This window comes from Phalangium opilio, unplaced genomic scaffold (assembly GCF_054372755.1).
Source record: "Phalangium opilio isolate 3A_F unplaced genomic scaffold, DU_Popi_V2 ptg000039l_1, whole genome shotgun sequence".
Lineage (NCBI taxonomy): Eukaryota > Metazoa > Arthropoda > Arachnida > Opiliones > Phalangiidae > Phalangium > Phalangium opilio.
In genome coordinates this window covers 1,920,967-2,048,245 of record NW_028324162.1, presented here as the reverse complement: position 1 = coordinate 2,048,245, position 127,279 = coordinate 1,920,967, and the positions used below count along the sequence as shown (strand labels likewise).

Sequence of the window (127,279 nt, the reverse complement as noted above, 5' to 3'; positions counted from 1 at the left end):
AATCTGTGTGTTTTGGGCCTCGTATGATGGCGTGGGTTCGAATCCCACTTCTTACTCGATATGTTTTATGAAAATAACTGGAAGAGATGTAATTTTAAAACGTCCAAATTACACGAAACCATGTCAGGATTGCCGAGCGGTCTAAGGCGACGGACTCAAGGGTTCTTAGTTTCATTGGTTCACGATGTCAATCTGTGTGTTTTGGGCCTCGTATGATGGCGTGGGTTCGAAACCCACTTCTAACACGATATGTTTTATGAAAATAACTGGAAGAGATGTAATTCTAAAACGTCCAAATTACACAAAACCATGTCAGGATTGCCGAGCGGTCTAAGGCTACAGATTCAAGGGTTCTTAGTTTCATTGGTTCACGATGTCAATCTGTGTATTCTGGGCCTCGTATGAGTGCGTAGGTTCGAATCCCACTTCTGACACGATATGTTTTATGAAAATAACTGGATGAGATGTAATTTTAAAACGTCCAAATTACACTAAACCACGTCAGGATGACCGAGCGGTCTAAGGCGACAGACTCAAGGGTTCTTAGTTTCATTGGTTCACGATGTCAATCTGTGTGTTTTGGGCCTCGTATGATGGCGTGGGTTCGAAACCCACTTCTAACACGATATGTTTTATGAAAATAACTGGAAGAGATGTAATTCTAAAACGTCCAAATTACACAAACCATGTCAGGATTGCCGAGCGGTCTAAGGCTACAGATTCAAGGGTTCTTAGTTTCATTGGTTCACGATGTCAATCTGTGTATTCTGGGCCTCGTATGAGGGCGTAGGTTCGAATCCCACTTCTGACACGATATGTTTTATGAAAATAACTGGATGAGATGTAATTTTAAAACGTCCAAGTTACACTAAACCACGTCAGGATGACCGAGCGGTCTAAGGCGACAGACTCAAGGGTTCTTAGTTTCATTGGTTCACGATATCAATCTGTGTGTTTTGGGCCTCGTATGATGGCGTGGGTTCGAATCCCACTTCTGACACGATATGTTTTATGAAAATAACTGGAAGAGATGTAATTTTAAAACGTCCAAATTACACAAAACCATGTCAGGATTGCCGAGCGGTCTAAGGCGACGGACTCAAGGGTTCTTAGTTTCATTGGTTCACGATGTCAATCTGTGTATTCTGGTCCTCGTTTGAGGGCGTGGGTTCGAATCTCACTTCGAACACGATATGTTTTATGAAAATAACTGGAAGAGATGTAATTTTAAACATCTAAATGACTTAAAACCACGTCAGGAAGGCCGAGCGGTGTAAGGCGCCAGACTCAAGGGGCTTAGCTTCCTTTGTTCACGATGTGAATCTGTGTATTCTGGGCCTCATATGAGGGCGTGCGTTCGAATCCCACTTCTGACACGATATGTTTTATGAAAATAACTGGAAGAGATGTAATTTTAAAACGTCCAAATTACACAAAACCATATCAGGATTGCCGAGCTGTCTAAGGCTACAGATTCAAGGGTTCTTAGTTTCATTGGATCACGATGTGAATCCGTGTATTCTGGTCCTCGTTTGAGACAGTGTGTTCGAATTCCACTTCTGACACGATATGTTTTATGAAAATAACTGGATGAGATGTAATTATAAAACGTCCAAATTACACTAAACCACGTCAGGATGACCGAGCAGTCTAAGGCGACAATCTCAAGGGTTCTTAGTTTCATTGGTTCACGATGTCAATCTGTGTGTTTTGGGCCTCGTATGATGGCGTGGGTTCGAATCCCACTTCTAACTCGATATGTTTTATGAAAATAACTGGAAGAGATGTAATTTTAAAACGTCCAAATTACACAAAACCATGTCAGGATTGCCGAGCGGTCTAAGGCGACGGACTCAAGGGTTCTTAGTTTCATTGGTTCACGATGTCAATCTGTGTGTTTTGTGCCTCGTATGATGGCGTGGGTTCGAAACCCACTTCTAACACGATATGTTTTATGAAAATAACTAGAAGAGATGTAATTTTAAAACGTCCAAATTACACAAAACCATGGCAGGATTGCCGAGCGGTCTAAGGCTACAGATTCAAGGGTTCTTAGTTTCATTGGTTCACGATGTCAATCTGTGTATTCTGGGCCTCGTATGAGTGCGTAGGTTCGAATCCCACTTCTGACACGATATGTTTTATGAAAATAACTGGAAGAGATGTAATTTTAAACATCTAAATGACTTAAAACCACGTCAGGAAGGCCGAGCGGTGTAAGGCGCCAGACTCAAGGGGCTTAGCTTCCTTTGTTCACGATGTGAATCTGTGTATTCTGGGCCTCATATGAGGGCGTGCGTTCGAATCCCACTTCTGACACGATATGTTTTATGAAAATAACTGGAAGAGATGTAATTTTAAAACGTCCAAATTACACAAAACCATATCAGGATTGCCGAGCTGTCTAAGGCTACAGATTCAAGGGTTCTTAGATTCATTGGATCACGATGTGAATCCGTGTATTCTGGTCCTCGTTTGAGACAGTGTGTTCGAATTCCACTTCTGACACGATATGTTTTATGAAAATAACTGGATGAGATGTAATTATAAAACGTCCAAATTACACAAAACCATGTCAGGATTGCCGAGCGGTCTAAGGCGACGGACTCAAGGGTTCTTAGTTTCATTGGTTCACGATGTCAATCTGTGTGTTTTGTGCCTCGTATGATAGCGTGGGTTCGAAACCCACTTCTAACACGATATGTTTTATGAAAATAACTAGAAGAGATGTAATTTTAAAACGTCCAAATTACACAAAACCATGGCAGGATTGCCGAGCGGTCTAAGGCTACAGATTCAAGGGTTCTTAGTTTCATTGGTTCACGATGTCAATCTGTGTATTCTGGGCCTCGTATGAGTGCGTAGGTTCGAATCCCACTTCTGACACGATATGTTTTATGAAAATAACTGGATGAGATGTAATTTTAAAACGTCCAAATTACACTAAACCACGTCAGGATGACCGAGCGGTCTAAGGCGACAGACTCAAGGGTTCTTAGTTTCATTGGTTCACGATGTCAATCTGTGTGTTTTGGGCCTCGTATGATGGCGTGGGTTCGAATCCCACTTCTAACTCGATATGTTTTATGAAAATAACTGGAAGAGATGTAATTTTAAAACGTCCAAATTACACAAAACCATGTCAGGATTGCCGAGCGGTCTAAGGCTACAGATTCAAGGGTTCTTAGTTTCATTGGTTCACGATGTCAATCTGTGTATTCTGGGCCTCGTATGAGGGCGTAGGTTCGAATCCCACTTCTGACACGATATGTTTTATGAAAATAACTGGAAGAGATGTAATTTTAAAACGTCCAAATTACACAAAACCATATCAGGATTGCCGAGCTGTCTAAGGCTACAGATTCAAGGGTTCTTAGTTTCATTGGATCACGATGTGAATCCGTGTATTCTGGTCCTCGTTTGAGACAGTGTGTTCGAATCCCACTTCTGACACGATATGTTTTATGAAAATAACTGGATGAGATGTAATTTTAAAACGTCCAAGTTACACTAAACCACGTCAGGATGACCGAGCGGTCTAAGGCGACGGACTCAAGGGTTCTTAGTTTCATTGGTTCACGATGTCAATCTGTGTATTCTGGTCCTCGTTTGAGGGCGTGGGTTCGAATCTCACTTCGAACACGATATGTTTTATGAAAATAACTGGAAGAGATGTAATTTTAAACATCTAAATGACTTAAAACCACGTCAGGAAGGCCGAGCGGTGTAAGGCGCCAGACTCAAGGGGCTTAGCTTCCTTTGTTCACGATGTGAATCTGTGTATTCTGGGCCTCATATGAGGGCGTGCGTTCGAATCCCACTTCTGACACGATATGTTTTATGAAAATAACTGGAAGAGATGTAATTTTAAAACGTCCAAATTACACAAAACCATATCAGGATTGCCGAGCTGTCTAAGGCTACAGATTCAAGGGTTCTTAGATTCATTGGATCACGATGTGAATCCGTGTATTCTGGTCCTCGTTTGAGACAGTGTGTTCGAATTCCACTTCTGACACGATATGTTTTATGAAAATAACTGGATGAGATGTAATTATAAAACGTCCAAATTACACAAAACCATGTCAGGATTGCCGAGCGGTCTAAGGCGACGGACTCAAGGGTTCTTAGTTTCATTGGTTCACGATGTCAATCTGTGTGTTTTGTGCCTCGTATGATAGCGTGGGTTCGAAACCCACTTCTAACACGATATGTTTTATGAAAATAACTAGAAGAGATGTAATTTTAAAACGTCCAAATTACACAAAACCATGGCAGGATTGCCGAGCGGTCTAAGGCTACAGATTCAAGGGTTCTTAGTTTCATTGGTTCACGATGTCAATCTGTGTATTCTGGGCCTCGTATGAGTGCGTAGGTTCGAATCCCACTTCTGACACGATATGTTTTATGAAAATAACTGGATGAGATGTAATTTTAAAACGTCCAAATTACACTAAACCACGTCAGGATGACCGAGCGGTCTAAGGCGACAGACTCAAGGGTTCTTAGTTTCATTGGTTCACGATGTCAATCTGTGTGTTTTGGGCCTCGTATGATGGCGTGGGTTCGAATCCCACTTCTAACTCGATATGTTTTATGAAAATAACTGGAAGAGATGTAATTTTAAAACGTCCAAATTACACAAAACCATGGCAGGATTGCCGAGCGGTCTAAGGCTACAGATTCAAGGGTTCTTAGTTTCATTGGTTCACGATGTCAATCTGTGTATTCTGGGCCTCGTATGAGGGCGTAGGTTCGAATCCCACTTCTGACACGATATGTTTTATGAAAATAACTGGAAGAGATGTAATTTTAAAACGTCCAAATTACACAAAACCATATCAGGATTGCCGAGCTGTCTAAGGCTACAGATTCAAGGGTTCTTAGTTTCATTGGATCACGATGTGAATCCGTGTATTCTGGTCCTCGTTTGAGACAGTGTGTTCGAATTCCACTTCTGACACGATATGTTTTATGAAAATAACTGGATGAGATGTAATTATAAAACGTCCAAATTACACTAAACCACGTCAGGATGACCGAGCGGTCTAAGGCGACAAACTCAAGGGTTCTTAGTTTCATTGGTTCACGATGTCAATCTGTGTGTTTTGGGCCTCGTATGATGGCGTGGGTTCCAATCCCACTTCTAACTCGATATGTTTTATGAAAATAACTGGAAGAGATGTAATTTTAAAACGTCCAAATTACACAAAACCATGTCAGGATTGCCGAGCGGTCTAAGGCTACAGATTCAAGGGTTCTTAGTTTCATTGGTTCACGATGTCAATCTGTGTATTCTGGGCCTCGTATGAGTGCGTAGGTTCGAATCCCACTTCTGACACGATATGTTTTATGAAAATAACTGGATGAGATGTAATTTTAAAACGTCCAAATTACACTAAACCACGTCAGGATGACCGAGCGGTCTAAGGCGACAGACTCAAGGGTTCTTAGTTTCATTGGTTCACGATGTCAATCTGTGTGTTTTGGGCCTCGTATGATGGCGTGGGTTCGAATCCCACTTCTAACTCGATATGTTTTATGAAAATAACTGGAAGAGATGTAATTTTAAAACGTCCAAATTACACAAAACCATGTCAGGATTGCCGAGCGGTCTAAGGCGACAGACTCAAGGGTTCTTAGTTTCATTGGATCACGATGTGAATCCGTGTATTCTGGTCCTCGTTTGAGACAGTGTGTTCGAATTCCACTTCTGACACGATATGTTTTATGAAAATAACTGGATGAGATGTAATTATAAAACGTCCAAATTACACTAAACCACGTCAGGATGACCGAGCGGTCTAAGGCGACAAACTCAAGGGTTCTTAGTTTCATTGGTTCACGATGTCAATCTGTGTGTTTTGGGCCTCGTATGATGGCGTGGGTTCGAATCCCACTTCTAACTCGATATGTTTTATGAAAATAACTGGAAGAGATGTAATTTTAAAACGTCCAAATTACACAAAACCATGTCAGGATTGCCGAGCGGTCTAAGGCTACAGATTCAAGGGTTCTTAGTTTCATTGGTTCACGATGTCAATCTGTGTATTCTGGGCCTCGTATGAGGGCGTAGGTTCGAATCCCACTTCTGACACGATATGTTTTATGAAAATAACTGGAAGAGATGTAATTTTAAAACGTCCAAATTACACAAAACCATATCAGGATTGCCGAGCTGTCTAAGGCTACAGATTCAAGGGTTCTTAGTTTCATTGGATCACGATGTGAATCCGTGTATTCTGGTCCTCGTTTGAGACAGTGTGTTCGAATCCCACTTCTGACACGATATGTTTTATGAAAATAACTGGATGAGATGTAATTTTAAAACGTCCAAGTTACACTAAACCACGTCAGGATGACCGAGCGGTCTAAGGCGACGGACTCAAGGGTTCTTAGTTTCATTGGTTCACGATGTCAATCTGTGTATTCTGGTCCTCGTTTGAGGGCGTGGGTTCGAATCTCACTTCGAACACGATATGTTTTATGAAAATAACTGGAAGAGATGTAATTTTAAACATCTAAATGACTTAAAACCACGTCAGGAAGGCCGAGCGGTGTAAGGCGCCAGACTCAAGGGGCTTAGCTTCCTTTGTTCACGATGTGAATCTGTGTATTCTGGGCCTCATATGAGGGCGTGCGTTCGAATCCCACTTCTGACACGATATGTTTTATGAAAATAACTGGAAGAGATGTAATTTTAAAACGTCCAAATTACACAAAACCATATCAGGATTGCCGAGCTGTCTAAGGCTACAGATTCAAGGGTTCTTAGATTCATTGGATCACGATGTGAATCCGTGTATTCTGGTCCTCGTTTGAGACAGTGTGTTCGAATTCCACTTCTGACACGATATGTTTTATGAAAATAACTGGATGAGATGTAATTATAAAACGTCCAAATTACACAAAACCATGTCAGGATTGCCGAGCGGTCTAAGGCGACGGACTCAAGGGTTCTTAGTTTCATTGGTTCACGATGTCAATCTGTGTGTTTTGTGCCTCGTATGATGGCGTGGGTTCGAAACCCACTTCTAACACGATATGTTTTATGAAAATAACTAGAAGAGATGTAATTTTAAAACGTCCAAATTACACAAAACCATGGCAGGATTGCCGAGCGGTCTAAGGCTACAGATTCAAGGGTTCTTAGTTTCATTGGTTCACGATGTCAATCTGTGTATTCTGGGCCTCGTATGAGTGCGTAGGTTCGAATCCCACTTCTGACACGATATGTTTTATGAAAATAACTGGATGAGATGTAATTTTAAAACGTCCAAATTACACTAAACCACGTCAGGATGACCGAGCGGTCTAAGGCGACAGACTCAAGGGTTCTTAGTTTCATTGGTTCACGATGTCAATCTGTGTGTTTTGGGCCTCGTATGATGGCGTGGGTTCGAATCCCACTTCTAACTCGATATGTTTTATGAAAATAACTGGAAGAGATGTAATTTTAAAACGTCCAAATTACACAAAACCATGGCAGGATTGCCGAGCGGTCTAAGGCTACAGATTCAAGGGTTCTTAGTTTCATTGGTTCACGATGTCAATCTGTGTATTCTGGGCCTCGTATGAGGGCGTAGGTTCGAATCCCACTTCTGACACGATATGTTTTATGAAAATAACTGGAAGAGATGTAATTTTAAAACGTCCAAATTACACAAAACCATATCAGGATTGCCGAGCTGTCTAAGGCTACAGATTCAAGGGTTCTTAGTTTCATTGGATCACGATGTGAATCCGTGTATTCTGGTCCTCGTTTGAGACAGTGTGTTCGAATTCCACTTCTGACACGATATGTTTTATGAAAATAACTGGATGAGATGTAATTATAAAACGTCCAAATTACACTAAACCACGTCAGGATGACCGAGCGGTCTAAGGCGACAAACTCAAGGGTTCTTAGTTTCATTGGTTCACGATGTCAATCTGTGTGTTTTGTGCCTCGTATGATGGCGTGGGTTCGAATCCCACTTCTAACTCGATATGTTTTATGAAAATAACTGGAAGAGATGTAATTTTAAAACGTCCAAATTACACAAAACCATGTCAGGATTGCCGAGCGGTCTAAGGCTACAGATTCAAGGGTTCTTAGTTTCATTGGTTCACGATGTCAATCTGTGTATTCTGGGCCTCGTATGAGTGCGTAGGTTCGAATCCCACTTCTGACACGATATGTTTTATGAAAATAACTGGATGAGATGTAATTTTAAAACGTCCAAATTACACTAAACCACGTCAGGATGACCGAGCGGTCTAAGGCGACAGACTCAAGGGTTCTTAGTTTCATTGGTTCACGATGTCAATCTGTGTGTTTTGGGCCTCGTATGATGGCGTGGGTTCGAATCCCACTTCTAACTCGATATGTTTTATGAAAATAACTGGAAGAGATGTAATTTTAAAACGTCCAAATTACACAAAACCATGTCAGGATTGCCGAGCGGTCTAAGGCGACAGACTCAAGGGTTCTTAGTTTCATTGGTTCACGATGTCAATCTGTGTGTTTTGGGCCTCGTATGATGGCGTGGGTTCGAAACCCACTTCTAACACGATATGTTTTATGAAAATAACTGGAAGAGCTGTAATTCTAAAACGTCCAAATTACACAAAACCATGTCAGGATTGCCGAGCGGTCTAAGGCTACAGATTCAAGGGTTCTTAGTTTGATTGGTTCACGATGTCAATCTGTGTATTCTGGGCCTCGTATGAGGGCGTAGGTTCGAATCCCACTTCTGACACGATATGTTTTATGAAAATAACTGGATGAGATGTAATTTTAAAACGTCCAAGTTACACTAAACCACGTCAGGATGACCGAGCGGTCTAAGGCAACAGACTCAAGGGTTCTTAGTTTCATTGGTTCACGATGTCAATCTGTGTGTTTTGGGCCTCGTATGATGGCGTGGGTTCGAATCCCACTTCTAACTCGATAGTTTTATGAAAATAACTGGAAGAGATGTAATTTTAAAACGTTCAAATTACACAAAACCATGTCAGGATTGCCGAGCGTCTAAGGCTACAGATTCAAGGGTTCTTAGTTTCATTGGTTCACGATGTCAATCTGTGTATTCTGGGCCTCGTATGAGGGCGTTGTTTCGAATCCCACTTCTGACACGATATGTTTTATGAAAATAACCGAAAGAGATGTAATTTTAAAACGTCCAAATTACACAAAACCATGTCAGGATTGCCGAGCGGTCTAAGGCTACAGATTCAAGGGTTCTTAGTTTCATTGGTTTACGATGTCAATCTGTGTATTCTGGGCCTCGTATGAGGGCGTGGTTTCGAATCCCACTTCTGACACGATATGTTTTATGAAAATAACCGGAAGAGATGTAATTTTAAAACGTCCAAATTACACAAAACCATGTCAGCATTGCCGAGCGGTCTAAGGCTACAGATTCAAGGGTTCTTAGTTTCATTGGTTCACGATGTCAATCTGTGTATTCTGGGCCTCGTATGAGGGCGTAGGTTCGAATCCCACTTCTGACACGATATGTTTTATGAAAATAACTGGAAGAGATGTAATTTTAAAACGTCCAAATTACACAAAACCATATCAGGATTGCCGAGCTGTCTAAGGCTACAGATTCAAGGGTTCTTAGTTTCATTGGATCACGATGTGAATCCGTGTATTCTGGTCCTCGTTTGAGACAGTGTGTTCGAATTCCACTTCTGACACGATATGTTTTATGAAAATAACTGGATGAGATGTAATTATAAAACGTCCAAATTACACTAAACCACGTCAGGATGACCTAGCGGTCTAAGGCGACAAACTCAAGGGTTCTTAGTTTCATTGGTTCACGATGTCAATCTGTGTGTTTTGGGCCTCGTATGATGGCGTGGGTTCGAATCCCACTTCTAACTCGATATGTTTTATGAAAATAACTGGAAGAGATGTAATTTTAAAACGTCCAAATTACACAAAACCATGTCAGGATTGCCGAGCGGTCTAAGGCTACAGATTCAAGGGTTCTTAGTTTCATTGGTTCACGATGTCAATCTGTGTATTCTGGGCCTCGTATGAGGGCGTAGGTTCGAATCCCACTTCTGACACGATATGTTTTATGAAAATAACTGGAAGAGATGTAATTTTAAAACGTCCAAATTACACAAAACCATATCAGGATTGCCGAGCTGTCTAAGGCTACAGATTCAAGGGTTCTTAGTTTCATTGGATCACGATGTGAATCCGTGTATTCTGGTCCTCGTTTGAGACAGTGTGTTCGAATTCCACTTCTGACACGATATGTTTTATGAAAATAACTGGATGAGATGTAATTATAAAACGTCCAAATTACACTAAACCACGTCAGGATGACCGAGCGGTCTAAGGCGACAAACTCAAGGGTTCTTAGTTTCATTGGTTCACGATGTCAATCTGTGTGTTTTGGGCCTCGTATGATGGCGTGGGTTCGAAACCCACTTCTAACACGATATGTTTTATGAAAATAACTGGAAGAGATGTAATTCTAAAACGTCCAAATTACACAAAACCATGTCAGGATTGCCGAGCGGTCTAAGGCTACAGATTCAAGGGTTCTTAGTTTCATTGGTTCACGATGTCAATCTGTGTATTCTGGGCCTCGTATGAGGGCGTAGGTTCGAATCCCACTTCTGACACGATATGTTTTATGAAAATAACTGGAAGAGATGTAATTTTAAAACGTCCAAATTACACAAAACCATATCAGGATTGCCGAGCTGTCTAAGGCTACAGATTCAAGGGTTCTTAGTTTCATTGGATCACGATGTGAATCCGTGTATTCTGGTCCTCGTTTGAGACAGTGTGTTCGAATTCCACTTCTGACACGATATGTTTTATGAAAATAACTGGATGAGATGTAATTATAAAACGTCCAAATTACACTAAACCACGTCAGGATGACCGAGCGGTCTAAGGCGACAAACTCAAGGGTTCTTAGTTTCATTGGTTCACGATGTCAATCTGTGTGTTTTGGGCCTCGTATGATGGCGTGGGTTCGAATCCCACTTCTAACTCGATATGTTTTTTTGAAAATAACTGGAAGAGATGTAATTTTAAAACGTCCAAATTACACAAAACCATGTCAGGATTGCCGAGCGGTCTAAGGCTACAGATTCAAGGGTTCTTAGTTTCATTGGTTCACGATGTCAATCTGTGTATTCTGGGCCTCGTATGAGTGCGTAGGTTCGAATCCCACTTCTGACACGATATGTTTTATGAAAATAACTGGATGAGATGTAATTTTAAAACGTCCAAATTACACTAAACCACGTCAGGATGACCGAGCGGTCTAAGGCGACAGACTCAAGGGTTCTTAGTTTCATTGGTTCACGATGTCAATCTGTGTGTTTTGGGCCTCGTATGATGGCGTGGGTTCGAATCCCACTTCTAACTCGATATGTTTTATGAAAATAACTGGAAGAGATGTAATTTTAAAACGTCCAAATTACACAAAACCATGTCAGGATTGCCGAGCGGTCTAAGGCGACAGACTCAAGGGTTCTTAGTTTCATTGGTTCACGATGTCAATCTGTGTGTTTTGGGCCTCGTATGATGGCGTGGGTTCGAAACCCACTTCTAACACGATATGTTTTATGAAAATAACTGGAAGAGCTGTAATTCTAAAACGTCCAAATTACACAAAACCATGTCAGGATTGCCGAGCGGTCTAAGGCTACAGATTCAAGGGTTCTTAGTTTCATTGGTTCACGATGTCAATCTGTGTATTCTGGGCCTCGTATGAGGGCGTAGGTTCGAATCCCACTTCTGACACGATATGTTTTATGAAAATAACTGGATGAGATGTAATTTTAAAACGTCCAAGTTACACTAAACCACGTCAGGATGACCGAGCGGTCTAAGGCAACAGACTCAAGGGTTCTTAGTTTCATTGGTTCACGATGTCAATCTGTGTGTTTTGGGCCTCGTATGATGGCGTGGGTTCGAATCCCACTTCTAACTCGATAGTTTTATGAAAATAACTGGAAGAGATGTAATTTTAAAACGTTCAAATTACACAAAACCATGTCAGGATTGCCGAGCGTCTAAGGCTACTGATTCAAGGGTTCTTAGTTTCATTGGTTCACGATGTCAATCTGTGTATTCTGGGCCTCGTATGAGGGCGTGGTTTCGAATCCCACTTCTGACACGATATGTTTTATGAAAATAACCGAAAGAGATGTAATTTTAAAACGTCCAAATTACACAAAACCATGTCAGGATTGCCGAGCGGTCTAAGGCTACAGATTCAAGGGTTCTTAGTTTCATTGGTTTACGATGTCAATCTGTGTATTCTGGGCCTCGTATGAGGGCGTGGTTTCGAATCCCACTTCTGACACGATATGTTTTATGAAAATAACCGAAAGAGATGTAATTTTAAAACGTCCAAATTACACAAAACCATGTCAGCATTGCCGAGCGGTCTAAGGCTACAGATTCAAGGGTTCTTAGTTTCATTGGTTCAAGATGTCAATCTGTGTATTCTGGGCCTCGTATGAGGGCGTGGGTTCGAATCCCACTTCTGACACGATATGTTTTATGAAAATAACTGGAAGAGATGTAATTTTAAAACTCTAAATTACACAAAATCACGTCAGGATGGCCGAGCGGTCTAAGGCGCCAGGCTCAAGGGGCTTAGCTTCCTTCGTTCACGACGTGAATCTGTGTTATTCTGGGCCTCGTATGAGGGCGTGGGTTCGAATCCCACTTCTGACACGATATGTTTTATGAAAATAACTGGAAGAGATGTAATTTTAAAACGTCCAAATTACACAAAACCATGTCAGGATTGCCGAGCTGTCTAAGGCTACAGATTCAAGGGTTCTTAGTTTCATTGGATCACGATGTGAATCTGTGTATTCCGGTCCTCGTTTGAGGGTGTGGGTTCGAATTCCACTTCTGAAACGATATGTTTTATGAAAATAACTGGAAGAGATGAAATTATAAACGTCTAAATGACTTAAAACCACGTCAGGATGGCCGAGCGGTGTAAGGCGCCAGACTCAAGGGGCTTATATTCCTTCGTTCACGATGTGAAACTGTGTTATTCTGGGCCTCGTATGAGGGAGTGGGTTCGAATCCCACTTCTGACACGATATGTTTTATGAAAATAACTGGAAGAGATGTAATTTTAAAACGTCCAAATTACACTAAACCACGTCAGAATGACCGAGCGGTCTAAGGCGACAGACTCAAGGGTTCTTAGTTTCATTGGTTCACGATGTCAATCTGTGTATTCTGGTCCTCGTTTGAGGGCGTGGGTTCGAATCTCACTTCGAACACGATATGTTTTATGAAAATAACTGGAAGAGATGTAATTTTAAACGTCTAAATGACTTAAAACCACGTCAGGAAGGCCGAGCGGTGTAAGGCGCCAGACTCAAGGGGCTTAGCTTCCTTCGTTCACGATGTGAATCTGTGAATTCTGGTCCTCGTATGAGGGCGTGGGTTCGAATCCCACTACTGACACGATATGCTTTATGAAAATAACTGGAAGAGATGTTATTTTAAAACGTCCAAATTACACTAAACCACGTCAGGATGATCGAGCGGTCTAAGGCGACAGACTCAAGGGTTCTTAGTTTCATTGGTTCACGATGTCAATCTGAGTGTTCGGGGCCTCGTATGAGGGCGTGGGTTCGAATCCCACTTCTGACACGATATGTTTTATGAAAATAACTGGAAGAGATGTAATTTTAAAACGTCCAAATTACACAACATCACGTCAGGATGGCCGAGCGGTCTAAGGCGCCAGACGCAAGGGGCTTAGCTTGCTTCGTTAACGTTGTGAATCTGTGTATTCTGGTCCTCGTTTGAGGGCGTGGGTTCGAATCTCACTTCGAATACGATATGTTTTATGAAAATAACTGGAAGAGATGTAATTTTAAACGTCTAAATGACTAAAAACCACGTCAGGATGGCCGAGCGGTGTAAGGCGCCAGACTCAAGGGGCTTAGCTTCCTTCGTTCACGATGTCAATCTGTGTGTTTTGGGCCTCGTATGATGGCGTGGGTTCGAATCCCACTTCTAACTCGATATGTTTTATGAAAATAACAGGAAGAGATGTAATTTTAAAACGTCCAAATTACACTAAACCACGTCAGGATGACCGAGCGGTGTAAGGCGACAGACTCAAGGGTTCTTAGTTTCATTGGTTCACGATGTCAATCTGTGTGTTCGGGGCCTCGTATGAGGGCGTGGGTTCGAATCCCACTTTCAACACGATATGTTTTATGAAAATAACTGGAAGAGATGTAATTTTAAAACGTCCAAATTACACAACATCACGTCAGGATGGCCGAGCGGTCTAAGGCGCCAGACGCAAGGGGCTTAGCTTGCTTCGTTAACGTTGTGAATCTGTGTATTCTGGTCCTCGTTTGAGGGCGTGGGTTCGAATCTCACTTCGAACACGATATGTTTTATGAAAATAACTGGAAGAGATGTAATTTTAAACGTCTAAATGACTTAAAACCACGTCAGGATGGCCGAGCGGTGTAAGGCGCCAGACTCAAGGGGCTAAGCTTCCTTCGTTCACGATGTGAATCTGTGTATTCTGGGCCTCATATGAGGGCGTGCGTTCGAATCCCACTTCTGACACGATATGTTTTATGAAAATAACTGGAAGAGATGTAGTTTTAAAACGTCCAAATTACACAAAACCATATCAGGATTGCCGAGCTGTCTAAGGCTACAGATTCAAGGGTTCTTAGTTTCATTGGATCACGATGTGAATCTGTGAATTGAGGTCCTCGTATGAGGGCGTGGGTTCGAATTCCACTTCTGACACGATATGTTTTATGAAAATAACTGGAAGAGATGTAATTTTAAAACGTCCAAATTACACTAAACCACGTCAGGATGGCCGAGCGGTCTAAGGCGCCAGACTCAAGGGGCTGAGCTTCCTTCGTTCACGATGTGAATCTGTGAATTCTGGTCCTCGTATGAGGGCGTGGGTTCGAATCCCACTTTTGACACGATATGTTTTATAAAAATAACTGGAAGAGATGTAATTTTAAAACGTCCAAATTACACTAAACCACGTCAGGATGACCGAGCGGTCTAAGGCGACAGACTCACGGGTTCTTAGTTTCATTGGTTCACGATGTCAATCTGTGTGTTCGGGGCCTCGTATGAGGGCGTGGGTTCGAATCCCACGACTGACACGAAATGTTTTATGAAAATAACTGGAAGAGATGTAATTTTAAAACGTCCAAATTGCACAACATCACGTAAGGATGGCCGAGCGGTCTAAGGCGCCAGACTCAAGGGGCTTAGCTTCCTTCGTTCACGATGTGAATCTGTGAATTCTGGTCCTCGTATGAGGGCGTGGGTTCGAATCCCACTTTTGACACGATATGTTTTATGAAAATAACTGGAAGAGATGTAATTTTAAAGCGTCCAAGTTACACAAAATCACGTCAGGATGGCCGAGCGGTCTTAGGCGCCAGACTCAAGGGGCTTAGCTTCCTTCGTTCACGATGTGAATCTGTGAATTCTGATCCTCGTATGAGGGCGTGGGTTCGAATCCCACTTCTGACACGATATGTTTTATGAAAATAACTGGAAGAGATGTAATTTTAAAACGTCCAAATTACACTAAACCACGTCAGAATGACCGAGCGGTCTAAGGCGACAGACTCAAGTGTTCTTAGTTTCATTGGTTCACGATGTCAATCTGTGTATTCTGGTCCTCGTTTGAGGGCGTGGGTTCGAATCTCACTTCGAACACGATATGTTTTATGAAAATAACTGGAAGAGAAGTAATTTTAAACGTCTAAATGACTTAAAACCACGTCAGGAAGGCCGAGCGGTGTAAGGCGCCAGACTCAAGGGGCTTAGCTTCCTTCGTTCACGATGTGAATCTGTGAATTCTGGTCCTCGTATGAGGGCGTGGGTTCGAATCCCACTACTGACACGATATGCTTTATGAAAATAACTGGAAGAGATGTAATTTTAAAACGTTCAAATTACACTAAACCACGTCAGGATGATCGAGCGGTCTAAGGCGACAGACTCAAGGGTTCTTAGTTTCATTGGTTCACGATGTCAATCTGAGTGTTCGGGGCCTCGTATGAGGGCGTGGGTTCGAATCCCACTTCTGAAACGATATGTTTTATGAAAATAACTGGAAGAGATGTAATTTTAAAACGTCCAAATTACACAACATCACGTCAGGATGGCCGAGCGGTCTAAGGCGCCAGACGCAAGGGGCTTAGCTTGCTTCGTTAACGTTGTGAATCTGTGTATTCTGGTCCTCGTTTGAGGGCGTGGGTTCGTATCTCACTTCGAACACGATATGTTTTATGAAAATAGCTGGAAGAGATGTAATTTTAAACGTCTAAATGACTAAAAACCACGTCAGGATGGCCGAGCGGTGTAAGGCGCCAGACTCAAGGGGCTTAGCTTCCTTCGTTCACGATGTGAATCTGTGTATTCTGGCGTGTATGAGGGCGTGCGTTCGAATCCCACTTCTGACACGATATGTTTTATGAAAATAACTGGAAGAGATGTAGTTTTAAAACGTCCAAATTACACAAAACCATATCAGGATTGCCGAGCTGTCTAAGGCTACAGATTCAAGGGTTCTTAGTTTCATTGGATCACGATGTGAATCTGTGTATTCTGGTCCTCGTTTGAGACAGTGGGTTCGAATTCCACTTCTGACACGATATGTTTTATGAAAATAACTGGATGAGATGTAATTTTAAAACGTCCAAATTACACTAAACCACGTCAGGATGACCGAGCGGTCTAAGGCGACAGACTCAAGGGTTCTTAGTTTCATTGGTTCACGATGTGTATCTGTGTGTTCGGGGCCTCGTATGAGGGCGTGGGTTCGAATCCCACTTCTGACACGATATGTTTTATGAAAATAACTGGAAGAGATGTAATTTTAAAACGTCCAAATTACACAACATCACGTCAGGATGGCCGAGCGGTCTAAGGCGCCAGACGCAAGGGGCTTAGCTTGCTTCGTTAACGTTGTGAATCTGTGTATTCTGGTCCTCGTTTGAGGGCGTGGGTTCGTATCTCACTTCGAACACGATATGTTTTATGAAAATAGCTGGAAGAGATGTAATTTTAAACGTCTAAATGACTTAAAACCACGTCAGGATGGCCGAGCGGTGTAAGGCGCCAGACTCAAGGGGCTAAGCTTCCTTCGTTCACGATGTGAATCTGTGTATTCTGGGCCTCATATGAGGGCGTGCGTTCGAATCCCACTTCTGACACGATATGTTTTATGAAAATAACTGGAAGAGATGTAGTTTTAAAACGTCCAAATTACACAAAACCATATCAGGATTGCCGAGCTGTCTAAGGCTACAGATTCAAGGGTTCTTAGTTTCATTCGATCACGATGTGAATCTGTGAATTGAGGTCCTCGTATGAGGGCGTGGGTTCGAATTCCACTTCTGACACGATATGTTTTATGAAAATAACTGGAAGAGATGTAATTTTAAAACGTCCAAATTACACTAAACCACGTCAGGATGGCCGAGCGGTCTAAGGCGCCAGACTCAAGGGGCTGAGCTTCCTTCGTTCACGATGTGAATCTGTGAATTCTGGTCCTCGTATGAGGGCGTGGGTTCGAATCCCACTTTTGACACGATATGTTTTATAAAAATAACTGGAAGAGATGTAATTTTAAAACGTCCAAATTACACTAAACCACGTCAGGATGACCGAGCGGTCTAAGGCGACAGACTCACGGGTTCTTAGTTTCATTGGTTCACGATGTCAATCTGTGTGTTCGGGGCCTCGTATGAGGGCGTGGGTTCGAATCCCACGACTGACACGAAATGTTTTATGAAAATAACTGGAAGAGATGTAATTTTAAAACGTCCAAATTGCACAACATCACGTAAGGATGGCCGAGCGGTCTAAGGCGCCAGACTCAAGGGGCTTAGCTTCCTTCGTTCACGATGTGAATCTGTGAATTCTGGTCCTCGTATGAGGGCGTGGGTTCGAATCCCACTTTTGACACGATATGTTTTATGAAAATAACTGGAAGAGATGTAATTTTAAAACGTCCAAATTACACTAAACCACGTCAGGATGACCGAGCGGTCTAAGGCGACAGACTCAAGGGTTCTTAGTTTCATTGGTTCACGATGTGAATCTGTGTATTCTGGTCCTCGTTTGAGAGAGTGGGTTCGAATTCCACTTCTGACACGATATGTTATATGAAAATAACTGGAAGAGATGTAATTTTAAAACGTAGAAATTACACAACATCACGTCAGGATGGCCGAGCGGTCTAAGGCGCCAGACTCAAGGGGCTTAGCTTCGTTCGTTCACGATGTGAATCTGTGTTATTCTGGGCCTCGTATGAGGGCGTGGGTTGGAATCCCACTTCTGACACGATATGTTTTATGAAAATAACTGGAAGAGATGTAATTTTAAAATTTCCAAATTACACTAAACCACGTCAGGATGACCGAGCGGTCTAAGGCGACAGACTCAAGGGTTCTTAGTTTCATTGGTTCACGATGTGAATCTGTGTATTCTGGGCCTCGTTTGAGAGAGTGGGTTCGAATTCCACTTCTGACACGATATGTTTTATGAAAATAACTGGATGAGATGTAATTTTAAAACGTCCAAATTACACTAAACCACGTCAGGATGACCGAGCGGTCTAAGGCGACAGACTCAAGGGTTCTTAGTTTCATTGGTTCACGATGTCAATCTGTGTGTTTTGGGCCTCGTATGATGGCGTGGGTTCGAAACCCACTTCTAACACGATATGTTTTATGAAAATAACTGGAAGAGATGTAATTCTAAAACGTCCAAATTACACAAAACCATGTCAGGATTGCCGAGCGGTCTAAGGCTACAGATTCAAGGGTTCTTAGTTTCATTGGTTCACGATGTCAATCTGTGTATTCTGGGCCTCGTATGAGGGCGTAGGTTCGAATCCCACTTCTGACACGATATGTTTTATGAAAATAACTGGATGAGATGTAATTTTAAAACGTCCAAATTACACTAAACCACGTCAGGATGACCGAGCGGTCTAAGGCGACAGACTCAAGGGTTCTTAGTTTCATTGGTGCACGATGTCAATCTGTGTGTTTTGGGCCTCGTTTGAGGGTGTGGGTTCGAATTCCACTTCTGAAACGATATGTTTTATGAAAATAACTGGAAGAGATGTAATTTTAAACGTCTAAATGACTTAAAACCACGTCAGGATGGCCGAGCGGTGTAAGGCGCCAGACTCAAGGGGCTCAGCTTCCTTCGTTCACGATGTGAAACTGTGTTATTCTGGGCCTCGTATGAGGGCGTGGGTTCGAATCCCACTTCTGACACGATATGTTTTATGAAAATAACTGGAAGAGATGTAATTTTAAAGCGTCCAAATTACACTAAACCACGTCAGGATGACCGAGCGGTCTAAGGCGACAGACTCAAGGGTTCTTAGTTTCATTGGTTCACGATGTCAATCTGTGTGTTCGGGGCCTCGTATGAGGGCGTGGGTTCGAATCCTACTTCTGACACGATATGTTTTATGAAAATAACTGGAAGAGATGTAATTTTAAAACGTCCAAATTACACAACATCACGTCAGGATGGCCGAGCGGTCTAAGGCGCCAGACGCAAGGGGCTTAGCTTGCTTCGTTAACGTTGTGAATCTGTGTATTCTGGTCCTCGTTTGAGGGCGTGGGTTCGAATCTCACTTCGAACACGATATGTTTTATGAAAATAACTGGAAGAGATGTAATTTTAAACGTCTAAATGACTTAAAACCACGTCAGGATGGCCGAGCGGTGTAAGGCGCCAGACTCAAGGGGCTTAGCTTCCTTCGTTCACGATGTGAATCTGTGTATTCTGGGCCTCATATGAGGGCGTGCGTTCGAATCCCACTTCTGACACGATATGTTTTATGAAAATAACTGGAAGAGATGTAGTTTTAAAACGTCCAAATTACACAAAACCATATCAGGATTGCCGAGCTGTCTAAGGCTACAGATTCAAGGGTTCTTAGTTTCATTGGTTCACGATGTCAATCTGTGTATTCTGGGCCTCGTATGAGGGCGTGGGTTCGAATCCCACTTCTGACACGATATGTTTTATGAAAATAACTGGAAGAGATGTAATTTTAAAACTCTAAATTACACAAAATCACGTCAGGATGGCCGAGCGGTCTAAGGCGCCAGGCTCAAGGGGCTTAGCTTCCTTCGTTCACGATGTGAATCTGTGTTATTCTGGGCCTCGTATGAGGGCGTGGGTTCGAATCCCACTTCTGACACGATATGTTTTATGAAAATAACTGGAAGAGATGTAGTTTTAAAACGTCCAAATTACACAAAACCATATCAGGATTGCCGAGCTGTCTAAGGCTACAGATTCAAGGGTTCTTAGTTTCATTGGATCACGATGTGAATCTGTGTATTCTGGGCCTCATATGAGGGCGTGCGTTCGAATCCCACTTCTGACACGATATGTTTTATGAAAATAACTGGAAGAGATGTAGTTTTAAAACGTCCAAATTACACAAAACCATATCAGGATTGCCGAGCTGTCTAAGGCTACAGATTCAAGGGTTCTTAGTTTCATTGGATCACGATGTGAATCTGTGTATTCTGGTCCTCGTTTGAGAGAGTGGGTTCGAGTTCCACTTCTGACACGATATGTTTTATGAAAATAACTGGAAGAGATGTAATTTTAAAACGTCCAAATTACACAAAACCATGTCAGGATTGCCGAGCGGTCTAAGGCTACAGATTCAAGGGTTCTTAGTTTCATTGGTTCACGATGTCAATCGGTGTATTCTGGGCCTCGTATGAGGGCGTGGGTTCGAATCCCACTTCTGACACGATATGTTTTATGAAAATAACTGGAAGAGATGTAATTTTAAAACTCTAAATTACACAAAATCACGTCAGGATGGCCGAGCGGTCTAAGGCGCCAGGCTCAAGGGGCTTAGCTTCCTTCGTTCACGATGTGAATCTGTGTTATTCTGGGCCTCGTATGAGGGCGTGGGTTCGAATCCCACTTCTGACACGATATGTTTTATGAAAATAACTGGAAGAGATGTAATTTTAAAACGTCCAAATTACACAATACCATGTCAGGATTGCCGAGCTGTCTAAGGCTACAGATTCAAGGGTTCTTAGTTTCATTGGAACACGATGTGAATCTGTGAATTCTGGTCCTCGTATGAGGGCGTGGGTTCGAATTCCACTTCTGACACGATATGTTTTATGAAAATAACTGGAAGAGATGTAATTTTAAAACGTCCAAATTACACTAAACCACGTCAGGATGACCGAGCGGTCTAAGGCGACAGACTCAAGGGTTCTTAGTTTCATTGGTTCACGATGTGAATCTGTGTATTCTGGGCCTCGTTTGAGAGAGTGGGTTCGAATTCCACTTCTGACACGATATGTTATATGAAAATAACTGGAAGAGATGTAATTTTAAAACGTCCAAATCACACTAAACCACGTCAGGATGACCGAGCGGTCTAAGGCGACAGACTCAAGGGTTCTTAGTTTCATTGGTTCACGATGTCAATCTGTGTGTTCTGGGCCTCGTATGAGGGCGTGGGTTCAAATCTCACTTCTGACACGATATGTTTTATGAAAATAACTGGAAGAGATGTAATTTTAAAACGTCCAAATTACACAAAATCACGTCAGGATGGCCGAGCGGTCTAAGGCTACAGATTCAAGGGTTCTTAGTTTCATTGGTTCACGATGTCAATCTGTGTATTCTGGGCCTCGTATGAGGGCGTGGGTTCGAATCCCACTTCTGACACGATATGTTTTATGAAAATAACTGGAAGAGATGTAATTTTAAAACTCTAAATTACACAAAATCACGTCAGGATGGCCGAGCGGTCTAAGGCGCCAGGCTCAAGGGGCTTAGCTTCCTTCGTTCACGATGTGAATCTGTGTTATTCTGGGCCTCGTATGAGGGCGTGGGTTCGAATCCCACTTCTGACACGATATGTTTTATGAAAATAACTGGAAGAGATGTAGTTTTAAAACGTCCAAATTACACAAAACCATATCAGGATTGCCGAGCTGTCTAAGGCTACAGATTCAAGGGTTCTTAGTTTCATTGGATCACGATGTGAATCTGTGTATTCTGGGCCTCATATGAGGGCGTGCGTTCGAATCCCACTTCTGACACGATATGTTTTATGAAAATAACTGGAAGAGATGTAGTTTTAAAACGTCCAAATTACACAAAACCATATCAGGATTGCCGAGCTGTCTAAGGCTACAGATTCAAGGGTTCTTAGTTTCATTGGATCACGATGTGAATCTGTGTATTCTGGTCCTCGTTTGAGACAGTGGGTTCGAGTTCCACTTCTGACACGATATGTTTTATGAAAATAACTGGAAGAGATGTAATTTTAAAACGTCCAAATTACACAAAACCATGTCAGGATTGCCGAGCGGTCTAAGGCTACAGATTCAAGGGTTCTTAGTTTCATTGGTTCACGATGTCAATCGGTGTATTCTGGGCCTCGTATGAGGGCGTGGGTTCGAATCCCACTTCTGACACGATATGTTTTATGAAAATAACTGGAAGAGATGTAATTTTAAAACTCTAAATTACACAAAATCACGTCAGGATGGCCGAGCGGTCTAAGGCGCCAGGCTCAAGGGGCTTAGCTTCCTTCGTTCACGATGTGAATCTGTGTTATTCTGGGCCTCGTATGAGGGCGTGGGTTCGAATCCCACTTCTGACACGATATGTTTTATGAAAATAACTGGAAGAGATGTAATTTTAAAACGTCCAAATTACACAATACCATGTCAGGATTGCCGAGCTGTCTAAGGCTACAGATTCAAGGGTTCTTAGTTTCATTGGAACACGATGTGAATCTGTGAATTCTGGTCCTCGTATGAGGGCGTGGGTTCGAATTCCACTTCTGACACGATATGTTTTATGAAAATAACTGGAAGAGATGTAATTTTAAAACGTCCAAATTACACTAAACCACGTCAGGATGACCGAGCGGTCTAAGGCGACAGACTCAAGGGTTCTTAGTTTCATTGGTTCACGATGTGAATCTGTGTATTCTGGGCCTCGTTTGAGAGAGTGGGTTCGAATTCCACTTCTGACACGATATGTTATATGAAAATAACTGGAAGAGATGTAATTTTAAAACGTCCAAATCACACTAAACCACGTCAGGATGACCGAGCGGTCTAAGGCGACAGACTCAAGGGTTCTTAGTTTCATTGGTTCACGATGTCAATCTGTGTGTTCTGGGCCTCGTATGAGGGCGTGGGTTCAAATCTCACTTCTGACACGATATGTTTTATGAAAATAACTGGAAGAGATGTAATTTTAAAACGTCCAAATTACACAAAATCACGTCAGGATGGCCGAGCGGTCTAAGGCGCAAGACTCAAGGGTTCTTAGTTTCATTGGTTCACGATGTGAATCTGTGTATTCTGGTCCTCGTTTGAGAGAGTGGGTTCGAATTCCACTTCTGACACGATATGTTATATGAAATTAACTGGAAGAGATGTAATTTTAAAACGTAGAAATTACACAACATCACGTCAGGATGGCCGAGCGGTCTAAGGCGCCAGACTCAAGGGGCTTAGCTTCCTTCGTTCACGATGTGTATCTGTGTATTCCGGTCCTCGTTTGAGGGCGTGGGTTCGAATTCCACTTCTGAAACGATATGTTTTATGAAAATAACTGGAAGAGATGTAATTTTAAAACGTCCAAATTACACAACATCACGTCAGGATGGCCGAGCGCTCTAAGGCGCCAGACTCAATGGGCTTAGCTTCCTTCGTTCACGATGTGAATCTGTGAATTCTGGTCCTCGTATGAGGGTGTGGGTTCGAATCCCACTTCTGACACGATATGTTTTATGAAAATAACTGGAAGAGATGTAATTTTAAAATTTCCAAATTACACTAAACCACGTCAGGATGACCGAGCGGTCTAAGGCGACAGACTCAAGGGTTCTTAGTTTCATTGGTTCACGATGTGAATCTGTGTATTCTGGGCCTCGTTTGAGAGAGTGGGTTCGAATTCCACTTCTGACACGATATGTTATATGAAAATAACTGGAAGAGATGTAATTTTAAAACGTCCAAATTACACAACATCACGTCAGGATGGCCGAGCGGTCTAAGGCGCCAGACTCAAGGGGCTTAGCTTCCTTCGTTCACGATGTGAATCTGTGAATTCTGGTCCTCGTATGAGGGCGTGGGTTCGAATCCCACTTCTGACACGATATGTTTTATGAAAATAACTGGAAGAGATGTAATTTTAAAACGTCCAAATTACACTAAACCACGTCAGGATGAACGAGCGGTCTAAGGCGACAGACTCAAGGGTTCTTAGTTTCATTGGTTCACGATGTCAATCTGTGTGTTCTGGGCCTCGTATGAGGGCGTGGGTTCGAATCTTACTTCTGACACGATATGTTTTATGAAAATAACTGGAAGAGATGTAATTTTAAAACGTCCAAATTACACAAAATCACGTCAGGATGGCCGAGCGGTCTAAGGCGCAAGACTCAAGGGGCTTAGCTTCCTTCGTTCACGATGTGAATCTGTGTTATTCTGGGCCTCGTATGAGGGCGTGGGTTCGAATCCCACTTCTGACACGATATGTTTTATGAAAATAACTGGAAGAGATGTAATTTTAAAACGTCCAAATTACACAAAACCATGTCAGGATTGCCGAGCTGTCTAAGGCTACAGATTCAAGGGTTCTTAGTTTCATTGGATCACGATGTGAATCTGTGTATTCTGGGCCTCATATGAGGGCGTGCGTTCGAATCCCACTTCTGACACGATATGTTTTATGAAAATAACTGGAAGAGATGTAGTTTTAAAACGTCCAAATTACACAAAACCATATCAGGATTGCCGAGCTGTCTAAGGCTACAGATTCAAGGGTTCTTAGTTTCATTGGATCACGATGTGAATCTGTGTATTCTGGTCCTCGTTTGAGACAGTGGGTTCGAGTTCCACTTCTGACACGATATGTTTTATGAAAATAACTGGAAGAGATGTAATTTTAAAACGTCCAAATTACACAAAACCATGTCAGGATTGCCGAGCGGTCTAAGGCTACAGATTCAAGGGTTCTTAGTTTCATTGGTTCACGATGTCAATCTGTGTATTCTGGGCCTCGTATGAGGGCGTGGGTTCGAATCCCACTTCTGACACGATATGTTTTATGAAAATAACTGGAAGAGATGTAATTTTAAAACTCTAAATTTCACAACATCACGTCAGGATGGCCGAGCGCTCTAAGGCGCCAGACTCAAGGGGCTTAGCTTCCTTCGTTCACGATGTGAATCTGTGAATTCTGGTCCTCGTATGAGGGTGTGGGTTCGAATCCCACTTCTGACACGATATGTTTTATGAATATAACTGGAAGAGATGTAATTTTAAAATTTTCAAATTACACTAAACCACGTCAGGATGACCGAGCGGTCTAAGGCGACAGACTCAAGGGTTCTTAGTTTCATTGGTTCACGATGTGAATCTGTGTGTTCTGGGCCTCGTATGAGGGCGTGGGTTCAAATCCCACTTCTGACACGATATGTTTTATGAAAATAACTGGAAGAGATGTAATTTTAAAACGTCCAAATTACTCAAAATCACGTCAGGATGGCCGAGCGGTCTAAGGCGCAAGACTCAAGGGGCTTAGCTTCCTTCGTTCACGATGTGAATCTGTGAATTCTGGTCCTCGTATGAGGGCGTGGGTTCGAATCCCACTTCTGACACTATATGTTTTATGAAAATAACTGGAAGAGATGTAATTTTAAAACGTCCAAATTACACTAAACCACGTCAGGATGACCGAGCGGTCTAAGGCGACAGACTCAAGGGTTCTTAGTTTCATTGGTTCACGATGTGAATCTGTGTATTCTGGTCCTCGTTTGAGAGAGTGGGTTCGAATTCCACTTCTGACACGATATGTTATATGAAATTAACTGGAAGAGATGTAATTTTAAAACGTAGAAATTACACAACATCACGTCAGGATGGCCGAGCGGTCTAAGGCGCCAGACTCAAGGGGCTTAGCTTCCTTCGTTCACGATGTGTATCTGTGTATTCCGGTCCTCGTTTGAGGGCGTGGGTTCGAATTCCACTTCTGAAACGATATGTTTTATGAAAATAACTGGAAGAGATGTAATTTTAAAACGTCCAAATTACACAACATCACGTCAGGATGGCCGAGCGCTCTAAGGCGCCAGACTCAAGGGGCTTAGCTTCCTTCGTTCACGACGTGAATCTGTGAATTCTGGTCCTCGTATGAGGGTGTGGGTTCGAATCCCACTTCTGACACGATATGTTTTATGAAAATAACTGGAAGAGATGTAATTTTAAAATTTCCAAATTACACTAAACCACGTCAGGATGACCGAGCGGTCTAAGGCGACAGACTCAAGGGTTCTTAGTTTCATTGGTTCACGATGTGAATCTGTGTATTCTGGGCCTCGTTTGAGAGAGTGGGTTCGAATTCCACTTCTGACACGATATGTTATATGAAAATAACTGGAAGACATGTAATTTTAAAACGTCCAAATTACACAACATCACGTCAGGATGGCCGAGCGGTCTAAGGCGCCAGACTCAAGGGGCTTAGCTTCCTTCGTTCACGATGTGAATCTGTGAATTCTGGTCCTCGTATGAGGGCGTGGGTTCGAATCCCACTTCTGACACGATATGTTTTATGAAAATAACTGGAAGAGATGTAATTTTAAAACGTCCAAATTAGACTAAACCACGTCAGGATGAACGAGCGGTCTAAGGCGACAGACTCAAGGGTTCTTAGTTTCATTGGTTCACGATGTCAATCTGTGTGTTCTGGGCCTCGTATGAGGGCGTGGGTTCGAATCCCACTTCTGACACGATATGTTTTATGAAAATAACTGGAAGAGATGTAATTTTAAAACGTCCAAATTACACAAAACCATGTCATGATTGCCGAGCTGTCTAAGGCTACAGATTCAAGGGTTCTTAGTTTCATTGGGTCAAGATGTGAGTCTGTGTATTCTGGTCCTCGTTTGAGAGAGTGGGTTCGAATTCCACTTCTGACACGATATGTTGTATGAAAATAACGGGAAGAGATGTAATTTTAAAACGTCCAAATTACACTAAACCACGTCAGGATGACCGAGCGGTCTAAGGCGACAGACTCAAGGGTTCTTAGTTTCATTGGTTCACGATGTGAATCTGTGTATTCTGGGCCTCGTTTGAGAGAGTGGGTTCGAATTCCACTTCTGACACGATATGTTATATGAAAATAACTGGAAGAGATGTAATTTTAAAACGTCCAAATCACACTAAACCACGTCAGGATGACCGAGCGGTCTAAGGCGACAGACTCAAGGGTTCTTAGTTTCATTGGTTCACGATGTCAATCTGTGTGTTCTGGGCCTCGTATGAGGGCGTGGGTTAAATCCCACTTCTGACACGATATGTTTTATGAAAATAACTGGAAGAGATGTAATTTTAAAACGTCCAAATTACACAAAATCACGTCAGGATGGCCGAGCGCTCTAAGGCGCCAGACTCAATGGGCTTAGCTTCCTTCGTTCACGATGTGAATCTGTGAATTCTGGTCCTCGTTTGAGGGCGTGGGTTCGAATTCCACTTCTGAAACGATATGTTTTATGAAAATAACTGGAAGAGATGTAATTTTAAAACGTCCAAATTACACAACATCACGTCAGGATGGCCGAGCGCTCTAAGGCGCCAGACTCAATGGGCTTAGCTTCCTTCGTTCACGATGTGAAGCTGTGAATTCTGGTCCTCGTATGAGGGTGTGGGTTCGAATCCCACTTCTGACACGATATGTTTTATGAAAATAACTGGAAGAGATGTAATTTTAAAATTTCCAAATTACACTAAACCACGTCAGGATGACCGAGCGGTCTAAGGCGACAGACTCAAGGGTTCTTAGTTTCATTGGTTCACGATGTGAATCTGTGTATTCTGGGCCTCGTTTGAGAGAGTGGGTTCGAATTCCACTTCTGACACGATATGTTATATGAAAATAACTGGAAGAGATGTAATTTTAAAACGTCCAAATTACACAACATCACGTCAGGATGGCCGAGCGGTCTAAGGCGCCAGACTCAAGGGGCTTAGCTTCCTTCGTTCACGATGTGAATCTGTGAATTCTGGTCCTCGTATGAGGGCGTGGGTTCGAATCCCACTTCTGACACGATATGTTTTATGAAAATAACTGGAAGAGATGTAATTTTAAAACGTCCAAATTACACTAAACCACGTCAGGATGAACGAGCGGTCTAAGGCGACAGACTCAAGGGTTCTTAGTTTCATTGGTTCACGATGTCAATCTGTGTGTTCTGGGCCTCGTATGAGGGCGTGGGTTCGAATCTTACTTCTGACACGATATGTTTTATGAAAATAACTGGAAGAGATGTAATTTTAAAACGTCCAAATTACACAAAATCACGTCAGGATGGCCGAGCGGTCTAAGGCGCAAGACTCAAGGGGCTTAGCTTCCTTCGTTCACGATGTGAATCTGTGTTATTCTGGGCCTCGTATGAGGGCGTGGGTTCGAATCCCACTTCTGACACGATATGTTTTATGAAAATAACTGGAAGAGATGTAATTTTAAAACGTCCAAATTACACAAAACCATGTCAGGATTGCCGAGCTGTCTAAGGCTACAGATTCAAGGGTTCTTAGTTTCATTGGATCACGATGTGAATCTGTGTATTCTGGGCCTCATATGAGGGCGTGCGTTCGAATCCCACTTCTGACACGATATGTTTTATGAAAATAACTGGAAGAGATGTAGTTTTAAAACGTCCAAATTACACAAAACCATATCAGGATTGCCGAGCTGTCTAAGGCTACAGATTCAAGGGTTCTTAGTTTCATTGGATCACGATGTGAATCTGTGTATTCTGGTCCTCGTTTGAGACAGTGGGTTCGAGTTCCACTTCTGACACGATATGTTTTATGAAAATAACTGGAAGAGATGTAATTTTAAAACGTCCAAATTACACAAAACCATGTCAGGATTGCCGAGCGGTCTAAGGCTACAGATTCAAGGGTTCTTAGTTTCATTGGTTCACGATGTCAATCTGTGTATTCTGGGCCTCGTATGAGGGCGTGGGTTCGAATCCCACTTCTGACACGATATGTTTTATGAAAATAACTGGAAGAGATGTAATTTTAAAACTCTAAATTACACAACATCACGTCAGGATGGCCGAGCGCTCTAAGGCGCCAGACTCAAGGGGCTTAGCTTCCTTCGTTCACGATGTGAATCTGTGAATTCTGGTCCTCGTATGAGGGTGTGGGTTCGAATCCCACTTCTGACACGATATGTTTTATGAAAATAACTGGAAGAGATGTAATTTTAAAATTTTCAAATTACACTAAACCACGTCAGGATGACCGAGCGGTCTAAGGCGACAGACTCAAGGGTTCTTAGTTTCATTGGTTCACGATGTGAATCTGTGTGTTCTGGGCCTCGTATGAGGGCGTGGGTTCAAATCCCACTTCTGACACGATATGTTTTATGAAAATAACTGGAAGAGATGTAATTTTAAAACGTCCAAATTACACAAAACCATGTCATGATTGCCGAGCTGTCTAAGGCTACAGATTCAAGGGTTCTTAGTTTCATTGGGTCAAGATGTGAGTCTGTGTATTCTGGTCCTCGTTTGAGAGAGTGGGTTCGAATTCCACTTCTGACACGATATGTTGTATGAAAATAACTGGAAGAGATGTAATTTTAAAACTCTAAATTACACAACATCACGTCAGGATGGCCGAGCGCTCTAAGGCGCCAGACTCAAGGGGCTTAGCTTCCTTCGTTCACGACGTGAATCTGTGAATTCTGGTCCTCGTATGAGGGTGTGGGTTCGAATCCCACTTCTGACACGATATGTTTTATGAAAATAACTGGAAGAGATGTAATTTTAAAATTTCCAAATTACACTAAACCACGTCAGGATGACCGAGCGGTCTAAGGCGACAGACTCAAGGGTTCTTAGTTTCATTGGTTCACGATGTGAATCTGTGTATTCTGGGCCTCGTTTGAGAGAGTGGGTTCGAATTCCACTTCTGACACGATATGTTATATGAAAATAACTGGAAGACATGTAATTTTAAAACGTCCAAATTACACAACATCACGTCAGGATGGCCGAGCGGTCTAAGGCGCCAGACTCAAGGGGCTTAGCTTCCTTCGTTCACGATGTGAATCTGTGAATTCTGGTCCTTGTATGAGGGCGTGGGTTCGAATCCCACTTCTGACACGATATGTTTTATGAAAATAACTGGAAGAGATGTAATTTTAAAACGTCCAAATTAGACTAAACCACGTCAGGATGAACGAGCGGTCTAAGGCGACAGACTCAAGGGTTCTTAGTTTCATTGGTTCACGATGTCAATCTGTGTGTTCTGGGCCTCGTATGAGGGCGTGGGTTCGAATCCCACTTCTGACACGATATGTTTTATGAAAATAACTGGAAGAGATGTAATTTTAAAACGTCCAAATTACACAAAACCATGTCATGATTGCCGAGCTGTCTAAGGCTACAGATTCAAGGGTTCTTAGTTTCATTGGGTCAAGATGTGAGTCTGTGTATTCTGGTCCTCGTTTGAGAGAGTGGGTTCGAATTCCACTTCTGACACGATATGTTGTATGAAAATAACGGGAAGAGATGTAATTTTAAAACGTCCAAATTACACTAAACCACGTCAGGATGACCGAGCGGTCTAAGGCGACAGACTCAAGGGTTCTTAGTTTCATTGGTTCACGATGTGAATCTGTGTATTCTGGGCCTCGTTTGAGAGAGTGGGTTCGAATTCCACTTCTGACACGATATGTTATATGAAAATAACTGGAAGAGATGTAATTTTAAAACGTCCAAATCACACTAAACCACGTCAGGATGACCGAGCGGTCTAAGGCGACAGACTCAAGGGTTCTTAGTTTCATTGGTTCACGATGTCAATCTGTGTGTTCTGGGCCTCGTATGAGGGCGTGGGTTAAATCCCACTTCTGACACGATATGTTTTATGAAAATAACTGGAAGAGATGTAATTTTAAAACGTCTAAATTACACAAAATCACGTCAGGATGGCCGAGCGGTCTAAGGCGCAAGACTCAAGGGGCTTAGCTTCCTTCGTTCACGATGTGAATCTGTGAATTCTGGTCCTCGTATGAGGGCGTGGGTTCGAATCCCACTTCTGACACGATATGTTTTATGAAAATAACTGGAAGAGATGTAATTTTAAAACGTCCAAATTAGACTAAACCACGTCAGGATGAACGAGCGGTCTAAGGCGACAGACTCAAGGGTTCTTAGTTTCATTGGTTCACGATGTGAATCTGTGTATTCTGGTCCTCGTTTGAGAGAGTGGGTTCGAATTCCACTTCTGACACGATATGTTATATGAAAATAACTGGAAGACATGTAATTTTAAAACGTCCAAATTACACAACATCACGTCAGGATGGCCGAGCGGTCTAAGGCGCCAGACTCAAGGGGCTTAGCTTCCTTCGTTCACGATGTGAATCTGTGAATTCTGGTCCTCGTATGAGGGCGTGGGTTCGAATCCCACTTCTGACACGATATGTTTTATGAAAATAACTGGAAGAGATGTAATTTTAAAACGTCCAAATTAGACTAAACCACGTCAGGATGAACGAGCGGTCTAAGGCGACAGACTCAAGGGTTCTTAGTTTCATTGGTTCACGATGTCAATCTGTGTGTTCTGGGCCTCGTATGAGGGCGTGGGTTCGAATCCCACTTCTGACACGATATGTTTTATGAAAATAACTGGAAGAGATGTAATTTTAAAACGTCCAAATTACACAAAACCATGTCATGATTGCCGAGCTGTCTAAGGCTACAGATTCAAGGGTTCTTAGTTTCATTGGGTCAAGATGTGAGTCTGTGTATTCTGGTCCTCGTTTGAGAGAGTGGGTTCGAATTCCACTTCTGACACGATATGTTGTATGAAAATAACGGGAAGAGATGTAATTTTAAAACGTCCAAATTACACTAAACCACGTCAGGATGACCGAGCGGTCTAAGGCGACAGACTCAAGGGTTCTTAGTTTCATTGGTTCACGATGTGAATCTGTGTATTCTGGGCCTCGTTTGAGAGAGTGGGTTCGAATTCCACTTCTGACACGATATGTTATATGAAAATAACTGGAAGAGATGTAATTTTAAAACGTCCAAATCACACTAAACCACGTCAGGATGACCGAGCGGTCTAAGGCGACAGACTCAAGGGTTCTTAGTTTCATTGGTTCACGATGTCAATCTGTGTGTTCTGGGCCTCGTATGAGGGCGTGGGTTAAATCCCACTTCTGACACGATATGTTTTATGAAAATAACTGGAAGAGATGTAATTTTAAAACGTCCAAATTACACAAAATCACGTCAGGATGGCCGAGCGGTCTAAGGCGCAAGACTCAAGGGGCTTAGCTTCCTTCGTTCACGATGTGAATCTGTGAATTCTGGTCCTCGTATGAGGGCGTGGGTTCGAATCCCACTTCTGACACTATATGTTTTATGAAAATAACTGGAAGAGATGTAATTTTAAAACGTCCAAATTACACTAAACCACGTCAGGATGACCGAGCGGTCTAAGGCGACAGACTCAAGGGTTCTTAGTTTCATTGGTTCACGATGTGAATCTGTGTATTCTGGTCCTCGTTTGAGAGAGTGGGTTCGAATTCCACTTCTGACACGATATGTTATATGAAATTAACTGGAAGAGATGTAATTTTAAAACGTAGAAATTACACAACATCACGTCAGGATGGCCGAGCGGTCTAAGGCGCCAGACTCAAGGGGCTTAGCTTCCTTCGTTCACGATGTGTATCTGTGTATTCCGGTCCTCGTTTGAGGGCGTGGGTTCGAATTCCACTTCTGAAACGATATGTTTTATGAAAATAACTGGAAGAGATGTAATTTTAAAACGTCCAAATTACACAAAACCATGTCAGGATTGCCGAGCGGTCTAAGGCTACAGATTCAAAGGTTCTTAGTTTCATTGGTTCACGATGTCAATCTGTGTTATTCTGGGCCTCGTATGAGGGCGTGGGTTCGAATCCCACTTCTGACACGATATGTTTTATGAAAATAACTGGAAGAGATGTAATTTTAAAACGTCCAAATTACACAATACCATGTCAGGATTGCCGAGCTGTCTAAGGCTACAGATTCAAGGGTTCTTAGTTTCATTGGAACACGATGTGAATCTGTGAATTCTGGTCCTCGTATGAGGGCGTGGGTTCGAATTCCACTTCTGACACGATATGTTTTATGAAAATAACTGGAAGAGATGTAATTTTAAAACGTCCAAATTACACTAAACCACGTCAGGATGACCGAGCGGTCTAAGGCGACAGACTCAAGGGTTCTTAGTTTCATTGGTTCACGATGTGAATCTGTGTATTCTGGGCCTCGTTTGAGAGAGTGGGTTCGAATTCCACTTCTGACACGATATGTTATATGAAAATAACTGGAAGAGATGTAATTTTAAAACGTCCAAATCACACTAAACCACGTCAGGATGACCGAGCGGTCTAAGGCGACAGACTCAAGGGTTCTTAGTTTCATTGGTTCACGATGTCAATCTGTGTGTTCTGGGCCTCGTATGAGGGCGTGGGTTAAATCCCACTTCTGACACGATATGTTTTATGAAAATAACTGGAAGAGATGTAATTTTAAAACGTCCAAATTACACAAAATCACGTCAGGATGGCCGAGCGGTCTAAGGCGCAAGACTCAAGGGGCTTAGCTTCCTTCGTTCACGATGTGAATCTGTGAATTCTGGTCCTCGTATGAGGGCGTGGGTTCGAATCCCACTTCTGACACTATATGTTTTATGAAAATAACTGGAAGAGATGTAATTTTAAAACGTCCAAATTACACTAAACCACGTCAGGATGACCGAGCGGTCTAAGGCGACAGACTCAAGGGTTCTTAGTTTCATTGGTTCACGATGTGAATCTGTGTATTCTGGTCCTCGTTTGAGAGAGTGGGTTCGAATTCCACTTCTGACACGATATGTTATATGAAATTAACTGGAAGAGATGTAATTTTAAAACGTAGAAATTACACAACATCACGTCAGGATGGCCGAGCGGTCTAAGGCGCCAAACTCAAGGGGCTTAGCTTCCTTCGTTCACGATGTGTATCTGTGTATTCCGGTCCTCGTTTGAGGGCGTGGGTTCGAATTCCACTTCTGAAACGATATGTTTTATGAAAATAACTGGAAGAGATGTAATTTTAAAACGTCCAAATTACACAACATCACGTCAGGATGGCCGAGCGCTCTAAGGCGCCAGACTCACGGGGATTAGCTTCCTTCGTTCACGATGTGAATCTGTGAATTCTGGTCCTCGTATGAGGGTGTGGGTTCGAATCCCACTTCTGACACGATATGTTTTATGAAAATAACTGGAAGAGATGTAATTTTAAAATTTCCAAATTACACTAAACCACGTCAGGATGACCGAGCGGTCTAAGGCGACAGACTCAAGGGTTCTTAGTTTCATTGGTTCACGATGTGAATCTGTGTATTCTGGTCCTCGTTTGAGAGAGTGGGTTCGAATTCCACTTCTGACACGATATGTTATATGAAATTAACTGGAAGAGATGTAATTTTAAAACGTAGAAATTACACAACATCACGTCAGGATGGCCGAGCGGTCTAAGGCGCCAGACTCAAGGGGCATAGCTTCCTTCGTTCAAGATGTGTATCTGTGTATTCCGGTCCTCGTTTGAGGGCGTGGGTTCGAATTCCACTTCTGAAACGATATGTTTTATGAAAATAACTGGAAGAGATGTAATTTTAAAATTTCCAAATTACACTAAACCACGTCAGGATGACCGAGCGGTCTAAGGCGACAGACTCAAGGGTTCTTAGTTTCATTGGTTCACGATGTGAATCTGTGTATTCTGGTCCTCGTTTGAGAGAGTGGGTTCGAATCCCACTTCTGACACGATATGTTTTATGAAAATAACTGGAAGAGATGTAATTTTAAAACGTCCAAATTACACAACATCACGTCAGGATGGCCGAGCGCTCTAAGGCGCCAGACTCAAGGGGCTTAGCTTCCTTCGTTCACGATGTGAATCTGTGAATTCTGGTCCTCGTATGAGGGTGTGGGTTCGAATCCCACTTCTGACACCATATGTTTTATGAAAATAACTGGAAGAGATGTAATTTTAAAATTTCCAAATTACACTAAACCACGTCAGGATGACCGAGCGGTCTAAGGCGACAGACTCAAGGGTTCTTAGTTTCATTGGTTCACGATGTGAATCTGTGTATTCTGGGCCTCGTTTGAGAGAGTGGGTTCGAATTCCACTTCTGACACGATATGTTATATGAAAATAACTGGAAGAGATGTAATTTTAAAACGTCCAAATTACACAACATCACGTCAGGATGGCCGAGCGGTCTAAGGCGCCAGACTCAAGGGGCTTAGCTTCCTTCGTTCACGATGTGAATCTGTGAATTCTGGTCCTCGTATGAGGGTGTGGGTTCGAATCCCACTTCTGACACGATATGTTTTATGAAAATAACTGGAAGAGATGTAATTTTAAAATTTCCAAATTACACTAAACCACGTCAGGATGACCGAGCGGTCTAAGGCGACAGACTCAAGGGTTCTTAGTTTCATTGGTTCACGATGTCAATCTGTGTGTTCTGGGCCTCGTATGAGGGCGTGGGTTAAATCCCACTTCTGACACGATATGTTTTATGAAAATAACTGGAAGAGATGTAATTTTAAAACGTCCAAATTACACTAAACCACGTCAGGATGACCGAGCGGTCTAAGGCGACAGACTCAAGGGTTCTTAGTTTCATTGGTTCACGATGTGTATCTGTGTATTCCGGTCCTCGTTTGAGGGCGTGGGTTCGAATTCCACTTCTGAAACGATATGTTTTATGAAAATAACTGGAAGAGATGTAATTTTAAAACGTCCAAATTACACAACATCACGTCAGGATGGCCGAGCGCTCTAAGGCGCCAGACTCAAGGGGCTTAGCTTCCTTCGTTCACGATGTGAATCTGTGAATTCTGGTCCTCGTATGAGGGTGTGGGTTCGAATCCCACTTCTGACACGATATGTTTTATGAAAATAACTGGAAGAGATGTAATTTTAAAATTTCCAAATTACACTAAACCACGTCAGGATGACCGAGCGGTCTAAGGCGACAGACTCAAGGGTTCTTAGTTTCATTGGTTCACGATGTGAATCTGTGTGTTCTGGGCCTCGTATGAGGGCGTGGGTTCAAATCCCACTTCTGACACGATATGTTTTATGAAAATAACTGGAAGAGATGTAATTTTAAAACTCTAAATTACACAACATCACGTCAGGATGGCCGAGCGCTCTAAGGCGCCAGACTCAAGGGGCTTAGCTTCCTTCGTTCACGATGTGAATCTGTGAATTCTGGTCCTCGTATGAGGGTGTGGGTTCGAATCCCACTTCTGACACGATATGTTTTATGAAAATAACTGGAAGAGATGTAATTTTAAAATTTCCAAATTACACTAAACCACGTCAGGATGACCGAGCGGTCTAAGGCGACAGACTCAAGGGTTCTTAGTTTCATTGGTTCACGATGTGAATCTGTGTGTTCTGGGCCTCGTATGAGGGCGTGGGTTCAAATCCCACTTCTGACACGATATGTTTTATGAAAATAACTGGAAGAGATGTAATTTTAAAACGTCCAAATTACACAAAATCACGTCAGGATGGCCGAGCGGTCTAAGGCGCAAGACTCAAGGGGCTTAGCTTCCTTCGTTCACGATGTGAATCTGTGAATTCTGGTCCTCGTATGAGGGCGTGGGTTCGAATCCCACTTCTGACACTATATGTTTTATGAAAATAACTGGAAGAGATGTAGTTTTAAAACGTCCAAATTACACTAAACCACGTCAGGATGACCGAGCGGTCTAAGGCGACAGACTCAAGGGTTCTTAGTTTCATTGGTTCACGATGTGAATCTGTGTATTCCGGTCCTCGTTTGAGGGCGTGGGTTCGAATTCCACTTCTGAAACGATATGTTTTATGAAAATAACTGGAAGAGATGTAATTTTAAAACGTCCAAATTACACAACATCACGTCAGGATGGCCGAGCGCTCTAAGGCGCCAGACTCAAGGGGCTTAGCTTCCTTCGTTCACGATGTGAATCTGTGAATTCTGGTCCTCGTATGAGGGTGTGGGTTCGAATCCCACTTCTGACACGATATGTTTTATGAAAATAACTGGAAGAGATGTAATTTTAAAATTTCCAAATTACACTAAACCACGTCAGGATGACCGAGCGGTCTAAGGCGACAGACTCAAGGGTTCTTAGTTTCATTGGTTCACGATGTGAATCTGTGTGTTCTGGGCCTCGTATGAGGGCGTGGGTTCAAATCCCACTTCTGACACGATATGTTTTATGAAAATAACTGGAAGAGATGTAATTTTAAAACGTCCAAATTACACAAAATCACGTCAGGATGGCCGAGCGGTCTAAGGCGCAAGACTCAAGGGGCTTAGCTTCCTTCGTTCACGATGTGAATCTGTGAATTCTGGTACTCGTATGAGGGCGTGGGCTCGAATCCCACTTCTGACACTATATGTTTTATGAAAATAACTGGAAGAGATGTAATTTTAAAACGTCCAAATTACACTAAACCACGTCAGGATGACCGAGCGGTCTAAGGCGACAGACTCAAGGGTTCTTAGTTTCATTGGTTCACGATGTGTATCTGTGTATTCCGGTCCTCGTTTGAGGGCGTGGGTTCGAATTCCACTTCTGAAACGATATGTTTTATGAAAATAACTGGAAGAGATGTAATTTTAAAACGTCCAAATTACACAACATCACGTCAGGATGGCCGAGCGCTCTAAGGCGCCAGACTCAAGGGGCTTATCTTCCTTCGTTCACGATGTGAATCTGTGAATTCTGGTCCTCGTATGAGGGTGTGGGTTCGAATCCCACTTCTGACACGATATGTTTTATGAAAATAACTGGAAGAGATGTAATTTTAAAATTTCCAAATTACACTAAACCACGTCAGGATGACCGAGCGGTCTAAGGCGACAGACTCAAGGGTTCTTAGTTTCATTGGTTCACGATGTGAATCTGTGTGTTCTGGGCCTCGTATGAGGGCGTGGGTTCAAATCCCACTTCTGACACGATATGTTTTATGAAAATAACTGGAAGAGATGTAATTTTAAAACGTCCAAATTACACAAAATCACGTCAGGATGGCCGAGCGGTCTAAGGCGCAAGACTCAAGGGGCTTAGCTTCCTTCGTTCACGATGTGAATCTGTGAATTCTGGTCCTCGTATGAGGGCGTGGGTTCGAATCCCATTTCTGACACTATATGTTTTATGAAAATAACTGGAAGAGATGTAGTTTTAAAACGTCCAAATTACACTAAACCACGTCAGGATGACCGAGCGGTCTAAGGCGACAGACTCAAGGGTTCTTAGTTTCATTGGTTCACGATGTGAATCTGTGTATTCTGGTCCTCGTTTGAGAGAGTGGGTTCGAATTCCACTTCTGACACGATATGTTATATGAAATTAACTGGAAGAGATGTAATTTTAAAACGTAGAAATTACACAACATCACGTCAGGATGGCCGAGCGGTCTAAGGCGCCAGACTCAAGGGGCTTAGCTTCCTTCGTTCACGATGTGTATCTGTGTATTCCGGTCCTCGTTTGAGGGCGTGGGTTCGAATTCCACTTCTGAAACGATATGTTTTATGAAAATAACTGGAAGAGATGTAATTTTAAAATTTCCAAATTACACTAAACCACGTCAGGATGACCGAGCGGTCTAAGGCGACAGACTCAAGGGTTCTTAGTTTCATTGGTTCACGATGTGAATCTGTGTATTCTGGTCCTCGTTTGAGAGAGTGGGTTCGAATCCCACTTCTGACACGATATGTTTTATGAAAATAACTGGAAGAGATGTAATTTTAAAACGTCCAAATTACACAACATCACGTCAGGATGGCCGAGCGCTCTAAGGCGCCAGACTCAAGGGGCTTAGCTTCCTTCGTTCACGATGTGAATCTGTGAATTCCGGTCCTCGTTTGAGGGTGTGGGTTCGAATCCCACTTCTGACACGATATGTTTTATGAAAATAACTGGAAGAGATGTAATTTTAAAATTTCCAAATTACACTAAACCACGTCAGGATGACCGAGCGGTCTAAGGCGACAGACTCAAGGGTTCTTAGTTTCATTGGTTCACGATGTCAATCTGTGTGTTCTGGGCCTCGTATGAGGGCGTGGGTTCGAATCCCACTTCTGACACGATATGTTTTATGAAAATAACTGGAAGAGATGTAATTTTAAAACGTCCAAATTACACAAAACCATGTCATGATTGCCGAGCTGTCTAAGGCTACAGATTCAAGGGTTCTTAGTTTCATTGGGTCAAGATGTGAGTCTGTGTATTCTGGTCCTCGTTTGAGAGAGTGGGTTCGAATTCCACTTCTGACACGATATGTTGTATGAAAATAACGGGAAGAGATGTAATTTTAAAACGTCCAAATTACACTAAACCACGTCAGGATGACCGAGCGGTCTAAGGCGACAGACTCAAGGGTTCTTAGTTTCATTGGTTCACGATGTCAATCTGTGTATGCTGGGCCTCGTTTGAGGGCGTGGGTTCGAATCCCACTTCTGACACGATATGTTTTATGAAAATAACGGGAAGAGATGTAATTTTAAAACGTCCAAATTACAGTAAACCACGTCAGGATGACCGAGCGGTCTAAGGCGCAAGACTCAAGGGGCTTAGCTTCCTTCGTTCACGATGTGAATCTGTGTTATTCTGGGCCTCGTATGAGGGCGTGGGTTCGAATCCCACTTCTGAAACGATATGTTTTATGAAAATAACTGGAAGAGATGTAATTTTAAAACTCCAAATTACACAATACACGTCAGGATGACCGAGCGGTCTAAGGCGACAGACTCAAGGGTTCTTAGTTTCATTGGTTCACGATGTGAATCTGTGTATTCTGGTCCTCGTTTGAGAGAGTGGGTTCGAATTCCACTTCTGACACGATATGTTATATGAAAATAACTGGAAGAGATGTAATTTTAAAACGTAGAAATTACACAACATCACGTCAGGATGGCCGAGCGGTTTAAGGCGCAAGACTCAAGGGGCTTAGCTTCCTTCGTTCACGATGTGAATCTGTGTTATTCTGGGCCTCGTATGAGGGCGTGGGTTCGAATCCCACTTCTGACACGATATGTTTTATGAAAATAACTGGAAGAGATGTAATTTTAAAACGTCCAAATTACAGTAAACCACGTCAGGATGACCGAGCGGTCTAAGGCGACAGACTCAAGGGTTCTTAGTTTCATTGGTTCACGATGTCAATCTGTGTATGCTGGGCCTCGTATGAGAGAGTGGGTTCGAATCCCACTTCTGACACGATATGTTTTATGAAAATAACGGGAAGAGATGTAATTTTAAAACGTCCAAATTACACAAAATCACGTCAGGATGGCCGAGCTGTCTAAGGCTACAGATTCAAGGGTTCTTAGTTTCATTGGGTCACGATGTGAATCTGTGTATTCTGGTCCTCGTTTGAGAGAGTGGGTTCGAATTCCACTTCTGACACGATATGTTATATGAAAATAACTGGAAGAGATGTAATTTTAAAACGTCCAAATTACACTAAACCACGTCAGGATGACCGAGCGGTCTAAGGCGACAGACTCAAGGGTTCTTAGTTTCATTGGTTCACGAAGTCAATCTGTGTATGCTGGGCCTCGTATGAGAGAGTGGGTTCGAATCCCACTTCTGACACGATATGTTTTATGAAAATAACGGGAAGAGATGCAATTTTAAAACGTCCAAATTACACAAAATCACGTCAGGATGGCCGAGCGGTCTAAGGCGCCAGACTCAAGGGGCTTAGCTTCCTTCGTTCACGATGTGAATCTGTGTTATTCTGGGCCTCGTATGAGGGCGTGGGTTCGAATCCCACTTCTGAAACGATATGTTTTATGAAAATAACTGGAAGAGATGTAATTTTAAAACGTCCAAATTACACAACATCACGTCAGGATGGCCGAGCGGTCTAAGGCGCCAGACTCAAGGGGCTTAGCTTCCTTCGTTCACGATGTGAATCTGTGAATTCTGGTCCTCGTATGAGGGCGTGGGTTCGAATCCCACTTCTGACACGATATGTTTTATGAAAATAACTGGAAGAGATGTAATTTTAAAACGTCCAAATTACACAATACCATGTCAGGATTGCCGAGCTGTCTAAGGCTACAGATTCAAGGGTTCTTAGTTTCATTGGAACACGATGTGTATCAGTGTATTCCGGTCCTCGTTTGAGGGCGTGGGTTCGAATTCCACTTCTGAAACGATATGTTTTATGAAAATAACTGGAAGAGATGTAATTTTAAAACGTCCAAATTACACAACATCACGTCAGGATGGCCGAGCGGTCTAAGGCGCCAGACTCAAGGGGCTTAGCTTCCTTCGTTCACGATGTGAATCTGTGAATTCTGGTCCTCGTATGAGGGCGTGGGTTCGAATCCCACTTCTGACACGATATGTTTTATGAAAATAACTGGAAGAGATGTAATTTTAAAACGTCCAAATTACACTAAACCACGTCAGGATGAACGAGCGGTCTAAGGCGACAGACTCAAAGGTTCTTAGTTTCATTGGTTCACGATGTCAATCTGTGTGTTCTGGGCCTCGTATGAGGGCGTGGGTTCGAATCCCACTTCTGACACGATATGTTTTATGAAAATAACTGGAAGAGATGTAATTTTAAAACGTCCAAATTACACAAAACCATGTCATGATTGCCGAGCTGTCTAAGGCTACAGATTCAAGGGTTCTTAGTTTCATTGGGTCAAGATGTGAAACTGTGTTATTCTGGGCCTCGTATGAGGGCGTGGGTTCGAATCCCACTTCTGACACGATATGTTTTATGAAAATAACTGGAAGAGATGTAATTTTAAAACGTCCAAATTACAGTAAACCACGTCAGGATGACCGAGCGGTCTAAGGCGACAGACTCAAGGGTTCTTAGTTTCATTGGTTCACGATGTCAATCTGTGTATGCTGGGCCTCGTATGAGAGAGTGGGTTCGAATCCCACTTCTGACACGATATGTTTTATGAAAATAACGGGAAGAGATGTAATTTTAAAACGTCCAAATTACACAAAATCACGTCAGGATGGCCGAGCTGTCTAAGGCTACAGATTCAAGGGTTCTTAGTTTCATTGGTTCACGATGTGAATCTGTGTTATTCTGGGCCTCGTATGAGGGCGTGGGTTCGAATCCCACTTCTGACACGATATGTTTTATGAAAATAACTGGAAGAGATGTAATTTTAAAACGTCCAAATTACAGTAAACCACGTCAGGATGACCGAGCGGTCTAAGGCGACAGACTCAAGGGTTCTTAGTTTCATTGGTTCACGATGTCAATCTGTGTATGCTGGGCCTCGTATGAGAGAGTGGGTTCGAATCCCACTTCTGACACGATATGTTTTATGAAAATAACGGGAAGAGATGTAATTTTAAAACGTCCAAATTACACAAAATCACGTCAGGATGGCCGAGCTGTCTAAGGCTACAGATTCAAGGGTTCTTAGTTTCATTGGGTCACGATGTGAATCTGTGTATTCTGGTCCTCGTTTGAGAGAGTGGGTTCGAATTCCACTTCTGACACGATATGTTATATGAAAATAACTGGAAGAGATGTAATTTTAAAACGTCCAAATTACACTAAACCACGTCAGGATGACCGAGCGGTCTAAGGCGACAGACTCAAGGGTTCTTAGTTTCATTGGTTCACGATGTCAATCTGTGTATGCTGGGCCTCGTATGAGAGAGTGGGTTCGAATCCCACTTCTGACACGATATGTTTTATGAAAATAACGGGAAGAGATGTAATTTTAAAACGTCCAAATTACACAAAATCACGTCAGGATGGCCGAGCGGTCTAAGGCGCCAGACTCAAGGGGCTTAGCTTCCTTCGTTCACGATGTGAATCTGTGTTATTCTGGGCCTCGTATGAGGGCGTGGGTTCGAATCCCACTTCTGAAACGATATGTTTTATGAAAATAACTGGAAGAGATGTAATTTTAAAACGTCCAAATTACACAACATCACGTCAGGATGGCCGAGCGGTCTAAGGCGCCAGACTCAAGGGGCTTAGCTTCCTTCGTTCACGATGTGAATCTGTGAATTCTGGTCCTCGTATGAGGGCGTGGGTTCGAATCCCACTTCTGACACGATATGTTTTATGAAAATAACTGGAAGAGATGTAATTTTAAAACGTCCAAATTACACAATACCATGTCAGGATTGCCGAGCTGTCTAAGGCTACAGATTCAAGGGTTCTTAGTTTCATTGGAACACGATGTGTATCAGTGTATTCCGGTCCTCGTTTGAGGGCGTGGGTTCGAATTCCACTTCTGAAACGATATGTTTTATGAAAATAACTGGAAGAGATGTAATTTTAAAACGTCCAAATTACACAACATCACGTCAGGATGGCCGAGCGGTCTAAGGCGCCAGACTCAAGGGGCTTAGCTTCCTTCGTTCACGATGTGAATCTGTGAATTCTGGTCCTCGTATGAGGGCGTGGGTTCGAATCCCACTTCTGACACGATATGTTTTATGAAAATAACTGGAAGAGATGTAATTTTAAAACGTCCAAATTACACTAAACCACGTCAGGATGAACGAGCGGTCTAAGGCGACAGACTCAAAGGTTCTTAGTTTCATTGGTTCACGATGTCAATCTGTGTGTTCTGGGCCTCGTATGAGGGCGTGGGTTCGAATCCCACTTCTGACACGATATGTTTTATGAAAATAACTGGAAGAGATGTAATTTTAAAACGTCCAAATTACACAAAATCACGTCAGGATGGCCGAGCGGTCTAAGGCGCCAGACTCAAGGGGCTTAGCTTCCTTCGTTCACGATGTGAATCTGTGTTATTCTGGGCCTCGTATGAGGGCGTGGGTTCGAATCCCACTTCTGAAACGATATGTTTTATGAAAATAACTGGAAGAGATGTAATTTTAAAACGTCCAAATTACACAACATCACGTCAGGATGGCCGAGCGGTCTAAGGCGCCAGACTCAAGGGGCTTAGCTTCCTTCGTTCACGATGTGAATCTGTGAATTCTGGTCCTCGTATGAGGGCGTGGGTTCGAATCCCACTTCTGACACGATATGTTTTATGAAAATAACTGGAAGAGATGTAATTTTAAAACGTCCAAATTACACAATACCATGTCAGGATTGCCGAGCTGTCTAAGGCTACAGATTCAAGGGTTCTTAGTTTCATTGGAACACGATGTGTATCAGTGTAATCCGGTCCTCGTTTGAGGGCGTGGGTTCGAATTCCACTTCTGAAACGATATGTTTTATGAAAATAACTGGAAGAGATGTAATTTTAAAACGTCCAAATTACACAACATCACGTCAGGATGGCCGAGCGGTCTAAGGCGCCAGACTCAAGGGGCTTAGCTTCCTTCGTTCACGATGTGAATCTGTGAATTCTGGTCCTCGTATGAGGGCGTGGGTTCGAATCCCACTTCTGACACGATACGTTTTATGAAAATAACTGGAAGAGATGTAATTTTAAAACGTCCAAATTACACTAAACCACGTCAGGATGAACGAGCGGTCTAAGGCGACAGACTCAAAGGTTCTTAGTTTCATTGGTTCACGATGTCAATCTGTGTGTTCTGGGCCTCGTATGAGGGCGTGGGTTCGCATCCCACTTCTGACACGATATGTTTTATGAAAATAACTGGAAGAGATGTAATTTTAAAACGTCCAAATTACACAAAACCATGTCAGGATTGCCGAGCTGTCTAAGGCTACAGATTCAAGGGTTCTTAGTTTCATTGGGTCACGATGTGAATCTGTGTATTCTGGTCCTCGTTTGAGAGAGTGGGTTCGAATTCCACTTCTGACACGATATGTTTTATGAAAATAACGGGAAGAGATGTAGTTTTAAAACGTCCAAATTACACAAAATCACGTCAGGATGGCCGAGCGGTCTAAGGCGCCAGGCTCAAGGGGCTTAGCTTCCTTCGTTCACGATGTGAAACTGTGTTATTCTGGGCCTCGTATGAGGGCGTGGGTTCGAATCCCACTTCTGACACGATATGTTTTTTGAAAATAACTAGAAGAGATGTAATTTTAAAACGTAGAAATTACACAACATCACGTTAGGATGGCCGAGCGGTCTAAGGCGCCAGACTCAAGGGGCTTAGCTTCCTTCGTTCACGATGTGAATCTGTGTTATTCTGGGCCTCGTATGAGGGCGTGGGTTCGAATCCCACTTCTGACACGATATGTTTTATGAAAATTACTGGAATAGATGTAATTTTAAAACGTCCAAATTACACAATACCATGTCAGGATTGCCGAGCTGTCTAAGGCTACAGATTCAAGGGTTCTTAGTTTCATTGGAACACGATGTGTATCTGTGTATTCCGGTCCTCGTTTGAGAGCGTGGGTTCGAATTCCACTTCTGAAACGATATGTTTTATGAAAATAACTGGAAGAGATGTAATTTTAAAACGTCCAAATTACACAACATCACGTCAGGATGGCCGAGCGCTCTAAGGCGCCAGACTCAAGGGGCTTAGCTTCCTTCGTTCACGATGTGAATCTGTGAATTCTGTTCCTCGTATGAGGGCGTGGGTTCGAATCCCACTTCTGACACGATATGTTTTATGAAAATAACTGGAAGAGATGTAATTTTAAAACGTCCAAATTACACTAAACCACGTTAGGATGACCGAGCGGTCTAAGGCGACAGACTCAAGGGTTCTTAGTTTCATTGGTTCACGATGTCAATCTGTGTGTTCTGGGCCTCGTATGAGGGCGTGGGTTCGACTCCCACTTCTGACACGATATGTTTTATGAAAATAACTGGAAGAGATGTAATTTTAAAACGTCCAAATTACACAAAACCATGTCAGGATTGCCGAGCGGTCTAAGGCTACAGATTCAAGGGTTCTTAGTTTCATTGGTTCACGATGTCAATCTGTGTATGCTGGGCCTCGTATGAGAGAGTGGGTTCGAATCCCACTTCTGACACGATATGTTTTATGAAAATAACGGGAAGAGATGTAATTTTAAAACGTCCAAATTACACAAAATCACGTCAGGATGGCCGAGCGGTCTAAGGCGCCAGGCTCAAGGGGCTTAGCTTCCTTCGTTCACGATGTGAATCTGTGTTATTCTGGGCCTCGTATGAGGGCGTGGGTTCGAATCCCACTTCTGAAACGATATGTTTTATGAAAATAACTGGAAGAGATGTAATTTTAAAACGTCCAAGTTACACAACATCAAGTCAGGATGGCCGAGCGGTCTAAGGCGCCAGACTCAAGGGGCTTAGCTTCCTTCGTTCACGATGTGAATCTGTGAATTCTGTTCCTCGTATGAGGGCGTGGGTTCGAATCCCACTTCTGACACGATATGTTTTATGAAAATAACTGGAAGAGATGTAATTTTAAAACTCCAAATTACACAATTCACGTCAGGATGACCGAGCGGTCTAAGGCGACAGACTCAAGGGTTCTTAGTTTCATTGGTTCACGATGTGAATCTGTGTATTCTGGTCCTCGTTTGAGAGAGTGGGTTCGAATTCCACTTCTGACACGATATGTTATATGAAAATAACTGGAAGAGATGTAATTTTAAAACGTAGAAATTACACAACATCACGTCAGGATGGCCGAGCGGTCTAAGGCGCCAGACTCAAGGGGCTTAGCTTCCTTCGTTCACGATGTGAATCTGTGTTATTCTGGGCCTCGTATGAGGGCGTGGGTTCGAATCCCACTTCTGACACGATATGTTTTATGAAAATAACTGGAAGAGATGTAATTTTAAAACGTCCAAATTACACAAAACCATGTCAGGATTGCCGAGCTGTCTAAGGCTACAGATTCAAGGGTTCTTAGTTTCATTGGGTCACGATGTGAATCTGTGTATTCTGGTCCTCGTTTGAGAGAGTGGGTTCGAATTCCACTTCTGACACGATATGTTTTATGAAAATAACGGGAAGAGATGTAGTTTTAAAACGTCCAAATTACACAAAATCACGTCAGGATGGCCGAGCGGTCTAAGGCGCCAGGCTCAAGGGGCTTAGCTTCCTTCGTTCACGATGTGAAACTGTGTTATTCTGGGCCTCGTATGAGGGCGTGGGTTCGAATCCCACTTCTGACACGATATGTTTTTTGAAAATAACTAGAAGAGATGTAATTTTAAAACGTAGAAATTACACAACATCACGTTAGGATGGCCGAGCGGTCTAAGGCGCCAGACTCAAGGGGCTTAGCTTCCTTCGTTCACGATGTGAATCTGTGTTATTCTGGGCCTCGTATGAGGGCGTGGGTTCGAATCCCACTTCTGACACGATATGTTTTATGAAAATTACTGGAATAGATGTAATTTTAAAACGTCCAAATTACACAATACCATGTCAGGATTGCCGAGCTGTCTAAGGCTACAGATTCAAGGGTTCTTAGTTTCATTGGAACACGATGTGTATCTGTGTATTCCGGTCCTCGTTTGAGAGCGTGGGTTCGAATTCCACTTCTGAAACGATATGTTTTATGAAAATAACTGGAAGAGATGTAATTTTAAAACGTCCAAATTACACAACATCACGTCAGGATGGCCGAGCGCTCTAAGGCGCCAGACTCAAGGGGCTTAGCTTCCTTCGTTCACGATGTGAATCTGTGAATTCTGTTCCTCGTATGAGGGCGTGGGTTCGAATCCCACTTCTGACACGATATGTTTTATGAAAATAACTGGAAGAGATGTAATTTTAAAACGTCCAAATTACACTAAACCACGTTAGGATGACCGAGCGGTCTAAGGCGACAGACTCAAGGGTTCTTAGTTTCATTGGTTCACGATGTCAATCTGTGTGTTCTGGGCCTCGTATGAGGGCGTGGGTTCGACTCCCACTTCTGACACGATATGTTTTATGAAAATAACTGGAAGAGATGTAATTTTAAAACGTCCAAATTACACAAAACCATGTCAGGATTGCCGAGCGGTCTAAGGCTACAGATTCAAGGGTTCTTAGTTTCATTGGTTCACGATGTCAATCTGTGTATGCTGGGCCTCGTATGAGAGAGTGGGTTCGAATCCCACTTCTGACACGATATGTTTTATGAAAATAACGGGAAGAGATGTAATTTTAAAACGTCCAAATTACACAAAATCACGTCAGGATGGCCGAGCGGTCTAAGGCGCCAGGCTCAAGGGGCTTAGCTTCCTTCGTTCACGATGTGAAACTGTGTTATTCTGGGCCTCGTATGAGGGCGTGGGTTCGAATCCCACTTCTGACACGATATGTTTTTTGAAAATAACTGGAAGAGATGTAAGTTTAAAACGTCCAAGTTGCACAACATCAAGTCAGGATGACCGAGCGGTCTAAGGCGACAGACTCAATGGTTCTTAGTTTCATTGGTTCACGATGTGAATCTGTGTATTCTGGTCCTCGTTTGAGAGAGTGGGTTCGAATTCCACTTCTGACACGATATGTTATATGAAAATAACTGGAAGAGATGTAATTTTAAAACGTAGAAATTACACAACATCACGTCAGGATGGCCGAGCGGTCTAAGGCGCAAGACTCAAGGGGCTTAGCTTCCTTCGTTCACGATGTGAATCTGTGTTATTCTGGGCCTCGTATGAGGGCGTGGGTTCGAATCCCACTTCTGACACGATATGTTTAATGAAAATAACTGGAAGAGATGTAATTTTAAAACGTCCAAATTACACAAAACCATGTCAGGATTGCCGAGCTGTCTAAGGCTACAGATTCAAGGGTTCTTAGTTTCATTGGGTCACGATGTGAATCTGTGTATTCTGGTCCTCGTTTGAGAGAGTGGGTTCGAATTCCACTTCTGACACGATATGTTATATGAAAATAACTGGAAGAGATGTAATTTTAAAACGTCCAAATTACACTAAACCACGTCAGGATGACCGAGCGGTCTAAGGCGACAGACTCAAGGGTTCTTAGTTTCATTGGTTCACGATGTCAATCTGTGTATGCTGGGCCTCGTATGAGAGAGTGGGTTCGAATCCCACTTCTGACACGATATGTTTTATGAAAATAACGGGAAGAGATGTAATTTTAAAACGTCCAAATTACACAAAATCACGTCAGGATGGCCGAGCGGTCTAAGGCGCCAGGCTCAAGGGGCTTAGCTTCCTTCGTTCACGATGTGAAACTGTGCTATTCTGGGCCTCGTATGAGGGCGTGGGTTCGAATCCCACTTCTGACACGATATGTTTTATGAAAATTACTGGAATAGATGTAATTTTAAAACGTCCAAATTACACAATACCATGTCAGGATTGCCGAGCTGTCTAAGGCTACAGATTCAAGGGTTCTTAGTTTCATTGGAACACGATGTGTATCTGTGTATTCCGGTCCTCGTTTGAGGGCGTGGGTTCGAATTCCACTTCTGAAACGATATGTTTTATGAAAATAACTGGAAGAGATGTAATTTTAAAACGTCCAAATTACACAAAACCATGTCAGGATTGCCGAGCTGTCTAAGGCTACAGATTCAAGGGTTCTTAGTTTCATTGGGTCACGATGTGAATCTGTGTATTCTGGTCCTCGTTTGAGAGAGTGGGTTCGAATTCCACTTCTGACACGATATGTTTTATGAAAATAACGGGAAGAGATGTAGTTTTAAAACGTCCAAATTACACAAAATCACGTCAGGATGGCCGAGCGGTCTAAGGCGCCAGGCTCAAGGGGCTTAGCTTCCTTCGTTCACGATGTGAAACTGTGTTATTCTGGGCCTCGTATGAGGGCGTGGGTTCGAATCCCACTTCTGACACGATATGTTTTTTGAAAATAACTAGAAGAGATGTAATTTTAAAACGTAGAAATTACACAACATCACGTTAGGATGGCCGAGCGGTCTAAGGCGCCAGACTCAAGGGGCTTAGCTTCCTTCGTTCACGATGTGAATCTGTGTTATTCTGGGCCTCGTATGAGGGCGTGGGTTCGAATCCCACTTCTGACACGATATGTTTTATGAAAATTACTGGAATAGATGTAATTTTAAAACGTCCAAATTACACAATACCATGTCAGGATTGCCGAGCTGTCTAAGGCTACAGATTCAAGGGTTCTTAGTTTCATTGGAACACGATGTGTATCTGTGTATTCCGGTCCTCGTTTGAGAGCGTGGGTTCGAATTCCACTTCTGAAACGATATGTTTTATGAAAATAACTGGAAGAGATGTAATTTTAAAACGTCCAAATTACACAACATCACGTCAGGATGGCCGAGCGCTCTAAGGCGCCAGACTCAAGGGGCTTAGCTTCCTTCGTTCACGATGTGAATCTGTGAATTCTGTTCCTCGTATGAGGGCGTGGGTTCGAATCCCACTTCTGACACGATATGTTTTATGAAAATAACTGGAAGAGATGTAATTTTAAAACGTCCAAATTACACTAAACCACGTCAGGATGACCGAGCGGTCTAAGGCGACAGACTCAAGGGTTCTTAGTTTTATTGGTTCACGATGTCAATCTGTGTGTTCTGGGCCTCGTATGAGGGCGTGGGTTCGAATCCCACTTCTGACACGATATGTTTTATGAAAATAACTGGAAGAGATGTAATTTTAAAACGTCCAAATTACACTAAACCACGTTAGGATGACCGAGCGGTCTAAGGCGACAGACTCAAGGGTTCTTAGTTTCATTGGTTCACGATGTCAATCTGTGTGTTCTGGGCCTCGTATGAGGGCGTGGGTTCGACTCCCACTTCTGACACGATATGTTTTATGAAAATAACTGGAAGAGATGTAAGTTTAAAACGTCCAAATTACACAAAACCATGTCAGGATTGCCGAGCGGTCTAAGGCTACAGATTCAAGGGTTCTTAGTTTCATTGGTTCACGATGTCAATCTGTGTATGCTGGGCCTCGTATGAGAGAGTGGGTTCGAATCCCACTTCTGACACGATATGTTTTATGAAAATAACGGGAAGAGATGTAATTTTAAAACGTCCAAATTACACAAAATCACGTCAGGATTGCCGAGCTGTCTAAGGCTACAGATTCAAGGGTTCTTAGTTTCATTGGGTCACGATGTGAATCTGTGTATTCTGGTCCTCGTTTGAGAGAGTGGGTTCGAATTCCACTTCTGACACGATATGTTATATGAAAATAACTGGAAGAGATGTAATTTTAAAACGTCCAAATTACACTAAACCACGTCAGGATGACCGAGCGGTCTAAGGCGACAGACTCAAGGGTTCTTAGTTTCATTGGTTCACGATGTCAATCTGTGTATGCTGGGCCTCGTATGAGAGAGTGGGTTCGAATTCCACTTCTGACACGATATGTTTAATGAAAATAACTGGAAGAGATGTAATTTTAAAACGTCCAAATTACACAAAACCATGTCAGGATTGCCGAGCTGTCTAAGGCTACAGATTCAAGGGTTCTTAGTTTCATTGGGTCACGATGTGAATCTGTGTATTCTGGTCCTCGTTTGAGAGAGTGGGTTCGAATTCCACTTCTGACACGATATGTTATATGAAAATAACTGGAAGAGATGTAATTTTAAAACGTCCAAATTACACTAAACCACGTCAGGATGACCGAGCGGTCTAAGGCGACAGACTCAAGGGTTCTTAGTTTCATTGGTTCACGATGTCAATCTGTGTATGCTGGGCCTCGTATGAGAGAGTGGGTTCGAATCCCACTTCTGACACGATATGTTTTATGAAAATAACGGGAAGAGATGTAATTTTAAAACGTCCAAATTACACAAAATCACGTCAGGATGGCCGAGCGGTCTAAGGCGCCAGGCTCAAGGGGCTTAGCTTCCTTCGTTCACGATGTGAAACTGTGTTATTCTGGGCCTCGTATGAGGGCGTGGGTTCGAATCCCACTTCTGACACGATATGTTTTATGAAAATTACTGGAATAGATGTAATTTTAAAACGTCCAAATTACACAATACCATGTCAGGATTGCCGAGCTGTCTAAGGCTACAGATTCAAGGGTTCTTAGTTTCATTGGAACACGATGTGTATCTGTGTATTCCGGTCCTCGTTTGAGGGCGTGGGTTCGAATTCCACTTCTGAAACGATATGTTTTATGAAAATAACTGGAAGAGATGTAATTTTAAAACGTCCAAATTACACAAAACCATGTCAGGATTGCCGAGCTGTCTAAGGCTACAGATTCAAGGGTTCTTAGTTTCATTGGGTCACGATGTGAATCTGTGTATTCTGGTCCTCGTTTGAGAGAGTGGGTTCGAATTCCACTTCTGACACGATATGTTTTATGAAAATAACGGGAAGAGATGTAGTTTTAAAACGTCCAAATTACACAAAATCACGTCAGGATGGCCGAGCGGTCTAAGGCGCCAGGCTCAAGGGGCTTAGCTTCCTTCGTTCACGATGTGAAACTGTGTTATTCTGGGCCTCGTATGAGGGCGTGGGTTCGAATCCCACTTCTGACACGATATGTTTTTTGAAAATAACTAGAAGAGATGTAATTTTAAAACGTAGAAATTACACAACATCACGTTAGGATGGCCGAGCGGTCTAAGGCGCCAGACTCAAGGGGCTTAGCTTCCTTCGTTCACGATGTGAATCTGTGTTATTCTGGGCCTCGTATGAGGGCGTGGGTTCGAATCCCACTTCTGACACGATATGTTTTATGAAAATTACTGGAATAGATGTAATTTTAAAACGTCCAAATTACACAATACCATGTCAGGATTGCCGAGCTGTCTAAGGCTACAGATTCAAGGGTTCTTAGTTTCATTGGAACACGATGTGTATCTGTGTATTCCGGTCCTCGTTTGAGAGCGTGGGTTCGAATTCCACTTCTGAAGCGATATGTTTTATGAAAATAACTGGAAGAGATGTAATTTTAAAACGTCCAAATTACACTAAACCACGTTAGGATGACCGAGCGGTCTAAGGCGACAGACTCAAGGGTTCTTAGTTTCATTGGTTCACGATGTCAATCTGTGTGTTCTGGGCCTCGTATGAGGGCGTGGGTTCGACTCCCACTTCTGACACGATATGTTTTATGAAAATAACTGGAAGAGATGTAAGTTTAAAACGTCCAAATTACACAAAACCATGTCAGGATTGCCGAGCGGTCTAAGGCTACAGATTCAAGGGTTCTTAGTTTCATTGGTTCACGATGTCAATCTGTGTATGCTGGGCCTCGTATGAGAGAGTGGGTTCGAATCCCACTTCTGACACGATATGTTTTATGAAAATAACGGGAAGAGATGTAATTTTAAAACGTCCAAATTACACAAAATCACGTCAGGATGGCCGAGCGGTCTAAGGCGCCAGGCTCAAGGGGCTTAGCTTCCTTCGTTCACGATGTGAAACTGTGTTATTCTGGACCTCGTATGAGGGCGTGGGTTCGAATCCCACTTCTGACACGATATGTTTTATGAAAATTACTGGAATAGATGTAATTTTAAAACGTCCAAATTACACAATACCATGTCAGGATTGCCGAGCTGTCTAAGGCTACAGATTCAAGGGTTCTTAGTTTCATTGGAACACGATGTGTATCTGTGTATTCCGGTCCTCGTTTGAGGGCGTGGGTTCGAATTCCACTTCTGAAACGATATGTTTTATGAAAATAACTGGAAGAGATGTAATTTTAAAACGTCCAAATTACACAACATCACGTCAGGATGGCCGAGCGCTCTAAGGCGCCAGACTCAAGGGGCTTAGCTTCCTTCGTTCACGATGTGAATCTGTGAATTCTGGTCCTAGTATGAGGGCGTGGGTTCGAATCCCACTTCTGACACGATATGTTTTATGAAAATAACTGGAAGAGATGTAATTTTAAAACGTCCAAATTACACTAAACCACGTCAGGATGACCGAGCGGTCTAAGGCGACAGACTCAAGGGTTCTTAGTTTTATTGGTTCACGATGTCAATCTGTGTGTTCTGGGCCTCGTATGAGGGCGTGGGTTCGAATCCCACTTCTGACACGATATGTTTTATGAAAATAACTGGAAGAGATGTAATTTTAAAACGTCCAAATTACACTAAACCACGTCAGGATGACCGAGCGGTCTAAGGCGACAGACTCAAGGGTTCTTAGTTTCATTGGTTCACGATGTCAATCTGTGTGTTCTGGGCCTCGTATGAGGGCGTGGGTTCGACTCCCACTTCTGACACGATATGTTTTATGAAAATAACTGGAAGAGATGTAATTTTAAAACGTCCAAATTACACAAAACCATGTCAGGATTGCCGAGCGGTCTAAGGCTACAGATTCAAGGGTTCTTAGTTTCATTGGTTCACGATGTCAATCTGTGTATGCTGGGCCTCGTATGAGAGAGTGGGTTCGAATCCCACTTCTGACACGATATGTTTTATGAAAATAACGGGAAGAGATGTAATTTTAAAACGTCCAAATTACACAAAATCACGTCAGGATGGCCGAGCGGTCTAAGGCGCCAGGCTCAAGGGGCTTAGCTTCCTTCGTTCACGATGTGAAACTGTGTTATTCTGGGCCTCGTATGAGGGCGTGGGTTCGAATCCCACTTCTGACACGATATGTTTTTTGAAAATAACTGGAAGAGATGTAAGTTTAAAACGTCCAAGTTACACAACATCAAGTCAGGATGGCCGAGCGGTCTAAGGCGCCATACTCAAGGGGCTTAGCTTCCTTCGTTCACGATGTGAATCTGTGAATTCTGTTCCTCGTATGAGGGCGTGGGTTCTAATCCCACTTCTGACACGATATGTTTTATGAAAATAACTGGAAGAGATGTAATTTTAAAACTCCAAATTACACAATTCACGTCAGGATGACCGAGCGGTCTAAGGCGACAGACTCAAGGGTTCTTAGTTTCATTGGTTCACGATGTGAATCTGTGTATTCTGGTCCTCGTTTGAGAGAGTGGGTTCGAATTCCGCTTCTGACACGATATGCTATGTGAAAATAACTGGAAGAGATGTAATTTTAAAACGTAGAAATTACACAACATCACGTCAGGATGGCCGAGCGGTCTAAGGCGCCAGACTCAAGGGGCTTAGCTTCCTTCGTTCACGATGTGAATCTGTGTTATTCTGGGCCTCGTATGAGGGCGTGGGTTCGAATCCCACTTCTGACACGATATGTTTTATGAAAATTACTGGAATAGATGTAATTTTAAAACGTCCAAATTACACAATACCATGTCAGGATTGCCGAGCTGTCTAAGGCTACAGATTCAAGGGTTCTTAGTTTCATTGGAACACGATGTGTATCTGTGTATTCCGGTCCTCGTTTGAGGGCGTGGGTTCGAATTCCACTTCTGAAACGATATGTTTTATGAAAATAACTGGAAGAGATGTAATTTTAAAACGTCCAAATTACACAACATCACGTCAGGATGGCCGAGCGCTCTAAGGCGCCAGACTCAAGGGGCTTAGCTTCCTTCGTTCACGATGTGAATCTGTGAATTCTGGTCCTAGTATGAGGGCGTGGGTTCGAATCCCACTTCTGACACGATATGTTTTATGAAAATAACTGGAAGAGATGTAATTTTAAAACGTCCAAATTACACTAAACCACGTCAGGATGACCGAGCGGTCTAAGGCGACAGACTCAAGGGTTCTTAGTTTTATTGGTTCACGATGTCAATCTGTGTGTTCTGGGCCTCGTATGAGGGCGTGGGTTCGAATCCCACTTCTGACACGATATGTTTTATGAAAATAACTGGAAGAGATGTAATTTTAAAACGTCCAAATTACACTAAACCACGTCAGGATGACCGAGCGGTCTAAGGCGACAGACTCAAGGGTTCTTAGTTTCATTGGTTCACGATGTCAATCTGTGTGTTCTGGGCCTCGTATGAGGGCGTGGGTTCGACTCCCACTTCTGACACGATATGTTTTATGAAAATAACTGGAAGAGATGTAATTTTAAAACGTCCAAATTACACAAAACCATGTCAGGATTGCCGAGCGGTCTAAGGCTACAGATTCAAGGGTTCTTAGTTTCATTGGTTCACGATGTCAATCTGTGTATGCTGGGCCTCGTATGAGAGAGTGGGTTCGAATCCCACTTCTGACACGATATGTTTTATGAAAATAACGGGAAGAGATGTAATTTTAAAACGTCCAAATTACACAAAATCACGTCAGGATGGCCGAGCGGTCTAAGGCGCCAGGCTCAAGGGGCTTAGCTTCCTTCGTTCACGATGTGAAACTGTGTTATTCTGGGCCTCGTATGAGGGCGTGGGTTCGAATCCCACTTCTGACACGATATGTTTTTTGAAAATAACTGGAAGAGATGTAAGTTTAAAACGTCCAAGTTACACAACATCAAGTCAGGATGGCCGAGCGGTCTAAGGCGCCATACTCAAGGGGCTTAGCTTCCTTCGTTCACGATGTGAATCTGTGAATTCTGTTCCTCGTATGAGGGCGTGGGTTCTAATCCCACTTCTGACACGATATGTTTTATGAAAATAACTGGAAGAGATGTAATTTTAAAACTCCAAATTACACAATTCACGTCAGGATGACCGAGCGGTCTAAGGCGACAGACTCAAGGGTTCTTAGTTTCATTGGTTCACGATGTGAATCTGTGTATTCTGGTCCTCGTTTGAGAGAGTGGGTTCGAATTCCGCTTCTGACACGATATGCTATGTGAAAATAACTGGAAGAGATGTAATTTTAAAACGTAGAAATTACACAACATCACGTCAGGATGGCCGAGCGGTCTAAGGCGCCAGACTCAAGGGGCTTAGCTTCCTTCGTTCACGATGTGAATCTGTGTTATTCTGGGCCTCGTATGAGGGCGTGGGTTCGAATCCCACTTCTGACACGATATGTTTTATGAAAATAACTGGAAGAGATGTAATTTTAAAACGTCCAAATTACACAATACCATGTCAGGATTGCCGAGCTGTCTAAGGCTACAGATTCAAGGGTTCTTAGTTTCATTGGAACACGATGTGTATCTGTGTATTCCGGTCCTCGTTTGAGGGCGTGGGTTCGAATTCCACTTCTGAAACGATATGTTTTATGAAAATAACTGGAAGAGATGTAATTTTAAAACGTCCAAATTACACAACATCACGTCAGGATGGCCGAGCGCTCTAAGGCGCCAGACTCAAGGGGCTTAGCTTTCTTCGTTCACGATGTGAATCTGTGAATTCTGGTCCTCGTATGAGGGTGTGGGTTCGAATCCCACTTCTGACACGATATGTTTTATGAAAATAACTGGAAGAGATGTAATTTTAAAATGTCCAAATTACACTAAACCACGTCAGGATGAACGAGCGGTCTAAGGCGACAGACTCAAGGGTTCTTAGTTTCATTGGTTCACGATGTCAATCTGTGTGTTCTGGGCCTCGTATGAGGGCGTGGGTTCGAATCCCACTTCTGACACGATATGTTTTATGAAAATAACTGGAAGAGATGTAATTTTAAAACGTCCAAATTACACTAAACCACGTCAGGATGACCGAGCGGTCTAAGGCGACAGACTCAAGGGTTCTTAGTTTCATTGGTTCACGATGTCAATCAGTGTGTTCTGGGCCTCGTATGAGGGCGTGGGTTCGACTCCCACTTCTGACACGATATGTTTTATGAAAATAACTGGAAGAGATGTAATTTTAAAACGTCCAAATTACACAAAACCATGTCAGGATTGCCGAGCGGTCTAAGGCTACAGATTCAAGGGTTCTTAGTTTCATTGGTTCACGATGTCAATCTGTGTATGCTGGGCCTCGTATGAGAGAGTGGGTTCGAATCCCACTTCTGACACGATATGTTTTATGAAAATAACGGGAAGAGATGTAATTTTTAAACGTCCAAATTACACAAAATCACGTCAGGATGGCCGAGCGGTCTAAGGCGCCAGGCTCAAGGGGCTTAGCTTCCTTCGTTCACGATGTGAATCTGTGAATTCTGTTCCTCGTATGAGGGCGTGGGTTCTAATCCCACTTCTGACACGATATGTTTTATGAAAATAACTGGAAGAGATGTAATTTTAAAACTCCAAATTACACAATTCACGTCAGGATGACCGAGCGGTCTAAGGCGACAGACTCAAGGGTTCTTAGTTTTATTGGTTCACGATGTCAATCTGTGTGTTCTGGGCCTCGTATGAGGGCGTGGGTTCGAATCCCACTTCTGACACGATATGTTTTATGAAAATAACTGGAAGAGATGTAATTTTAAAACGTCCAAATTACACTAAACCACGTCAGGATGACCGAGCGGTCTAAGGCGACAGACTCAAGGGTTCTTAGTTTCATTGGTTCACGATGTCAATCTGTGTGTTCTGGGCCTCGTATGAGGGCGTGGGTTCGACTCCCACTTCTGACACGATATGTTTTATGAAAATAACTGGAAGAGATGTAATTTTAAAACGTCCAAATTACACAAAACCATGTCAGGATTGCCGAGCGGTCTAAGGCTACAGATTCAAGGGTTCTTAGTTTCATTGGTTCACGATGTCAATCTGTGTATGCTGGGCCTCGTATGAGAGAGTGGGTTCGAATCCCACTTCTGACACGATATGTTTTATGAAAATAACGGGAAGAGATGTAATTTTAAAACGTCCAAATTACACAAAATCACGTCAGGATGGCCGAGCGGTCTAAGGCGCCAGGCTCAAGGGGCTTAGCTTCCTTCGTTCACGATGTGAAACTGTGTTATTCTGGGCCTCGTATGAGGGCGTGGGTTCGAATCCCACTTCTGACACGATATGTTTTTTGAAAATAACTGGAAGAGATGTAAGTTTAAAACGTCCAAGTTACACAACATCAAGTCAGGATGGCCGAGCGGTCTAAGGCGCCATACTCAAGGGGCTTAGCTTCCTTCGTTCACGATGTGAATCTGTGAATTCTGTTCCTCGTATGAGGGCGTGGGTTCTAATCCCACTTCTGACACGATATGTTTTATGAAAATAACTGGAAGAGATGTAATTTTAAAACTCCAAATTACACAATTCACGTCAGGATGACCGAGCGGTCTAAGGCGACAGACTCAAGGGTTCTTAGTTTCATTGGTTCACGATGTGAATCTGTGTATTCTGGTCCTCGTTTGAGAGAGTGGGTTCGAATTCCGCTTCTGACACGATATGCTATGTGAAAATAACTGGAAGAGATGTAATTTTAAAACGTAGAAATTACACAACATCACGTCAGGATGGCCGAGCGGTCTAAGGCGCCAGACTCAAGGGGCTTAGCTTCCTTCGTTCACGATGTGAATCTGTGTTATTCTGGGCCTCGTATGAGGGCGTGGGTTCGAATCCCACTTCTGACACGATATGTTTTATGAAAATAACTGGAAGAGATGTAATTTTAAAACGTCCAAATTACACAATACCATGTCAGGATTGCCGAGCTGTCTAAGGCTACAGATTCAAGGGTTCTTAGTTTCATTGGAACACGATGTGTATCTGTGTATTCCGGTCCTCGTTTGAGGGCGTGGGTTCGAATTCCACTTCTGAAACGATATGTTTTATGAAAATAACTGGAAGAGATGTAATTTTAAAACGTCCAAATTACACAACATCACGTCAGGATGGCCGAGCGCTCTAAGGCGCCAGACTCAAGGGGCTTAGCTTTCTTCGTTCACGATGTGAATCTGTGAATTCTGGTCCTCGTATGAGGGTGTGGGTTCGAATCCCACTTCTGACACGATATGTTTTATGAAAATAACTGGAAGAGATGTAATTTTAAAATGTCCAAATTACACTAAACCACGTCAGGATGAACGAGCGGTCTAAGGCGACAGACTCAAGGGTTCTTAGTTTCATTGGTTCACGATGTCAATCTGTGTGTTCTGGGCCTCGTATGAGGGCGTGGGTTCGAATCCCACTTCTGACACGATATGTTTTATGAAAATAACTGGAAGAGATGTAATTTTAAAACGTCCAAATTACACTAAACCACGTCAGGATGACCGAGCGGTCTAAGGCGACAGACTCAAGGGTTCTTAGTTTCATTGGTTCACGATGTCAATCAGTGTGTTCTGGGCCTCGTATGAGGGCGTGGGTTCGACTCCCACTTCTGACACGATATGTTTTATGAAAATAACTGGAAGAGATGTAATTTTAAAACGTCCAAATTACACAAAACCATGTCAGGATTGCCGAGCGGTCTAAGGCTACAGATTCAAGGGTTCTTAGTTTCATTGGTTCACGATGTCAATCTGTGTATGCTGGGCCTCGTATGAGAGAGTGGGTTCGAATCCCACTTCTGACACGATATGTTTTATGAAAATAACGGGAAGAGATGTAATTTTTAAACGTCCAAATTACACAAAATCACGTCAGGATGGCCGAGCGGTCTAAGGCGCCAGGCTCAAGGGGCTTAGCTTCCTTCGTTCACGATGTGAATCTGTGAATTCTGTTCCTCGTATGAGGGCGTGGGTTCTAATCCCACTTCTGACACGATATGTTTTATGAAAATAACTGGAAGAGATGTAATTTTAAAACTCCAAATTACACAATTCACGTCAGGATGACCGAGCGGTCTAAGGCGACAGACTCAAGGGTTCTTAGTTTCATTGGTTCACGATGTGAATCTGTGTATTCTGGTCCTCGTTTGAGAGAGTGGGTTCGAATTCCGCTTCTGACACGATATGCTATGTGAAAATAACTGGAAGAGATGTAATTTTAAAACGTAGAAATTACACAACATCACGTCAGGATGGCCGAGCGGTCTAAGGCGCCAGACTCAAGGGGCTTAGCTTCCTTCGTTCACGATGTGAATCTGTGTTATTCTGGGCCTCGTATGAGGGCGTGGGTTCGAATCCCACTTCTGACACGATATGTTTTATGAAAATAACTGGAAGAAATGTAATTTTAAAACGTCCAAATTACACAATACCATGTCAGGATTGCCGAGCTGTCTAAGGCTACAGATTCAAGGGTTCTTAGTTTCATTGGAACACGATGTGTATCTGTGTATTCCGGTCCTCGTTTGAGGGCGTGGGTTCGAATTCCACTTCTGAAACCATATGTTTTATGAAAATAACTGGAAGAGATGTAATTTTAAAACGTCCAAATTACACAACATCACGTCAGGATGGCCGAGCGCTCTAAGGCGCCAGAAACAAGGGGCTTAGCTTTCTTCGTTCACGATGTGAATCTGTGAATTCTGGTCCTCGTTTGAGAGAGTGGGTTCGAATTCCGCTTCTGACACGATATGCTATGTGAAAATAACTGGAAGAGATGTAATTTTAAAACGTAGTAATTACACAACATCACGTCAGGATGGCCGAGCGGTCTAAGGCGCCAGACTCAAGGGGCTTAGCTTCCTTCGTTCACGATGTGAAACTGTGTTATTCTGGGCCTCGTATGAGGGCGTGGGTTCGAATCCCACTTCTGACACGATATGTGTTTTGAAAATAACTGGAAGAGATGTAAGTTTAAAACGTCCAAGTTACACAACATCAAGTCAGGATGGCCGAGCGGTCTAAGGCGCCAGACTCAAGGGGCTTAGCTTCCTTCGTTCACGATGTGAATCTGTGAATTCTGTTCCTCGTATGAGGGCGTGGGTTCTAATCCCACTTCTGACACGATATGTTTTATGAAAATAACTGGAAGAGATGTAATTTTAAAACTCCAAATTACACAATTCACGGCAGGATGACCGAGCGGTCTAAGGCGACAGACTCAAGGGTTCTTAGTTTCATTGGTTCACGATGTGAATCTGTGTATTCTGGTCCTCGTTTGAGAGAGTGGGTTCGAATTCCGCTTCTGACACGATATGCTATGTGAAAATAACTGGAAGAGATGTAATTTTAAAACGTAGAAATTACACAACATCACGTCAGGATGGCCGAGCGGTCTAAGGCGCCAGACTCAAGGGGCTTAGCTTCCTTCGTTCACGATGTGAATCTGTGTTATTCTGGGCCTCGTATGAGAGAGTGGGTTCGAATCCCACTTCTGACACGATATGTTTTATGAAAATAACTGGAAGAGATGTAATTTTAAAACGTCCAAATTACACAATACCATGTCAGGATTGCCGAGCTGTCTAAGGCTACAGATTCAAGGGTTCTTAGTTTCATTGGAACACGATGTGTATCTGTGTATTCCGGTCCTCGTTTGAGGGCGTGGGTTCGAATTCCACTTCTGAAACGATATGTTTTATGAAAATAACTGGAAGAGATGTAATTTTAAAACGTCCAAATTACACAACATCACGTCAGGATGGCCGAGCGCTCTAAGGCGCCAGACTCAAGGGGCTTAGCTTTCTTCGTTCACGATGTGAATCTGTGAATTCTGGTCCTCGTATGAGGGTGTGGGTTCGAATCCCACTTCTGACACGATATGTTTTATGAAAATAACTGGAAGAGATGTAATTTTAAAATGTCCAAATTACACTAAACCACGTCAGGATGACCGAGCGGTCTAAGGCGACAGACTCAAGGGTTCTTAGTTTCATTGGTTCACGATGTGAATCTGTGTATTCTGGGCCTCGTTTGAGAGAGTGGGTTCGAATTCCACTTCTGACACGATATGTTATATGAAAATAACTGGAAGAGATGTAATTTAAAACGTCCAAATTACACAACATCACGTCAGGATGGCCGAGCGGTCTAAGGCGCCAGACTCAAGGGGCTTAGCTTCCTTCGTTCACGATGTGAATCTGTGAATTCTGGTCCTCGTATGAGGGCGTGGGTTCGAATCCCACTTCTGACACGATATGTTTTATGAAAATAACTGGAAGAGATGTAATTTTAAAACGTCCAAATTACACTAAACCACGTCAGGATGACCGAGCGGTCTAAGGCGACAGACTCAAGGGTTCTTAGTTTTATTGGTTCACGATGTCAATCTGTGTGTTCTGGGCCTCGTATGAGGGCGTGGGTTCGATTCCCACTTCTGACACGATATGTTTTATGAAAATAACTGGAAGAGATGTAATTTTAAAACGTCCAAATTACACTAAACCACGTCAGGATGACCGAGCGGTCTAAGGCGACAGACTCAAGGGTTCTTAGTTTCATTGGTTCACGATGTCAATCTGTGTGTTCTGGGCCTCGTATGAGGGCGTGGGTTCGACTCCCACTTCTGACACGATATGTTTTATGAAAATAACTGGAAGAGATGTAATTTTAAAACGTCCAAATTACACAAAACCATGTCAGGATTGCTGAGCGGTCTAAGGCTACAGATTCAAGGGTTCTTAGTTTCATTGGTTCACGATGTCAATCTGTGTATGCTGGGCCTCGTATGAGAGAGTGGGTTCGAATCCCACTTCTGACACGATATGTTTTATGAAAATAACGGGAAGAGATGTAATTTTAAAACGTCCAAATTACACAAAATCACGTCAGGATGGCCGAGCGGTCTAAGGCGCCAGGCTCAAGGGGCTTAGCTTCCTTCGTTCACGATGTGAAACTGTGTTATTCTGGGCCTCGTATGAGGGCGTGGGTTCAAATCCCACTTCTGACACGATATGTTTTATGAAAATAACTGGAATAGATGTAATTTTAAAACGTCCAAATTACACAATACCATGTCAGGATTGCCGAGCTGTCTAAGGCTACAGATTCAAGGGTTCTTAGTTTCATTGGAACACGATGTGTATCTGTGTATTCCGGTCCTCGTTTGAGGGCGTGGGTTCGAATTCCACTTCTGAAACGATATGTTTTATGAAAATAACTGGAAGAGATGTAATTTTAAAACGTCCAAATTACACAACATCACGTCAGGATGGCCGAGCGCTCTAAGGCGCCAGACTCAAGGGGCTTAGCTTCCTTCGTTCACGATGTGAATCTGTGAATTCTGGTCCTCGTATGAGAGAGTGGGTTCGAATCCCACTTCTGACACGATATGTTTTTTGAAAATAACTGGAAGAGATGTAATTTTAAAAGGTCCAAGTTACACAACATCAAGTCAGGATGGCCGAGCGGTCTAAGGCGCCAGACTCAAGGGGCTTAGCTCCCTTCGTTCACGATGTGAATCTGTGAATTCTGTTCCTCGTATGAGGGCGTGGGTTCGAATCCCACTTCTGACACGATATGTTTTATGAAAATAACTGGAAGAGATGTAATTTTAAAACTCTAAATTACACAATTCACGTCAGGATGACCGAGCGGTCTAAGGCGACAGACTCAAGGGTTCTTAGTTTCATTGGTTCACGATGTGAATCTGTGTATTCTGGTCCTCGTTTGAGAGAGTGGGTTCGAATTCCACTTCTGACACGATATGTTATATGAAAATAACTGGAAGAGATGTAATTTTAAAACGTCCAAATTACACAACATCACGTCAGGATGGCCGAGCGCTCTAAGGCGCCAGACTCAAGGGGCTTAGCTCCCTTCGTTCACGATGTGAATCTGTGTATTCTGGTCCTCGTTTGAGAGAGTGGGTTCGAATTCCACTTCTGACACGATATGTTATATGAAAATAACTGGAAGAGATGTAATTTTAAAACGTCCAAATTACACAACATCACGTCAGGATGGCCGAGCGCTCTAAGGCGCCAGACTCAAGGGGCTTAGCTTCCTTCGTTCACGATGTGAATCTGTGAATTCTGGTCCTCGTATGAGGGCGTGGGTTCGAATCCCACTTCTGACACGATATGTTTTATGAAAATAACTGGAAGAGATGTAATTTTAAAACGTCCAAATTACACTAAACCACGTCAGGATGACCGAGCGGTCTAAGGCGACAGACTCAAGGGTTCTTAGTTTCATTGGTTCACGATGTGAATCTGTGTATTCTGGTCCTCGTTTGAGAGAGTGGGTTCGAATTCCACTTCTGACACGATATGTTATATGAAAATAACTGGAAGAGATGTAATTTTAAAACGTCCAAATTACACAACATCACGTCAGGATGGCCGAGCGGTCTAAGGCGCTAGATTAAGGGGCTTAGCTTCCTTCGTTCACGATGTGAATCTGTGAATTCTGGTCCACGTATGATGGCGTGGGTTCGAATCCCACTTCTGACACGATATGTTTTATGAAAATAACTGGAAGAGATGTAATTTTAAAACGTTCAAATTACACTAAACCACGTCAGGATGACCGAGCGGTCTAAGGCGACAGACTCAAGGGTTCTTAGTTTCATTGGTTCACGATGTGAATCTGTGTATTCTAGGCCTCGTTTGAGAGAGTGGGTTCGAATTCCACTTCTGACACGATATGTTATATGAAAATAACTGGAAGAGATGTAATTTAAAAACGTCCAAATTACACAACATCACGTCAGGATGGCCGAGCGGTCTAAGGCGCCAGACTCAAGGGGCTTAGTTTCCTTCGTTCACGATGTGAATCTGTGAATTCTGGTCCTCGTATGAGGGCGTGGGTTCGAATCCCACTTCTGACACGATATGTTTTATGAAAATAACTGGAAGAGATGTAATTTTAAAACGTCCAAATTACACTAAACCACGTCAGGATGACCGAGCGGTCTAAGGCGACAGACTCAAGGGTTCTTAGTTTCATTGGTTCACGATGTGAATCTGTGTATTCTGGTCCTCGTATGAGGGCGTGGGTTCGAATCCCACTTCTGACACGATATGTTTTATGAAAATAACTGGAAGAGATGTAATTTTAAAACGTCCAAATTACACTAAACCACGTCAGGATGACCGAGCGGTCTAAGGCGACAGACTCAAGGGTTCTTAGTTTCATTGGTTCACGATGTCAATCTGTGTGTTCTGGGCCTCGTATGAGGGCGTGGGTTCGAATCCCACTTCTGACACGATATGTTTTATGAAAATAACTGGAAGAGATGTAATTTTAAGACGTCCAAATTACACAAAATCACGTCAGGATGGCCGAGCGGTCTAAGGCGCAAGACTCAAGGGGCTTAGCTTCCTTCGTTCATGATGTGAATCTGTGTTATTCTGGGCCTCGTATGAGGGCGTGGGTTCGAATCCCACTTCTGACACGATATGTTTTATGAAAATAACTGGAAGAGATGTAATTTTAAAACGTCCAAATTACACAAAACCATGTCAGGATTGCCGAGCTGTCTAAGGCTACAGATTCAAGGGTTCTTAGTTTCATTGGGTCACGATGTGAATCTGTGTATTCTGGTCCTCGTTTGAGAGAGTGGGTTCGAATTCCACTTCTGACACGATATGTTATATGAAAATAACTGGAAGAGATGTAATTTTAAAACGTCCAAATTACACTAAACCACGTCAGGATGACTGAGCGGTCTAAGGCGACAGACTCAAGGGTTCTTAGTTTCATTGGTTCACGATGTCAATCTGTGTGTTCTGGGCCTCGTATGAGGGCGTGGGTTCGAATCCCACTTCTGACACGATATGTTTTATGAAAATAACTGGAAGAGATGTAATTTTAAAACGTCCAAATTACACAAAATCACGTCAGGATGGCCGAGCGGTCTAAGGCGCCAGGCTCAAGGGGCTTAGCTTCCTTCGTTCACGATGTGAATCTGTGTTATTCTGGGCCTCGTATGAGGGCGTGGGGTCGAATTCCACTTCTGACACGATATGTTTTATGAAAATAACTGGAAGAGATGTAATTTTAAAACGTCCAAATTGCACAAAAGCATGTCAGGATTGCCGAGCGGTCTAAGGCTACAGATTCAAGGGTTCTTAGTTTCATTGGTTCACGATGTCAATCTGAGTATTCTGGGCCTCGTATGAGGGCGTAGGTTCGAATCCCACTTCTGACACGATATGTTTTATGAAAATAACTGGATGAGATGTAATTTTAAAACGTCCAAGTTACACAACATCACGTCAGGATGGCCGAGCGGTCTAAGGCGCCAGACTCAAGGGGCTTAGCTTCCTTCGTTCACGATGTGAATCTGTGAATTCTGGTCCTCGTATGAGGGCGTGGGTTCGAATACCACTTCTGACACGATATGTTTTATGAAAATAACTGGAAGAGATGTAATTTTAAAACTCCAAATTACACAATTCACGTCAGGATGGCCGAGCGCTCTAAGGCGCAAGACTCAAGGGGCTTAGCTTCCTTCGTTCACGATGTGAATCTGTGTTATTCTGGGCCTCGTATGAGGGCGTGGCTTCGAATCGCACTTCTGACACGATATGTTTTATGAAAATAACTGGAAGAGATGTAATTTTAAAACGTCCAAATTACACAAAACCATGTCAGGATTGCCGAGCTGTCTAAGGCTACAGATTCAAGGGTTCTTAGTTTCATTGGGTCACGATGTGAATCTGTGTATTCTGGTCCTCGTTTGAGAGAGTGGGTTCGAATTCCACTTCTGACACGATATGTTATATGAAAATAACTGGAAGAGATGTAATTTTAAAACGTCCAAATTACACAACATCACGTCAGGATGGCCGAGCGGTCTAAGGCGCCAGATTAAGGGGCTTAGCTTCCTTCGTTCACGATGTGAATCTGTGAATTCTGGTCCACGTATGAGGGCGTGGGTTCGAATCCCACTTCTGACACGATATGTTTTATGAAAATAACTGGAAGAGATGTAATTTTAAAACGTCCAAATTACACTAAACCACGTCAGGATGACCGAGCGGTCTAAGGCGACAGACTCAAGGGTTCTTAGTTTCATTGGTTCACGATGTGAATCTGTGTATTCTGGTCCTCGTTTGAGAGAGTGGGTTCGAATTCCACTTCTGACACGATATGTTATATGAAAATAACTGGAAGAGATGTAATTTTAAAACGTCCAAATTACACAACATCACGTCAGGATGGCCGAGCGGTCTAAGGCGCCAGATTAAGGGGCTTAGCTTCCTTCGTTCACGTTGTGAATCTGTGAATTCTGGTCCTCGTATGATGGCGTGGGTTCGAATCCCACTTCTGACACGATATGTTTTATGAAAATAATTGGAAGAGATGTAATTTTAAAACGTCCAAATTACACTAAACCACGTCAGGATGACCGAGCGGTCTAAGGCGACAGACTCAATGGTTCTTAGTCTCATTGGTTCACGATGTGAATCTGTGTATTCTGGGCCTCGTTTGAGAGAGTGGGTTCGAATTCCACTTCTGACACGATATGTTATATGAAAATAACTGGAAGAGATGTAATTTTAAAACGTCCAAATTACACAACATCACGTCAGGATGGCCGAGCGGTCTAAGGCGCCAGACTCAAGGGGCTTAGCTTCCTTCGTTCACGATGTGAATCTGTGAATTCTGGTCCTCGTATGAGGGCGTGGGTTCGAATCCCACTTCTGACACGATATGTTTTATGAAAATAACTGGAAGAGATGTAATTTTAAAACGTCCAAATTACACTAAACCACGTCAGGATGACCGAGCGGTCTAAGGCGACAGACTCAAGGGTTCTTAGTTTCATTGGTTCACGATGTCAATCTGTGTGTTCTGGGCCTCGTATGAGGGCGTGGGTTCGAATCCCACTTCTGACACGATATGTTTTATGAAAATAACTGGAAGAGATGTAATTTTAAGACGTCCAAATTACACAAAATCACGTCAGGATGGCCGAGCGGTGTAAGGCGCAAGACTCAAGGGGCTTAGCTTCCTTCGTTCACAATGTGAATCTGTGTTATTCTGGGCCTCGTATGAGGGCGTGGGTTCGAATCCCACTTCTGACACGATATGTTTTATGAAAATAACTGGAAGAGATGTAATTTTAAAACGTCCAAATTACACAAAACCATGTCAGGATTGCCGAGCTGTCTAAGGCTACAGATTCAAGGGTTCTTAGTTTCATTGGGTCACGATGTGAATCTGTGTATTCTGGTCCTCGTTTGAGAGAGTGGGTTCGAATTCCACTTCTGACACGATATGTTATATGAAAATAACTGGAAGAGATGTAATTTTAAAACGTCCAAATTACACTAAACCACGTCAGGATGACTGAGCGGTCTAAGGCGACAGACTCAAGGGTTCTTAGTTTCATTGGTTCACGATGTCAATCTGTGTGTTCTGGGCCTCGTATGAGGGCGTGGGTTCGAATCCCACTTCTGACACGATATGTTTTATGAAAATAACTGGAAGAGATGTAATTTTAAAACGTCCAAATTACACAAAATCACGTCAGGATGGCCGAGCGGTCTAAGGCGCCAGGCTCAAGGGGCTTAGCTTCCTTCGTTCACGATGTGAATCTGTGTTATTCTGGGCCTCGTATGAGGGCGTGGGGTCGAATCCCACTTCTGACACGATATGTTTTATGAAAATAACTGGAAGAGATGTAATTTTAAAACGTCCAAATTGCACAAAAGCATGTCAGGATTGCCGAGCGGTTTAAGGCGCCAGGCTCAAGGGGCTTAGCTTCCTTCGTTCACGATGTGAAACTGTGTTATTCTGGGCCTCGTATGAGGGCGTGGGTTCGAATCCCACTTCTGGCACGATATGTTTTTTGAAAATAACTGGAAGAGATGTAATTTTAAAACGTCCAAGTTACACAACATCACGTCAGGATGGCCGAGCGGTCTAAGGCGCCAGACTCAAGGGGCTTAGCTTCCTTCGTTCACGATGTGAATCTGTGAATTCTGGTCCTCGTATGAGGGCGTGGGTTCGAATCCCACTTCTGACACGATATGTTTTATGAAAATAACTGGAAGAGATGTAATTTTAAAACTCCAAATTACACAATTCACGTCAGGATGGCCGAGCGCTCTAAGGCGCAAGACTCAAGGGGCTTAGCTTCCTTCATTCACGATGTGAATCTGTGTTATTCTGGGCCTCGTATGAGGGCGTGGCTTCGAATCCCACTTCTGACACGATATGTTTCATGAAAATAACTGGAAGAGATGTAATTTTAAAACGTCCAAATTACACAAAACCATGTCAGGATTGCCGAGCTGTCTAAGGCTACAGATTCAAGGGTTCTTAGTTTCATTGGGTCACGATGTGAATCTGTGTATTCTGGTCCTCGTTTGAGAGAGTGGGTTCGAATTCCACTTCTGACACGATATGTTATATGAAAATAACTGGAAGAGATGTAATTTTAAAACGTCCAAATTACACTAAACCACGTCAGGATGACTGAGCGGTCTAAGGCGACAGACTCAAGGGTTCTTAGTTTCATTGGTTCACGATGTCAATCTGTGTGTTCTGGGCCTCGTATGAGGGCGTGGGTTCGAATCCCACTTCTGACTCGATATGTTTTATGAAAATAACTGGAAGAGATGTAATTTTAAAACGTCCAAATTACACAAAACCATGTCAGGATTGCCGAGCGGTCTAAGGCTACAGATTCAAGGGTTCTTAGTTTCATTGGTTCACGATGTCAATCTGTGTATTGGGCCTCGTATGAGAGAGTGGGTTCGAATCCCACTTCTGACACGATATGTTTTATGAAAATAACGGGAAGAGATGTAATTTTAAAACGTCCAAATTACACAAAATCACGTCAGGATGGCCGAGCGGTCTAAGGCGCAAGACTCAAGGGGCTTAGCTTCCTTCGTTCACGATGTGAATCTGTGTTATTCTGGGCCTCGTATGAGGGCGTGGGTTCGAATCCCACTTCTGACACGATATGTTATATGAAAATAACTGGAAGAGATGTAATTTTAAAACGTCCAAATTAAACTAAATCACGTCAGGATGACTGAGCGGTCTAAGGCGACAGACTCAAGGGTTCTTAGTTTCATTGGTTCACGATGTCAATCTGTGTGTTCTGGGCCTCGTATGAGGGCGTGGGTTCGAATCCCACTTCTGACACGATATGTTAAATGAAAATAACTGGAAGAGATGTAATTTTAAAACGTCCAAATTACACAAAACCATGTCAGGATTGCCGAGCGGTGTAAGGCTACAGATTCAAGGGTTCTTAGTTTCATTGGTTCACGATGTCAATCTGTGTATGCTGGGCCTCGTATGAGAGAGTGGGTTCGAATCCCACTTCTGACACGATATGTTTTATGAAAATAACGGGAAGAAATGTAATTTTAAAACGTCCAAATTACACAAAATCACGTCAGGATGGCCGAGCGGTCTAAGGCGCCAGGCTCAAGGTGCTTAGCTTCCTTCGTTCACGATGTGAATCTGTGTTATTCTGGGCCTCGTATGAGGGCGTGGGTTCGAATCCCACTTCTGACACGATATGTTTTATGAAAATAACTGGAAGAGATGTAATTTTAAAACGTCCAAGTTACACAACATCAAGTCAGGATGGCCGAGCGGTCTAAGGCGCCAGACTCAAGGGGCTTAGCTCCCTTCGTTCACGATGTGAATCTGTGAATTCTGTTCCTCGTATGAGGGCGTGGGTTCGAATCCCACTTCTGACACGATATGTTTTATGAAAATAACTGGAAGAGATGTAATTTTAAAACTCCAAATTACACAATTCACGTCAGGATGACCGAGCGGTCTAAGGCGACAGACTCAAGGGTTCTTAGTTTCATTGGTTCACGATGTGAATCTGTGTATTCTGGTCCTCGTTTGAGAGAGTGGGTTCGAATTCCACTTCTGACACGATATGTTATATGAAAATAACTGGAAGAGATGTAATTTCAAAACGTCCAAATTACACAACATCACGTCAGGATGGCCGAGCGCTCTAAGGCGCCAGACTCAAGGGGCTTAGCTTCCTTCGTTCAGGATGTGAATCTGTGAATTCTGGTCCTCGTATGAGGGCGTGGGTTCGAATCCCACTTCTGACACGATATGTTTTATGAAAATAACTGGAAGAGATGTAATTTTAAAACGTCCAAATTACACTAAACCACGTCAGGATGACCGAGCGGTCTAAGGCGACAGACTCAAGGGTTCTTAGTTTCATTGGTTCACGATGTGAATCTGTGTATTCTGGTCCTCGTTTGAGAGAGTGGGTTCGAATTCCACTTCTGACACGATATGTTATATGAAAATAACTGGAAGAGATGTAATTTTAAAACGTCCAAATTACACAACATCACGTCAGGATGGCCGAGCGGTCTAAGGCGCCAGATTAAGGGGCTTAGCTTCCTTCGTTCACGATGTGAATCTGTGAATTCTGGTCCACGTATGATGGCGTGGGTTCGAATCCCACTTCTGACACGATATGTTTTATGAAAATAACTGGAAGAGATGTAATTTTAAAACGTCCAAATTACACTAAACCACGTCAGGATGACCGAGCGGTCTAAGGCGACAGACTCAAGGGTTCTTAGTTTCATTGGTTCACGATGTGAATCTGTGTATTCTGGGCCTCGTTTGAGAGAGTGGGTTCGAATTCCACTTCTGACACGATATGTTATATGAAAATAACTGGAAGAGATGTAATTTTAAAACGTCCAAATTACACAACATCACGTCAGGATGACCGAGCGGTCTAAGGCGCCAGACTCAAGGGGCTTAGTTTCCTTCGTTCACGATGCGAATCTGTGAATTCTGGTCCTCGTATGAGGGCGTGGGTTCGAATCCCACTTCTGACACGATATGTTTTATGAAAATAACTGGAAGAGATGTAATTTTAAAACGTCCAAATTACACTAAACCACGTCAGGATGACCGAGCGGTCTAAGGCGACAGACTCAAGGGTTCTTAGTTTCATTGGTTCACGATGTGAATCTGTGTATTCTGGTCCTCGTTTGAGAGAGTGGGTTCGAATTCCACTTCTGACACGATATGTTATATGAAAATAACTGGAAGAGATGTAATTTTAAAACGTCCAAATTACACAACATCACGTCAGGATGGCCGAGCGGTCTAAGGCGCCAGATTAAGGGGCTTAGCTTCCTTCGTTCACGATGTAAATCTGTGAATTCTGGGCCTCGTATGATGGCGTGGGTTCGAATCCCACTTCTGACACGATATGTTTTATGAAAATAATTGGAAGAGATGTAATTTTAAAACGTCCAAATTACACTAAACCACGTCAGGATGACCGAGCGGTCTAAGGCGACAGACTCAAGGGTTCTTAGTTTCATTGGTTCACGATGTGAATCTGTGTATTCTGGGCCTCGTTTGAGAGAGTGGGTTCGAATTCCACTTCTGACACGATATGTTATATGAAAATAACTGGAAGAGATGTAATTTTAAAACGTCCAAATTACACAACATCACGTCAGGATGGCCGAGCGGTCTAAGGCGCCAGATTAAGGGGCTTAGCTTCCTTCGTTCACGATGTGAATCTGTGAATTCTGGTCCTCGTATGATGGCGTGGGTTCGAATCCCACTTCTGACACGATATGTTTTATGAAAATAATTGGAAGAGATGTAATTTTAAAACGTCCAAATTACACTAAACCACGTCAGGATGACCGAGCGGTCTAAGGCGACAGACTCAAGGGTTCTTAGTTTCATTGGTTCACGATGTGAATCTGTGTATTCTGGGCCTCGTTTGAGAGAGTGGGTTCGAATTCCACTTCTGACACGCTATGTTATATGAAAATAACTGGAAGAGATGTAATTTTAAAACGTCCAAATTACACAACATCACGTCAGGATGGCCGAGCGGTCTAAGGCGCCAGACTCAAGGGGCTTAGCTTCCTTCGTTCACGATGTGAATCTGTGAATTCTGGTCCTCGTATGAGGGCGTGGGTTCGAATCCCACTTCTGACACGATATGTTAAATGAAAATAACTGGAAGAGATGTAATTTTAAAACGTCCAAATTACACAAAACCATGTCAGGATTGCCGAGCGGTGTAAGGCTACAGATTCAAGGGTTCTTAGTTTCATTGGTTCACGATGTCAATCTGTGTATGCTGGGCCTCGTATGAGAGAGTGGGTTCGAATCCCACTTCTGACACGATATGTTTTATGAAAATAACGGGAAGAAATGTAATTTTAAAACGTCCAAATTACACAAAATCACGTCAGGATGGCCGAGCGGTCTAAGGCGCCAGGCTCAAGGTGCTTAGCTTCCTTCGTTCACGATGTGAATCTGTGTTATTCTGGGCCTCGTATGAGGGCGTGGGTTCGAATCCCACTTCTGACACGATATGTTTTATGAAAATAACTGGAAGAGATGTAATTTTAAAACGTCCAAGTTACACAACATCAAGTCAGGATGGCCGAGCGGTCTAAGGCGCCAGACTCAAGGGGCTTAGCTCCCTTCGTTCACGATGTGAATCTGTGAATTCTGTTCCTCGTATGAGGGCGTGGGTTCGAATCCCACTTCTGACACGATATGTTTTATGAAAATAACTGGAAGAGATGTAATTTTAAAACTCCAAATTACACAATTCACGTCAGGATGACCGAGCGGTCTAAGGCGACAGACTCAAGGGTTCTTAGTTTCATTGGTTCACGATGTGAATCTGTGTATTCTGGTCCTCGTTTGAGAGAGTGGGTTCGAATTCCACTTCTGACACGATATGTTATATGAAAATAACTGGAAGAGATGTAATTTCAAAACGTCCAAATTACACAACATCACGTCAGGATGGCCGAGCGCTCTAAGGCGCCAGACTCAAGGGGCTTAGCTTCCTTCGTTCAGGATGTGAATCTGTGAATTCTGGTCCTCGTATGAGGGCGTGGGTTCGAATCCCACTTCTGACACGATATGTTTTATGAAAATAACTGGAAGAGATGTAATTTTAAAACGTCCAAATTACACTAAACCACGTCAGGATGACCGAGCGGTCTAAGGCGACAGACTCAAGGGTTCTTAGTTTCATTGGTTCACGATGTGAATCTGTGTATTCTGGTCCTCGTTTGAGAGAGTGGGTTCGAATTCCACTTCTGACACGATATGTTATATGAAAATAACTGGAAGAGATGTAATTTTAAAACGTCCAAATTACACAACATCACGTCAGGATGGCCGAGCGGTCTAAGGCGCCAGATTAAGGGGCTTAGCTTCCTTCGTTCACGATGTGAATCTGTGAATTCTGGTCCACGTATGATGGCGTGGGTTCGAATCCCACTTCTGACACGATATGTTTTATGAAAATAACTGGAAGAGATGTAATTTTAAAACGTCCAAATTACACTAAACCACGTCAGGATGACCGAGCGGTCTAAGGCGACAGACTCAAGGGTTCTTAGTTTCATTGGTTCACGATGTGAATCTGTGTATTCTGGGCCTCGTTTGAGAGAGTGGGTTCGAATTCCACTTCTGACACGATATGTTATATGAAAATAACTGGAAGAGATGTAATTTTAAAACGTCCAAATTACACAACATCACGTCAGGATGACCGAGCGGTCTAAGGCGCCAGACTCAAGGGGCTTAGTTTCCTTCGTTCACGATGTGAATCTGTGAATTCTGGTCCTCGTATGAGGGCGTGGGTTCGAATCCCACTTCTGACACGATATGTTTTATGAAAATAACTGGAAGAGATGTAATTTTAAAACGTCCAAATTACACTAAACCACGTCAGGATGACCGAGCGGTCTAAGGCGACAGACTCAAGGGTTCTTAGTTTCATTGGTTCACGATGTGAATCTGTGTATTCTGGTCCTCGTTTGAGAGAGTGGGTTCGAATTCCACTTCTGACACGATATGTTATATGAAAATAACTGGAAGAGATGTAATTTTAAAACGTCCAAATTACACAACATCACGTCAGGATGGCCGAGCGGTCTAAGGCGCCAGATTAAGGGGCTTAGCTTCCTTCGTTCACGATGTGAATCTGTGAATTCTGGGCCTCGTATGATGGCGTGGGTTCGAATCCCACTTCTGACACGATATGTTTTATGAAAATAATTGGAAGAGATGTAATTTTAAAACGTCCAAATTACACTAAACCACGTCAGGATGACCGAGCGGTCTAAGGCGACAGACTCAAGGGTTCTTAGTTTCATTGGTTCACGATGTGAATCTGTGTATTCTGGGCCTCGTTTGAGAGAGTGGGTTCGAATTCCACTTCTGACACGATATGTTATATGAAAATAACTGGAAGAGATGTAATTTTAAAACGTCCAAATTACACAACATCACGTCAGGATGGCCGAGCGGTCTAAGGCGCCAGATTAAGGGGCTTAGCTTCCTTCGTTCACGATGTGAATCTGTGAATTCTGGTCCTCGTATGATGGCGTGGGTTCGAATCCCACTTCTGACACGATATGTTTTATGAAAATAATTGGAAGAGATGTAATTTTAAAACGTCCAAATTACACTAAACCACGTCAGGATGACCGAGCGGTCTAAGGCGACAGACTCAAGGGTTCTTAGTTTCATTGGTTCACGATGTGAATCTGTGTATTCTGGGCCTCGTTTGAGAGAGTGGGTTCGAATTCCACTTCTGACACGCTATGTTATATGAAAATAACTGGAAGAGATGTAATTTTAAAACGTCCAAATTACACAACATCACGTCAGGATGGCCGAGCGGTCTAAGGCGCCAGACTCAAGGGGCTTAGCTTCCTTCGTTCACGATGTGAATCTGTGAATTCTGGTCCTCGTATGAGGGCGTGGGTTCGAATCCCACTTCTGACACGATATGTTTTATGAAAATAACTGGAAGAGATGTAATTTTAAAACGTCCAAATTACACTAAACCACGTCAGGATGACCGAGCGGTCTAAGGCGACAGACTCAAGGGTTCTTAGTTTCATTGGTTCACGATGCCAATCTGTGTGTTCTGGGCCTCGTATGAGGGCGTGGGTTCGAATCCCACTTCTGACACGATATGTTTTATGAAAATAACTGGAAGAGATGTAATTTTAAGACGTCCAAATTACACAAAATCACGTCAGGATGGCCGAGCGGTGTAAGGCGCAAGACTCAAGGGGCTTAGCTTCCTTCGTTCACGATGTGAATCTGTGTTATTCTGGGCCTCGTATGAGGGCGTGGGTTCGAATCCCACTTCTGACACGATATGTTTTATGAAAATAACTGGAAGAGATGTAATTTTAAAACGTCCAAATTACACAAAACCATGTCAGGATTGCCGAGCTGTCTAAGGCTACAGATTCAAGGGTTCTTAGTTTCATTGGGTCACGATGTGAATCTGTGTATTCTGGTCCTCGTTTGAGAGAGTGGGTTCGAATTCCACTTCTGACACGATATGTTATATGAAAATAACTGGAAGAGATGTAATTTTAAAACGTCCAAATTACACTAAACCACGTCAGGATGACTGAGCGGTCTAAGGCGACAGACTCAAGGGTTCTTAGTTTCATTGGTTCACGATGTCAATCTGTGTGTTCTGGGCCTCGTATGAGGGCGTGGGTTCGAATCCCACTTCTGACACGATATGTTTTATGAAAATAACTGGAAGAGATGTAATTTTAAAACGTCCAAATTACACAAAATCACGTCAGGATGGCCGAGCGGTCTAAGGCGCCAGGCTCAAGGGGCTTAGCTTCCTTCGTTCACGATGTGAATCTGTGTTATTCTGGGCCTCGTATGAGGGCGTGGGGTCGAATCCCACTTCTGACACGATATGTTTTATGAAAATAACTGGAAGAGATGTAATTTTAAAACGTCCAAATTGCACAAAAGCATGTCAGGATTGCCGAGCGGTTTAAGGCGCCAGGCTCAAGGGGCTTAGCTTCCTTCGTTCACGATGTGAAACTGTGTTATTCTGGGCCTCGTATGAGGGCGTGGGTTCGAATCCCACTTCTGGCACGATATGTTTTTTGAAAATAACTGGAAGAGATGTAATTTTAAAACGTCCAAGTTACACAACATCACGTCAGGATGGCCGAGCGGTCTAAGGCGCCAGCCTCAAGGGGCTTAGCTTCCTTCGTTCACGATGTGAATCTGTGAATTCTGGTCCTCGTATGAGGGCGTGGGTTCGAATCCCACTTCTGACACGATATGTTTTATGAAAATAACTGGAAGAGATGTAATTTTAAAACTCCAAATTACACAATTCACGTCAGGATGGCCGAGCGCTCTAAGGCGCAAGACTCAAGGGGCTTAGCTTCCTTCGTTCACGATGTGAATCTGTGTTATTCTGGGCCTCGTATGAGGGCGTGGCTTCGAATCCCACTTCTGACACGATATGTTTTATGAAAATAACTGGAAGAGATGTAATTTTAAAACGTCCAAATTACACAAAACCATGTCAGGATTGCCGAGCTGTCTAAGGCTACAGATTCAAGGGTTCTTAGTTTCATTGGGTCACGATGTGAATCTGTGTATTCTGGTCCTCGTTTGAGAGAGTGGGTTCGAATTCCACTTCTGACACGATATGTTATATGAAAATAACTGGAAGAGATGTAATTTTAAAACGTCCAAATTACACTAAACCACGTCAGGATGACTGAGCGGTCTAAGGCGACAGACTCAAGGGTTCTTAGTTTCATTGGTTCACGATGTCAATCTGTGTGTTCTGGGCCTCGTATGAGGGCGTGGGTTCGAATCCCACTTCTGACACGATATGTTTTATGAAAATAACTGGAAGAGATGTAATTTTAAAACGTCCAAATTACACAAAACCATGTCAGGATTGCCGAGCGGTCTAAGGCTACAGATTCAAGGGTTCTTAGTTTCATTGGTTCACGATGTCAATCTGTGTATGCTGGGCCTCGTATGAGAGAGTGGGTTCGAATCCCACTTCTGACACGATATGTTTTATGAAAATAACGGGAAGAGATGTAATTTTAAAACGTCCAAATTACACAAAATCACGTCAGGATGGCCGAGCGGTCTAAGGCGCAAGACTCAAGGGGCTTAGCTTCCTTCGTTCACGATGTGAATCTGTGTTATTCTGGGCCTCGTATGAGGGCGTGGGTTCGAATCCCACTTCTGACACGATATGTTATATGAAAATAACTGGAAGAGATGTAATTTTAAAACGTCCAAATTAAACTAAATCACGTCAGGATGACTGAGCGGTCTAAGGCGACAGACTCAAGGGTTCTTAGTTTCATTGGTTCACGATGTCAATCTGTGTGTTCTGGGCCTCGTATGAGGGCGTGGGTTCGAATCCCACTTCTGACACGATATGTTAAATGAAAATAACTGGAAGAGATGTAATTTTAAAACGTCCAAATTACACAAAACCATGTCAGGATTGCCGAGCGGTGTAAGGCTACAGATTCAAGGGTTCTTAGTTTCATTGGTTCACGATGTCAATCTGTGTATGCTGGGCCTCGTATGAGAGAGTGGGTTCGAATCCCACTTCTGACACGATATGTTTTATGAAAATAACGGGAAGAAATGTAATTTTAAAACGTCCAAATTACACAAAATCACGTCAGGATGGCCGAGCGGTCTAAGGCGCCAGGCTCAAGGGGCTTAGCTTCCTTCGTTCACGATGTGAATCTGTGTTATTCTGGGTCTCGTATGAGGGCGTGGGTTCGAATCCCACTTCTGACACGATATGTTTTATGAAAATAACTGGAAGAGATGTAATTTTAAAACGTCCAAGTTACACAACATCAAGTCAGGATGGCCGAGCGGTCTAAGGCGCCAGACTCAAGGGGCTTAGCTCCCTTCGTTCACGATGTGAATCTGTGAATTCTGTTCCTCGTATGAGGGCGTGGGTTCGAATCCCACTTCTGACACGATATGTTTTATGAAAATAACTGGAAGAGATGTAATTTTAAAACTCCAAATTACACAATTCACGTCAGGATGACCGAGCGGTCTAAGGCGACAGACTCAAGGGTTCTTAGTTTCATTGGTTCACGATGTGAATCTGTGTATTCTGGTCCTCGTTTGAGAGAGTGGGTTCGAATTCCACTTCTGACACGATATGTTTTATGAAAATAACTGGAAGAGATGTAATTTTAAAACGTCCAAATTACACAAAACCATGTCAGGATTGCCGAGCTGTCTAAGGCTACAGATTCAAGGGTTCTTAGTTTCATTGGGTCACGATGTGAATCTGTGTATTCTGGTCCTCGTTTGAGAGAGTGGGTTCGAATTCCACTTCTGACACGATATGTTATATGAAAATAACTGGAAGAGATGTAATTTTAAAACGTCCAAATTACACTAAACCACGTCAGGATGACTGAGCGGTCTAAGGCGACAGACTCAAGGGTTCTTAGTTTCATTGGTTCACGATGTCAATCTGTGTGTTCTGGGCCTCGTATGAGGGCGTGGGTTCGAATCCCACTTCTGACACGATATGTTTTATGAAAATAACTGGAAGAGATGTAATTTTAAAACGTCCAAATTACACAAAACCATGTCAGGATTGCCGAGCGGTCTAAGGCTACAGATTCAAGGGTTCTTAGTTTCATTGGTTCACGATGTCAATCTGTGTATGCTGGGCCTCGTATGAGAGAGTGGGTTCGAATCCCACTTCTGACACGATATGTTTTATGAAAATAACGGGAAGAGATGTAATTTTAAAACGTCCAAATTACACAAAATCACGTCAGGATGGCCGAGCGGTCTAAGGCGCAAGACTCAAGGGGCTTAGCTTCCTTCGTTCACGATGTGAATCTGTGTTATTCTGGGCCTCGTATGAGGGCGTGGGTTCGAATCCCACTTCTGACACGATATGTTATATGAAAATAACTGGAAGAGATGTAATTTTAAAACGTCCAAATTAAACTAAATCACGTCAGGATGACTGAGCGGTCTAAGGCGACAGACTCAAGGGTTCTTAGTTTCATTGGTTCACGATGTCAATCTGTGTGTTCTGGGCCTCGTATGAGGGCGTGGGTTCGAATCCCACTTCTGACACGATATGTTAAATGAAAATAACTGGAAGAGATGTAATTTTAAAACGTCCAAATTACACAAAACCATGTCAGGATTGCCGAGCGGTGTAAGGCTACAGATTCAAGGGTTCTTAGTTTCATTGGTTCACGATGTCAATCTGTGTATGCTGGGCCTCGTATGAGAGAGTGGGTTCGAATCCCACTTCTGACACGATATGTTTTATGAAAATAACGGGAAGAAATGTAATTTTAAAACGTCCAAATTACACAAAATCACGTCAGGATGGCCGAGCGGTCTAAGGCGCCAGGCTCAAGGGGCTTAGCTTCCTTCGTTCACGATGTGAATCTGTGTTATTCTGGGTCTCGTATGAGGGCGTGGGTTCGAATCCCACTTCTGACACGATATGTTTTATGAAAATAACTGGAAGAGATGTAATTTTAAAACGTCCAAGTTACACAACATCAAGTCAGGATGGCCGAGCGGTCTAAGGCGCCAGACTCAAGGGGCTTAGCTCCCTTCGTTCACGATGTGAATCTGTGAATTCTGTTCCTCGTATGAGGGCGTGGGTTCGAATCCCACTTCTGACACGATATGTTTTATGAAAATAACTGGAAGAGATGTAATTTTAAAACTCCAAATTACACAATTCACGTCAGGATGACCGAGCGGTCTAAGGCGACAGACTCAAGGGTTCTTAGTTTCATTGGTTCACGATGTGAATCTGTGTATTCTGGTCCTCGTTTGAGAGAGTGGGTTCGAATTCCACTTCTGACACGATATGTTTTATGAAAATAACTGGAAGAGATGTAATTTTAAAACGTCCAAATTACACAAAACCATGTCAGGATTGCCGAGCTGTCTAAGGCTACAGATTCAAGGGTTCTTAGTTTCATTGGGTCACGATGTGAATCTGTGTATTCTGGTCCTCGTTTGAGAGAGTGGGTTCGAATTCCACTTCTGACACGATATGTTATATGAAAATAACTGGAAGAGATGTAATTTTAAAACGTCCAAATTACACTAAACCACGTCAGGATGACTGAGCGGTCTAAGGCGACAGACTCAAGGGTTCTTAGTTTCATTGGTTCACGATGTCAATCTGTGTGTTCTGGGCCTCGTATGAGGGCGTGGGTTCGAATCCCACTTCTGACACGATATGTTTTATGAAAATAACTGGAAGAGATGTAATTTTAAAACGTCCAAATTACACAAAACCATGTCAGGATTGCCGAGCGGTCTAAGGCTACAGATTCAAGGGTTCTTAGTTTCATTGGTTCACGATGTCAATCTGTGTATGCTGGGCCTCGTATGAGAGAGTGGGTTCGAATCCCACTTCTGACACGATATGTTTTATGAAAATAACGGGAAGAGATGTAATTTTAAAACGTCCAAATTACACAAAATCACGTCAGGATGGCCGAGCGGTCTAAGGCGCAAGACTCAAGGGGCTTAGCTTCCTTCGTTCACGATGTGAATCTGTGTTATTCTGGGCCTCGTATGAGGGCGTGGGTTCGAATCCCACTTCTGACACGATATGTTATATGAAAATAACTGGAAGAGATGTAATTTTAAAACGTCCAAATTAAACTAAATCACGTCAGGATGACTGAGCGGTCTAAGGCGACAGACTCAAGGGTTCTTAGTTTCATTGGTTCACGATGTCAATCTGTGTGTTCTGGGCCTCGTATGAGGGCGTGGGTTCGAATCCCACTTCTGACACGATATGTTAAATGAAAATAACTGGAAGAGATGTAATTTTAAAACGTCCAAATTACACAAAACCATGTCAGGATTGCCGAGCGGTGTAAGGCTACAGATTCAAGGGTTCTTAGTTTCATTGGTTCACGATGTCAATCTGTGTATGCTGGGCCTCGTATGAGAGAGTGGGTTCGAATCCCACTTCTGACACGATATGTTTTATGAAAATAACGGGAAGAAATGTAATTTTAAAACGTCCAAATTACACAAAATCACGTCAGGATGGCCGAGCGGTCTAAGGCGCCAGGCTCAAGGGGCTTAGCTTCCTTCGTTCACGATGTGAATCTGTGTTATTCTGGGTCTCGTATGAGGGCGTGGGTTCGAATCCCACTTCTGACACGATATGTTTTATGAAAATAACTGGAAGAGATGTAATTTTAAAACGTCCAAGTTACACAACATCAAGTCAGGATGGCCGAGCGGTCTAAGGCGCCAGACTCAAGGGGCTTAGCTCCCTTCGTTCACGATGTGAATCTGTGAATTCTGTTCCTCGTATGAGGGCGTGGGTTCGAATCCCACTTCTGACACGATATGTTTTATGAAAATAACTGGAAGAGATGTAATTTTAAAACTCCAAATTACACAATTCACGTCAGGATGACCGAGCGGTCTAAGGCGACAGACTCAAGGGTTCTTAGTTTCATTGGTTCACGATGTGAATCTGTGTATTCTGGTCCTCGTTTGAGAGAGTGGGTTCGAATTCCACTTCTGACACGATATGTTATATGAAAATAACTGGAAGAGATGTAATTTCAAAACGTCCAAATTACACAACATCACGTCAGGATGGCCGAGCGCTCTAAGGCGCCAGACTCAAGGGGCTTAGCTTCCTTCGTTCACGATGTGAATCTGTGAATTCTGGTCCTCGTATGAGGGCGTGGGTTCGAATCCCACTTCTGACACGATATGTTTTATGAAAATAACTGGAAGAGATGTAATTTTAAAACGTCCAAATTACACTAAACCACGTCAGGATGACCGAGCGGTCTAAGGCGACAGACTCAAGGGTTCTTAGTTTCATTGGTTCACGATGTGAATCTGTGTATTCTGGTCCTCGTTTGAGAGAGTGGGTTCGAATTCCACTTCTGACACGATATGTTATATGAAAATAACTGGAAGAGATGTAATTTTAAAACGTCCAAATTACACAACATCACGTCAGGATGGCCGAGCGGTCTAAGGCGCCAGATTAAGGGGCTTAGCTTCCTTCGTTCACGATGTGAATCTGTGAATTCTGGTCCACGTATGATGGCGTGGGTTCGAATCCCACTTCTGACACGATATGTTTTATGAAAATAACTGGAAGAGATGTAATTTTAAAACGTCCAAATTACACTAAACCACGTCAGGATGACCGAGCGGTCTAAGGCGACAGACTCAAGGGTTCTTAGTTTCATTGGTTCACGATGTGAATCTGTGTATTCTGGGCCTCGTTTGAGAGAGTGGGTTCGAATTCCACTTCTGACACGATATGTTATATGAAAATAACTGGAAGAGATGTAATTTTAAAACGTCCAAATTACACAACATCACGTCAGGATGGCCGAGCGGTCTAAGGCGCCAGACTCAAGGGGCTTAGTTTCCTTCGTTCACGATGTGAATCTGTGAATTCTGGTCCTCGTATGAGGGCGTGGGTTCGAATCCCACTTCTGACACGATATGTTTTATGAAAATAACTGGAAGAGATGTAATTTTAAAACGTCCAAATTACACTAAACCACGTCAGGATGACCGAGCGGTCTAAGGCGACAGACTCAAGGGTTCTTAGTTTCATTGGTTCACGATGTGAATCTGTGTATTCTGGTCCTCGTTTGAGAGAGTGGGTTCGAATTCCACTTCTGACACGATATGTTATATGAAAATAACTGGAAGAGATGTAATTTTAAAACGTCCAAATTACACAACATCACGTCAGGATGGCCGAGCGGTCTAAGGCGCCAGATTAAGGGGCTTAGCTTCCTTCGTTCACGATGTGAATCTGTGAATTCTGGGCCTCGTATGATGGCGTGGGTTCGAATCCCACTTCTGACACGATATGTTTTATGAAAATAATTGGAAGAGATGTAATTTTAAAACGTCCAAATTACACTAAACCACGTCAGGATGACCGAGCGGTCTAAGGCGACAGACTCAAGGGTTCTTAGTTTCATTGGTTCACGATGTGAATCTGTGTATTCTGGTCCTCGTTTGAGAGAGTGGGGTCGAATCCCACTTCTGACACGATATGTTTTATGAAAATAACTGGAAGAGATGTAATTTTAAAACGTCCAAATTGCACAAAAGCATGTCAGGATTGCCGAGCGGTTTAAGGCGCCAGGCTCAAGGGGCTTAGCTTCCTTGGTTCACGATGTCAATCTGTGTGTTCTGGGCCTCGTATGAGGGCGTGGGTTCGAATCCCACTTCTGACACGATATGTTAAATGAAAATAACTGGAAGAGATGTAATTTTAAAACGTCCAAATTACACAAAACCATGTCAGGATTGCCGAGCGGTGTAAGGCTACAGATTCAAGGGTTCTTAGTTTCATTGGTTCACGATGTCAATCTGTGTATGCTGGGCCTCGTATGAGAGAGTGGGTTCGAATCCCACTTCTGACACGATATGTTTTATGAAAATAACGGGAAGAAATGTAATTTTAAAACGTCCAAATTACACAAAATCACGTCAGGATGGCCGAGCGGTCTAAGGCGCCAGGCTCAAGGGGCTTAGCTTCCTTCGTTCACGATGTGAATCTGTGTTATTCTGGGTCTCGTATGAGGGCGTGGGTTCGAATCCCACTTCTGACACGATATGTTTTATGAAAATAACTGGAAGAGATGTAATTTTAAAACGTCCAAGTTACACAACATCAAGTCAGGATGGCCGAGCGGTCTAAGGCGCCAGACTCAAGGGGCTTAGCTCCCTTCGTTCACGATGTGAATCTGTGAATTCTGTTCCTCGTATGAGGGCGTGGGTTCGAATCCCACTTCTGACACGATATGTTTTATGAAAATAACTGGAAGAGATGTAATTTTAAAACTCCAAATTACACAATTCACGTCAGGATGACCGAGCGGTCTAAGGCGACAGACTCAAGGGTTCTTAGTTTCATTGGTTCACGATGTGAATCTGTGTATTCTGGTCCTCGTTTGAGAGAGTGGGTTCGAATTCCACTTCTGACACGATATGTTATATGAAAATAACTGGAAGAGATGTAATTTCAAAACGTCCAAATTACACAACATCACGTCAGGATGGCCGAGCGCTCTAAGGCGCCAGACTCAAGGGGCTTAGCTTCCTTCGTTCACGATGTGAATCTGTGAATTCTGGTCCTCGTATGAGGGCGTGGGTTCGAATCCCACTTCTGACACGATATGTTTTATGAAAATAACTGGAAGAGATGTAATTTTAAAACGTCCAAATTACACTAAACCACGTCAGGATGACCGAGCGGTCTAAGGCGACAGACTCAAGGGTTCTTAGTTTCATTGGTTCACGATGTGAATCTGTGTATTCTGGTCCTCGTTTGAGAGAGTGGGTTCGAATTCCACTTCTGACACGATATGTTATATGAAAATAACTGGAAGAGATGTAATTTTAAAACGTCCAAATTACACAACATCACGTCAGGATGGCCGAGCGGTCTAAGGCGCCAGATTAAGGGGCTTAGCTTCCTTCGTTCACGATGTGAATCTGTGAATTCTGGTCCACGTATGATGGCGTGGGTTCGAATCCCACTTCTGACACGATATGTTTTATGAAAATAACTGGAAGAGATGTAATTTTAAAACGTCCAAATTACACTAAACCACGTCAGGATGACCGAGCGGTCTAAGGCGACAGACTCAAGGGTTCTTAGTTTCATTGGTTCACGATGTGAATCTGTGTATTCTGGGCCTCGTTTGAGAGAGTGGGTTCGAATTCCACTTCTGACACGATATGTTATATGAAAATAACTGGAAGAGATGTAATTTTAAAACGTCCAAATTACACAACATCACGTCAGGATGGCCGAGCGGTCTAAGGCGCCAGACTCAAGGGGCTTAGTTTCCTTCGTTCACGATGTGAATCTGTGAATTCTGGTCCTCGTATGAGGGCGTGGGTTCGAATCCCACTTCTGACACGATATGTTTTATGAAAATAACTGGAAGAGATGTAATTTTAAAACGTCCAAATTACACTAAACCACGTCAGGATGACCGAGCGGTCTAAGGCGACAGACTCAAGGGTTCTTAGTTTCATTGGTTCACGATGTGAATCTGTGTATTCTGGTCCTCGTTTGAGAGAGTGGGTTCGAATTCCACTTCTGACACGATATGTTATATGAAAATAACTGGAAGAGATGTAATTTTAAAACGTCCAAATTACACAACATCACGTCAGGATGGCCGAGCGGTCTAAGGCGCCAGATTAAGGGGCTTAGCTTCCTTCGTTCACGATGTGAATCTGTGAATTCTGGGCCTCGTATGATGGCGTGGGTTCGAATCCCACTTCTGACACGATATGTTTTATGAAAATAATTGGAAGAGATGTAATTTTAAAACGTCCAAATTACACTAAACCACGTCAGGATGACCGAGCGGTCTAAGGCGACAGACTCAAGGGTTCTTAGTTTCATTGGTTCACGATGTGAATCTGTGTATTCTGGTCCTCGTTTGAGAGAGTGGGGTCGAATCCCACTTCTGACACGATATGTTTTATGAAAATAACTGGAAGAGATGTAATTTTAAAACGTCCAAATTGCACAAAAGCATGTCAGGATTGCCGAGCGGTTTAAGGCGCCAGGCTCAAGGGGCTTAGCTTCCTTCGTTCACGATGTGAAACTGTGTTATTCTGGGCCTCGTATGAGGGCGTGGGTTCGAATCCCACTTCTGACACGATATGTTTTTTGAAAATAACTGGAAGAGATGTAATTTTAAAACGTCCAAGTTACACAACATCACGTCAGGATGGCCGAGCGGTCTAAGGCGCCAGACTCAAGGGGCTTAGCTTCCTTCGTTCACGATGTGAATCTGTGAATTCTGGTCCTCGTATGAGGGCGTGGGTTCGAATCCCACTTCTGACACGATATGTTTTATGAAAATAACTGGAAGAGATGTAATTTTAACACTCCAAATTACACAATTCACGTCAGGATGGCCGAGCGCTCTAAGGCGCAAGACTCAAGGGGCTTAGCTTCCTTCGTTCACGATGTGAATCTGTGTTATTCTGGGCCTCGTATGAGGGCGTGGCTTCGAATCCCACTTCTGACACGATATGTTTTATGAAAATAACTGGAAGAGATGTAATTTTAAAACGTCCAAATTACACAAAACCATGTCAGGATTGCCGAGCTGTCTAAGGCTACAGATTCAAGGGTTCTTAGTTTCATTGGGTCACGATGTGAATCTGTGTATTCTGGTCCTCGTTTGAGAGAGTGGGTTCGAATTCCACTTCTGACACGATATGTTATATGAAAATAACTGGAAGAGATGTAATTTTAAAACGTCCAAATTACACTAAACCACGTCAGGATGACTGAGCGGTCTAAGGCGACAGACTCAAGAGTTCTTAGTTTCATTGGTTCACGATGTCAATCTGTGTGTTCTGGGCCTCGTATGAGGGCGTGGGTTCGAATCCCACTTCTGACACGATATGTTTTATGAAAATAACTGGAAGAGATGTAATTTTAAAACGTCCAAATTACACAAAACCATGTCAGGATTGCCGAGCGGTCTAAGGCTACAGATTCAAGGGTTCTTAGTTTCATTGGTTCACGATGTCAATCTGTGTATGCTGGGCCTCGTATGAGAGAGTGGGTTCGAATGCCACTTCTGACACGATATGTTTTATGAAAATAACGGGAAGAGATGTAATTTTAAAACGTCCAAATTACACAAAATCACGTCAGGATGGCCGAGCGGTCTAAGGCGCAAGACTCAAGGGGCTTAGCTTCCTTCGTTCACGATGTGAATCTGTGTTATTCTGGGCCTCGTATGAGGGCGTGGGTTCGAATCCCACTTCTGACACGATATGTTATATGAAAATAACTGGAAGAGATGTAATTTTAAAACGTCCAAATTAAACTAAATCACGTCAGGATGACTGAGCGGTCTAAGGCGACAGACTCAAGGGTTCTTAGTTTCATTGGTTCACGATGTGAATCTGTGTGTTCTGGGCCTCGTATGAGGGCGTGGGTTCGAATCCCACTTCTGACACGATATGTTAAATGAAAATAACTGGAAGAGATGTAATTTTAAAACGTCCAAATTACACAAAACCATGTCAGGATTGCCGAGCGGTTTAAGGCGCCAGGCTCAAGGGGCTTAGCTTCCTTCGTTCACGATGTGAAACTGTGTTATTCTGGGCCTCGTATGAGGGCGTGTGTTCGAATCCCACTTCTGACACGATATGTTTTTTGAAAATAACTGGAAGAGATGTAATTTTAAAACGTCCAAGTTACACAACATCACGTCAGGATGGCCGAGCGGTCTAAGGCGCCAGACTCAAGGGGCTTAGCTTCCTTCGTTCACGATGTGAATCTGTGAATTCTGGTCCTCGTATGAGGGCGTGGGTTCGAATCCCACTTCTGACACGATATGTTTTATGAAAATAACTGGAAGAGATGTAATTTTAACACTCCAAATTACACAATTCACGTCAGGATGGCCGAGCGCTCTAAGGCGCAAGACTCAAGGGGCTTAGCTTCCTTCGTTCACGATGTGAATCTGTGTTATTCTGGGCCTCGTATGAGGGCGTGGCTTCGAATCCCACTTCTGACACGATATGTTTTATGAAAATAACTGGAAGAGATGTAATTTTAAAACGTCCAAATTACACTAAACCACGTCAGGATGACTGAGCGGTCTAAGGCGACAGACTCAAGAGTTCTTAGTTTCATTGGTTCACGATGTCAATCTGTGTTATTCTGGGCCTCGTATGAGGGCGTGGGTTCGAATCCCACTTCTGACACGATATGTTAAATGAAAATAACTGGAAGAGATGTAATTTTAAAACGTCCAAATTACACAAAACCATGTCAGGATTGCCGAGCGGTGTAAGGCTACAGATTCAAGGGTTCTTAGTTTCATTGGTTCACGATGTCAATCTGTGTATGCTGGGCCTCGTATGAGAGAGTGGGTTCGAATCCCACTTCTGACACGATATGTTTTATGAAAATAACGGGAAGAAATGTAATTTTAAAACGTCCAAATTACACAAAATCACGTCAGGATGGCCGAGCGGTCTAAGGCGCCAGGCTCAAGGGGCTTAGCTTCCTTCGTTCACGATGTGAATCTGTGTTATTCTGGGCCTCGTATGAGGGCGTGGGTTCGAATCCCACTTCTGACACGATATGTTTTATGAAAATAACTGGAAGAGATGTAATTTTAAAACGTCCAAATTGCACAAAACCATGTCAGGATTGCCGAGCGGTCTAAGGCGCCAGGCTCAAGGGGCTTAGCTTCCTTCGTTCACGATGTGAATCTGTGTTATTCTGGGCCTCGTATGAGGGCGTGGGTTCGAATCCCACTTCTGACACGATATGTTTTATGAAAATAACTGGAAGAGATGTAATTTTAAAACGTCCAAATTGCACAAAACCATGTCAGGATTGCCGAGCGGTCTAAGGCGCCAGGCTCAAGGGGCTTAGCTTCCTTCGTTCACGATGTGAAACTGTGTTATTCTGGGCCTCGTATGAGGGCGTGGGTTCGAATCCCACTTCTGACACGATATGTTTTTTGAAAATAACTGGAAGAGATGTAATTTTAAAACGTTCAAGTTACACAACATCACGTCAGGATGGCCGAGCGGTCTAAGGCGCCACACTCAAGGGGCTTAGCTTCCTTCGTTCACGATGTGAATCTGTGAATTCTGGTCCTCGTATGAGGGCGTGGGTTCGAATCCCACTTCTGACACGATATGTTTTATGAAAATAACTGGAAGAGATGTAATTTTAAAACGTCCAAATTACACAAAACCATGTCAGGATTGCCGAGCGGTCTAAGGCTACAGATTCAAGGGTTCTTAGTTTCATTGGTTCACGATGTCAATCTGTGTATGCTGGGCCTCGTATGAGAGAGTGGGTTCGAATCCCACTTCTGACACGATATGTTTTATGAAAATAACGGGAAGAGATGTAATTTTAAAACGTCCAAATTACACAAAATCACGTCAGGATGGCCGAGCGGTCTAAGGCGCAAGACTCAAGGGGCTTAGCTTCCTTCGTTCACGATGTGAATCTGTGTTATTCTGGGCCTCGTATGAGGGCGTGGGTTCGAATCCCACTTCTGACACGATATGTTATATGAAAATAACTGGAAGAGATGTAATTTTAAAACGTCCAAATTAAACTAAATCACGTCAGGATGACTGAGCGGTCTAAGGCGACAGACTCAAGGGTTCTTAGTTTCATTGGTTCACGATGTGAATCTGTGTGTTCTGGGCCTCGTATGAGGGCGTGGGTTCGAATCCCACTTCTGACACGATATGTTAAATGAAAATAACTGGAAGAGATGTAATTTTAAAACGTCCAAATTACACAAAACCATGTCAGGATTGCCGAGCGGTTTAAGGCGCCAGGCTCAAGGGGCTTAGCTTCCTTCGTTCACGATGTGAAACTGTGTTATTCTGGGCCTCGTATGAGGGCGTGGATTCGAATCCCACTTCTGACACGATATGTTTTTTGAAAATAACTGGAAGAGATGTAATTTTAAAACGTCCAAGTTACACAACATCACGTCAGGATGGCCGAGCGGTCTAAGGCGCCAGACTCAAGGGGCTTAGCTTCCTTCGTTCACGATGTGAATCTGTGAATTCTGGTCCTCGTATGAGGGCGTGGGTTCGAATCCCACTTCTGACACGATATGTTTTATGAAAATAACTGGAAGAGATGTAATTTTAACACTCCAAATTACACAATTCACGTCAGGATGGCCGAGCGCTCTAAGGCGCAAGACTCAAGGGGCTTAGCTTCCTTCGTTCACGATGTGAATCTGTGTTATTCTGGGCCTCGTATGAGGGCGTGGCTTCGAATCCCACTTCTGACACGATATGTTTTATGAAAATAACTGGAAGAGATGTAATTTTAAAACGTCCAAATTACACTAAACCACGTCAGGATGACTGAGCGGTCTAAGGCGACAGACTCAAGAGTTCTTAGTTTCATTGGTTCACGATGTCAATCTGTGTTATTCTGGGCCTCGTATGAGGGCGTGGGTTCGAATCCCACTTCTGACACGATATGTTAAATGAAAATAACTGGAAGAGATGTAATTTTAAAACGTCCAAATTACACAAAACCATGTCAGGATTGCCGAGCGGTGTAAGGCTACAGATTCAAGGGTTCTTAGTTTCATTGGTTCACGATGTCAATCTGTGTATGCTGGGCCTCGTATGAGAGAGTGGGTTCGAATCCCACTTCTGACACGATATGTTTTATGAAAATAACGGGAAGAAATGTAATTTTAAAACGTCCAAATTACACAAAATCACGTCAGGATGGCCGAGCGGTCTAAGGCGCCAGGCTCAAGGGGCTTAGCTTCCTTCGTTCACGATGTGAATCTGTGTTATTCTGGGCCTCGTATGAGGGCGTGGGTTCGAATCCCACTTCTGACACGATATGTTTTATGAAAATAACTGGAAGAGATGTAATTTTAAAACGTCCAAATTGCACAAAACCATGTCAGGATTGCCGAGCGGTCTAAGGCGCCAGGCTCAAGGGGCTTAGCTTCCTTCGTTCACGATGTGAATCTGTGTTATTCTGGGCCTCGTATGAGGGCGTGGGTTCGAATCCCACTTCTGACACGATATGTTTTATGAAAATAACTGGAAGAGATGTAATTTTAAAACGTCCAAATTGCACAAAACCATGTCAGGATTGCCGAGCGGTCTAAGGCGCCAGGCTCAAGGGGCTTAGCTTCCTTCGTTCACGATGTGAAACTGTGTTATTCTGGGCCTCGTATGAGGGCGTGGGTTCGAATCCCACTTCTGACACGATATGTTTTTTGAAAATAACTGGAAGAGATGTAATTTTAAAACGTTCAAGTTACACAACATCACGTCAGGATGGCCGAGCGGTCTAAGGCGCCAGACTCAAGGGGCTTAGCTTCCTTCGTTCACGATGTGAATCTGTGAATTCTGGTCCTCGTATGAGGGCGTGGGTTCGAATCCCACTTCTGACACGATATGTTTTATGAAAATAACTGGAAGAGATGTAATTTTAAAACGTCCAAATTACACAAAACCATGTCAGGATTGCCGAGCGGTCTAAGGCTACAGATTCAAGGGTTCTTAGTTTCATTGGTTCACGATGTCAATCTGTGTATGCTGGGCCTCGTATGAGAGAGTGGGTTCGAATCCCACTTCTGACACGATATGTTTTATGAAAATAACGGGAAGAGATGTAATTTTAAAACGTCCAAATTACACAAAATCACGTCAGGATGGCCGAGCGGTCTAAGGCGCAAGACTCAAGGGGCTTAGCTTCCTTCGTTCACGATGTGAATCTGTGTTATTCTGGGCCTCGTATGAGGGCGTGGGTTCGAATCCCACTTCTGACACGATATGTTATATGAAAATAACTGGAAGAGATGTAATTTTAAAACGTCCAAATTAAACTAAATCACGTCAGGATGACTGAGCGGTCTAAGGCGACAGACTCAAGGGTTCTTAGTTTCATTGGTTCACGATGTGAATCTGTGTGTTCTGGGCCTCGTATGAGGGCGTGGGTTCGAATCCCACTTCTGACACGATATGTTAAATGAAAATAACTGGAAGAGATGTAATTTTAAAACGTCCAAATTACACAAAACCATGTCAGGATTGCCGAGCGGTGTAAGGCTACAGATTCAAGGGTTCTTAGTTTCATTGGTTCACGATGTCAATCTGTGTATGCTGGGCCTCGTATGAGAGAGTGGGTTCGAATCCCACTTCTGACACGATATGTTTTATGAAAATAACGGGAAGAAATGTAATTTTAAAACGTCCAAATTACACAAAATCACGTCAGGATGGCCGAGCGGTCTAAGGCGCCAGGCTCAAGGGGCTTAGCTTCCTTCGTTCACGATGTGAATCTGTGTTATTCTGGGCCTCGTATGAGGGCGTGGGTTCGAATCCCACTTCTGACACGATATGTTTTATGAAAATAACTGGAAGAGATGTAATTTTAAAACGTCCAAATTGCACAAAACCATGTCAGGATTGCCGAGCGGTCTAAGGCGCCAGGCTCAAGGGGCTTAGCTTCCTTCGTTCACGATGTGAATCTGTGTTATTCTGGGCCTCGTATGAGGGCGTGGGTTCGAATCCCACTTCTGACACGATATGTTTTATGAAAATAACTGGAAGAGATGTAATTTTAAAACGTCCAAATTGCACAAAACCATGTCAGGATTGCCGAGCGGTCTAAGGCGCCAGGCTCAAGGGGCTTAGCTTCCTTCGTTCACGATGTGAAACTGTGTTATTCTGGGCCTCGTATGAGGGCGTGGGTTCGAATCCCACTTCTGACACGATATGTTTTTTGAAAATAACTGGAAGAGATGTAATTTTAAAACGTTCAAGTTACACAACATCACGTCAGGATGGCCGAGCGGTCTAAGGCGCCAGACTCAAGGGGCTTAGCTTCCTTCGTTCACGATGTGAATCTGTGAATTCTGGTCCTCGTATGAGGGCGTGGGTTCGAATCCCACTTCTGACACGATATGTTTTATGAAAATAACTGGAAGAGATGTAATTTTAAAACGTCCAAATTACACAAAACCATGTCAGGATTGCCGAGCGGTCTAAGGCTACAGATTCAAGGGTTCTTAGTTTCATTGGTTCACGATGTCAATCTGTGTATGCTGGGCCTCGTATGAGAGAGTGGGTTCGAATCCCACTTCTGACACGATATGTTTTATGAAAATAACGGGAAGAGATGTAATTTTAAAACGTCCAAATTACACAAAATCACGTCAGGATGGCCGAGCGGTCTAAGGCGCAAGACTCAAGGGGCTTAGCTTCCTTCGTTCACGATGTGAATCTGTGTTATTCTGGGCCTCGTATGAGGGCGTGGGTTCGAATCCCACTTCTGACACGATATGTTATATGAAAATAACTGGAAGAGATGTAATTTTAAAACGTCCAAATTAAACTAAATCACGTCAGGATGACTGAGCGGTCTAAGGCGACAGACTCAAGGGTTCTTAGTTTCATTGGTTCACGATGTGAATCTGTGTGTTCTGGGCCTCGTATGAGGGCGTGGGTTCGAATCCCACTTCTGACACGATATGTTAAATGAAAATAACTGGAAGAGATGTAATTTTAAAACGTCCAAATTACACAAAACCATGTCAGGATTGCCGAGCGGTTTAAGGCGCCAGGCTCAAGGGGCTTAGCTTCCTTCGTTCACGATGTGAAACTGTGTTATTCTGGGCCTCGTATGAGGGCGTGGATTCGAATCCCACTTCTGACACGATATGTTTTTTGAAAATAACTGGAAGAGATGTAATTTTAAAACGTCCAAGTTACACAACATCACGTCAGGATGGCCGAGCGGTCTAAGGCGCCAGACTCAAGGGGCTTAGCTTCCTTCGTTCACGATGTGAATCTGTGAATTCTGGTCCTCGTATGAGGGCGTGGGTTCGAATCCCACTTCTGACACGATATGTTTTATGAAAATAACTGGAAGAGATGTAATTTTAACACTCCAAATTACACAATTCACGTCAGGATGGCCGAGCGCTCTAAGGCGCAAGACTCAAGGGGCTTAGCTTCCTTCGTTCACGATGTGAATCTGTGTTATTCTGGGCCTCGTATGAGGGCGTGGCTTCGAATCCCACTTCTGACACGATATGTTTTATGAAAATAACTGGAAGAGATGTAATTTTAAAACGTCCAAATTACACAAAACCATGTCAGGATTGCCGAGCTGTCTAAGGCTACAGATTCAAGGGTTCTTAGTTTCATTGGGTCACGATGTGAATCTGTGTATTCTGGTCCTCGTTTGAGAGAGTGGGTTCGAATTCCACTTCTGACACGATATGTTATATGAAAATAACTGGAAGAGATGTAATTTTAAAACGTCCAAATTACACTAAACCACGTCAGGATGACTGAGCGGTCTAAGGCGACAGACTCAAGAGTTCTTAGTTTCATTGGTTCACGATGTCAATCTGTGTGTTCTGGGCCTCGTATGAGGGCGTGGGTTCGAATCCCACTTCTGACACGATATGTTTTATGAAAATAACTGGAAGAGATGTAATTTTAAAACGTCCAAATTACACAAAACCATGTCAGGATTGCCGAGCGGTCTAAGGCTACAGATTCAAGGGTTCTTAGTTTCATTGGTTCACGATGTCAATCTGTGTATGCTGGGCCTCGTATGAGAGAGTGGGTTCGAATCCCACTTCTGACACGATATGTTTTATGAAAATAACGGGAAGAGATGTAATTTTAAAACGTCCAAATTACACAAAATCACGTCAGGATGGCCGAGCGGTCTAAGGCGCAAGACTCAAGGGGCTTAGCTTCCTTCGTTCACGATGTGAATCTGTGTTATTCTGGGCCTCGTATGAGGGCGTGGGTTCGAATCCCACTTCTGACACGATATGTTATATGAAAATAACTGGAAGAGATGTAATTTTAAAACGTCCAAATTAAACTAAATCACGTCAGGATGACTGAGCGGTCTAAGGCGACAGACTCAAGGGTTCTTAGTTTCATTGGTTCACGATGTCAATCTGTGTGTTCTGGGCCTCGTATGAGGGCGTGGGTTCGAATCCCACTTCTGACACGATATGTTAAATGAAAATAACTGGAAGAGATGTAATTTTAAAACGTCCAAATTACACAAAACCATGTCAGGATTGCCGAGCGGTGTAAGGCTACAGATTCAAGGGTTCTTAGTTTCATTGGTTCACGATGTCAATCTGTGTATGCTGGGCCTCGTATGAGAGAGTGGGTTCGAATCCCACTTCTGACACGATATGTTTTATGAAAATAACGGGAAGAAATGTAATTTTAAAACGTCCAAATTACACAAAATCACGTCAGGATGGCCGAGCGGTCTAAGGCGCCAGGCTCAAGGGGCTTAGCTTCCTTCGTTCACGATGTGAATCTGTGTTATTCTGGGCCTCGTATGAGGGCGTGGGTTCGAATCCCACTTCTGACACGATATGTTTTATGAAAATAACTGGAAGAGATGTAATTTTAAAACGTCCAAATTGCACAAAACCATGTCAGGATTGCCGAGCGGTCTAAGGCGCCAGGCTCAAGGGGCTTAGCTTCCTTCGTTCACGATGTGAAACTGTGTTATTCTGGGCCTCGTATGAGGGCGTGGGTTCGAATCCCACTTCTGACACGATATGTTTTTTGAAAATAACTGGAAGAGATGTAATTTTAAAACGTTCAAGTTACACAACATCACGTCAGGATGGCCGAGCGGTCTAAGGCGCCAGACTCAAGGGGCTTAGCTTCCTTCGTTCACGATGTGAATCTGTGAATTCTGGTCCTCGTATGAGGGCGTGGGTTCGAATCCCACTTCTGACACGATATGTTTTATGAAAATAACTGGAAGAGATGTAATTTTAAAACTCCAAATTACACAAAACCATGTCAGGATTGCCGAGCTGTCTAAGGCTACAGATTCAAGGGTTCTTAGTTTCATTGGTTCACGATGTCAATCTGTGTGTTCTGGGCCTCGTATGAGGGCGTGGGTTCGAATCCCACTTCTGACACGATATGTTTTATGAAAATAACTGGAAGAGATGTAATTTTAAAACGTCCAAATTACACAAAACCATGTCAGGATTGCCGAGCGGTCTAAGGCTACAGATTCAAGGGTTCTTAGTTTCATTGGTTCACGATGTCAATCTGTGTATGCTGGGCCTCGTATGAGAGAGTGGGTTCGAATCCCACTTCTGACACGATATGTTTTATGAAAATAACGGGAAGAGATGTAATTTTAAAACGTCCAAATTACACAAAATCACGTCAGGATGGCCGAGCGGTCTAAGGCGCAAGACTCAAGGGGCTTAGCTTCCTTCGTTCACGATGTGAATCTGTGTTATTCTGGGCCTCGTATGAGGGCGTGGCTTCGAATCCCACTTCTGACACGATATGTTATATGAAAATAACTGGAAGAGATGTAATTTTAAAACGTCCAAATTACACTAAATCACGTCAGGATGACTGAGCGGTCTAAGGCGACAGACTCAAGGGTTCTTAGTTTCATTGGTTCACGATGTCAATCTGTGTGTTCTGGGCCTCGTATGAGGGCGTGGGTTCGAATCCCACTTCTGACACGATATGTTAAATGAAAATAACTGGAAGAGATGTAATTTTAAAACGTCCAAATTACACAAAACCATGTCAGGATTGCCGAGCGGTGTAAGGCTACAGATTCAAGGGTTCTTAGTTTCATTGGTTCACGATGTCAATCTGTGTATGCTGGGCCTCGTATGAGAGAGTGGGTTCGAATCCCACTTCTGACACGATATGTTTTATGAAAATAACGGGAAGAAATGTAATTTTAAAACGTCCAAATTACACAAAATCACGTCAGGATGGCCGAGCGGTCTAAGGCGCCAGGCTCAAGGGGCTTAGCTTCCTTCGTTCACGATGTGAATCTGTGTTATTCTGGGCCTCGTATGAGGGCGTGGGTTCGAATCCCACTTCTGACACGATATGTTTTATGAAAATAACTGGAAGAGATGTAATTTTAAAACGTCCAAATTGCACAAAACCATGTCAGGATTGCCGAGCGGTCTAAGGCGCCAGGCTCAAGGGGCTTAGCTTCCTTCGTTCACGATGTGAAACTGTGTTATTCTGGGCCTCGTATGAGGGCGTGGGTTCGAATCCCACTTCTGACACGATATGTTTTTTGAAAATAACTGGAAGAGATGTAATTTTAAAACGTCCAAGTTACACAACATCACGTCAGGATGGCCGAGCGGTCTAAGGCGCCAGACTCAAGGGGCTTAGCTTCCTTCGTTCACGATGTGAATCTGTGAATTCTGGTCCTCGTATGAGGGCGTGGGTTCGAATCCCACTTCTGACACGATATGTTTTATGAAAATAACTGGAAGAGATGTAATTTTAAAACTCCAAATTACACAAAACCATGTCAGGATTGCCGAGCTGTCTAAGGCTACAGATTCAAGGGTTCTTAGTTTCATTGGTTCACGATGTCAATCTGTGTGTTCTGGGCCTCGTATGAGGGCGTGGGTTCGAGTCCCACTTCTGACACGATATGTTTTATGAAAATAACTGGAAGAGATGTAATTTTAAAACGTCCAAATTACACAAAACCATGTCAGGATTGCCGAGCGGTCTAAGGCTACAGATTCAAGGGTTCTTAGTTTCATTGGTTCACGATGTCAATCTGTGTATGCTGGGCCTCGTATGAGAGAGTGGGTTCGAATCCCACTTCTGACACGATATGTTTTATGAAAATAACGGGAAGAGATGTAATTTTAAAACGTCCAAATTACACAAAATCACGTCAGGATGGCCGAGCGGTCTAAGGCGCAAGACTCAAGGGGCTTAGCTTCCTTCGTTCACGATGTGAATCTGTGTTATTCTGGGCCTCGTATGAGGGCGTGGGTTCGAATCCCACTTCTGACACGATATGTTATATGAAAATAACTGGAAGAGATGTAATTTTAAAACGTCCAAGTTACACAACATCAAGTCAGGATGGCCGAGCGGTCTAAGGCGCCAGACTCAAGGGGCTTAGCTCCCTTCGTTCACGATGTGAATCTGTGAATTCTGTTCCTCGTATGAGGGCGTGGGTTCGAATCCCACTTCTGACACGATAGGTTTTATGAAAATAACGGGAAGAAATGTAATTTTAAAACGTCCAAATTACACAAAATCACGTCAGGATGGCCGAGCGGTCTAAGGCGCCAGGCTCAAGGGGCTTAGCTTCCTTCGTTCACGATGTGAATCTGTGTTATTCTGGGTCTCGTATGAGGGCGTGGGTTCGAATCCCACTTCTGACACGATATGTTTTATGAAAATAACTGGAAGAGATGTAATTTTAAAACGTCCAAGTTACACAACATCAAGTCAGGATGGCCGAGCGGTCTAAGGCGCCAGACTCAAGGGGCTTAGCTCCCTTCGTTCACGATGTGAATCTGTGAATTCTGTTCCTCGTATGAGGGCGTGGGTTCGAATCCCACTTCTGACACGATATGTTTTATGAAAATAACTGGAAGAGATGTAATTTTAAAACTCCAAATTACACAATTCACGTCAGGATGACCGAGCGGTCTAAGGCGACAGACTCAAGGGTTCTTAGTTTCATTGGTTCACGATGTGAATCTGTGTATTCTGGTCCTCGTTTGAGAGAGTGGGTTCGAATTCCACTTCTGACACGATATGTTATATGAAAATAACTGGAAGAGATGTAATTTCAAAACGTCCAAATTACACAACATCACGTCAGGATGGCCGAGCGCTCTAAGGCGCCAGACTCAAGGGGCTTAGCTTCCTTCGTTCACGATGTGAATCTGTGAATTCTGGTCCTCGTATGAGGGCGTGGGTTCGAATCCCACTTCTGACACGATATGTTTTATGAAAATAACTGGAAGAGATGTAATTTTAAAACGTCCAAATTACACTAAACCACGTCAGGATGACCGAGCGGTCTAAGGCGACAGACTCAAGGGTTCTTAGTTTCATTGGTTCACGATGTGAATCTGTGTATTCTGGTCCTCGTTTGAGAGAGTGGGTTCGAATTCCACTTCTGACACGATATGTTATATGAAAATAACTGGAAGAGATGTAATTTTAAAACGTCCAAATTACACAACATCACGTCAGGATGGCCGAGCGGTCTAAGGCGCCAGATTAAGGGGCTTAGCTTCCTTCGTTCACGATGTGAATCTGTGAATTCTGGTCCACGTATGATGGCGTGGGTTCGAATCCCACTTCTGACACGATATGTTTTATGAAAATAACTGGAAGAGATGTAATTTTAAAACGTCCAAATTACACTAAACCACGTCAGGATGACCGAGCGGTCTAAGGCGACAGACTCAAGGGTTCTTAGTTTCATTGGTTCACGATGTGAATCTGTGTATTCTGGGCCTCGTTTGAGAGAGTGGGTTCGAATTCCACTTCTGACACGATATGTTATATGAAAATAACTGGAAGAGATGTAATTTTAAAACGTCCAAATTACACAACATCACGTCAGGATGGCCGAGCGGTCTAAGGCGCCAGACTCAAGGGGCTTAGTTTCCTTCGTTCACGATGTGAATCTGTGAATTCTGGTCCTCGTATGAGGGCGTGGGTTCGAATCCCACTTCTGACACGATATGTTTTATGAAAATAACTGGAAGAGATGTAATTTTAAAACGTCCAAATTACACTAAACCACGTCAGGATGACCGAGCGGTCTAAGGCGACAGACTCAAGGGTTCTTAGTTTCATTGGTTCACGATGTGAATCTGTGTATTCTGGTCCTCGTTTGAGAGAGTGGGTTCGAATTCCACTTCTGACACGATATGTTATATGAAAATAACTGGAAGAGATGTAATTTTAAAACGTCCAAATTACACAACATCACGTCAGGATGGCCGAGCGGTCTAAGGCGCCAGATTAAGGGGCTTAGCTTCCTTCGTTCACGATGTGAATCTGTGAATTCTGGGCCTCGTATGATGGCGTGGGTTCGAATCCCACTTCTGACACGATATGTTTTATGAAAATAATTGGAAGAGATGTAATTTTAAAACGTCCAAATTACACTAAACCACGTCAGGATGACCGAGCGGTCTAAGGCGACAGACTCAAGGGTTCTTAGTTTCATTGGTTCACGATGTGAATCTGTGTATTCTGGTCCTCGTTTGAGAGAGTGGGGTCGAATCCCACTTCTGACACGATATGTTTTATGAAAATAACTGGAAGAGATGTAATTTTAAAACGTCCAAATTGCACAAAAGCATGTCAGGATTGCCGAGCGGTTTAAGGCGCCAGGCTCAAGGGGCTTAGCTTCCTTCGTTCACGATGTGAAACTGTGTTATCCTGGGCCTCGTATGAGGGCGTGGGTTCGAATCCCACTTCTGACACGATATGTTTTTTGAAAATAACTGGAAGAGATGTAATTTTAAAACGTCCAAGTTACACAACATCACGTCAGGATGGCCGAGCGGTCTAAGGCGCCAGACTCAAGGGGCTTAGCTTCCTTCGTTCACGATGTGAATCTGTGAATTCTGGTCCTCGTATGAGGGCGTGGGTTCGAATCCCACTTCTGACACGATATGTTTTATGAAAATAACTGGAAGAGATGTAATTTTAACACTCCAAATTACACAATTCACGTCAGGATGGCCGAGCGCTCTAAGGCGCAAGACTCAAGGGGCTTAGCTTTCTTCGTTCACGATGTGAATCTGTGTTATTCTGGGCCTCGTATGAGGGCGTGGCTTCGAATCCCACTTCTGACACGATATGTTTTATGAAAATAACTGGAAGAGATGTAATTTTAAAACGTCCAAATTACACAAAACCATGTCAGGATTGCCGAGCTGTCTAAGGCTACAGATTCAAGGGTTCTTAGTTTCATTGGGTCACGATGTGAATCTGTGTATTCTGGTCCTCGTTTGAGAGAGTGGGTTCGAATTCCACTTCTGACACGATATGTTATATGAAAATAACTGGAAGAGATGTAATTTTAAAACGTCCAAATTACACTAAACCACGTCAGGATGACTGAGCGGTCTAAGGCGACAGACTCAAGAGTTCTTAGTTTCATTGGTTCACGATGTCAATCTGTGTGTTCTGGGCCTCGTATGAGGGCGTGGGTTCGAATCCCACTTCTGACACGATATGTTTTATGAAAATAACTGGAAGAGATGTAATTTTAAAACGTCCAAATTACACAAAACCATGTCAGGATTGCCGAGCGGTCTAAGGCTACAGATTCAAGGGTTCTTAGTTTCATTGGTTCACGATGTCAATCTGTGTATGCTGGGCCTCGTATGAGAGAGTGGGTTCGAATCCCACTTCTGACACGATATGTTTTATGAAAATAACGGGAAGAGATGTAATTTTAAAACGTCCAAATTACACAAAATCACGTCAGGATGGCCGAGCGGTCTAAGGCGCAAGACTCAAGGGGCTTAGCTTCCTTCGTTCACGATGTGAATCTGTGTTATTCTGGGCCTCGTATGAGGGCGTGGGTTCGAATCCCACTTCTGACACGATATGTTATATGAAAATAACTGGAAGAGATGTAATTTTAAAACGTCCAAATTAAACTAAATCACGTCAGGATGACTGAGCGGTCTAAGGCGACAGACTCAAGGGTTCTTAGTTTCATTGGTTCACGATGTCAATCTGTGTGTTCTGGGCCTCATATGAGGGCGTGGGTTCGAATCCCACTTCTGACACGATATGTTAAATGAAAATAACTGGAAGAGATGTAATTTTAAAACGTCCAAATTACACAAAACCATGTCAGGATTGCCGAGCGGTGTAAGGCTACAGATTCAAGGGTTCTTAGTTTCATTGGTTCACGATGTCAATCTGTGTATGCTGGGCCTCGTATGAGAGAGTGGGTTCGAATCCCACTTCTGACACGATATGTTTTATGAAAATAACGGGAAGAAATGTAATTTTAAAACGTCCAAATTACACAAAATCACGTCAGGATGGCCGAGCGGTCTAAGGCGCCAGGCTCAAGGGGCTTAGCTTCCTTCGTTCACGATGTGAATCTGTGTTATTCTGGGCCTCGTATGAGGGCGTGGGTTCGAATCCCACTTCTGACACGATATGTTTTATGAAAATAACTGGAAGAGATGTAATTTTAAAACGTCCAAATTGCACAAAACCATGTCAGGATTGCCGAGCGGTCTAAGGCGCCAGGCTCAAGGGGCTTAGCTTCCTTCGTTCACGATGTGAAACTGTGTTATTCTGGGCCTCGTATGAGGGCGTGGGTTCGAATCCCACTTCTGACACGATATGTTTTTTGAAAATAACTGGAAGAGATGTAATTTTAAAACGTTCAAGTTACACAACATCACGTCAGGATGGCCGAGCGGTCTAAGGCGCCAGACTCAAGGGGCTTAGCTTCCTTCGTTCACGATGTGAATCTGTGAATTCTGGTCCTCGTATGAGGGCGTGGGTTCGAATCCCACTTCTGACACGATATGTTTTATGAAAATAACTGGAAGAGATGTAATTTTAAAACTCCAAATTACACAAAACCATGTCAGGATTGCCGAGCTGTCTAAGGCTACAGATTCAAGGGTTCTTAGTTTCATTGGTTCACGATGTCAATCTGTGTGTTCTGGGCCTCGTATGAGGGCGTGGGTTCGAGTCCCACTTCTGACACGATATGTTTTATGAAAATAACTGGAAGAGATGTAATTTTAAAACGTCCAAATTACACAAAACCATGTCAGGATTGCCGAGCGGTCTAAGGCTACAGATTCAAGGGTTCTTAGTTTCATTGGTTCACGATGTCAATCTGTGTATGCTGGGCCTCGTATGAGAGAGTGGGTTCGAATCCCACTTCTGACACGATATGTTTTATGAAAATAACGGGAAGAGATGTAATTTTAAAACGTCCAAATTACACAAAATCACGTCAGGATGGCCGAGCGGTCTAAGGCGCAAGACTCAAGGGGCTTAGCTTCCTTCGTTCACGATGTGAATCTGTGTTATTCTGGGCCTCGTATGAGGGCGTGGGTTCGAATCCCACTTCTGACACGATATGTTATATGAAAATAACTGGAAGAGATGTAATTTTAAAACGTCCAAGTTACACAACATCAAGTCAGGATGGCCGAGCGGTCTAAGGCGCCAGACTCAAGGGGCTTAGCTCCCTTCGTTCACGATGTGAATCTGTGAATTCTGTTCCTCGTATGAGGGCGTGGGTTCGAATCCCACTTCTGACACGATAGGTTTTATGAAAATAACGGGAAGAAATGTAATTTTAAAACGTCCAAATTACACAAAATCACGTCAGGATGGCCGAGCGGTCTAAGGCGCCAGGCTCAAGGGGCTTAGCTTCCTTCGTTCACGATGTGAATCTGTGTTATTCTGGGTCTCGTATGAGGGCGTGGGTTCGAATCCCACTTCTGACACGATATGTTTTATGAAAATAACTGGAAGAGATGTAATTTTAAAACGTCCAAGTTACACAACATCAAGTCAGGATGGCCGAGCGGTCTAAGGCGCCAGACTCAAGGGGCTTAGCTCCCTTCGTTCACGATGTGAATCTGTGAATTCTGTTCCTCGTATGAGGGCGTGGGTTCGAATCCCACTTCTGACACGATATGTTTCATGAAAATAACTGGAAGAGATGTAATTTTAAAACTCCAAATTACACAATTCACGTCAGGATGACCGAGCGGTCTAAGGCGACAGACTCAAGGGTTCTTAGTTTCATTGGTTCACGATGTGAATCTGTGTATTCTGGTCCTCGTTTGAGAGAGTGGGTTCGAATTCCACTTCTGACACGATATGTTATATGAAAATAACTGGAAGAGATGTAATTTCAAAACGTCCAAATTACACAACATCACGTCAGGATGGCCGAGCGCTCTAAGGCGCCAGACTCAAGGGGCTTAGCTTCCTTCGTTCACGATGTGAATCTGTGAATTCTGGTCCTCGTATGAGGGCGTGGGTTCGAATCCCACTTCTGACACGATATGTTTTATGAAAATAACTGGAAGAGATGTAATTTTAAAACGTCCAAATTACACTAAACCACGTCAGGATGACCGAGCGGTCTAAGGCGACAGACTCAAGGGTTCTTAGTTTCATTGGTTCACGATGTGAATCTGTGTATTCTGGTCCTCGTTTGAGAGAGTGGGTTCGAATTCCACTTCTGACACGATATGTTATATGAAAATAACTGGAAGAGATGTAATTTTAAAACGTCCAAATTACACAACATCACGTCAGGATGGCCGAGCGGTCTAAGGCGCCAGATTAAGGGGCTTAGCTTCCTTCGTTCACGATGTGAATCTGTGAATTCTGGTCCACGTATGATGGCGTGGGTTCGAATCCCACTTCTGACACGATATGTTTTATGAAAATAACTGGAAGAGATGTAATTTTAAAACGTCCAAATTACACTAAACCACGTCAGGATGACCGAGCGGTCTAAGGCGACAGACTCAAGGGTTCTTAGTTTCATTGGTTCACGATGTGAATCTGTGTATTCTGGGCCTCGTTTGAGAGAGTGGGTTCGAATTCCACTTCTGACACGATATGTTATATGAAAATAACTGGAAGAGATGTAATTTTAAAACGTCCAAATTACACAACATCACGTCAGGATGGCCGAGCGGTCTAAGGCGCCAGACTCAAGGGGCTTAGTTTCCTTCGTTCACGATGTGAATCTGTGAATTCTGGTCCTCGTATGAGGGCGTGGGTTCGAATCCCACTTCTGACACGATATGTTTTATGAAAATAACTGGAAGAGATGTAATTTTAAAACGTCCAAATTACACTAAACCACGTCAGGATGACCGAGCGGTCTAAGGCGACAGACTCAAGGGTTCTTAGTTTCATTGGTTCACGATGTGAATCTGTGTATTCTGGTCCTCGTTTGAGAGAGTGGGTTCGAATTCCACTTCTGACACGATATGTTATATGAAAATAACTGGAAGAGATGTAATTTTAAAACGTCCAAATTACACAACATCACGTCAGGATGGCCGAGCGGTCTAAGGCGCCAGATTAAGGGGCTTAGCTTCCTTCGTTCACGATGTGAATCTGTGAATTCTGGGCCTCGTATGATGGCGTGGGTTCGAATCCCACTTCTGACACGATATGTTTTATGAAAATAATTGGAAGAGATGTAATTTTAAAACGTCCAAATTACACTAAACCACGTCAGGATGACCGAGCGGTCTAAGGCGACAGACTCAAGGGTTCTTAGTTTCATTGGTTCACGATGTGAATCTGTGTATTCTGGTCCTCGTTTGAGAGAGTGGGGTCGAATCCCACTTCTGACACGATATGTTTTATGAAAATAACTGGAAGAGATGTAATTTTAAAACGTCCAAATTTCACAAAAGCATGTCAGGATTGCCGAGCGGTTTAAGGCGCCAGGCTCAAGGGGCTTAGCTTCCTTCGTTCACGATGTGAAACTGTGTTATCCTGGGCCTCGTATGAGGGCGTGGGTTCGAATCCCACTTCTGACACGATATGTTTTTTGAAAATAACTGGAAGAGATGTAATTTTAAAACGTCCAAGTTACACAACATCACGTCAGGATGGCCGAGCGGTCTAAGGCGCCAGACTCAAGGGGCTTAGCTTCCTTCGTTCACGATGTGAATCTGTGAATTCTGGTCCTCGTATGAGGGCGTGGGTTCGAATCCCACTTCTGACACGATATGTTTTATGAAAATAACTGGAAGAGATGTAATTTTAACACTCCAAATTACACAATTCACGTCAGGATGGCCGAGCGCTCTAAGGCGCAAGACTCAAGGGGCTTAGCTTCCTTCGTTCACGATGTGAATCTGTGTTATTCTGGGCCTCGTATGAGGGCGTGGCTTCGAATCCCACTTCTGACACGATATGTTTTATGAAAATAACTGGAAGAGATGTAATTTTAAAACGTCCAAATTACACAAAACCATGTCAGGATTGCCGAGCTGTCTAAGGCTACAGATTCAAGGGTTCTTAGTTTCATTGGGTCACGATGTGAATCTGTGTATTCTGGTCCTCGTTTGAGAGAGTGGGTTCGAATTCCACTTCTGACACGATATGTTATATGAAAATAACTGGAAGAGATGTAATTTTAAAACGTCCAAATTACACTAAACCACGTCAGGATGACTGAGCGGTCTAAGGCGACAGACTCAAGAGTTCTTAGTTTCATTGGTTCACGATGTCAATCTGTGTGTTCTGGGCCTCGTATGAGGGCGTGGGTTCGAATCCCACTTCTGACACGATATGTTTTATGAAAATAACTGGAAGAGATGTAATTTTAAAACGTCCAAATTACACAAAACCATGTCAGGATTGCCGAGCGGTCTAAGGCTACAGATTCAAGGGTTCTTAGTTTCATTGGTTCACGATGTCAATCTGTGTATGCTGGGCCTCGTATGAGAGAGTGGGTTCGAATCCCACTTCTGACACGATATGTTTTATGAAAATAACGGGAAGAGATGTAATTTTAAAACGTCCAAATTACACAAAATCACGTCAGGATGGCCGAGCGGTCTAAGGCGCAAGACTCAAGGGGCTTAGCTTCCTTCGTTCACGATGTGAATCTGTGTTATTCTGGGCCTCGTATGAGGGCGTGGGTTCGAATCCCACTTCTGACACGATATGTTATATGAAAATAACTGGAAGAGATGTAATTTTAAAACGTCCAAATTAAACTAAATCACGTCAGGATGACTGAGCGGTCTAAGGCGACAGACTCAAGGGTTCTTAGTTTCATTGGTTCACGATGTCAATCTGTGTGTTCTGGGCCTCATATGAGGGCGTGGGTTCGAATCCCACTTCTGACACGATATGTTAAATGAAAATAACTGGAAGAGATGTAATTTTAAAACGTCCAAATTACACAAAACCATGTCAGGATTGCCGAGCGGTGTAAGGCTACAGATTCAAGGGTTCTTAGTTTCATTGGTTCACGATGTCAATCTGTGTATGCTGGGCCTCGTATGAGAGAGTGGGTTCGAATCCCACTTCTGACACGATATGTTTTATGAAAATAACGGGAAGAAATGTAATTTTAAAACGTCCAAATTACACAAAATCACGTCAGGATGGCCGAGCGGTCTAAGGCGCCAGGCTCAAGGGGCTTAGCTTCCTTCGTTCACGATGTGAATCTGTGTTATTCTGGGCCTCGTATGAGGGCGTGGGTTCGAATCCCACTTCTGACACGATATGTTTTATGAAAATAACTGGAAGAGATGTAATTTTAAAACGTCCAAATTGCACAAAACCATGTCAGGATTGCCGAGCGGTCTAAGGCGCCAGGCTCAAGGGGCTTAGCTTCCTTCGTTCACGATGTGAAACTGTGTTATTCTGGGCCTCGTATGAGGGCGTGGGTTCGAATCCCACTTCTGACACGATATGTTTTTTGAAAATAACTGGAAGAGATGTAATTTTAAAACGTTCAAGTTACACAACATCACGTCAGGATGGCCGAGCGGTCTAAGGCGCCAGACTCAAGGGGCTTAGCTTCCTTCGTTCACGATGTGAATCTGTGAATTCTGGTCCTCGTATGAGGGCGTGGGTTCGAATCCCACTTCTGACACGATATGTTTTATGAAAATAACTGGAAGAGATGTAATTTTAAAACTCCAAATTACACAAAACCATGTCAGGATTGCCGAGCTGTCTAAGGCTACAGATTCAAGGGTTCTTAGTTTCATTGTTTCACGATGTCAATCTGTGTGTTCTGGGCCTCGTATGAGGGCGTGGGTTCGAATCCCACTTCTGACACGATATGTTTTATGAAAATAACTGGAAGAGATGTAATTTTAAAACGTCCAAATTACACAAAATCACGTCAGGATGGCCGAGCGGTCTAAGGCGCAAGACTCAAGGGGCTTAGCTTCCTTCGTTCACGATGTGAATCTGTGTTATTCTGGGCCTCGTATGAGGGCGTGGGTTCGAATCCCACTTCTGACACGATATGTTATATGAAAATAACTGGAAGAGATGTAATTTTAAAACGTCCAAATTAAACTAAATCACGTCAGGATGACTGAGCGGTCTAAGGCGACAGACTCAAGGGTTCTTAGTTTCATTGGTTCACGATGTCAATCTGTGTGTTCTGGGCCTCGTATGAGGGCGTGGGTTCGAATCCCACTTCTGACACGATATGTTAAATGAAAATAACTGGAAGAGATGTAATTTTAAAACGTCCAAATTACACAAAACCATGTCAGGATTGCCGAGCGGTCTAAGGCTACAGATTCAAGGGTTCTTAGTTTCATTGGTTCACGATGTCAATCTGTGTATGCTGGGCCTCGTATGAGAGAGTGGGTTCGAATCCCACTTCTGACACGATATGTTTTATGAAAATAACGGGAAGAAATGTAATTTTAAAACGTCCAAATTACACAAAATCACGTCAGGATGGCCGAGCGGTCTAAGGCGCCAGGCTCAAGGGGCTTAGCTTCCTTCGTTCACGATGTGAATCTGTGTTATTCTGGGCCTCGTATGAGGGCGTGGGTTCGAATCCCACTTCTGACACGATATGTTATATGAAAATAACTGGAAGAGATGTAATTTTAAAACGTCCAAATTAAACTAAATCACGTCAGGATGACTGAGCGGTCTAAGGCGACAGACTCAAGGGTTCTTAGTTTCATTGGTTCACGATGTCAATCTGTGTGTTCTGGGCCTCGTATGAGGGCGTGGGTTCGAATCCCACTTCTGACACGATATGTTAAATGAAAATAACTGGAAGAGATGTAATTTTAAAACGTCCAAATTACACAAAACCATGTCAGGATTGCCGAGCGGTGTAAGGCTACAGATTCAAGGGTTCTTAGTTTCATTGGTTCACGATGTCAATCTGTGTATGCTGGGCCTCGTATGAGAGAGTGGGTTCGAATCCCACTTCTGACACGATATGTTTTATGAAAATAACGGGAAGAAATGTAATTTTAAAACGTCCAAATTACACAAAATCACGTCAGGATGGCCGAGCGGTCTAAGGCGCCAGGCTCAAGGGGCTTAGCTTCCTTCGTTCACGATGTGAATCTGTGTTATTCTGGGCCTCGTATGAGGGCGTGGGTTCGAATCCCACTTCTGACACGATATGTTTTATGAAAATAACTGGAAGAGATGTAATTTTAAAACGTCCAAATTGCACAAAACCATGTCAGGATTGCCGAGCGGTCTAAGGCGCCAGGCTCAAGGGGCTTAGCTTCCTTCGTTCACGATGTGAAACTGTGTTATTCTGGGCCTCGTATGAGGGCGTGGGTTCGAATCCCACTTCTGACACGATATGTTTTTTGAAAATAACTGGAAGAGATGTAATTTTAAAACGTCCAAGTTACACAACATCACGTCAGGATGGCCGAGCGGTCTAAGGCGCCAGACTCAAGGGGCTTAGCTTCCTTCGTTCACGATGTGAATCTGTGAATTCTGGTCCTCGTATGAGGGCGTGGGTTCGAATCCCACTTCTGACACGATATGTTTTATGAAAATAACTGGAAGAGATGTAATTTTAAAACTCCAAATTACACAAAACCATGTCAGGATTGCCGAGCTGTCTAAGGCTACAGATTCAAGGGTGCTTAGTTTCATTGGTTCACGATGTCAATCTGTGTGTTCTGGGCCTCGTATGAGGGCGTGGGTTCGAGTCCCACTTCTGACACGATATGTTTTATGAAAATAACTGGAAGAGATGTAATTTTAAAACGTCCAAATTACACAAAACCATGTCAGGATTGCCGAGCGGTCTAAGGCTACAGATTCAAGGGTTCTTAGTTTCATTGGTTCACGATGTCAATCTGTGTATGCTGGGCCTCGTATGAGAGAGTGGGTTCGAATCCCACTTCTGACACGATATGTTTTATGAAAATAACGGGAAGAGATGTAATTTTAAAACGTCCAAATTACACAAAATCACGTCAGGATGGCCGAGCGGTCTAAGGCGCAAGACTCAAGGGGCTTAGCTTCCTTCGTTCACGATGTGAATCTGTGTTATTCTGGGCCTCGTATGAGGGCGTGGGTTCGAATCCCACTTCTGACACGATATGTTATATGAAAATAACTGGAAGAGATGTAATTTTAAAACGTCCAAATTACACTAAATCACGTCAGGATGACTGAGCGGTCTAAGGCGACAGACTCAAGGGTTCTTAGTTTCATTGGTTCACGATGTCAATCTGTGTGTTCTGGGCCTCGTATGAGGGCGTGGGTTCGAATCCCACTTCTGACACGATATGTTTTATGAAAATAACTGGAAGAGATGTAATTTTAAAACGTCCAAATTACACAAAACCATGTCAGGATTGCCGAGCGGTGTAAGGCTACAGATTCAAGGGTTCTTAGTTTCATTGGTTCACGATGTCAATCTGTGTATGCTGGGCCTCGTATGAGAGAGTGGGTTCGAATCCCACTTCTGACACGATATGTTTTATGAAAATAACGGGAAGAAATGTAATTTTAAAACGTCCAAATTACACAAAATCACGTCAGGATGGCCGAGCGGTCTAAGGCGCCAGGCTCAAGGGGCTTAGCTTCCTTCGTTCACGATGTGAATCTGTGTTATTCTGGGCCTCGTATGAGGGCGTGGGTTCGAATCCCACTTCTGACACGATATGTTTTATGAAAATAACTGGAAGAGATGTAATTTTAAAACGTCCAAATTGCACAAAACCATGTCAGGATTGCCGAGCGGTCTAAGGCGCCAGGCTCAAGGGGCTTAGCTTCCTTCGTTCACGATGTGAAACTGTGTTATTCTGGGCCTCGTATGAGGGCGTGGGTTCGAATCCCACTTCTGACACGATATGTTTTTTGAAAATAACTGGAAGAGATGTAATTTTAAAACGTCCAAGTTACACAACATCACGTCAGGATGGCCGAGCGGTCTAAGGCGCCAGACTCAAGGGGCTTAGCTTCCTTCGTTCACGATGTGAATCTGTGAATTCTGGTCCTCGTATGAGGGCGTGGGTTCGAATCCCACTTCTGACACGATATGTTTTATGAAAATAACTGGAAGAGATGTAATTTTAAAACGTCCAAATTACACAAAACCATGTCAGGATTGCCGAGCAGTCTAAGGCTACAGATTCAAGGGTTCTTAGTTTCATTGGTTCACGATGTCAATCTGTGTATGCTGGGCCTCGTATGAGAGAGTGGGTTCGAATCCCACTTCTGACACGATATGTTTTATGAAAATAACGGGAAGAGATGTAATTTTAAAACGTCCAAATTACACAAAATCACGTCAGGATGGCCGAGCGGTCTAAGGCGCAAGACTCAAGGGGCTTAGCTTCCTTCGTTCACGATGTGAATCTGTGTTATTCTGGGCCTCGTATGAGGGCGTGGGTTCGAATCCCACTTCTGACACGATATGTTATATGAAAATAACTGGAAGAGATGTAATTTTAAAACGTCCAAATTACACTAAACCACGTCAGGATGACTGAGCGGTCTAAGGCTACAGATTCAAGGGTTCTTAGTGTCATTGGTTCACGATGTCAATCTGTGTGTTCTGGGCCTCGTATGAGGGCGTGGGTTCGAATCCCACTTCTGACACGATATGTTTTATGAAAATAACGGGAAGAAATGTAATTTTAAAACGTCCAAATTACACAAAATCACGTCAGGATGGCCGAGCGGTCTAAGGCGCCAGGCTCAAGGGGCTTAGCTTCCTTCGTTCACGACGTGAAACTGTGTTATTCTGGGCCTCGTATGAGGGCGTGGGTTCGAATCCCACTTCTGACACGATATGTTTTTTGAAAATAACTGGAAGAGATGTAATTTTAAAACGTCCAAGTTAGACAACATCACGTCAGGATGGCCGAGCGGTCTAAGGCGCCAGACTCAAGGGGCTTAGCTTCCTTCGTTCACGATGTGAATCTGTGAATTCTGGTCCTCGTATGAGGGCGTGGGTTCGAATCCCACTTCTGACACGATATGTTTTATGAAAATAACTGGAAGAGATGTAATTTTAAAACTCCAAATTACACAAAACCATGTCAGGATTGCCGAGCTGTCTAAGGCTACAGATTCAAGGGTTCTTAGTGTCATTGGTTCACGATGTCAATCTGTGTGTTCTGGGCCTCGTATGAGGGCGTGGGTTCGAATCCCACTTCTGACACGATATGTTTTATGAAAATAACTGGAAGAGATGTAATTTTAAAACGTCCAAATTACACTAAACCACGTCAGGATGACCGAGCGGTCTAAGGCGACAGACTCAAGGGTTCTTAGTTTCATTGGTTCACGATGTCAATCTGTGTGTTCTGGGCCTCGTATGAGGGCGTGGGTTCGACTCCCACTTCTGACACGATATGTTTTATGAAAATAACTGGAAGAGATGTAATTTTAAAACGTCCAAATTACACAAAACCATGTCAGGATTGCCGAGCGGTCTAAGGCTACAGATTCAAGGGTTCTTAGTTTCATTGGTTCACGATGTCAATCTGTGTGTTCTGGGCCTCGTATGAGGGCGTGGGTTCGAATCCCACTTCTGACACGATATGTTTTATGAAAATAACTGGAAGAGATGTAATTTTAAAACGTCCAAATTACACAAAACCATGTCAGGATTGCCGAGCGGTGTAAGGCTACAGATTCAAGGGTTCTTAGTTTCATTGGTTCACGATGTCAATCTGTGTATGCTGGGCCTCGTATGAGAGAGTGGGTTCGAATCCCACTTCTGACACGATATGTTTTATGAAAATAACTGGAAGAGATGTAATTTTAAAACGTCCAAATTAGACAACATCACGTCAGGATGGCCGAGCGGTCTAAGGCGCCAGACTCAAGGGGCTTAGCTTCCTTCGTTCACGATGTGAATCTGTGAATTCTGGGCCTCGTATGAGGGCGTGGGTTCGAATCCCACTTCTGACACGATATGTTTTATGAAAATAACTGGAAGAGATGTAATTTTAAAACTCCAAATTACACAAAACCATGTCAGGATTGCCGAGCTGTCTAAGGCTACAGATTCAAGGGTTCTTAGTGTCATTGGTTCACGATGTCAATCTGTGTGTTCTGGGCCTCGTATGAGGGCGTGGGTTCGAATCCCACTTCTGACACGATATGTTTTATGAAAATAACTGGAAGAGATGTAATTTTAAAACGTCCAAATTACACAAAACCATGTCAGGATTGCCGAGCGGTCTAAGGCTACAGATTCAAGGGTTCTTAGTTTCATTGGTTCACGATGTCAATCTGTGTATGCTGGGCCTCGTATGAGAGAGTGGGTTCGAATCCCACCTCTGACACGATATGTTTTATGAAAATAACGGGAAGAGATGTAATTTTAAAACGTCCAAATTACACAAAATCACGTCAGGATGGCCGAGCGGTCTAAGGCGCAAGACTCAAGGGGCTTAGCTTCCTTCGTTCACGATGTGAATCTGTGTTATTCTGGGCCTCGTATGAGGGCGTGGGTTCGAATCCCACTTCTGACACGATATGTTATATGAAAATAACTGGAAGAGATGTAATTTTAAAACGTCCAAATTACACTAAACCACGTCAGGATGACTGAGCGGTCTAAGGCGACAGACTCAAGGGTTCTTAGTTTCATTGGTTCACGATGTCAATCTGTGTGTTCTGGGCCTCGTATGAGGGCGTGGGTTCGAATCCCACTTCTGACACGATATGTTTTTTGAAAATAACTGGAAGAGATGTAATTTTAAAACGTCCAAGTTACACAACATCACGTCAGGATGGCCGAGCGGTCTAAGGCGCCAGACTCAAGGGGCTTAGCTTCTTTCGTTCACGATGTGAATCTGTGAATTCTGGTCCTCGTATGAGGGCGTGGGTTCGAATCCCACTTCTGACACGATATGTTTTATGAAAATAACTGGAAGAGATGTAATTTTAAAACTCCAAATTACACAAAACCATGTCAGGATTGCCGAGCTGTCTAAGGCTACAGATTCAAGGGTTCTTAGTTTCATTGGTTCACGATGTCAATCTGTGTGTTCTGGGCCTCGTATGAGGGCGTGGGTTCGAATCCCACTTCTGACACGATATGTTTTATGAAAATAACTGGAAGAGATGTAATTTTAAAACGTCCAAATTACACAAAACCATGTCAGGATTGCCGAGCGGTGTAAGGCTACAGATTCAAGGGTTCTTAGTTTCATTGGTTCACGATGTCAATCTGTGTATGCTGGGCCTCGTATGAGAGAGTGGGTTCGAATCCCACTTCTGACACGATATGTTTTATGAAAATAACGGGAAGAGATGTAATTTTAAAACGTCCAAATTACACAAAATCACGTCAGGATGGCCGAGCGGTCTAAGGCGCAAGACTCAAGGGGCTTAGCTTCCTTCGTTCACGATGTGAATCTGTGTTATTCTGGGCCTCGTATGAGGGCGTGGGTTCGAATCCCACTTCTGACACGATATGTTATATGAAAATAACTGGAAGAGATGTAATTTTAAAACGTCCAAATTACACTAAACCACGTCAGGATGACTGAGCGGTCTAAGGCGACAGACTCAAGGGTTCTTAGTTTCATTGGTTCACGATGTCAATCTGTGTGTTCTGGGCCTCGTATGAGGGCGTGGGTTCGAATCCCACTTCTGACACGATATGTTTTTTGAAAATAACTGGAAGAGATGTAATTTTAAAACGTCCAAGTTACACAACATCACGTCAGGATGGCCGAGCGGTCTAAGGCGCCAGACTCAAGGGGCTTAGCTTCTTTCGTTCACGATGTGAATCTGTGAATTCTGGTCCTCGTATGAGGGCGTGGGTTCGAATCCCACTTCTGACACGATATGTTTTATGAAAATAACTGGAAGAGATGTAATTTTAAAACTCCAAATTACACAAAACCATGTCAGGATTGCCGAGCTGTCTAAGGCTACAGATTCAAGGGTTCTTAGTTTCATTGGTTCACGATGTCAATCTGTGTGTTCTGGGCCTCGTATGAGGGCGTGGGTTCGAATCCCACTTCTGACACGATATGTTTTATGAAAATAACTGGAAGAGATGTAATTTTAAAACGTCCAAATTACACAAAACCATGTCAGGATTGCCGAGCGGTGTAAGGCTACAGATTCAAGGGTTCTTAGTTTCATTGGTTCACGATGTCAATCTGTGTATGCTGGGCCTCGTATGAGAGAGTGGGTTCGAATCCCACTTCTGACACGATATGTTTTATGAAAATAACGGGAAGAGATGTAATTTTAAAACGTCCAAATTACACAAAATCACGTCAGGATGGCCGAGCGGTCTAAGGCGCAAGACTCAAGGGGCTTAGCTTCCTTCGTTCACGATGTGAATCTGTGTTATTCTGGGCCTCGTATGAGGGCGTGGGTTCGAATCCCACTTCTGACACGATATGTTATATGAAAATAACTGGAAGAGATGTAATTTTAAAACGTCCAAATTACACTAAACCACGTCAGGATGACTGAGCGGTCTAAGGCGACAGACTCAAGGGTTCTTAGTTTCATTGGTTCACGATGTCAATCTGTGTGTTCTGGGCCTCGTATGAGGGCGTGGGTTCGAATCCCACTTCTGACACGATATGTTTTTTGAAAATAACTGGAAGAGATGTAATTTTAAAACGTCCAAGTTACACAACATCACGTCAGGATGGCCGAGCGGTCTAAGGCGCCAGACTCAAGGGGCTTAGCTTCTTTCGTTCACGATGTGAATCTGTGAATTCTGGTCCTCGTATGAGGGCGTGGGTTCGAATCCCACTTCTGACACGATATGTTTTATGAAAATAACTGGAAGAGATGTAATTTTAAAACTCCAAATTACACAAAACCATGTCAGGATTGCCGAGCTGTCTAAGGCTACAGATTCAAGGGTTCTTAGTTTCATTGGTTCACGATGTCAATCTGTGTGTTCTGGGCCTCGTATGAGGGCGTGGGTTCGAATCCCACTTCTGACACGATATGTTTTATGAAAATAACTGGAAGAGATGTAATTTTAAAACGTCCAAATTACACAAAACCATGTCAGGATTGCCGAGCGGTCTAAGGCTACAGATTCAAGGGTTCTTAGTTTCATTGGGTCACGATGTGAATCTGTGTATTCTGGTCCTCGTTTGAGAGAGTGGGTTCGTATCCCACTTCTGACACGATATGTTTTATGAAAATAACTGGAAGAGATGTAATTTTAAAACGTCCAAATTACACAACATCACGTCAGGATGGCCGAGCGGTCTAAGGCGCCAGACTCAAGGGGCTTAGCTTCCTTCGTTCACGATGTGAATCTGTGAATTCTGGTCCTCGTATGAGGGCGTCTGTTCGAATCCCACTTCTGACACGATATGTTTTATGAAAATAACTGGAAGAGATGTAATTTTACGCAAAACCATGTCAGGACAGAGTTCTGGGAGAAATTATTTCGATGTTCGTTGGTCGAGATCACCGAAGATGGGACGAGAACTTGCCATTCATCCAGTTCGCCATCAACTCGACTACACATACAACAACAGGAAGAACTCCTTTCTACCTAAAAATGGGTAGGGAACCGAGATTTCCCTGGGACTTGGACGTGGGTATGTCAGTAGCGGACTTTGTTGAAAGGCCCGCATCGCTCTCGGCTTTAGCGAAGCAACTTGCTTTGTCTAAAGAACTTGCCAAGAAAGCGCAAGCACACCAGAAGCGCTACTACGATCAAAGGCGGGAAGGCATTGAATTTCCCGTTGGTGCGCTTGTCTAGAAGGAGACGCATCCCTTGTCTCAAGTGGCACGTGATGTCGCCGCTAAGTTATGTCCCAAATGGGATGGTCCCTACAATATCGCAAAGAAGATCGACCGATTGCGATATCAACTAGAAGACCCAGAGACTGGAGAAAAGAAAGGAATCGAGAATATCGCTCATTTGAAGCTGTATTGGTCGAGAAAAGATTTCTGCCAACCGGACGAGAGCCAGTCATCCTCAACTTCCTCTTCAAGTTCTACAACGTCACAGTCCATGCCTATACTTCGGGACGCTGGAGTGAACGACTGTTGAGAGACCAAGAAGCACAAACTGAGTCGTCTGGAGACACCTCTTCCTCAACCTCATCTTCATCCAAGGATGATGATGGATCCTCTTATGTTCCCTCGGAAGAAGTACCAGATCTACCTGAGGAATCTGAGCCAGACGCATTTGCCTTATTCTCAGATCCTCCAGCGGTTTTCCGAGTGAATCGGATGCCGCCAGACCTTTCTCCACCTTCCTCTCCTGATAGGAGCTCGAGGGAGAAGTCTCTCCCTCCAACCTCTCCTCTATCTCACCCCGACGATTCCAGTTCTTCCTCTGAATCTGAGGAAGACGATACGGAATTGTCCAACCCTGTTCCCATAAATCCTATGAGATTTGTCAATCCTTTTCGTAAAGGATGGAAACGTGAGATAGTGCTGAGGAAGCATCCAAAGCCTGGAGGTCCTGAACTGGACATTTATTATCACCCTCCAGCAACATATCCGCATCAGACTCTTCGGTCTCGCCCAGACGTAGAACAGTATCTACGCCTGCATTCAATCACAGATGTGACGTCTAGTGATTTTAATTTTGCCCGTCAAGCAATCTCGCGAGAACCATGGGAGACTATTCGGAACGAAACATAACGTTTTGACGCCGCCCATGGAATTCGCCATCGCGAGAATTAGCAGCGACAGAAGACTGCTGCCGAGGCCAGGAGGCCCTCCTCGCCGCCTCCCCAAGACTCAGCGGATTGGAAACAAGAGTGCCGCAGCAGACGACTTTTCTTTGGGGGAGGATGTAACCGTCCACAGCCAGAACCTCCATCCCTGGAAAAAACCGCGTCGTCTGCTTTACTCAATTTATATTTTTTAAACTAAATTTTGTATAATGCCAAATTGTCCCGAAGTGGCGCCTTAGCGGCGCTGCTGTCAAACTGTTAAAAAAAACATTTTGTCGCGGGGATAAAAAGCCCGCCGACAGTCAGTCAAGTTTTGTAACGCGCACCAGTTTGGACGTGTTTGTTTTTGATTAAATAAAATTCCAAGTATATTTCTTTTTCACTGCGTTCTTCTTTCGACCATGGATCATCTGGTAAATATTAGTCATGGACAATAAGTCCTTTAAACGGGTAACCTGGGAACTTCTTAATTGCTAGTTTTACTTTAATTTCTTTGTGAGCCGTGAAATTAGGCCCCCTTTCCTAGTTTTAAATTTTACGGTTACATGTTAAATTGTCAATTGAATAAATTAACGTTATTGTCGTCAGACACTAAATCATAAAACGGTTATATCAATCATAGCAGTCGGTCATTTCGGTAGATAATAAATATCTGGAAAATATCGAAATATCCGATAAATATCAAAATATCTGATATTTTGATATTTATGAAAATATCATGATATTTTCCAACCCTGATATTCACTAAATCGTTGCCGATTTTAAAATAATTGAATGGATATTCACAAAATCGTTTATGGTCGAGGGAATATGTACAAATTGTTAAGAAAGGTCATGCATAACCCTATATACAAACAAGTTTATATGGTGAGTTATGCATAACCCTATTTACAAGTTTATAAGGCGAGTTATGCATAACCCTACGTACACGTTTATAACGTAATTACATGCGATTGCCAAGTCACGATATTTTTGATACGAACAAAGATGTATAATAATGATAGAGTCAAAGAATATTGGTTATTAATTAGGAAAAGGACTTAATTTATAACATAATTGTTCAATTAGCGAGTGAATGAGAAGAAAATGACAGACTTGCCTCTACATGGGATCTCAGAACGTTTTACGGCGGAGAGGGCACGAGGCGAGGCTTGGCCCATTTTTGAACATGTTAATGTTTTTGATAGGATCTCACTACTTTTTGTAGACCCTCTCGTTATGCTTCGGTAGTTAAATTAAAACAAGACCCTCTCGTTATACTTCGTTTGCCAATATAATTGCTAACGTTTGTACATATTTACGCTGATTTACCCCTTCCGACCCCCAGAGAATATGCCGAAAAGATTGTACGCGATATCCTAATATAGGAATGTAGCATCAGTGAAGACACATTTCTTTTAAACTACTACTGCTATTAGCTTTAATATGTATCTAACATTTGGTTAAATTTAGACAGTTACGTCCTTTTTTTTTACCACCTACTCACACTAGTGCTTAGCCGTTAGGCCTTTAGCCCCAGGAAGAATTGAGCGAGAGACCCTACGCGGCCCAGCACTGACGGGGGCCGCTAGGTCGTATGTGTTGAAGCAGGGAAGGAATGAGGTTCACTTGGGAGGTGACGGAAGGTGGAATTGGGGTAAGTCACCTCCGGCGGACACGGGACAGTCGGCACCTATAGGGTAGGATCGCCGACATGTGTCGTATTTCCTCAAACTTTGCCGCCCAGAAGCTTGGCTTACAGGAGTGCGCCACACTCCCGGCTGTTTCGTCCTTTCATCAAGAACCCACATTATTTCTGTTTAAAAGACGACAACGCCATCTAGTTTTAATATCAAGAACTAAAGAGCAATTTTAAAAAAATTTGGGGATGTTTTAATTTTTCTGTGCTTTATAAAATAAATGAAAACTAAATAATGAATTTTAAGTTTCTATCTCCTCTAGAAGTACCTTAGAATTTTGATGATCGGTGAGTGAGTGACAAAATAAGGTAAATTTCACCCGAGATATTTCGAAAGGCATATAGGGAAAGAACTTGAAATTTCGAAACTATAGCTAGGATTGACAGTTCTCGCGGCAAGCAAAATTTCAGATTTTAACCTCTACCCATCACGAAGTTACAGTGGACTTAAAAGTGTCGTGAGTTGCTTCGAGAAAAGGATGTCAGTGCTCGACTTGGCAAAATTTATGAAAAATTATCATAAACTAAAAAACCAAGGATGAATTAAATCTAAAGTGTTTCAGCTGTTTTTTCTTCACTCACAAACGATGGTTTTAAAACTTTGGTGGAGTACAAAGGTTACCACCTTAAGAGCGAATATAATGCAATTCAAATATTAAATATTAAAGTCGTTAGCAACTTGGTTAACGCTTCACTTTCCCATGTTGAAAGTGGTGTCAAAGTATTCAAACGTTTGACATACCTGAAATATCATTATTTTAACACGCTTTAACAAAAACCGCGCGTTTGAGGTATTTTGAACAAGTGCTATTGTTTTCTAAACCATGGCTTTTCAATCTTAAAACACCGCGTTCTTTCCCTACAAACGTAGTTGCAACTAAGGGGACTGATTATTAAAAACTGTCTTTGTAGACAAAGATTACGCAAAAGCTAAAGATTGCTTAGATTGGTGACGAAAATTAATTGCCTGAAGTCCAAATATTAAAATTTTCAGTTTTAAAAATCAAGATTATATGACGTTTTTTAAAATTGCATACCTTTTTATACCAAAATTTCTTTGGTACAGAATATTTCGAAACATGATTTGCACTTGATATTGCTCTTAATTGCAGTTCTTCCAAGAAAATGGGCTATTCGGGAATAGTACTATATCATTTCGAGAAAAAATAGGCATCGATAGATCTAAGTATTTGAAATTATGAAAACTTAAGCTTAATTAGTTATGAATATTTGAGCTTAATTAGTTATGAATATTTGAGCTTAATTAGTTATGAACATTTGAGCTTAGTGAGTTATAATTTCTTATTTGAAAATAAAACGTAAAATAGGTTCTCTGGCTGAGAATTTTTGAGACGATTTTTTTTAAGCCTGAATCGATAAAAAAGGATCCTTTTCTTTCTTGCATTGAGGTCAGAATACCAATCTTAATTTCAATAAGCGAGTTCAAAATAAATGACCAACGTTACACCTACGCTATTAAAAACCAACAAATATTACATAAATTAAAATTATGGTCAAAAGAACAATGCATTTTTTTTCAGATTGTAGATGTTAGGATGCCCATTTCCGCACAATTTTTACATTGAAACTATAGTTCACCATTTTTAACCATAACCCATTACGTTTGGTTGGTTCGGTTAGGGTTATGTAAGGCTCGGGTAAGGCTATGCTGCAATAGACGCCTCTTATTAAACTTAGTATTTGACCATTGGAATATCACTGTCGATATAGAAAAGTGTATTGATAGACGCAAGCATTAAAACAAGTGCTTTTTATGTTAAATAATGAAAGTAAAAGATGAATTTTTTAATTCCGTTTGTAAAAACTGCATTAAAGATAAATCTATTGTTAAATAGCTTCAAAAGGTTTGGCTAAATTCGTTCCAATGGGCCAGCAGCATAAGGTTGAGGGTTCTAAAATATAATCAACAATAAAATATAAAAAAACATTATTTGAAAACTGCGCGGAAAGAGGCTATTGGTTTTTAAAGTGTGAAAAATTAAACTGTGCGGAAGCGGGCGATCACCATCATGTAGGGTTGTAAATTTTCCGGAAAAATAAAACGCGGAAAATTTTCCGGAAAATTTTCCTCTTCGCGGAAAATTTTCCGCTAATCGGAAAAATATAAAACTAGCAATTATATGAGCTTTGAGTCAATTTACCTAACTTTTAAAGATTTAAAACATTCTCCAGTTATTTTGCCATCTTTAGTAGATTTATTAAAGTACCACCAAATATTAGTGGTTGATTTTCCCATAATTTGTGACTTTAAACAGGGTTAACAAACTTAATAACATTAACAACATAACACCTGGTTTCCCTTACAATGACGCAGACGATCACTATCCTTTATGTCTGATAATTTTAGTTTCACTTGGGTCTCTTAACGGTTAGGTCTCGACTCTCTAACGCCTTATACCGTCATAAGAGCAAACAGTAACCCTATGCATGCAAGTGATGGCAAATGAGTGAGCTTTTCCTATAGAGAATAGGGGTCACTAGACTCTGTGGCTGTGCCCTTGAACAATTTTTTACCCCTCCGAATTCACCTAAAATAAAATAATGAGTGTTTTGAAAAGAAAGGCAATTGAAAAATTTTAAAGTTTTAACTTTTTAATTGAAAAACCGGTAGCGGAAAAATACGGAAAATTTTCCGGAAAAATATAGCTCGGTCATTTTCCGGAAAATTTTCCGACTTACAACCCTACCATCATGTCTTTAAAACTCCAAGTGTTAATATCTGTACTTTTTTTGCAATAAAATTTCATCACTTATCTTTAACTGTTTCAGGACCAACTTTATTAATTTCCTGAGACCTAAGAAAGAACGTTCTTAAAATTTGGTTTAAAATTAATTTGAGGTTGTATAATTATTGTTCTGCCTTATCGAGATTCTAAGATTTGTGATCGTGGATATAGGAGCTGGGTATTTTTTAAAAACATTCTGTCACGTCAAAGGTATCGGTGTGGTTACGTTTCTATAGTTACAAAAACACAACTTTGCAATATGATCATTACCCTTTTTATTGTCAATTTGATTTTTTCACTAGACAAATCCTAATATTCGTGTATACATTTGCTTATGTTTAAATTTTGTGGTGCAATAATATTGTTATATGTTCATAAAAGAAACTACTAAGTGCGTAGAATAGTATTTTGGGTTATTTCTACAAAGCCAAAAAACCCGAATGTTAAAAAGTTAAAAGTTGCGTATTTTTAACAGCGCAAAGGAAGAGCCACTATTTCATCAAACTACAGATAACGCCAGAAGTGGATCATATTACAGCTCCCTAGAAGTACTGGACGATATAACATCGCCGTGCATCAGCATTGTCTCCTAGCACTGAAGAGAAAAGGGTATATGCGAAACGCAGCGGCGAATTTGTGAACTAAACGAGAGGAATGATTTTGGCGCGAAAGGAATTTTTAATAAGCGGGCGAAGCAAACGGAAGTAAGTGGTAGGCTGGTAGCCAATGAGGAAAGGTTTGAGAGAGAAGAGCGCGGAAGGAAACAAGTTTTTCCATACAAAGTGTTGGGTTGTGAAGAAGTCCACTTTATTTTTCCGATTTTAAAAAATAATTGGCGGTCTCTAGGTAATTTTTAAACGCTTGTGTTGAAAAGGAAATGAATATGAATTCAAATTATCAAAATAGCCTTCATCATGCTAGAATATTTCTAATGTATCCCTAGTACTGTACAGTACAGCACAGCACTGAGCTAAGCTTCCACCGATCGATTTAAAGGTTTTTAGCGGGGATAGTTGGACCGATTTATTACTAATTAAAGGTTATGTGCGTCGACATAGAAATTTGTTTTCCTTTTTTAAGTGTAACAATTTTTTTCAATGCTTTAAAGTTTTCCGTTTGCGAAAGATGCTGGTCAATATTTTTCAGTTTTACAAAACGTTTTTTTAATTGCTTACGGTTAAGTGCTTTTAATATCACATAGATCGTGTTCAGATGTCTCTTTAATGTGGGCATGCAACAATTGCAATTAGTTACATTGATCCTAACATAAGTCATTCTAAATCAAAATTATAACGCGATAATAAGCTTCACACTAATCACGACACTGACGGCGGTCTGACAGCCATTATCATCAACCGGAACTTCAGTAGGTTAACCTAACTCAAGATCCGGGTTAATGGGAAAACTATACTTGTAAAACTGAGCTATAGATGGCGGGCTTGGATGTCTTGGAAGAAAACGCTGTTTACAAAAGCATAACCTACGTCCAGTACTTATAGGGAGCTGTAATATGATTCACTTATGATAACGCATGATGTAAAGTTGTACTCATTTCTATCGACCCCTATTGCATCCTCGTGGAGCCATTAGCGTATTTCTCAATCGTATGGAAAATACTGTTGTAACGCTTAATGTTCTCTCGCGATTAAACGTTATCATTGCGAAGAAACGCCTCTATTTCGAAAGGTGGTTTGTGTTAAACGGGTAAGGTCTCCAATTGCTGGTATCTAGATTTGGCTAAGTTAATACGAATTTCATTTTTTAAAAGAGCACGAAGAACGAATATGTCCAGGAAAATTTTCATCCCTGGAGTGAGTATTATTACTATTTACTTGATCGTAATAAAATGCAAGTTAATTTTATCTTTAATCAAATCGATCCTTGTAATTGGAAATTTATACATGAAAGTTACACGACTAAAAATCCGTTTTCCTACCTATTATTCCGCTTAGTTCAGAATTGTCCCAACGAATGGAGAATTAGAAGAAAAAATAGTGTATACCAAAATAAATAAAAGAAAGTAGGTATTAAAATAAGCCTTCATCTTCACCATGGCTTCGAAACGTAATAGATCTTCCAAAAAGCGAAATAGAACTAGGCCTAATGTAATAATTTATTGGAAATGTTTCTGAAGGTGGGAGAGCTTAATTGATGAACCGACTGAGAATATTCTTCTAAAGGACGTTAGATGTTGATTCGGGTAGCTATCAGTTACGTAGATTAGAATTAATTATTGAAGCCAAGCGGTTTAAACACAAACTTAACGTTTTAATAAGAATTAAAATAAAAAATGAATTGGGTTTACATTTTTCAGAGTCTCTTAAAATTTCGAGTCGCTACTGAGTTATTTTTGAAGTTTCACGAGAGACCTCCTACTTTAAACTGACCAAAATATTTTTGCCTCTTCGCTATCTCCATGAAGGAAGGGTTTTCATATTTTTCCCGTGCAATTTTGAAAAGAAGGGCTGATAGTTTGTATGTTTAAGGAGTCAACCATAAGGGAAAGGTAGAGGCCACGTGGCTACGTAGAAAACCATGGTTAGAAATAGCGTAGAGATTTTGGTTGATTTATGGCAAAATGAAGGCAAAATTCAAAAATTCCTTAATAGTTCTATTTTGTACCAAAAATATTTAAAGGGATACTTAATGTATCTAAGAGCTACTTAAACATTAGAAAAGTTTGAAAAATAATAATTTTTAGAGTAAAAAACAAATTAAATCAAAATATAAAATTTAACCAAAACCCAAATTAAATTTCAACACCTAGTCAAAGTTTTGCCAAGGAAAAAATAGATTTATTTAAAGCCTTAGCGCGGTTAAAAAGAAAACCACGATTAGGTATTTATAGAAACATATAATATAGATTTGACAGAAACCATCGGCGAAGTCGCGTTGAATACTTTAAATGGAAACGATGAATAAAGCCCGAACGTTTTCCAGAGACTTTCTAAACATAATAATCAATTAAGAAAATAAGCTAATAAAAAATTTATTGGAGATAAAAACGTTCGTTGTTAATTGAGTAAGAAGGTTCGTGGATATTTTCTTTGCTTTTACCGATGGCGGCTTCTGTTATTGGCTCGTTACTTGGTTCTAGAAAATGAAGTACGCGCGAAAGATGACTTTAATACCCCTTGGAGAGCATCAACAACCTCTTTAAATATAGGTGGGTTTCCAAATTATACAGAGAAGCGAAGTGATAGGGGTAAAACGACCAAGAAGATAAAACTGTAGTGATTATCAGTATCGAGATGGCGCCATCATGCACTTTTTGAAAAAGTCGGTTAAGTGCGTCAAATCATTACTTTAAAATGGCGGCCCCGAGAACGAAAGCGTAAAAAATAGCGCTGTCTAAATAGTAGTAAAATTACTTAAGAATACTCTTTTAGAAGCAATTTAAGTTCGAATAAGAATAGGTAGGTCTCATTTAAATTGTTAATATTTACATTCATTATAATATTAACGTAAATTTGAATTGTTTAGAGTTTTTGCTAAGCCTTGGCTTAACATTTACTACAAGCCTACCAGGTAGTAGAACTGTAGAAGCATTAAGCCATTAACCAACTTAAAAGAATGCCTACCTGCTGTAATATTTTAGGTTGCTCGCAAAATGGCCCTAAAGATAAGAACGGGAATAAAGTATGTTTACTCTTAATCTGTTATTAAGTTAGACGCTAATGATTTGTATCATAGGTTACTTATCATAAAGCTCCGAAAAGTGGAGACCTAAGAGACAAGTGGATTAGAGCAATAAGGCGAAGAGATTACTTTTATACAAAAACTAAATGGGTTGTAGTGTGTTCAAAACACTTCAAAAAATCTGATTTTCTTCCAACATTGTCTAATGGAGTAAGAAACACGCTGAAGAAAAGAATTCTGCCATCTATTTTTTACTGGAATATCAAAACGGGCCCAACAGTGAATGCGGCCATAAGTAAGTAATATGAAAATATAGCCAGTAGTATGATAAGAAATTTAAATTAATTATAAGAAATTAAATATACTTTTGGGTTATTTCTTCTAACAGTAAATGAGAACATGGATCTAAATATTTCAACTATTGCTAGCTCCTCTGATTCTGAAAAGGTTACGGAAATAGTTGACAGTGATGCAACGAATGAAAGTATTAGAAATTTTCAAATTATACATAGATTAGATATTTAGGATTCTCAAAATTTTATATATTTGTTATTTTGTCTTCTCAAGATGAAATTGATTCAAATGTTAATGTGGATTCAGAATTTATGGCTCTAAAAATTGAAAACTCTTCTCTAAAACTAGAATTAAAAGCTGTCAAGGCTGAACATTTGCTTAAAGAAAAACGCATTAAAGACCAGTTAGAGAAGTTTCAAACGTTACAAGCAACGAATGTGGAACTCCGTGTTAAAACAACGGTACTCGGCGGAGCAGGACAATTTGGTCTCGCCGAATTGGTCTCGCCATTTTGGTCTCGCCGATTTGGTCGCGGGACTAATTGGTCTCACCGATTTGGTCTCGGGACTATTTGGGTTCGGGACTATTTGGTCTCGGGACTATTTGGTATCGGGACT

The 127,279-nt window shown here is 42.7% G+C and overlaps 69 non-coding genes across 69 annotated transcripts; all 69 read left to right on the top strand.

The window, feature by feature from the left end:
• Positions 1-14,842: 14,842 nt before the first annotated feature.
• On the top strand, positions 14,843-14,964 carry TRNAL-CAA (transfer RNA leucine (anticodon CAA)). Its single transcript has 2 exons — positions 14,843-14,880; positions 14,919-14,964. It is a non-coding gene; the product is annotated as a tRNA-Leu (tRNA).
• Positions 14,965-17,475: 2,511 nt separating this feature from the next.
• TRNAL-CAA (transfer RNA leucine (anticodon CAA)) lies at positions 17,476-17,597 on the top strand. Its single transcript has 2 exons — positions 17,476-17,513; positions 17,552-17,597. It is a non-coding gene; the product is annotated as a tRNA-Leu (tRNA).
• Positions 17,598-19,173: 1,576 nt separating this feature from the next.
• TRNAL-CAA (transfer RNA leucine (anticodon CAA)) lies at positions 19,174-19,296 on the top strand. The gene is made up of 2 exons: positions 19,174-19,211; positions 19,251-19,296. It is a non-coding gene; the product is annotated as a tRNA-Leu (tRNA).
• A 4,782-nt stretch (positions 19,297-24,078) lies between these two features.
• TRNAL-CAA (transfer RNA leucine (anticodon CAA)) lies at positions 24,079-24,200 on the top strand. Its single transcript has 2 exons — positions 24,079-24,116; positions 24,155-24,200. It is a non-coding gene; the product is annotated as a tRNA-Leu (tRNA).
• Positions 24,201-26,529: 2,329 nt separating this feature from the next.
• Positions 26,530-26,651, top strand: TRNAL-CAA (transfer RNA leucine (anticodon CAA)). The gene is made up of 2 exons: positions 26,530-26,567; positions 26,606-26,651. It is a non-coding gene; the product is annotated as a tRNA-Leu (tRNA).
• A 1,386-nt stretch (positions 26,652-28,037) lies between these two features.
• Positions 28,038-28,159, top strand: TRNAL-CAA (transfer RNA leucine (anticodon CAA)). The gene is made up of 2 exons: positions 28,038-28,075; positions 28,114-28,159. It is a non-coding gene; the product is annotated as a tRNA-Leu (tRNA).
• A 1,952-nt stretch (positions 28,160-30,111) lies between these two features.
• On the top strand, positions 30,112-30,233 carry TRNAL-CAA (transfer RNA leucine (anticodon CAA)). The gene is made up of 2 exons: positions 30,112-30,149; positions 30,188-30,233. It is a non-coding gene; the product is annotated as a tRNA-Leu (tRNA).
• A 1,198-nt stretch (positions 30,234-31,431) lies between these two features.
• TRNAL-CAA (transfer RNA leucine (anticodon CAA)) lies at positions 31,432-31,553 on the top strand. The gene is made up of 2 exons: positions 31,432-31,469; positions 31,508-31,553. It is a non-coding gene; the product is annotated as a tRNA-Leu (tRNA).
• A 2,707-nt stretch (positions 31,554-34,260) lies between these two features.
• TRNAV-CAC (transfer RNA valine (anticodon CAC)) lies at positions 34,261-34,382 on the top strand. The gene is made up of 2 exons: positions 34,261-34,298; positions 34,337-34,382. It is a non-coding gene; the product is annotated as a tRNA-Val (tRNA).
• A 1,009-nt stretch (positions 34,383-35,391) lies between these two features.
• Positions 35,392-35,513, top strand: TRNAL-CAA (transfer RNA leucine (anticodon CAA)). The gene is made up of 2 exons: positions 35,392-35,429; positions 35,468-35,513. It is a non-coding gene; the product is annotated as a tRNA-Leu (tRNA).
• Positions 35,514-41,047: 5,534 nt separating this feature from the next.
• Positions 41,048-41,169, top strand: TRNAL-CAA (transfer RNA leucine (anticodon CAA)). Its single transcript has 2 exons — positions 41,048-41,085; positions 41,124-41,169. It is a non-coding gene; the product is annotated as a tRNA-Leu (tRNA).
• A 255-nt stretch (positions 41,170-41,424) lies between these two features.
• On the top strand, positions 41,425-41,546 carry TRNAL-CAA (transfer RNA leucine (anticodon CAA)). The gene is made up of 2 exons: positions 41,425-41,462; positions 41,501-41,546. It is a non-coding gene; the product is annotated as a tRNA-Leu (tRNA).
• Positions 41,547-43,126: 1,580 nt separating this feature from the next.
• On the top strand, positions 43,127-43,248 carry TRNAL-CAA (transfer RNA leucine (anticodon CAA)). The gene is made up of 2 exons: positions 43,127-43,164; positions 43,203-43,248. It is a non-coding gene; the product is annotated as a tRNA-Leu (tRNA).
• Positions 43,249-43,503: 255 nt separating this feature from the next.
• On the top strand, positions 43,504-43,625 carry TRNAL-CAA (transfer RNA leucine (anticodon CAA)). The gene is made up of 2 exons: positions 43,504-43,541; positions 43,580-43,625. It is a non-coding gene; the product is annotated as a tRNA-Leu (tRNA).
• Positions 43,626-44,069: 444 nt separating this feature from the next.
• Positions 44,070-44,191, top strand: TRNAL-CAA (transfer RNA leucine (anticodon CAA)). The gene is made up of 2 exons: positions 44,070-44,107; positions 44,146-44,191. It is a non-coding gene; the product is annotated as a tRNA-Leu (tRNA).
• Positions 44,192-44,446: 255 nt separating this feature from the next.
• TRNAL-CAA (transfer RNA leucine (anticodon CAA)) lies at positions 44,447-44,568 on the top strand. Its single transcript has 2 exons — positions 44,447-44,484; positions 44,523-44,568. It is a non-coding gene; the product is annotated as a tRNA-Leu (tRNA).
• Positions 44,569-46,709: 2,141 nt separating this feature from the next.
• Positions 46,710-46,832, top strand: TRNAL-CAA (transfer RNA leucine (anticodon CAA)). Its single transcript has 2 exons — positions 46,710-46,747; positions 46,787-46,832. It is a non-coding gene; the product is annotated as a tRNA-Leu (tRNA).
• Positions 46,833-53,322: 6,490 nt separating this feature from the next.
• Positions 53,323-53,445, top strand: TRNAL-CAA (transfer RNA leucine (anticodon CAA)). The gene is made up of 2 exons: positions 53,323-53,360; positions 53,400-53,445. It is a non-coding gene; the product is annotated as a tRNA-Leu (tRNA).
• A 1,574-nt stretch (positions 53,446-55,019) lies between these two features.
• Positions 55,020-55,142, top strand: TRNAL-CAA (transfer RNA leucine (anticodon CAA)). The gene is made up of 2 exons: positions 55,020-55,057; positions 55,097-55,142. It is a non-coding gene; the product is annotated as a tRNA-Leu (tRNA).
• Positions 55,143-56,716: 1,574 nt separating this feature from the next.
• Positions 56,717-56,839, top strand: TRNAL-CAA (transfer RNA leucine (anticodon CAA)). The gene is made up of 2 exons: positions 56,717-56,754; positions 56,794-56,839. It is a non-coding gene; the product is annotated as a tRNA-Leu (tRNA).
• A 2,327-nt stretch (positions 56,840-59,166) lies between these two features.
• Positions 59,167-59,289, top strand: TRNAL-CAA (transfer RNA leucine (anticodon CAA)). Its single transcript has 2 exons — positions 59,167-59,204; positions 59,244-59,289. It is a non-coding gene; the product is annotated as a tRNA-Leu (tRNA).
• Positions 59,290-60,674: 1,385 nt separating this feature from the next.
• TRNAL-CAA (transfer RNA leucine (anticodon CAA)) lies at positions 60,675-60,797 on the top strand. The gene is made up of 2 exons: positions 60,675-60,712; positions 60,752-60,797. It is a non-coding gene; the product is annotated as a tRNA-Leu (tRNA).
• Positions 60,798-61,240: 443 nt separating this feature from the next.
• On the top strand, positions 61,241-61,363 carry TRNAL-CAA (transfer RNA leucine (anticodon CAA)). Its single transcript has 2 exons — positions 61,241-61,278; positions 61,318-61,363. It is a non-coding gene; the product is annotated as a tRNA-Leu (tRNA).
• A 1,195-nt stretch (positions 61,364-62,558) lies between these two features.
• On the top strand, positions 62,559-62,680 carry TRNAL-CAA (transfer RNA leucine (anticodon CAA)). The gene is made up of 2 exons: positions 62,559-62,596; positions 62,635-62,680. It is a non-coding gene; the product is annotated as a tRNA-Leu (tRNA).
• A 2,139-nt stretch (positions 62,681-64,819) lies between these two features.
• Positions 64,820-64,940, top strand: TRNAL-AAG (transfer RNA leucine (anticodon AAG)). Its single transcript has 2 exons — positions 64,820-64,857; positions 64,895-64,940. It is a non-coding gene; the product is annotated as a tRNA-Leu (tRNA).
• Positions 64,941-65,195: 255 nt separating this feature from the next.
• On the top strand, positions 65,196-65,317 carry TRNAL-CAA (transfer RNA leucine (anticodon CAA)). Its single transcript has 2 exons — positions 65,196-65,233; positions 65,272-65,317. It is a non-coding gene; the product is annotated as a tRNA-Leu (tRNA).
• Positions 65,318-67,270: 1,953 nt separating this feature from the next.
• On the top strand, positions 67,271-67,391 carry TRNAL-AAG (transfer RNA leucine (anticodon AAG)). Its single transcript has 2 exons — positions 67,271-67,308; positions 67,346-67,391. It is a non-coding gene; the product is annotated as a tRNA-Leu (tRNA).
• A 255-nt stretch (positions 67,392-67,646) lies between these two features.
• On the top strand, positions 67,647-67,767 carry TRNAL-AAG (transfer RNA leucine (anticodon AAG)). Its single transcript has 2 exons — positions 67,647-67,684; positions 67,722-67,767. It is a non-coding gene; the product is annotated as a tRNA-Leu (tRNA).
• A 255-nt stretch (positions 67,768-68,022) lies between these two features.
• Positions 68,023-68,144, top strand: TRNAL-CAA (transfer RNA leucine (anticodon CAA)). The gene is made up of 2 exons: positions 68,023-68,060; positions 68,099-68,144. It is a non-coding gene; the product is annotated as a tRNA-Leu (tRNA).
• A 1,200-nt stretch (positions 68,145-69,344) lies between these two features.
• On the top strand, positions 69,345-69,466 carry TRNAL-CAA (transfer RNA leucine (anticodon CAA)). The gene is made up of 2 exons: positions 69,345-69,382; positions 69,421-69,466. It is a non-coding gene; the product is annotated as a tRNA-Leu (tRNA).
• Positions 69,467-71,792: 2,326 nt separating this feature from the next.
• TRNAL-AAG (transfer RNA leucine (anticodon AAG)) lies at positions 71,793-71,913 on the top strand. Its single transcript has 2 exons — positions 71,793-71,830; positions 71,868-71,913. It is a non-coding gene; the product is annotated as a tRNA-Leu (tRNA).
• A 632-nt stretch (positions 71,914-72,545) lies between these two features.
• Positions 72,546-72,666, top strand: TRNAL-AAG (transfer RNA leucine (anticodon AAG)). The gene is made up of 2 exons: positions 72,546-72,583; positions 72,621-72,666. It is a non-coding gene; the product is annotated as a tRNA-Leu (tRNA).
• A 255-nt stretch (positions 72,667-72,921) lies between these two features.
• Positions 72,922-73,042, top strand: TRNAL-AAG (transfer RNA leucine (anticodon AAG)). Its single transcript has 2 exons — positions 72,922-72,959; positions 72,997-73,042. It is a non-coding gene; the product is annotated as a tRNA-Leu (tRNA).
• Positions 73,043-73,297: 255 nt separating this feature from the next.
• TRNAL-CAA (transfer RNA leucine (anticodon CAA)) lies at positions 73,298-73,419 on the top strand. The gene is made up of 2 exons: positions 73,298-73,335; positions 73,374-73,419. It is a non-coding gene; the product is annotated as a tRNA-Leu (tRNA).
• A 1,196-nt stretch (positions 73,420-74,615) lies between these two features.
• On the top strand, positions 74,616-74,736 carry TRNAL-AAG (transfer RNA leucine (anticodon AAG)). The gene is made up of 2 exons: positions 74,616-74,653; positions 74,691-74,736. It is a non-coding gene; the product is annotated as a tRNA-Leu (tRNA).
• A 632-nt stretch (positions 74,737-75,368) lies between these two features.
• TRNAL-AAG (transfer RNA leucine (anticodon AAG)) lies at positions 75,369-75,489 on the top strand. The gene is made up of 2 exons: positions 75,369-75,406; positions 75,444-75,489. It is a non-coding gene; the product is annotated as a tRNA-Leu (tRNA).
• Positions 75,490-75,744: 255 nt separating this feature from the next.
• TRNAL-AAG (transfer RNA leucine (anticodon AAG)) lies at positions 75,745-75,865 on the top strand. Its single transcript has 2 exons — positions 75,745-75,782; positions 75,820-75,865. It is a non-coding gene; the product is annotated as a tRNA-Leu (tRNA).
• Positions 75,866-76,120: 255 nt separating this feature from the next.
• On the top strand, positions 76,121-76,242 carry TRNAL-CAA (transfer RNA leucine (anticodon CAA)). Its single transcript has 2 exons — positions 76,121-76,158; positions 76,197-76,242. It is a non-coding gene; the product is annotated as a tRNA-Leu (tRNA).
• A 7,046-nt stretch (positions 76,243-83,288) lies between these two features.
• TRNAL-AAG (transfer RNA leucine (anticodon AAG)) lies at positions 83,289-83,409 on the top strand. The gene is made up of 2 exons: positions 83,289-83,326; positions 83,364-83,409. It is a non-coding gene; the product is annotated as a tRNA-Leu (tRNA).
• A 255-nt stretch (positions 83,410-83,664) lies between these two features.
• Positions 83,665-83,786, top strand: TRNAL-CAA (transfer RNA leucine (anticodon CAA)). Its single transcript has 2 exons — positions 83,665-83,702; positions 83,741-83,786. It is a non-coding gene; the product is annotated as a tRNA-Leu (tRNA).
• Positions 83,787-84,041: 255 nt separating this feature from the next.
• On the top strand, positions 84,042-84,162 carry TRNAL-AAG (transfer RNA leucine (anticodon AAG)). Its single transcript has 2 exons — positions 84,042-84,079; positions 84,117-84,162. It is a non-coding gene; the product is annotated as a tRNA-Leu (tRNA).
• A 1,573-nt stretch (positions 84,163-85,735) lies between these two features.
• On the top strand, positions 85,736-85,856 carry TRNAL-AAG (transfer RNA leucine (anticodon AAG)). Its single transcript has 2 exons — positions 85,736-85,773; positions 85,811-85,856. It is a non-coding gene; the product is annotated as a tRNA-Leu (tRNA).
• Positions 85,857-86,111: 255 nt separating this feature from the next.
• On the top strand, positions 86,112-86,233 carry TRNAL-CAA (transfer RNA leucine (anticodon CAA)). The gene is made up of 2 exons: positions 86,112-86,149; positions 86,188-86,233. It is a non-coding gene; the product is annotated as a tRNA-Leu (tRNA).
• Positions 86,234-86,488: 255 nt separating this feature from the next.
• Positions 86,489-86,609, top strand: TRNAL-AAG (transfer RNA leucine (anticodon AAG)). The gene is made up of 2 exons: positions 86,489-86,526; positions 86,564-86,609. It is a non-coding gene; the product is annotated as a tRNA-Leu (tRNA).
• Positions 86,610-87,053: 444 nt separating this feature from the next.
• On the top strand, positions 87,054-87,175 carry TRNAL-CAA (transfer RNA leucine (anticodon CAA)). Its single transcript has 2 exons — positions 87,054-87,091; positions 87,130-87,175. It is a non-coding gene; the product is annotated as a tRNA-Leu (tRNA).
• Positions 87,176-88,562: 1,387 nt separating this feature from the next.
• TRNAL-CAA (transfer RNA leucine (anticodon CAA)) lies at positions 88,563-88,684 on the top strand. Its single transcript has 2 exons — positions 88,563-88,600; positions 88,639-88,684. It is a non-coding gene; the product is annotated as a tRNA-Leu (tRNA).
• A 2,143-nt stretch (positions 88,685-90,827) lies between these two features.
• Positions 90,828-90,949, top strand: TRNAL-CAA (transfer RNA leucine (anticodon CAA)). The gene is made up of 2 exons: positions 90,828-90,865; positions 90,904-90,949. It is a non-coding gene; the product is annotated as a tRNA-Leu (tRNA).
• Positions 90,950-92,148: 1,199 nt separating this feature from the next.
• Positions 92,149-92,270, top strand: TRNAL-CAA (transfer RNA leucine (anticodon CAA)). The gene is made up of 2 exons: positions 92,149-92,186; positions 92,225-92,270. It is a non-coding gene; the product is annotated as a tRNA-Leu (tRNA).
• A 1,389-nt stretch (positions 92,271-93,659) lies between these two features.
• TRNAL-CAA (transfer RNA leucine (anticodon CAA)) lies at positions 93,660-93,781 on the top strand. The gene is made up of 2 exons: positions 93,660-93,697; positions 93,736-93,781. It is a non-coding gene; the product is annotated as a tRNA-Leu (tRNA).
• Positions 93,782-94,603: 822 nt separating this feature from the next.
• TRNAL-CAA (transfer RNA leucine (anticodon CAA)) lies at positions 94,604-94,725 on the top strand. The gene is made up of 2 exons: positions 94,604-94,641; positions 94,680-94,725. It is a non-coding gene; the product is annotated as a tRNA-Leu (tRNA).
• A 1,765-nt stretch (positions 94,726-96,490) lies between these two features.
• On the top strand, positions 96,491-96,612 carry TRNAL-CAA (transfer RNA leucine (anticodon CAA)). Its single transcript has 2 exons — positions 96,491-96,528; positions 96,567-96,612. It is a non-coding gene; the product is annotated as a tRNA-Leu (tRNA).
• A 1,388-nt stretch (positions 96,613-98,000) lies between these two features.
• TRNAL-CAA (transfer RNA leucine (anticodon CAA)) lies at positions 98,001-98,122 on the top strand. Its single transcript has 2 exons — positions 98,001-98,038; positions 98,077-98,122. It is a non-coding gene; the product is annotated as a tRNA-Leu (tRNA).
• A 1,761-nt stretch (positions 98,123-99,883) lies between these two features.
• Positions 99,884-100,004, top strand: TRNAL-AAG (transfer RNA leucine (anticodon AAG)). Its single transcript has 2 exons — positions 99,884-99,921; positions 99,959-100,004. It is a non-coding gene; the product is annotated as a tRNA-Leu (tRNA).
• A 255-nt stretch (positions 100,005-100,259) lies between these two features.
• Positions 100,260-100,381, top strand: TRNAL-CAA (transfer RNA leucine (anticodon CAA)). Its single transcript has 2 exons — positions 100,260-100,297; positions 100,336-100,381. It is a non-coding gene; the product is annotated as a tRNA-Leu (tRNA).
• Positions 100,382-100,636: 255 nt separating this feature from the next.
• On the top strand, positions 100,637-100,757 carry TRNAL-AAG (transfer RNA leucine (anticodon AAG)). Its single transcript has 2 exons — positions 100,637-100,674; positions 100,712-100,757. It is a non-coding gene; the product is annotated as a tRNA-Leu (tRNA).
• A 444-nt stretch (positions 100,758-101,201) lies between these two features.
• Positions 101,202-101,323, top strand: TRNAL-CAA (transfer RNA leucine (anticodon CAA)). The gene is made up of 2 exons: positions 101,202-101,239; positions 101,278-101,323. It is a non-coding gene; the product is annotated as a tRNA-Leu (tRNA).
• A 1,765-nt stretch (positions 101,324-103,088) lies between these two features.
• TRNAL-CAA (transfer RNA leucine (anticodon CAA)) lies at positions 103,089-103,210 on the top strand. Its single transcript has 2 exons — positions 103,089-103,126; positions 103,165-103,210. It is a non-coding gene; the product is annotated as a tRNA-Leu (tRNA).
• Positions 103,211-104,971: 1,761 nt separating this feature from the next.
• Positions 104,972-105,092, top strand: TRNAL-AAG (transfer RNA leucine (anticodon AAG)). Its single transcript has 2 exons — positions 104,972-105,009; positions 105,047-105,092. It is a non-coding gene; the product is annotated as a tRNA-Leu (tRNA).
• Positions 105,093-105,347: 255 nt separating this feature from the next.
• Positions 105,348-105,469, top strand: TRNAL-CAA (transfer RNA leucine (anticodon CAA)). The gene is made up of 2 exons: positions 105,348-105,385; positions 105,424-105,469. It is a non-coding gene; the product is annotated as a tRNA-Leu (tRNA).
• A 255-nt stretch (positions 105,470-105,724) lies between these two features.
• On the top strand, positions 105,725-105,845 carry TRNAL-AAG (transfer RNA leucine (anticodon AAG)). The gene is made up of 2 exons: positions 105,725-105,762; positions 105,800-105,845. It is a non-coding gene; the product is annotated as a tRNA-Leu (tRNA).
• Positions 105,846-106,289: 444 nt separating this feature from the next.
• On the top strand, positions 106,290-106,411 carry TRNAL-CAA (transfer RNA leucine (anticodon CAA)). Its single transcript has 2 exons — positions 106,290-106,327; positions 106,366-106,411. It is a non-coding gene; the product is annotated as a tRNA-Leu (tRNA).
• Positions 106,412-108,176: 1,765 nt separating this feature from the next.
• Positions 108,177-108,298, top strand: TRNAL-CAA (transfer RNA leucine (anticodon CAA)). Its single transcript has 2 exons — positions 108,177-108,214; positions 108,253-108,298. It is a non-coding gene; the product is annotated as a tRNA-Leu (tRNA).
• A 1,766-nt stretch (positions 108,299-110,064) lies between these two features.
• Positions 110,065-110,186, top strand: TRNAL-CAA (transfer RNA leucine (anticodon CAA)). The gene is made up of 2 exons: positions 110,065-110,102; positions 110,141-110,186. It is a non-coding gene; the product is annotated as a tRNA-Leu (tRNA).
• A 1,388-nt stretch (positions 110,187-111,574) lies between these two features.
• On the top strand, positions 111,575-111,696 carry TRNAL-CAA (transfer RNA leucine (anticodon CAA)). The gene is made up of 2 exons: positions 111,575-111,612; positions 111,651-111,696. It is a non-coding gene; the product is annotated as a tRNA-Leu (tRNA).
• Positions 111,697-112,518: 822 nt separating this feature from the next.
• TRNAL-CAA (transfer RNA leucine (anticodon CAA)) lies at positions 112,519-112,640 on the top strand. The gene is made up of 2 exons: positions 112,519-112,556; positions 112,595-112,640. It is a non-coding gene; the product is annotated as a tRNA-Leu (tRNA).
• An 821-nt stretch (positions 112,641-113,461) lies between these two features.
• On the top strand, positions 113,462-113,583 carry TRNAL-CAA (transfer RNA leucine (anticodon CAA)). Its single transcript has 2 exons — positions 113,462-113,499; positions 113,538-113,583. It is a non-coding gene; the product is annotated as a tRNA-Leu (tRNA).
• An 821-nt stretch (positions 113,584-114,404) lies between these two features.
• On the top strand, positions 114,405-114,526 carry TRNAL-CAA (transfer RNA leucine (anticodon CAA)). The gene is made up of 2 exons: positions 114,405-114,442; positions 114,481-114,526. It is a non-coding gene; the product is annotated as a tRNA-Leu (tRNA).
• Positions 114,527-115,347: 821 nt separating this feature from the next.
• On the top strand, positions 115,348-115,469 carry TRNAL-CAA (transfer RNA leucine (anticodon CAA)). Its single transcript has 2 exons — positions 115,348-115,385; positions 115,424-115,469. It is a non-coding gene; the product is annotated as a tRNA-Leu (tRNA).
• Positions 115,470-116,290: 821 nt separating this feature from the next.
• TRNAL-CAA (transfer RNA leucine (anticodon CAA)) lies at positions 116,291-116,412 on the top strand. The gene is made up of 2 exons: positions 116,291-116,328; positions 116,367-116,412. It is a non-coding gene; the product is annotated as a tRNA-Leu (tRNA).
• The last annotated feature ends 10,867 nt before the right edge of the window (positions 116,413-127,279 follow it).